Consider the following 144,179-nt stretch of genomic DNA (forward strand, 5'->3'; position numbering starts at 1 on the left):
ACGATCATCTTTTTGAGATGGTCGGATGAGATCATCGACAATATTATTCTAGAAATTTTTATATTGTGAAATATAATATCTCAAGTATAGATTACTTCTCTTGATAACATAAGGGTGAATAGATCATGTGTCACACTAACTATTATTGATGGGTCATGTGATACATAGTGACCAATGGGACACATGACATGTGATGATTCGCTCCATCTTGGAATTGGAAGGGGTATTAAAGGTAGATTTATAAATAATCATAGTGTCAAATTTCCTCATCATTTGACCCCTGCTCCTGAAGTTAAAGTTACTGGATATCAAATGATGAGTGCTATAAGTATGAGTTCTTTTGCCTTTTTCCCTTCCATCTCTTATTCCTCTTCTTTTAAATCATGCTCTCTTCCTAGGGGAGATGTCAAGATAAGCGCCTAGGATCATGCCACATCATCAACCTAGGAAAAGACAAGCGAGAAAGGATGTTACCTAGTGTTCCTCCTCAAACTATAAGTTATCATCCCTTCTTCCTTCCTTCACTTGTAGATCCATTGTTAGAAAAAGAGAGTTTTTGCTTGACCAAATGATGTTGTTGGGGAGAATCACTAAGTACACCAGGCATCAGACTCCTACAAGGACGAAACCTCTATCTTCCAGAATAACCTCTAATGAGTAAATTAGTATTCAGAGAAGAGTTAATATGAACATTAAAGTGTTTGAATAGATCAAAAATATAGAAAAGAGCTAAATGTTTAGAATTTACCCCTTATATAGTTCAAACTCCCTATAGTTGAGCAAGATTCTTGACAATATCGTCGAACAAGATCCTTAGCAACATTGTTCCTAAGATTCTTGAGTTATTATGTAGAATATTTTGGGTGTAATTGCTCCTCTAGGTAATAGAAAGGTAAATGGGTCATGTGTCATTATGTGACCGTAACACTAAATATTTTTAGAATAATTAGAGACTTGAAGAAATAAATCCTAATTTAATTGAATATAATTCCGGATTATTGATAAGATTTGGATGAGTGAATCTTAAAGTTGATTGTGTTAATGGTGAGAAAATAATTAATACTTACGGGTTTGGTTAACATCCAAAAATTTTATAAAATCTTGAGAATAAATCTTTAGGACAACTAATACACAATAATTAATTAAGTGAGAGTTCAAGTAAAAAAAATTAATTAAAAAATAATTTATTTAACCAAAGAAATGGGTCAAACTATATATATATATACATATATATATAATGCATAACGGAATATGGAGGATGCATTTGAGGTTACATTCCATTATTTGTGCGCTTGGATTTACTGAGTTTTCAAAGCTCATGATTGTATCTCCGTCATTTTCAAATACTTGTGGGGAGATTGCAAGCTCAAAGACTCGTTAGAAAATTTTCATTTATGTTTATGTAGAAGAGACCTCTTGCTTATGGTAGCTGCTATGTGACAACATTTTTCTATAATTAGTTATGATTTTTCTTGTAAATTCTGTCTAAATATTCAAATTGAAAAGCTCTTGTGCATCAAATATTTAAGTGAGTTGTTGGGAATTGTGGATAGCATGAAAAAATTTGATAAAAACTTCACATGATAAAAAATGAAGTCTAGTTTCTAATGAATCTAGTTTCATAATCTTTAGAATTTTATGAGCCGCGTAGTCACTCAATCAAACTAGCTGACTTTGAATCTGATTCGGGAAAGTCAAACATTTTTGTAATAAGATGAAATCTGGATATGTTGTAGCTTACTAAATAAGTTTTCCAATGGTGTATAAATCATCCCAAAAGACAAGCTTTGGTTGTTGAAATATTAAGAAAAATATGAAATATGTCACAACAACAACATAATAGTGAATAGTCAAGTTCATGAAATTTTTTGATGGGTTAAATGATACCCTTTGAGGTCTATACTTTTACATGAGATTGATCTATTGATTTTCTAGTCCTTGTGAAATTCTCAAGATGTTATATAAAGGCCAATTAAATTCATTTAATAATTAGAACCCAATATGGTGATGGGTTGCAATTGTCTTATGTCAATCACACAATTAGCAGGCCAAAATGGGAAATCACGGGATTTTCCATTAATGGATCTATTGTGTAACCCGATCTCATATTCAAATATTCAAATTAATATTAATTTGAAATAAGAAAATTTTTATATTATTTTTAAATTGGGGATAAAAAGGACAGATGTTATAGAGGCAACTTAGACATTAGCCATACAAAGGGATGTGGTCTATTACAACTATAATCAACCTAGGCACATTTCAAAGAATTTCCCAAAAAAGAGGGAGCAACTATTAAGGATGAACAACGGAAAGGGAGTCCGCTACAAATGAGACTACTACATAATGAAAAAGGATGTGGAGGCCAACTCGATGATCATTCAATGTACTCTTTTCATGTTGAATACTCATGTGCATACATTAATATATCTCGATTCTATACATTCTTTCAAGTTGCATGCTTTGGCTAAGAGTTTGGGGGTAGAAACTAAACTTTTAGGGTATGTAATGTTGATCTCGACCCTAATGGGGAAGACTATGGAGTCTTTGAAGTTGTGTAGAGATTCCCAAATCAATAGCAGTGATGTCAAGTTTCAAGCAGCTTCAACATCATCATATGATGGATTTCCTATACAAGTATGATGCCTACATGGATTGCCAAACAAAGACTATGACCATGGAAAGACTTGGTGGGATCGTGGTCAAGTTTCAAGGGAAAAATAGTCAAGGAAGTAAGATTATGATCTCGACCTTGAAAACAACAAGATTAATCGTAAAGGAAATGTATAGGTATATAGTCTACGCTCAAGTGCTAGAAAATAGAGCACCTAAGTCTAAAGAGGTGTGGGTGGTGCAAGAGTATGTGGACTTTTTTTGGAATATTTACCAAGATTATCTCCATTTAGAGGGATCAGAAGGATCGAGTTCTATATCGAGCTGACACAAGCATGTGCCCAAAATTGATATTTTCATATCAAATGGCATGGATGAAAATGGGGGAATTAAAGAGTTAGTTGCATGAGTTGACTAACAAGGGGCATGGGGCATGTCAATCTTATTCATGAAGAAGAAAAACGAGAGTCTATGTATGTGTATTGACTATTGTTGGTTGAATAAAGCTACAATTAAGAACAAGTACTTGTTCCCACACATCAATGAATTATTTGATCAGTTATAGGGAGCCAATGTGTTCTTGAAGATTGACTTGAGATTTGGATATTATTAATTAAGGATTATGCTCGACAATATGCCAAAAACTACATTCAAATTACAATATGGGCATTTCTATTATCTGGTAATGCCATTAAAACTTACGAATGTATCGATTACATTCATAGACCTCATGAATGGGTACAAGTTTGTGATTATTTTCTTTGACAATATTTTAGAATATTCCTCTAAAAAGAGGGAACACAAGGAATGTAATACCTTATGTTCGTATGAAGTTGCCACGTAATTTCGATGAGATTAGGATACTAAAAAATTGAATTAATAGTAGTTACAAGTACCGAATCAACTGCAGGGAGTGTCTCGGGGTAGAATTATCTAAGAAAAATAATATGGTTTCAATGAGCACTCCGAGATAGAATTTATGGTATCGAAAGAAATCTGATCGGGAACAGTTTTCGGTACAGCTAAAATGCAGCTGTCATTTAGGCTGCAAAATCGAATCGTTGCAGGAGGCTCCCGAAAAATTAGCGGAACCCTAGGGGGGCTCCGGTTTTTCGTAAAGATCAACCCTTCAGTGGTTTCGGGATGAAATGACAGCCCAATAAGGACACTGGGGCGAAATTATCATTTTTAACTAAGAATTGGATTATTAATTTTGTGTTTTCGGTATTTTAATGCCAAATAATTCAGTGTTTGAGGATATTATCGTAATTAGAGAATTATTTTAATAAATGTAAGGTTAAAATTAGGCATTTAAATATATATTCATTTTTATAATGTAATTTATATGCAATATATATATATATAATATATATATATGTGTATACGCATGGCAGCCTCTGTAAAATGCAACCCATGCCCTGTTGCAATCAGCCACACCCCCTGCAAGATTAAAATCACGTCTCTGCATGATTTGGAAGATTTTATACGCAAGGAAGATTTTGCACGCAATAGAGAATGGCCGAGGCAGGCGTGAAGGTTGTGGGGTGAGCCTATAAATAGACTAAGAATTGAGAGATTGAGGGAAGCAAATGAAGCAAGAAGTGGCAGTGAGCCATGAGAGATTCGGCCGAGAAAGAGAGAGAGAGTTCGAGCTTGGGTTAAGGGAAGAGAGAAGAAGATCGAGAGCAGGGAGAAATGGAGCAGTAAGGTGCGGCCATGGCAGCCACGAAGCTGCTGTTGCAGCAGCCAGGCGCGGCCATGGCCGCGGGCAACGGGAGCGGCGGAGGCGGCCACGATGGCAGGCGGCGCGGAGGCCATCGGAGGCAACAGGAGCGATCGAAGGTGGCCGGTATGGCTGGTTTCAGCCATAGCAGCGTGCAAGTGCTGGTTCGCGCACGCAGAAACAGGGGGAGGAAAGAAGAAGAAGAAGAAGGGGGAGGAAGGAAGGGGAAGAAGAAAAGAAGAAAAGGAAGAAGAAAAAAAAAAAGGAAAGAAAGAAGAAGAGGTTGCACGCAGAGGAGAAAGCAAGGAAGAAGAAGATGAATAGTAGAGGAAGAAAGAAAAAGAAAAAAAAAGAAAAAGAAAATTTAGAAAAAATAGAGAAAAATGTCAAAAAATTCTTAGAAAAATTTCTGAAAATAGGAAATTATGTTTCGGTGATATCCCGGAGATTTTTGGTGAGAAAACGGCCCGGGCATGCTTTTCGGGAATATGGCACGCATACCGAGGAAATCCGAGATGCTAAGTTAAGGTGAGTAAAATTTCTTAGAAAATTTTAGAAATTCAAGAATATTATTTTATGAATTTTCGTAGTGAAATATTTGAGAAAATATTTTAGAAATATTTAGTTTGGATTTATTGAGGAAAATTAGGAAGAAATAGAAAGAAAATTAAAGAAAAGGCTAGAAATTATGAAAAAAAAATAGATTTTAATGTTTATTTAAATAATTGTGATGATTAGGATGCTTTGAGGATTAAATTGAAGTGACTTGTGCAAATTTTGAGGTCGGCACGCAAATCGAGGCAATGCACGAGGCAAGGCACGGATATCGAGGTAACCCGATAAGCTCTAAAAGGTAAGTGGTACTTCCTCGAAATATTTTCATCATATTGACATGTCCTGATATGTAACCATCACGTAGACTGCATACATGACTATGAAATGCATAAGCACACGTTGATATTATTGATCACACGCATATGAGGCCGTAGGGAGTACGAACTGGCACCGCTGCCTTACCAAGGGTGCACCCATACACCCCGGCTTCGAAAGAGGTGGTCGCTAAAATGGTAGGTAGCATGAGGGGTGCAGTTGACACCTACGATGAAAGACATTGCATACACTCATGACATAGCATTATGTACCTTTACTTAGATGGTTCATCATCTAACATGAGTTTGCCCTTGGAATATTCAAACGTTTCAGGAGAAAATTGTAGCAGATGCAAGCATATATGAGGCATGAAATGGCACCTACGATGAAAGACATTGCATACACTCATGACATAGCATTATGTACCCTTACTTAGATGGTTCATCATCTAACATGAGTTTGCCCTTGGAATATTCAAACGTTTCAGGAGAAAATTGTAGCAGATGCAAGCATATATGAGGCATGAAATGGCACTTAGCAGAGTGCAGGAAGAATGAAATGTATGTTACGTAACCCCTATATTTGAATTCTGCTACTTTAGATTCTGAACGTTTTGAGGAATGTTGAATTTATTTATGATTAATGTTAAGATATCAGGTTTCGATCTTTGCTTCCGCATTTGATGTGTATAGTGATTCTCTTACTAGAAAAATGATTGGGAATTCTGGGACGAATTCAAGATATGATGTGGTTTAGCTTTAGCATTTGAAAAAAAAAAAAATTATTGTCCCGGAATTGTCCCAATTCATAACGCGCCCGAGAAAACGGGGCGTTACAAGGAACACTTGATGGTAGTGTTGCAAACACTGTAGGAAAACTAGTTATATGTCAATTTCTCAAAGTGTTGAGTTTTGACTATCTCAAGTAATGTTCTTAGGACATGTGATCGTATCTTAAGGGACTATAGTGAATTTAGTCAAGATTGAAGTTGTTAAAGGTTGGTGGTTGTCAACTAACATGACCAAGGTATGGAGTTTTTTAAAGTTGGTAAGATACTATGGGAGATTTGTGGAGGGATTCTTAAAAATAACTGCACCCTTGATGAGACTCATGCAAAAAGGAGTCAAGTACGAATGGTCCATCAAATATAAGGCGAGCTTTCAAGAGCTCAAGGGCAAGTTGACCTCAACACCTATTCTGACAATACTTAGTAGACCCAGAATGTATGTCATCTATACTAATGTCTCGAAGGTAGGGTTGGGAGTGATTGCATATGGATCATGTCAATTGAAGATACATGAGTTAAACTACCCGATGTATTGACTTGGAGTTGGCAACTATAGTATATATTCTGAAGCTATGGAGATACTACTTGTATAGTGAGTCATTTGATATGTTCATCGTTTATAAAAGCCTAAACTATGTGTTCTCGTAGAAAGAGTTAAACATGAGGCAATGGTGATGGATAGAGTTTTTTAAGGACTACAACTCCTCCATCTAGTATCACCTAGGGCATGCCTATATGGTGATAATGCTTTAAGTATAAAAGAGCCTACTATTATGGTTAGTGTTCTAAAACACGCTAGGTGGTAGTTGGGCACCAGACTAGGGCCTAGCGCCTAGGTGGGGCCTAGGAAAACTACAGTTTTTTTTTTTTTAACTTTTGATGTTATTTTATCACTAATCATGGATTTCAGAGGTATTCATCTCCCTTAATCTTTTGGTGTTCTATATAATATGCGAATTTCATATATTTTGTAAAAGAATTTCTCTGACATGTGGTATCAAACCAAACACATTCATATAGAACCTATTTTCATATACTATGAATTTTCCTATATATATATATATATATATAAAGAGAGAGAGTAGTTGATAGAGGCCGTTCACATCTGCAGTTACCAATGGGACGGATAGATCCGTTGTGGTTCTCCATGACCGCTATTGTTCGCATCTGCCATGGCTGATAGTTCCAGATCTGATCGGTGCTGCGGTTAGTGGGAGTCTGAATCGAACCATCAACGAAGTGTTCACATCTCGATATAGGTATCTATTATGACCGATCAATTCAAACCTTTTCTCGTCACTGGCGACCATGGTTGCGATCCTCTGCCTTATATTTATTGTGGTTGCTTTCTTCTCGTGCGTTTACCATGGTCGTGGGTTCGGTGTGGCCAACTGGTTAAGTTGCATCTTCTCAGCCATGTGGCCAATCGAATAGCACAAATCCAAACACGCAAGTTTAGGCGATAAAGGCAGCTAGGCGCTATCTAAGCTTTGATTAGGCTCGATTAATCGGACTCGGTGCCTAGGGGTGCCAATTTGCAAGCATTCGCAGCAACTACCCAGGCTACCTTTTTGAACACTAGTTGTGGTTGAGTTGATAGCTTATGAGTGATATTTTTTTGGAGGCTTTTAACTAGTTGGCAATGATTGTAATTCCTAAAAGACCATCTGTTTTTGTTGCTAACCTAACAATTCAACTAGATCTTATAACTAGACACGTGAGGCATTTGCAGAAGATAGATGTGTGAACTGTGGGTAAATGAACTTGGTAAACCCAAGAGTTCTGATTTTGAGATGCATAAGGGTATTCTCAAGTTTTAGGATAGAGTGAACATGCTTAACCAACTGGAATTAAGGCGATTAATTGTAGATGAATCCCACCAAACCTAGTTACACTATATAGCCTAGCATTGCAAAAATGTATTTAGATCTTCAAGAGATTTATTAGTGGTCAAGAATGAATATGAGTGTAGCAAGAAAAGGTGGCGCGCTATGACACGTGCCAACTAGTGAAAATCAAGCATTAGAAACCTATGAGTTGGATGTGATCAATAAAAATTCCAAAATGGACTTTGTGACAAGATTCCCTGAAAACCAGAAAGGGAATGTTGGTATATGGGTTATGGTGGATTAGCTCACAAAGTTCACAGAATTTGACAATAAGGATGGGCTAGCTTGTACAAAAGTTTGCAAAGCAATATATTGATGAAATGGTTAGATTTTATGGAACATCTGTGAGCATAATCTCATATTTAGACTCGAGATTTACTTTAAGGTTTTGGAAAAGATTGAAAGATTACTTGGGGACCAAGTTGAAGCTTAGCATTACTTATCACCTTCAAACTAATGGACAATTGAAAAGGACGATCCAAACACTTAAGGACATATTGAGGGTTTGCGTCTTAGACCTTATGGATGGTTAAGAGAAGCACCTACCATTAGTGAAGTTTGCATGTAGTAGTGGCTACCACAATAGCATTAAAATGGCTCTTTACAAGGTACTATGTAAGAGAAAGTGTCAATCACCCATTTGTTAGACCGACGTTGGAGAGAAGCATATTATGAGACCTTAGTTGATGCAAGAGACGACTTAAAAGATACAACAAATCTAAGAAAGGATCTGAACTACATAGAGTGAACATAAGTTGTACTGGATGTGACGTGACTTGAAATTAAAAGTAGTAGATGGAGGGTATCTTAAGTTGTCACTATGGCATTTGGTATCAAATGACTCTAGTTTTGTCTTGCTTTATCAACATAGGTGTATCTCAAGTTGTTAAACCACCTCAAGTGTCGTTTAGAAGAACTATCTCTAGTGAATTTAAGAAAAATAAATAATAGAAATGAAAGATCAAATGAATGAATGTTTTAAAAGTAAAATGAAATTCATAAGAGTTAACAAATGGCCCTTTATAAGAAGAATTTAAAAAATAATTCAAATTATGGTGTGGAAACACACTTTAAAAATTTGAGTGTTTTAATAACTAGTGTGACACATGACACAGTGATTGGTACGCCACGTGACATGTTGTGACTGATGAAACACATGGTATGCAATGATTTGTTTTTTCTTGAAAAGGGTATTAGAGGCAGATTTAGAAATAACTATAGTGTTAAGTCTTTTTTATGATAATTCAATTTCACTTAACATAGTTAATTGTTCTTTTTTTTGGAAGAATTATCTTGCGGCTCACATGATAATTAATGTATATATCTCAACAGATACTAGAGTATTTATCTGATGAGATAATTAAGTTCATTATCAGATATAATTGTATTAATCTGATAAGATAAATATAAAGATTTAATAAGATAATGGTTAATTTTATTTCTATTTGGTTTAGAAGATGATAATGATAACTCCTAAGAGTCTTGATTGAAGACTACTTCTACTATTATAAATAGGGGTTTGGTCATCTCCTTATCCAAAACAATCAAAAGTAATTACAATTATATTATTCCATTATTACAGTTGAGGTGAAGGGGGAGAAACTAAATTTCGGCATTTCGTCTTCAGCTGATATTTTTCATTACGGTATTATCTGTTATGGATTCAAGTACTCACTTAATTACATCATTATGTGATTTATATGAGTTTTACGATTATGGGCATAATGATTAATTATATATTATGTTTCTCATACAATATTATAATTTTAACTTACATTTTTAACCAATATACATAAAAGTATTTTAAGAAAAAACTTTATTGATAAACCTTCATAATACCAAAATATGATATTTCCTTATATAATTATATAGATATATATAAAATTGATTCCTTGTGTAAAATATTTTTAAATTATAACATTGATAGTATGAAAATTCTTGAGCTCTAAAGTACATCGACGATGAATCAATTAATGGCCAAGATCCATTACCTATATATAAAAAAAAAACATAAAAAAATACAAATAGAAGGGATGTTCGATAGCCTTCTTAAAAAGATTTTTTAATCCTTATGTTGCAAGAAAATATTTTAATTTCACTCCCACTTTTAAGTTTGTCCTTTTAGATGTCCTAATAAATATAAGAGTTAGATTAAGATATTCAAAATTTGAGGTAACGAGATAAAGATTGAGATATATGTTCTTTTCTACAGTTTAATTAAGATGTTATTTTATTTTTTATTTAATTTTATTTTATCTTATTGGCATCACTCATCTCTTATGGTGATTTATCATAATTTCAAAAGGTATAGAGGGGAAGTGTTATGTAGATTAATTTAAATTCTTTTTATTTAGAAGTATTAAAAGGGTTTCCCATAGATATGAACCTAATCCCTCACATTGTAAGCTTAATTTTCTTCTCTTTGCTAAATTTACAGGTATAATTTAAAGGTAAAAATTTTTTTTATTACACTCGTCAATATGTATTTGTTTTTTAAAAATAAAAAATTCAAATTATAAATCTAAGAATATTAATTTTCTTAAGCTCTTTTTGTCTCTAATTTTTTTTTAAATATGAATATACTAAAATAAAAATTACATTGATTTTAAAAATATACAAAGAAAGTAAAATTAACCATCAAAAACATACAAATATTAGTAATATTAGTTTTACATTTTCCTACAAAGCAAACACTTCGCCGCAATTTTTATCGCTTCCTGCGCGTCACGTTCCGAAGTTCAGGCGTCGGGTTTCCATTTTCCATTTCCCTCTTGATTACTCTCTATCGGCCGTCGCGATCGCTTTATTGGTAAGCCCTTTTCCATCTCAGCCAAGTAACAATCGGCGGTATCTAGGGTTTCTCTATCTATTCGTTCTTTCATATTCACTGTTTTTCCTCACCTTTTGAGTCTTGCATCATTTTGGTTTTACCAAATAACTGTGTATGAATTGCATCGTTGCTATCGATTCGTGTTTTGTGAGTTCAGGTTTCTAAATGGGATTGTTTCAAGTGTTCTGGTGTTTGATTGGTTGTTTCAAGGGTTTAGGGCTTTTGTTTCGTTAGCAGATTGAGGGGAGTTCCCACTCCAGCCGGGAATTAGTGTTTTCAATGGGAGTGTTGGAAGTTGGAACGCCATTTTTGTCTATCCATTAATATGATGAGTTTGGGACATTGAACCGGATTTTGATGCGGATATGATCAGGATACGTACGAAAGCACAGGGCACGTGCACATTGATAAAACAACTTAGTTGTGTATCTTTATGCATGTTATATAAGAAAGAATAAAACTAAATCTATTGCCTGGAGTTGTTGCTTGATATTATAAATTGGCAGGATAAACTCCGTAAGTATTTTACCTATAGAGAGGGAAACTATCCTCTATTTTTGAGGTAGTCAGAAGTCAGTATTTCTACATATTTCTGTAAGATACCCTTCACTAATATGATATAGTGTCCTTTTGGTTAAATTGCAATTCAATGGATGAAGAAACCCACGCTTTGTAGTTTTTTCCCACTTTCTACTGACTGTTGAAATTTTTGAATTATTCTTTTTCACTAATTCCCTGTTCATGTAGGAATTTGATTATCTGCATATATGTGTACCATCCCCAACGTGCACATGCACTAGTGGCTTAGGATGTCTGAACATTTCATTGTTGCAAATACTAGTGGTTTAGCATGTGTGGACATTTCATTATTGCAAATGCTAGTGGCTTAGCATATGTGAGCATTTCATTAAGAGTGTCAAGCGCATGTTTGGTGGCCAATGATGTGACTTTAAGAGTCCAAAGAGAAACAAGTAAACTCTTTCCTTTTAATGTATGCAGATACTCCTGTAGGATTACATAGACACGCATAATATGCCAGGCATCCCTTAAGGGCTCAAGTGCACAACACACGTCAGACAATGTCCAAATGTGCCTTGTTATTCTAAATGTACATTGAAGGATAATAATTATATATACTTTTACCCTTCTCAATCCACATGTTAGAACATCTCATTTACTCCCATCCTTGTTTTTGTTCCACATACCAGAATGATCCACGTCCCAGGTAATATAGGACCAAACTTAGATTCTTACATGATTTGATCTAAATGTGATAATGAGATACAGTATTTGGAATGGGAATATTATAATTTGAATACCTAACTTACCTGTATTTTTGTTGGGCAGAAGGTCATGAAAACTACAAGATTTTAAGTCTCTTTCAAACACCAAGTAAGCCTTTCTATGGATGAAAAAGGATTTTTGCAGGGTAATCGGATAGAAGATGTTCGCTGGCTTTGTTCCCTGTCTGAGTCAGAGCTTGTATGTAGAAAATGCTTTGGAATGCAAATTGTAATTCTTTTCTTTTGTTCTTTGAATACTTTTCATATATCCCTTTTGTTTTTCTTATATTGTCAGGATATGCTGATTAGCTTGAAAAAGATGGTTGTCCAACGGGCAAAGGTCATTGGTCATGAATCTCTAGCGAAGAAATTTGATTTGAAGATGTATAGAGCACTTGGTTCGTATATTTACCCATCCTAGTGCTCCATATCTTATTAACCTGTATACACATTTTTCTGCTCCTGAAGGATATACAAATTTTTATATACAGTCAAGTTTATTCTGGGACTCCTTTAAGATGATTTAACAAATTGCAGTTGCTTCAGTTATTTTTTGATGAGTATTTAAATAAATGCAAAACACAACCATTGCAATGGCACTGTTTGTAAATTTTACATAACTTCAGCCTGTTATGTAATTAGTTTGACAGAAGGTGAGACTATATGTAAGAGTCTACCTGATAACTCGAAGGAAAAAGTAGTTCAAATAATATGCTTCTTTCTTTTCGATTCTGCCATTGTGTTGCTCTTTGTTTTTTCTCTTCCCTTTTTTGCAGATACAGTTCCATACCACAATTTAGATGAATCAAAAGCATCTAGTGGATTTCCATGTGAACAGTACTTCACAATTAGACATGCCCCAGCAATTTATGTTCTCTATAACCTTGAGATAAAAAAAATATAATACCCTTAACTTAGATAATCTTTAATGTATGACAATAGACATGATTGGGATGCATCAATTGTGATATATTGGTATATGTAAAGGATAGTTACAGATGAGGTATGAAAGCTGATGTTGAAGTTCAAGGGCTCTGATAAGCAGGAGAAGAGTGCAATTCATTTGTTGAGCACTGAATATGAATAGCCTGACATGTTCTTGCAGAAAGATCAGGACTCTAATGATCTATAGCCTTTATGACCATTAATTTGCTGTTATTTTGTATATAGTATTATTTAAGTTTTGGTTGTAGTTCATGATTTATGTGGCTTGAAATGTTACCTCTGACAGGTTTCATTTTCTTGGAGCACCTTAAAGAACAACTAAAGGATGTGTCTGCCACTCCTGGCTTGAACAAATCATCCGGTTTCTTAGATAGATGCAATTTACTGAACAGCAACCTCAATGACAGTTTTGGCACTATGAGTCTTCAAGAGTTAAGGACATATGTTGGTGCTGATCAGAGAAAGAGAATAGCAGAAATGTAAGTCACAGCTGCAAGATTTATCAGATCATTACATTGTTACAGTGTTTGACTTGTGTTAGCTGTACCACTTGTTTGTTTTTAGTTTTCTTTTTTTCTTTCCCTTCTCTCTCAAAGCATTTGGGAAAGTGAGGTGAAAAAATGAGCATGTGCAGTAGTAATAAATGTGAGGATGCATTATCGTTTTAAATCTTCAAAAACTTTCTTTTTAGAATGGTTCGCCTGCATTCTTTTTGTGTAGCTCATTATGATAAAAAATCAGTAATACTACTCATCTACGTTCCATTTAATTTCCTTAGGCCCACTTTCACCTTTGGGTGAGTGAGAAAATTTCATGTTGTGTGTATTACGGGTGTATCAAGAGAGTAAGGTAGAATGGAAGAAGTTTTTAACAAGAGGTAGAGGAAGACTAAAGAAAAGTTTGGTGGGAAACCCTTAAAATATGATATGTGTTATAGTGGCCTTACAGAAAATATGACTGTAGATAGAGATAGTTGGTGAGATAGAATCCATGTACCTGACCTTGCCTGGTAGGATTAAGGCTTGATATGTTGTTGTATTGCTGGTGGTCTAGTATATCTTATACTATCAGTTAATCCTTCCATACAATGTTTTTTTGTCCAATTTTGTGTTGGGATTCATAAAATGATTGTCCCCATACTTATTTTTATGTATTTGTAAATTTTACACAAAAAGTTTATATTAAAAAAATACCGTTATATCCTTGGGTGCATCCAACCCATGGCCACATGTGCCTGGAGCATGTCCTAGGTGCGTTAAACAACAATTAGGGTATGGCTTTATGGTATTTATTGTGTTGGACACATATTCTGAACTCTCCAAAGAGTATCCAAGTCCAATACATGTTAGTCATGGGTATGACACTCTGAATGAAATCGTGTGCCTTATAAATTGTGAGCAAGTGATGCCAGATTTCATCAATCAAATCCTCAGAAGATGCTGATGGATTTAATCCTCATAAATTTCATATAGTCTAGAAGGTGGCAGCTAGCTATATTTGGTTCCTTATTTAGATTTTTCTTCATTGTGGTAAGCTTAAATCTTTATTTTTTAAATGTTAATTATTTATTTTATTTTGTACTTTTAGATTTGTTGATGATGAAGCTCCTGATCAGAAGAAGAAGGCTAAGTCTAAAAATTCCTTTTGAGTAAGTGATCTTGCATGGTAGTTTTATTGAGGTTGTCTTTATCCACTGGTTGAATGTGCAGGTAGGATACACTGCTTTCCCCTTCTGTTTCTCTTCTTGTTGTTTTACTTAACGTTTTCACAACAATGCATGAGGTGATTAATTTCATGTCACTCTTTATCTGTTTCTACAGTTTGTGCCATCTTTCTTTTTTCCATAGGATCCTCGTCACACTTGAATATTAGGAAAACCTGGATGGAATAAGTAAGAAGTGAGAGAAATAGTCACAGTGAACAATTCTATATTCTTGGCGTATATTGATATAAATCCTAGGTCCCCTTCTACAAAGTTCTTTGTATTGGTTACAAAATCATGTGGAACAATATCTTTTTTCAGAACTATTAATAGGGGTGACAACTTACCCTAACAGGAATCTAACAAATTCGGTCCATTTGGGGGGTGGGTATTGAATAAAATTTTGTCCAACAGGATGGGAATGGATCAAGGGAAGAAAAAAAATACTTGTGTGGGTACAAGGCCCCATACTTTACCCACATGTATTAATCAATATATATTAGGCATAATTACACAGCTGGTACGAGTAGGGGGATGGGTACAAGGCCCCTTGCTCCCTCTCTCCAACTCTCAAATATATGTTTCAATTTTTTTAGATTAGAAATTAATCTTATGTACTACTAACATTTGAACACATTTTTCAAATATTTTATGAAAAATTAAAACTAAAGGTTTTATTGAAAATTGGAGATACAAAACTAAAAAACATTTTTGACAACTAACAGTTGCTTGGAATGTTGGATTTTACACTTAGTACCCGACAAGAAGTGGGGACATTTTGGTTGAGAATTTTGATTCTTACATTTGCATAAAATGGATGAAATCTGATCTTTTGTTGCACTCAAGTGTGAAAGGAGTATCTGATACTGCTCCAACACCGACACGGATTATTCCAACCTCTGTTTCATTTTCCGCTGGCATACTTATAATTGGATCACCTTTCATCTTGAATGGCAGGATTTTCATCAAATAAGGGAAGGAAAAATGCTGAGAATGTTCAAATTGTGGGGAATACGGACTGCATGCAGGCATGAGAAAGACAGACTGGGTTGCAGGAGCACGACGAACACTGGCGATGACTGATGAGTGATGATCATAATGAAAGGCTCACTTTGTTGGCCTCTGTGGAACTGTTTTTTCATAATAAGTCCAAAACAAACTTCCTCATCAAATTTGTGAATGTCATTTTGAGTAGCATTGTGATTTGAGATCCACGATTCTTGTCTTTGCCATGCAATGGGGAGGCCCTTTAAGTGATATAATTCTCCAACATTTTCCTTCTTTTTTGTAATTTATAAATTTTCGTAGAGGCGCTGCAAGTAGAATTGATTTGGCTGGCTTTTATATAAAACTAGGGTAAACTTAATCAATAATTTTGAACCGATCCAATCACACTGAGGCAGGAACTGAAACCAACAGGGCGACCAATTAAATCAAATGTAGGGATAATTAGGTAGAGTTTTTTTTTTTTTTTTTAGATTATGCCCTATGACTGCCCCACTTTGAGGGGGAGGTAAATTAGGACCTGATAATCTTTTGGTTTCAATTTCGGGATCAATGCAAACTTGATGGCAACACTCTTGGGAAATATTATTTTTTTTTAATTGTTGAGGGATTGAATGTCATATTTATGTATTAAATTTAATTTGGCATCATCTTTTTTACGATTATATGACGTAAATAACAGTTCTGTTTATTCTCAATTACGATAAAAATTTAAAATAATAATTTTTAATAATTAAAATATTAAATTTTGATATTATATTTTTTGGGACCAAACGTTATATTTTTTAATTATTAAAGGATCATCGTATATATTAATCTAAAAATAATGTACACATAATTGGAAAAAAACTAAATTAATTTTTTTTGGATAAATAATATTATTGGTCATGCTTTGTAATAAATTAGTTCTTATATTTTGATTTATTAAATTTTTAATTTTATTATAATTAAGTCTATTTTTAAAAAAATTGTTGACTTTATCAAAAGATTATACGACGTTGTAGATATAATGGGTAGGATCTTTCCTTCTTCAGAAGTCATTTTTTGCAGCTTCTCACAAAATTCTAATCAAAATTGAAGAGGTCCTTCTCTCATTTATCATATTGGACTGCAAATTTGACATATGAGAATTTATTATTATGTATTTATATACACACGCAAAATCTTTAAAAAAACGATCAATCATTAATTGTCAATTGTTTCTTTTTTTATATATATAAATTTGTGTTGTAGCCTAAAATATGTCCAACCCCAAAATAAGAAGTCTAGAATCCACCAAGAGACTTCCCTAAGAAAGAAAGTCTCCCGGAGACTCTCAAAAGGGTCTCTTAATGACTAGGTCTTTGAGTGATTAGATTTCCTTTGATAAACTTTGGGTGATCTTTGAATACCCAATAAGTTGCTTAGGGTTAGTATAGAAGACTCATATAACATAAAGAAATCATATTAGAAGGATCGGCGCTCGAAAGCTTCTTTTGATGTCTATAGAAGACCTTTATGGGACCTCTCTTGGTGTCTACAAGAGACCATTTTAAGAGATTTTTATAAATTATTACTCAGCCCCAAAAGGTTCTCCCCCGATAGCAAAAGACCTCTTTGCAAGACCCTCAAACTTTTTAAATACAGTTTTCGAAAGAGTATTCGTGCTGATCAGTATATTTTGCACTCTTATTTAGTTATCCAAGCTTAACATTTAAGTATTTAATAAATATGATTGCTATTCATTTTGGGTTTAATATTGTCAATATAGGTACACATCACATGCAAAGCGGATATGGAACAAAAAAAAAATAATTTTGATGCATGATAGGAGTGGAAATAAAACTTGAAAGTATGGTTAGCTATCAACTTGAAATGAGGTGGAGAAAGTGAAAGTGGAACAAGAGCGAAAAATGGAAAGCGAAAAAGAAAAAGGCTGAGGAAGAAAGTTAGTGGCCTACAGCGGTATGCATTCTACTGTAGAACTACTATAAGAATTAGTTTCTAAAGCTCATGATCTTACAGCGGAATACATACCGCTGTAAGATCGCTTTAGAAATTGCTATCTGGAGCTCACGGGTCTGTAGCAACAAGCATACCGCAGTAGAACCGCGGTAGAGTTCTGAACTTCAATTCAAAGCCTGATTTCGGCTCGTCTCCGTCCAAATCAATGGGAAATGAGAGTTTTCACTGTGCACGACTTTAATAACCTAAAAAACATTATATAAAGACTTATTCTTGAAGGATTTGGGGAGTTTTCGATGAAGGAGAAGCGGACGGAATATTGAAGACTTTACTATTAGGTTGTATTTTTCTTTTCTTCCTCAATTCTTTGCTATGGATTCCAACTTTTTCTTTTTCTTTTGATTGCAAGAATGCATTACTAAGTGTTTATAGCTAGGGTGAATGATGAAACCTCGACTTCTAATGGTTTGATTTAAAGTTACTCGATTTGTTATTTCCTTATTTATTCGAGTTGATTGTTTGTTATGTTCATAATGTCGTTTTGATGTTTGATCACCGTTGAAACATATTTGTGATTTGTATTGCTTTCAAGAGATTCAGTGCGGATTAGACATGATAGCAAACAACATAGGGTCCTATAATAGGTAGAGATACTGTTATGCCATATAAAATCATTTTGTGATGATCATCGTGATTGAATGCATGTTTATATGTTTGAACATTGACTAGAGATAGTTAATCTCATATATATATACATAGAACCGAATGACTATCGAGAGAGACTTTTGGTTATAATTGGATCATCGATTTTCAACTTAAGATAAGGAATAACAAGACCCAGATAATGAATAATTGAATCATAGAAAATCGACCATGGATTCACAAACCCTAGTGTCTTATTCTTGTGATTTTTGAATCAAAGAAATTTTTTTAGTTGTATCTTTTATTAATAAATTAGTTTTCATTATAATTGAAATCATTGTTGATAGCTATATCAATGTGTGTGTTAGGTTAAGGTTAAATTAATTAGAGTAAATGCCAAAAATTAATTCTCGTGAGTACAACACTCTATTTATCACTATATTACTTGTCACGATCCGTTCATTTGCAAGATAAAATTAGGCGGACACGTGCCACGAAAAATGAGTCAAACTTATCTCTAATGTGCTCACCTGAAAATTCAGAAAGAATGATCTCAAAAGATGTGAATAAACTATGCTCAAAACTCTAATTCTAACTACACTTTTACTATTATTATAACTTCACTTAAACAAAAACTAACTTAAGTTTCGAAAGACTTGTGTGAGAAACACCCTTCGCCCCTAATCGCTTTTTTTTTTCGAAAATCTTTTAAAAACTCAAGACTCAGCATAGATATTCACCTGTAATTACAAATTTATTATTATATTTAGATAATAATAATTTATAACATCATAATTTTTTGAGAGTTAGTAAAATTTGTGAAGAAAGACTAAAATTTAACAAAATTAAAAATTTAATAATGATTGTATAAAAATTAAAATTAAAGTACTTATAATATTATTTATTAGAAAACTTTGTCTAGTCTGCGTCAGCATCTCTCATCAGTGGGCGACGATTTCTATCCTCTCTGCATCACAGTGGTCGCCCCCATTGAATCTGATTCCACGTTTTTGACTTCCATCTTGCGCTTGCGCGTGCCGTGACCCGTGAGGCTTCCACTTTCCTCTGCCACCTTATCTAAAGACTTGAAGCTCATCACTAACTCTAAATTAGTAAACTCCAGTCCACTCCTGAAATTTTTTAGGGCGAAGGAATGGCAATGTATGCGACGAGCCAGCTTGAGCCATGGAGCCACTTAGGGGACAAGGTTGTGATGGTCACCGGGGCCTCTTCCGGTATCGGCTGGGAGTTCTGTCTCGACCTCGCCAGAGCCGGCTGTCGGATCGTCGCCGCTGCTCGGCGAACCGATCGCCTTGAGAATCTCTGCTGCGAAATTAACCGAATTGGCGATTCAAGTCGGGGTGCGCAAGCTGTGGCGGTGGCGCTCGACGTCAGTGCCGACGGGAACACCATCGAGGTGGCCGTGCGGAGGGCTTGGGAAGCCTTTGGAACCATTGATGTTCTCATCAACAATGCTGGCATTAGAGGTAACGTTTATTATTGATTTTGGTTTTGCTTTTAGGTGTCTAGATTGCCTGCTGTTGTTGCTTCTCTGATGGAATGAAATGAAAAGAGTGGAATGGAAAAGATTTAAAGGAACGTAAAATATTTTCTTTATTGGAGACAGCTGGGATGAGAAGTCATCTACAACAATTTTATTTGTCTGGTAGAAAGTGGAAATATATAGAATAAAACAATAGTAAGCAAGAAATGACAATTAATACCTTCCCAATGAAATGATAAGTTTTGTTAAGTCAAGTTCAAGTTTGAAATAGTATAAAATTATTAAGGTTAACATTTTTTATATAGACAAATTCGGGCAGACAAAAAACAGAGTTTTGGAGAAGAATTGATAAGAATTAGCAAAAAAAACAAAAAACTGAAGAATAATTGATAAAAAGTGTTTTCATTTTATTCTATTATTATTATCTCTACTAAACAAGAAAAACCCGTTTCCACTGGTTTCCATTTAATTCCCTTTCCCCAAACCCACCGAGAGAATTGAGATAGAGAATGGAAAATGAGTTTTCAAATTACTTTTTGGTGTGTGTGCGTGTCTTGTGTGTGTGTGTGTGTATATATATGTATGTATGTTTACACTAGGGTGCCATCCTGATACTTCTCATGATTATTTTCTTGTGTATTATAAATTCATAATTGACCATGAAACTGTGTAGGTATGTATTGTTTGCCTGGGATGTCCCAGTACACAAGGCTCCCCACTTTTTTTATGCAAACTTACTTTTGCTTTGTGCAGAGGCTACTTTTGCACTCAAACCCATGGCATTCTAGAGTTATTGGTTAATATAAGCTTCAATTATTAAGACTGGCATTTGAAGATTCAAGAGCTGGATAGAATTTTACATACCCTATTGATATCCTGACTTGATATAAATGTATGCCATTTATATTACCGTACTCTATGTGTATCTTGGGATGATCGTTTTTGCACAGTCTCTGGTGTTCGTACCATTGATTATGTTAGGAGAGGTAAATCGCAAGTTGGGCCTTTGGCCCATAGGGTGATGATTGAACTCGTAACCCATCGGATTGACATCGACATATTACTCATCTAACCACTCGACGTATATCCTGGGACAAATCTATATCTTTGTGGATATTAAAATGAATCCTGTTAAAGTACATTTGTTCTAGATTAGGGCTTTTAATGTGAGGGAAATAATTCTGTTGTTATGTTTCTAGAATTTTTTTTATAGTTTTCTAGGGCTGACCGAGTTTGTTGTAACTGCCGGTTTGGGCAGTCGGTCAAGTAAGTCTCCCGCCTCCTATGGCTTATAAATAGGGGCCGAGAGATAGATTTTGGGTATGCTTTCTTTTGTGGGTTAGCAAGCTGTCTTTGGGTGAGATTGTGCAGTAAGGAAGAGTGAATATCTTTTTTGTAACAACTCTATATAGCTTTCAGGTTTGTGAGCTAGGTGGGAGTTGAGTTTGAGTGCACTTGTAATCTTGCATTGATATTCAAGATAATGAAGAAAGTAGGGGCGAAAGCCAAGCTAGATGTAGGTCTTTCATTGAGACCGAACCAGGGTAAATTCTTGTGTGTGTTGTGCAGTTCTTGATTGGTTTTTTGATTGTATTATGATTTCTATTCATTGCAAATTAGAGAGAGTTCGTTGGGTGAGTTTGAGTGATTGAGTGATCATATATAAGGGTGGGATCTAGGCTAACAACTTGGTATCAGAGCTGGTCACCTTTGGATTAGATCAACGCTTCAAGAAACTCAAGTCGAAGAAGGCGATCTCAGAAAAATCAAGAATGGCGTCGATTGCTTCGCGGTCAGATATCGACAAGTTCGATGGGAGCAATGATTTCGGCCTATGGAGGATCAAGATGGAGGCACTGCTTTGTAGTCTCGGTCTGGAAGAGGCGCTGGAACAGGAAGAAACAGAAAAGGGAGAATCAACCGGAAAAGAACTTCAAGTCCTAACCGCATAACAGAGTGAGGCGCGGGTGCAGATCAAGAAGAAGGCCTATAGCCTTCTTATTCTGAGTCTTGGAGACAAAGTGCTCAGGGAAGTATCTAGTATGAAGTCTGCGGCTGAAGTTTGGAAGAAATTGGAGGATCTATACCTCAAGAAGACCCTCTCCAGCCGGTTATTTCTCAAAGCCAGGTTTTTTAATTTTAAGATGCATGAAAACCAGAAACTTCAGGATCATTTAGATGATTTTAACAAACTATGTTTAGACCTAGAGAACATAGATGTTAAGTATGAAGAAGAAGACAAAGCCTTAGTTCTCCTATATTCTTTACCCAAGTCCTACGAGAATTTTGTAGATATTCTCCAGCATGGTAGGGATAAACTATCTTTAGAAGATGTTATAGGGGACTTAAAATTCTAAAGATTTGAGGATAAAAATGGATAGTAAATCATCTCCATGACAGATCTTAAGAGATCTGATTGATTTATCCCTAGAATTCTAGGTAGAATTCTATAGAATAAGAGAAACACCGAGAGGGAAAGAGAAGAATAGAGATGCGGAAGAGGTTCCGAGAGAGAGAGGGGTATAGAATTAAGAGGGAAATTGTAAGAATGAATTTCAATTCAATATTTTAGATGCATTCAAATGCGGGCGGGCGTAGATTTATACCCTCACTCCGCTTACAGCAATTCCCGCTCAACAGAGCACATGCCTAACTAATTTCTGTTTTATTCCCTCCACCACTTGCATTCTACATTTACGTAATCACCCTTCTAAGCAACTGTCGGAACATAACAATACCCTCCCCTTGAGATATTTCTTGTCCTTAAGAAATGGTTAAGAGGTTGACTGCTCGTGGAAACTGCGTTAGAAGGTCCGGAAGATACTCCCATGTGCTATCTTCTTTGTGTTTGTTGGCCCATTGCACCAGCACTTGTGGGATAGGTGCTCCCTGCCGATAAATCACCCGTTTTTCCAGAATGGCAGCTGGTTCAGGTGCTGCGTTGGGTTCACTTGCGTTCATAGGGAGTTGAGGGTCCATCGGCTGCCCCCTTATGGCTTTCTTCAAGAGTGACACATGGTAAAACCGGATGTATCAGTGTGCCCTCAGGTAGCTGGAGTTTGTAGGCCACACTGCCAATTTTGCTTAGAATAGGGAAAGGGCCAAAATACCTTGGACTCAGTTTGGAGATGGGTCCTTTAGCTAGGGATTTTAAATGAGGCCCTTTCAATTTCAAGTAGACTTCTTCTCCTACTTCAAATTCCCTGTCACTCCTTCCTTGGTCAGCCAGCTGCTTCATGTGGTTTCGGGCCATGGCTAGGTCCTTTCTTAGCTGTTGGAGAACCAGTTGTCTCTGTTGTAAATGTTCATCCACTGCTTCTATGCTGGTAGATTCTGATAATGCTGGTAATAGGGGTGGTCGATAGCCAAAAAGATCCTCAAAAGGGGACATTTTGATGGTGCTGTGGTGGCTAGAATTATACCACAATTGCGCCATCGATAGCCATTTGTGCCAGCTTTTTGGATTCACAAAGCACAAACATCGAAGATAGGTCTCCAAACATTGGTTGACCCTTTCCATTTGCCCATCTGTTTGAGGATGATAGGTAGTGGAGAGGTTCAACTTAGCTCCTAAGGATTTCCACAAGGTTTGCCAGAGAAGACTGGTAAATATCTTGTCCCGATCAGATATTATGGTCTTTGGGACACCATGCAACTTCACCACCTGGTCTAATAAGATACGGGCCACTTCTTGGGCAGTGTAGGGGTGAGTTAGGCTGAGGAAGTGGCCGAATTTTGTGAATCTGTCCACCACCACAAGGATGCAGTCTCTTCCTTCCGACTTAGGCAACCCCTCTATAAAATCCATCGATATACTCTCCCATGCTTGGTTGGGTATGGGAAGTGGTTGTAATAATCCTGGATAGGCTACTGTCTCATGTTTGCATTTCTTACATACATCACAAGCTAATACAAACTTCATGACTTCCTCTTTCAGTTTAGGCCAACAAAATAATTGTTTTACCTTGTGATAGGTATTCTGTACTCCCGAGTGTCCCCCCATGGGAGATTCATGCAAAGCCTGGAATATCCTCTTCTTCAACTCCTCACTGTCCCCTATTATGAGTCGACCTTTATACCTGATCAGCCCATTCTCGTAGATATATCCCGGTTTACTCCCTGGCGTCACAATCAGTTGCTCTATAACACTCTTGAGCCGATCATCCCCTTCATAACTCCTCGTGATCTCCTCACACCAAGTAGGTATTACCGCAGTAATAGCGGTTGTCAAACCCTCCTCCATGCATCGGGACAACGCATCTACTGCGATGTTTTCCTTGCCCTTCCGGTACTGAATGACATAGTCTAGCCCCATAAGCTTGGTCATCCCTTTCTTTTGTAAATGAGTGTGGAGTTTTTGCTGCAACAGAAATTTCAAGCTTTCGTGGTCTGTTTTAATGATGAAATGCTACCCTTCCAGGTAATGTCTCCACTTATCCACCGCAAATAATACTGCCAGCAACTCCTTTTCGTAAATGCTAAGGCCTGCATGCCTGGGGCCTAGGGACTGACTTATAAAAGCAATAGGTCGCCCTTCTTGCATAAGGACAACCCCGATCCCCACTCCACTTGCGTCAGTTTCCACCACGAATGTTTTGTCAAAATCAGGGAGACTTAGCACCGGTGCTTCACTCATCAACCTCTTAAGCAGCTCAAATGCCTCTTCAGCCTCTTGATTCCATACAAAACTGTCTTTCTTAAGTAAAGCCGTCAGGGGTTTGCTGATTCCTCCATACCCCTTTACAAATCTTCGGTAGTAGCCCGTTAGGCCTAGAAATCCCCTCAAGGCCTTAAGGGAAGTAGGCTTTGGCCAATTATTCATTGCTGCCACTTTGTTGGGGTCGGTGCTCACCCCCTGCCCCGATATGATATAACCCAAATACTCCACTTGATTCTGGGCGAAATCACACTTTGACCTCTTAATATACAACCCATTGAATTTGAGAATCTCAAGGGTAATCCTTAGGTGTTTTAGGTGAAGGTCAAAGGTGGGACTATACACCAAAATGTCATTAAAGAAAATGAGTATAAAATTCCGTAGGTGGGATTCAAAAATCTAGTTCATGAGTGATTGGAATGTGGCTAGGGCGTTTGTTAGGCCGAATGGCATTACAAGAAATTTGTAGTGGCCATGATGGGTTCGAAAGACGGTCTTATGTATATCAAGGGGGTTCATCCGGATTTGATGGTAGCCGGATCTTAGGTCAAGCTTAGTGAATATGGTGGCATGCTTCAATTCATCTAACAAGTCATTAATGAGGGGAATTGGAAATTTGTCTTTGATGGTAGCTTCATTTAATTGGCGGTAATCAATGCAAAACCGCCATGTACCATCCTTTTTTTTAACTAGTAATACAGGTGAAGCGAAGGGGCTATGGCTTGGTCTTATGAAGGATTTTTGAAGCATTTCCCTAACTAGATCTTCTATTACTGTTTTTTGGTTAGGGGGGTATCGGTAGGCACGCACATTACTTAGCTCGGTGTTGGGTTTTAGGTGGATGGTGTGGTTTACAGGTCGGGATGGAGGTAGGCAATTCGGTTCAGCAAATAGATTCTCAAACTCAGTAAGTAGTATATTAAGAAGGTCAGTTTGGTGTACCTCTAGCTTAGTTTGAGGAAGGGCACTAACCGCCAACATGATCTCTCCTTCTGCCTCAGGTTCCTCAGTCATTCTGTCAGTCACTTGGATTGAGAATAGCTGGACTACTTGATTCATCTTCTGTTTTAACAGCTTCTGTAATCTCCTTCCTGTTATCATTTTGCAAACTCCCCATTCCTTGCTGCCCGTGAGTGTCATCGGTTTCCCTCCCCTCTCAAACTTCACCTCCATCTTGTTGAAATCGAAGCAAATTGGGCTGACCTACTTCATCCAGTCCACCCCTAATACTGCATCACAACCTCCCAATTTAAGAAGCCTCAAATCAGCTTCAAACTCTTCTCCTTGCATCTCCCAACAGAATCCAGCGCATGCTGATTTGCTGATTACCTTACTGCCATTTGCTACCGTCACGGATAATGGCTGAGTCTGGATCAAGGGGCACTTCAGCTTTTTGGCTGTTACTTCATCTAAGAAACTGTGAGTGCTCCCACTATCGATGAGGATCATCAACCTACTATCTTCTACTCTTCCTTCCACCTTTATAGTTTTGCTATTTGTCAGCCCCTTCAGGGCATGCAGGGAAATCTCTCCGTTTCCCTCCTTCTCTTCTCCTTGCGGTTGAGGCTCTTCCTCCTCTGCTTCCGCCATTTCCTCTTCTTCCCCTTCCAGGAGCAGGAGTTGCTTTCTACATTGGTGGCCCGAGAAATACTTCTCTCCACACTTGAAACAGAGGTTGGCTTGTCTCCTCTACTCCATAGTCTTTTCATATTGGTTAGTAGCTTACCCCCCAACGTTCCTTTTCCAACCTCCCTGCCATAGTTCCTCTCGGGAGGTTGGCTTCCTTGCACCATTCCTCTCGCCACAATCCGTTGTTTCTTCATTAGCGCCTTTACCGTCTGCTCCTGTAGCCTAGCGCTATTAGTCGCATGTTTCAGGGTTCCTGGCCGTAGCACCTTCACCATTTGCCTTAGCTCCTCATTCAAGCCGCTTAAGAAGCTGGAAACGAAGTAAGCTTCCGTCAGGTAGGGGTTGTGATTGAGCATTAAGGCCTTGAGTTCCTCAAACTGCAATTGGTAGTCCAACACCGTTCCTACCTGTTTGAGTTTGTTAAACTCCTCTACCACATTGGATAGGCCTCGATCCCCAAACCTCTCGCGCAGCTCCTCCGCAAATTCCTCCCACCGGCACTCTTCTCTGATTTTAGACCATCCTTGGTACCATGCGTCTCCCGCATCATTAAGATACACTGCCGCCACCGTTACCTTCTGTCTCTTGGCTATCCCATACCACTCAAACGCTCGTTCACATCTTCTGATCCACCAGCGTGGGTTGAGCCCATCGAACAACGGAATTTCCAACCGAGGTAGGGGCATACCTGATTGGTTGTGGCCAGCCTGATTCTCAGGTCACCTTCTCCACCCCAATCCATCACTATCCTCGCCTCTTTCAGAGGTTCCTGGGGGCTTATGGTTTGCGCCCCAACCATGCACCATCGGCTCCACTTGCCCAGGCAATATGGGCTCCATTCTCTCTCTTGGAGGGAACTCAGGCGAGAGATTCATCTGGTTTTGCCTTGCGAACATCACCACGAATGTCTGCATTTGTTCCCTTAGCTGGACTCCCAAGTCATCACGGATCTGCGCGACCGCTGCCTCTAATTTTCGATCAACTGCTAGAATGGCCTCATGATTCCGGTTAGATCCCAATTCCAATTGATCCACTCGGCCTTGGAGATCATTCACCATGGATCCAAACTGTTGCACTTGCGTTTCCAAACTCTTCATTCTGGTACCGTCTGCCATCGTCACCACAGTCCAAGAGTTGCTCTGATACCAAATTGACAGATCTTAAGAGATCTGATTGATTTATCCCTAGAATTCTGGGTAGAATTCTATAGAATAAGAGAAACACCAAGAGGGAAAGAGAAGAATAGAGACGCGGAAGAGGTTCCGAGAGAGAGAGGGGTATAGAATTAAGAGGGAAATTGTAAGAATGAATTTCAATTCAATATTTCAGATGCATTCAAATGCGGGCGGGCGTAGATTTATACCCTCACTCCGCTTACAGCAATTCCCGCTCAACAGAACATATGCCTAACTAATTTTTGTTTTATTCCCTCCACCACTTGCATTCTACATTTACGTAATCACCCTTCTAAGCAACTGCCGGAACATAACACTCCAGTAGATGCATTAACTGCAAGGTCTAGAAATCCTAAGAAAGACTCTAAGAACAAGGGTAAATCAAGATCTAAATCTAAGAATGGAAAAGGGCCGATTAAGTGCTATTATTGTCAACAAGAGGGTCACATCAAGAGGCATTGTCCTAAAAGGAAGAAGGACTACGCCGAGAAGGAAAAATCTGATGGTGGGGTAAATGTATGTGATACCGGTTATGATAGTGCTGATGCACTAACTGTTAGTGACAATTATGATAGCCAAGATTGGGTCTTGGACTCAGGCTGCTCTTTTCACATGACTCCTAGAAAGCAATGGATCCAAAATTTCAAGGAAATTAATGGGGGAAAGGTTCTGTTAGGGAATGATTTTGAATCTAAGGTCCAAGGGGTAGGAGATGTGAAATTAAAGATGCATGATGGGACATTTAGGACCCTCACTGCAGTAAGGTATGTCCCAGAACTTAAGAGAAACTTGGTTTCTCTTGGGGAATTGGATAGATGCGGATATAAATATAAGGGTGAGGGTGGAGTAATTAAAATACATAAAGGCTCCCTAGTATGCACGAAGGTTGCTTTAAGAAATGGAATTTATTTCCTACAAGCAACCACTCTTAAGTGGTGAAGCTGCCAGTGTATGTTTTAATTCCCATGATAAAGCAAAGTTATGGCATCTAAGAATGTCACACATTAGTGAGCAAGGGCTCAAGGAACTTGCCAAACAAGGGATATTGGAGATAGGTCAGTCCCTAGACCTAGGCAAATGTGAATCCTGCATTTATGGGAAGGCAGCCAAGATTAAATTTAGCAAAGCAACCATCCACTCATCAAAAGCACCCCTAGATTACATTCATTCAGATCTATGGGGCCCAGCTCAAACCATGACTCATGGGGGCTCCCGATACTTCCTATCCATAATAGACGATTTCTCAAGAATGCTTTGGGTATATGTTCTAAAGTCTAAGGATAATACCTTTGAATCCTTTAAGACTTGGAGGAAAATGGTAGAAAATCAAGTTGGCAGAAAAGTAAAGGTTATCAGGCCAGATAATGGGCTAGAGTTTTGCAACAGGGATTTTGATCAAATGTGCAAGGAGGGAGGCATAGTTAGACATTTAACAGCCCCCGGAAACCCTAAGCAAAATGGGTTGGCTGAGAGAATGAACCGCACCTTGCTAGAGAGAGTAAGATGCATGCTCTTTCATGCAAATTTGCCAAAATCATTTTGGGGTGAGGCTGTGTCTACAGCAGCCCATATCATTAATAGATCACCCTTTGTAGCCATTAACTTCCAAACACCATATGAAAGGTGGAGAGGACACAAACCGAGCCTGTCACACCTTAAAATCTTTGGATGTTTAGCATACGCCCATGTGAAACAAGGGAAACTAGAGCCTAGAGCCAAGAAATGCCTATTTATAGGCTATCCCTCAGGAGTTAAGGGTTATAAGCTTTGGAATCTAGAATCAGATGGTCCTAGGACTATAGTCACAAGAGATGTGACATTTGATGAGTCATCTACCATTAAGGTTGGCAACCTTCAAACCCAACATAGTCTAGGAGAGGATAAAGAAGCTGTCCAAGTTGAAATCTCAGGATTTGATCCAGCAGATACCCCAGAACAATCTGAAACTGCATAGAGTTTCAGGAAAGTAACCTTGAAAATGATCAGGCTATTGATCAAGCCCAAGAACCTTCCCATCATGATGAAGGTGAGGAAGACAGTGATGCAGATTCCAGCTTAGGTGATAAACCTAATTCGGACAGATATAGTGTTGCTAGGGATAGGCAACCTAGGGTCCGAAAACCTTCTAAGAGATTCGGTTATTCTGATCTAGTAGCATATGCACTTACCAATGCAACCAAAATAGGAGGGGAAGAACCTCTTACTTATGAAGAGGCAATGTCTTCTAAGGATGCTGGAAAATGGCAAGAAGCTATGAAGTTGGAAATAGATTCTTTAAATAAGAATCAGACTTGGGAATTGGTTGAAAAACCAAAGGGGCAGCACATAATAGGCTGCAAGTGGCTGTTTAAAATCAAGGAAGGGGTAGGAATTAACCCTAAGCCTAGGTATAAGGCTAGGCTGGTTGCTAGGGGCTTTACCCAAGTTCAAGGCATTGATTTTAATGAGGTATTCTCCCCTATTGTAAGACATACATCTATAAGGGTTCTTTTAGCCATAACAGCCCAATTAATTCTAAAATTAGAGCAGATGGATGTTACCACTGCTTTCCTCCATCGGGACTTAGAAGAGAAGATTCTAATGGATCAACCTAAGGGTTTTGAAGCTAAAGGAGAGGTGGAGAAGGTATGTTTGCTTAAGAAGTCCTTATATGGACTTAAGCAGTCCCCAAGGCAATGGTACCGCAAATTTGACACGGTTATGATTAGCCAAGGGTATTTGAGAAGTTTCTATGATAGTTGTGTGTACTATAAGCATGTTACCCCTAACATTTCAGTGTATTTACTCCTATATGTGGAATAACATGCTCATTGCAAGTCAATCCCATCAAGAAATCCAGCTTCTAAAACAAAGGTTAAAAGCTGAATTTGAAATGAAAGAGTTAGGTGAAGCTAGGAAAATTCTAGGAATAGAAATTTCTAGAGACACTCAACATAGGAAGATATACCTATCCCAAAAGTCCTATTTAGCCAAGGTTTTATCCAAGTTTAAAATGTTAAATGCAAAGGCAGTTGGTGTGCCTTTTGCACCTCATTTTAAGTTGTCTGCTGATCAGTCCCCTAAAAGTGAGGAAGATAGAAAGGAAATGAGTCATATCCCATACTCAAGTGCGGTAGGAAGCTTAATGTATAGTATGGTATGCACTCGGCCCGATTTAGTTCATCCTATGAGTGTTGTGAGCCGTTTTATGGCCAATCCAGGGAAAGTTCACTGGAATGCAGTGAAATGGATGCTTAAATATCTAGCTGGAACCCTAAGTCATGTCCTAACATATGGTGGTGCTAAGATAGGAGTTCAACCTAGTATTCTAGGTTATTCGGATGCAGATTATGCTGCTGATATAGACAAGAAGAGGTCCACATCTGGTTGGGTATTTAGATTATGGAACTCTACAATTAGTTGAAAATCAAGTCTCCAACATGTAGTAGCATTGTCTACAACCGAGGCTGAATACATAGCTCTTTCGGAAGCTTTTAAAGAGGCTATATGGCTTAAGGGAATAGTTAGTGAACTCCTAGGTTTAGATATTAAGGCAACCTTGTTATGTGATAGTCAAAGTGCCATACATTTATCTAAAAATCAGGCACATCATGAAAGGACAAAACACATGGATGTAAGATTTCATTTTATAAAAGAAATGATTGAAAATAAATCTGTTTTCTTATCCAAAGTGGCAGGTGAAAATAATGCAGCAGATATGTTCACAAAATCAGTTCCAGCAGCCAAGCTTCATCATTGTTTGAAGATTCTTCAGCTGGGGCAAGCAGGAAACTGAAGAGTGCAGGAATTGGGAGAAGCCTAATCAAGTCAAATGGGTGGAGAATTTGTTAAAGTACATTTGTTCTAGATTAGGGCTTGTAATGTGAGGGAAATAATTCTGCTGTTATGTTTCTAGAAAGTTTTTTATAGTTTTCTAGGGCTGACTGAGTTTGTTGTAACTGCCGGTTTGGGCAGTAGGTCAAGTAAGTCTCCCGCCTCCTATGACTTATAAATAGGGGCCGAGAGATAGATTTTGGGTATGCTTTCTTTTGTGGGTTAGCAAGCTGTCTTGGGGTGAGATTGTGCAGTGAGGAAGAGTGAATATCTTTCTTGTAACAACTCTATATAGCTTTCAGGTTTATGGGCTAGGTGAGAGTTGAGTTTGAGTGCACTTGTAATCTTGCATTGATATTCAAGATAGTGAAGAAAGTAGGGGCGAAAGCCAAGCTAGATGTAGGTCTTTCATTGAGACCGAATCAGGGTAAATTCTTGTGTGTGTTGTGCAGTTCTTGATTGGTTTCTTGATTGTATTCTGATTTCTATTCATTGCTAATTAGAGAGAGTTCGTTGGGTGAGTTTGAGTGATCATATGTAAGGGTGGGATCTAGGCTAACAAATCCTTTATGAATTTCAGTTGACAAAATTGCAATTAGCTGAATGCTAGCGCTTTATTTCATTAGCGTGCTTTCCTGGGCTTAGATGCAAAATAATTGTGAAAGTCAAATAATTTTATTTCTTTGTTGCTTCTCTAAATTTGAGTAGAGAAGTTTATTCTTACTCTATTTTAAGCGCACATTTTATGATACTAGTATTGCTAACTTGCTGAAGCATTACTGTGTTTTTCTTTTTTGCTGGGTTATTGCCATGCTTTCCCATGAAGTGTGGAGTCTCTCCCTTAAAGTAAAAATGAAAAGGTAAATAAATTGGTATCACTGTAGTTCCAAATTTTTTATGGATGGAATTCAATAAATTGAAAATGGTAGAATGCACTTGTATTTCCATAAACAAGAGATCTGACCTCTCATAAACATTTTTTATTTTATCTATCTATCTATCTATTATTATTATTATTATTATTATTATTATTATTATTATTATTTGTTTTATTTATTTATTTTTTAGGGTGGAGGGGGCTTGGATGTTGGATTAAATGTGATGGAAGCAAAAAGAGAGAATGCTGATAGTTTAGAGATGTTTTCATTTGAGTGAGGGTGCATCAGCTATTAGAGGAGACACAACTACCATTTCTATGAGAGGTAGTTAACTGCTTTTATCTAGCTGATGGGATGAGGTTTCTCATGAGGCATTGGCTTGGATGAGAATATATTAGGGGGTGTTTAGTTGTGGAAAATGTTTTCCAGCTTTCTACATCCAATTTTCTATAGTCTAGTTTTCATTTTCCATAGAATTTTTTAAAAACATGTTCAAATGTTAAAAGTGTAGAGAACTAATATCTGATATAGAAAATTGGAACATATCTCAAAAAAGAGAGAGAAACGGAGATGTGTTATCTTTTGTGTAGTTGTAACTTGTGTTAGAGAAGGAGATGGAGATGCTTTGGGAAAATTTTTATCACAAACCGTGTTTTCCAAATCTCGAAATTGGTAAGAAAATTTTGGAACACTCATTTTAGAAGTTTTCCTAGTTCATTCAATTTTGGTGAATCACGTTTCCCAATTCTCCATTTTCTATTTAGAAAATTTTAGTATTTGAACAAGTTTTCTAATTTTTCATTTTCCGTGGAGTAATTTCCTGGAAAATTTGAGTTATTTTCCACAACTGCACAGCCCCTTAGTATTCTTAGGGTTTTTATCATGGGCTTTATTTAAGGATGAATTCTAAGGATCAGAGCAGGTGATATCAAAAGGAAAAAGGAGGTGGAGGTTGAGTTTCAAGCATAAGAGACAGAAAAAATACTTAGTGCTTGTTTGGTATTGCTATGAAATTTCTGCTGTCATGAGAATCGCTTCTATGAAAAATACTTTCGTAAAAATCACTTTCAAGAAAAAGCAATTTAGCATTTGGCCAGATTGTGGTGCAGACCCTGCCCTTCCTAAGGTCTGATCCTGCAACACTGCTGGGGGAAGTCATAAGGGAACTACTGTCTCTAGATCTATTTATTTTATCATTATATTTAGCATGCACTTAAACACCTTACAGGGTGAAAACTCCTTTAACTTCCTAAGGTCCAAATTTTTCCTTCCAAATTTCAAATATTGTTTTGTAGATGACTATTAGTTTCAAGGGACTACCGTTCAGCGGCTGACTTCGGGAAGTTCTAGGCTACCTGTTAAACAGCTTGCAGTAGGTTGTCGACACTGTCTGGCCCCTTTTCAATTTCTGTTGAAATTTTTTTATCTGTTGATTATTAGCAGCATCTTCGATAAATTTTACCAAATTGTCTCTGGATTTTCAACAGTTTGATATCACCTTCTCAGTTTCTCCTCTGATCTTGGGCTAACTGTCAGTTTCTGCTCAAGTCTGGTTCACTTGCTAAAGGCTAATCAATACACATCCCTTAGTAACATGATTTGCAAAACTAGCTGCTCACATACACCATTAACAAAATAATGAACAGACATACTAACTTCATATGACTGACCAGTGTGTTGTCATGCCCAAGATCAAATATCAAAATGTATAGGACATATCACAGTCCAACCACTCTCAGTATTTTTCACAGTGCTGGCATCCAAAAGGGTACACATTCTGTAGCTTTGAAAGACAATCTCAGGACTAGCTTAAGGATGATTTTATATTGAGTAGTCTGTGAAGATATGGATCTCGTGTTGACTGGTTTGTGCAGAGAAGGAACATGAATTAGATATGATTATTAGGTGGAATGCTTGTAATTTAACTGTTCATTAGGGGCAATTTTGACTAAAAATAATTTTATTTTTTGCCCCTCCTTTTTCTGCATAGTAGATCCTCCAAATTTCTGCTTCTGCTCCATAGCAGAAAAATAGCTTTTTGCTTCTATTAGAAGCACTTTTCAATTTTTGCCAATAGAAGCCCTTTTATTATTTAAAAAAAAAAAATAACTTTTCTTGATTCCCAGTACACAACCTACCAAAGGCTTAAGCCAGTTGGGATGATGTTATAGAATATGCTTGGGGTTTTTTATCATGAATTTTAAGGATGACTTCTGGGGATCTTTAAAGTTTTCGAAAGGAGGTGGGCTATGATGGAAAAGAGAGGAAGGGGATGAGATTGAATTGTGAGAAACATGAAAAATTATGTAACTTGGTCAAGATAATGTTATAGGAGAAAAGATAGTATAACACTTCTTGCTTGGTAGGTGTGAACAACTAAAAATTGTAGTTTTCATTGCCGCACGCTATAGTCATTGTTTTGGATTTCTAAAGGATCAATCTAGGTTTGCAAAAATGTGAAATGTTGATTATTATATGGAAAGGAAGAAAACCCTGGAATGTTAACCAGAACCCTTGATCTTTAATGTCTTAAAGTTTGGCCTCATCAAATGAAAACACAAACTAAGTTCACCAAACTCTGGTACGATCACGTTAAGTGATGCATGGATGTAAGTATGGAACAATTTGTTCCAATAATGAAATAGACATGTTCACCACTAAATATTTTGGGACCTAACAAAGACAACTATAACTATCAGTTATGACTATATTTGAAAAATAAATTAAAATAAAAATTATATGGATATGTATCTCTTAGTCCTTTCTTCTTTAACTAAATAATTTTAAGTAACTTGAAATTCTCAAATATTATTTTTGAATTAGATGTTCCATCTTTTTTGTTCACGCTTCTTTCCTAGCATACAGAATCTGAAATATATATATATTGACATAATAATTGAAGAAATAATTATTTCTTTTATGTATACAAAATATGTTTATTTAGAAACCTCTTCTTAGTATAGTATGCCCCATGTTCTTGTAAAAAATTATTTTGCATGCAATGTCACGTTGGGTCCATGTCACATTCTTAACTGTGCTTCTTCGGTTTTGTGGTCAACATTATTGTTAGACTTTGATTTGCTAGGTTCTTGTTTTAATTGTCTGGTGCTCATTAGTTTGCAGTCTTACTGAACTTCTTATCATCAGATGGTATCATTGGAAAAACCTTATATTTGAATCATGGAGGATGATAAAGTGAAATGGCTACTTGTATACATTCTATTATATTACCAAGATTTTATTTTTGTGTTCTGCCCATGTTTGTTGACCTAGTTTTCTTTTTTGTTCCAGCTGTTATATTTGATTGGAAAAATCACTCTCTATAAATGGTTAGAGAATAAGTGCACAGTGAGGAAGCATTTGTCAAAAGTAGCAGCTGTTTGCTTGTTAATGAGGCAAAATATAACTTGTACAAAAATAATAAAGGACAGTGAAATAGATATTAGCCTGGTATAACTAAAATGGTTTGCTTTCCTTTTTCTTTATGCCAATCTTGTGTAGGTCTATCTCAACCTCTTATGACTTCCATGAGAAATGTTGTTCATTGCAATATCAAGATGACCTCCTGTTTGGCAGTTTTGATATGCTGACTCCTCTTCTGTGTATCCCAGGTCCTGTCAAATCTTCATTGGATTTATCAGAGGAGGAATGGAATAATACTATTAAAACAAACTTAACAGGATCATGGTTGGTGTCAAAGTATGTTTGCTTGCTCATGCGTGCCACTAATAAGGGAGGGTCTGTTATCAATATTTCCTCTATTGCTGGTCTGAACCGTGGACTAACGCCTAGATGTGTTGCATATGCTGCTTCAAAGGTGGCCATAAACACAATGACAAAGGTAATGTGTCATAATCTCTAGGAATAAAGTAGATCAGCATTGTGTCTTTACCAATTAAATCCCTATTATCAAATGGAATTGTAACAAGTAGCACCAAGCCAAACAGGACATGAGAAGACATTGAGAGGACAATTTGCCAAAAGGAAAAGAAAAAGAGAAATAAAAAAAAAAAAAAGTAAGCCATGGATACAGGTTAGATGATAAAATTAATGAAAATAGTTGAGAAAATTATTATAGCTATTAGATTATGACCCATAGTTCAATAGCTATAGATGGATAAAGAATGATCTAAATAGAAACTCAAAGATAAAAAGGAATATGATGATAGAAAGAATTAATATTGCATCAACAACAAATTCTATCTATGCTCAGCAGATATATATATATATATATATATCAATGGCCTTAGGCTTAAAAATATCTGCAACTTCCTATTATCCCTGCTTTGGTTTGAGACCATAGGCTTAAATGCAACTCACACTTAAGAAGCATTAATAAGAATATTGGTACAGAAACAAAAACGGGCATTTAATATGATAATTTAGAAAAAAAATAAGGGTATGGACACAGCAGATATACTACAAGTAATAGCTTTTATTAGTAGTATTCATGAACATAATAGTCAACCCCACATACTGGTCTAAAGGGTTGATAAAAATTTGTTATGTGGGATAGAGGCTTGATATATTGTTATTCATGAATAATAACTAAAAAACAGAAGAATACTACTAATCTAGTATAAAGACACTATTCATTTAACATTAACAACAACAACAATTATATGCAATTGCAAACTATCAAAAATAGCACTACTCCCAACTTGAAGATATTATTATATCTATAATAATCATAATTATGAATAATTTTCAATGTACAAATATAGGAAAAAGTAGCTATATTTATCAAAATTATCATTAAATCTACTAGTGTCTTTGTGAGATTAAAAATTGTCATGACCCCAATGATAGATTAGTAAATATAATAGTAGGAGTTTACATGCATTATATAATAATTGTAATTTCGGTTGTTTGTTGTATTGCACATGGGGCATGTGGGAGGGTGTAAGCTATATATAAGCCACAGCTGAGAATTGGAGTATTATGTTTTGATTGATAAATGAAATTCTGATTCCCTTCATCCAAATTCTCTCAGTCTCTCTCGATCTTTCTCTCCCTCACTTTTTGTTCTTTTGATTCTCCCTATTCTTCTTCTAAATTTCCCCCTTCATTTTTCTAATTTCCAATCCAATCCTAGGTTAAACCCTAGGTACACGACATTAAGATGGCTTGGAGTTTGGACATTTGAGAAGAAGACCATAGACACACTTGTGAGTTGGGTGTTTGAATTGGAGTAAGTTTGTAGTAGAGGAGGGGGAGGAAGATTTAAAAAAAGGCGAGAAACCCTAAACATGACATTGGATATAATGGTTTTATAGATGATATGGCCATGAATAGAGATGAATGGAAGTCTAGAATTCATGTAACCAACCTCACTTAGTGGATTAAGGCATGTGATTGGTATTGTTGTTCCCATAATCCTTAGATAAAAACTTGTTTTATTTGTAGATTTTTTCTACAAATATCAACTATAAATTATCTTCATTTACCGTCATGTCATGAAACTTTTTCATATGAAGATGGTGTTGAAACTTTATCTTATCATTCCCTATGCTAGAGAGTTGCAAAAAGAAGGGCATCCGATGTAAAATTTTGCAAGTTAGAAATCAATTGACATTATGAATGTTGTGTCACCAACTCTAACTTGGTTAGGATATGGTATGAAGATTTTATCTCCAAAAAGTACAAAAAGCTCTTGTAGAAACATCATGTCCTCAGGATTTCTATTGTGTTAAAACTTATGGACATAAATGTCTTAATTGAAAATTAAAATAAAAAGGACATGTTTGGCATGTGCGACATGTATCTCAGATTGTTGGATACATATCAGTGTCTGATCACATGTTGGATAGGGGCACGGCACCCTGAATAAAGTGTCCTTATTGGCAAAATCTTGCAGATGATCTTAAGGTAGTTGCCAATGATATTGAAGGCAAACTTAGTAAAGACTGAGATAGACAAAAAAATTAATTTAAGGGTTGACAGCATAGTATGAAAATGTCAAAATGCTAATTCAATGTTATTGAGTAATGTGAAGTTCATATGTCGTTTGTGTTGGAATACATTATTATACTAAAAGAAGTTATCCATATAAAGGATACAAACTTTCTGTTTAATGTTAGATCTTCTATCAAGATGATTCTTGGATACGTTATTACCGTCTCATTAAATGTTTGGGTGCTGCATCTGATGTATTTTTGCTGGGTGTGCAACTGTCCAGTAACTGTGTAGACAGACAACTCTCTAGTTGTTTATGTAGCATGGAATCCTTGCAAAATTAGACTTCTTTTGTTTGCAGTAATCCCTACAAGTTCCTGCTTTACTTATCACATGCACCAAGTAAAAATTTTGATGCAAAGATAGGATCAGTATTCTTTCCATCTAATAGCATTCTTATTCTCTTATATTTACAGTTAATGGCCAATGATACGTGCAAAAAAATAAAATAAAAATAGTTAGTACAAGAAATGGAGATGGCAATATGGATATAGCTACGTGAGTCAAGACTTGGTCATTTTATTTGATTTACGTTTATTTATTTCTTTTAGATAATACTAGTGGGTTTGTTTGTTGTTAGTGTTTTCTTATTTTTTAGCTTAGTGAATTTGTTGAAGTCTATTTAATAGGCACTTGAATTATATTAGTTATTATGAAGAATAAAGAAAATTATCTCTCTCTCTCTCTTGAATCTTTCTCCTACGACTTCTCTGCTCTTTTGCTCTTCTTTTCACTACAATTTGCAGCAGGTTTCCCCCCCCCCCCCCCCCCCCCTAAATTCCATCCTTATCAGTGGTATCATAGCCGGTTCCGACCATGGATGTGGTCCTAACTCGAATTGAGTCTAGGTTATTCCAATTTCAGTCAACTCTCGAAAGGATGCGTACTGAACTTCAATCCATTCCCAAGCTCTTGAATCTATCGTCTTCCTCTACCAAGATCAACAACAGTAACGCAGTCAACGCTCGCTGCAAGATGGTAGCAGTTCCTGCGAAGGTGACCATGATAACGCCAGTCCTAGCGCTGGCAATCCAGCAAGGGCCTTTCTAACAGTCTAGCAGTGGCAACCACAGTAGCCTCTGCAGCAACAATGTCTACTGGTGTGCCTTCTTAGGTGCTTTCTTTCACTCTTTCATTGGAAAGAATAACTCACCGTATGATTCTGGTGTATGGACCAAAAAGGAAAGTATTTTCCGACCGAAAGATATCACCAGTAGTTTTCCTTTGTCCTTGAGGACAAGGACAATTTTTAAGAGAAGAGAAATGATACATGCAAAAAAATAAAATAAAAACAGTTAGTACAGAAAATGGAGATGGCAATATGGATATAGCTACGTGGGTCAAGACTTGGTCATTTTATTTGATTTACGTTTATTTATTTTGTTTAGATAATATTAGTGGGTTAGTTTGTTGTTAGTGTTTTCCTATTTTTTAACTTAGTGGATTTGTTAAAGTCTATTTAATAGGCACTTGAATTGTATTAGTTATTATGAGGAATGAAGAAAATTATATCTCTCTTGAATCTTTTTTCTATGACTTCTCTGCTCTTCTGCTCTTTTTTTCACTACAATTTGCAGCAGGTTTCCTTTCCCCTAAATTCTATCTTTATCAGCCATCTAACTGCATTCTTATTCTCCTCGTATATTTACAGTTAATGGCCGTAGAACTTGGGGCATACAACATCAAAGTCAACTCAATTTCGCCAGGGATCTTTAAATCTGAGATCACTGAGGGTCTCGTTCAACAAGATTGGTTTAATAATGTGGCTTTGAGAACTTACCCTCTCAGAGTGCATTGCACAATAGACCCTGCCTTGACGTCGTTGGTACGATACCTGATCCATGACTCTTCCAAGTATGTATCAGGCAACATTTTTATTGTTGATGCAGGTGCTACATTACCAGGTGTCCCAATTTTCTCTTCCCTCTGAAGGGGTCACTGGGGCTATTGGGTTCGGAATTGACTTGGGGATGTCTGGTAGTATGCATATGCATGGTTTTGTTATATAACCATATTGTATATATGAGGGAGAATGTTTAAGCAGTGTCGTGAAGGACATGTCTTCTCGTACTCTGGACATTGTTATTGTGAGGTCAAACCGCATATGTTTGGTTTTGTTATTATTACCATATTGTATATAAGGGAGTATGTACGAGGAAGGAGTAGGATTATGGTGATTATATGTATTTTGCAAGCCCATAAAAATGTGTGAGCTTGTTTTTAGGGAAGTTTAAGTTAGTGACTTGGAAAGTTAATACAGTTTGAACCCAAGTGGTCTGGTTGGTAAAAATTTCACTTTATTCTCTTACCAACAAAGAATCCTTGGGTGGCTATATTTAATATTTATTAGAATGTGTTATTCTATTACTTATCTTCATATAATATCAAAATTCTAATATGTTAGAGCAATATAAAACAAGGTAAAAAAAAGAAACATAAATTGATAGTATATTATCCATTGCAGTACTACCTTTCAAATTACAATACAGTATTTTTATGTTAAAATTAAGATTTGGGTTTTTTTTTGCAATATGACAGTAAATGTTATAATTTATAATTGATTATATGTTTATAGTAATATATCATAATTTAATCATGATAACATCTATATATCTATTATAGCAAAATAGCTGTCAAATTCTTTTCCGGCCCATTTCCAGTTTTTATTTTGATATTTTATTATGTTTTGTTCTGTTTTTTTTTTTTTTTTTGCTTACTCGAAATGGAATTAAATCTAGATTTATGGAAAACGTGTAGTTCTTGGAATCTGTAGATAATTTTTTTCTTGGCTAAATAGTGCTTGAAAAATATGTAAACATGCTAGTATATGAAGAGGCTTAATTAATGGATGGCAGACAGCTGCATTTTCAATTTCCATTGCACATTTGATTGTACAATGGGTTATCTCAGGTATCGCATTGATTAATAGTTGCCATAAACCAGAAACCATGTTTTGTCACCTTTAGAAAAATAAACAAAACACAACTGAACTTATATAACCTTGACGCTGTTACAAAATCATTTTCAGAACAAAAACAAACCTCCAAATATAGCTAGCAGGAAACAAAACACAACTGGACTCATACCATTGAGAATAGTCAAAATGTTGAGGTGTGACACCCAACAAGTCCAAGGCGATGATGTTTTGGTTGGGTAAGTTGTCTATCATAGGCTTCGGTCCAGGATTGATAGTTTTATTGAGAGGTCCAATCCCACAAATAGGTGGCACAACAAAAAGATGGCCCAAACACCTTTACTTTGGATTTTGAGATTTTGAGGAAAGCTGGACTTGGCCCAGCTGCTCAAACCCTAAGACCAAGCCCACTCCTTCACAGCCCACTGCCTTATCTAAAAGCCCACATATTTATTCTCTTATTTGACCTAGCTTCTTTAGTGTTATCCCTTGGCCGATTCCTACGCAGGTTGTTCTCCTGGCCGATTCCAACGAAGGTTTGTTTTTCCCTTCTCCCCTTATCTTATCTCAATCTATCGGATAACCCGATGGTTATCCTTATCCTTGGAGATCTTTATTTGGTTCTTGGGAGGTTATTGGTATCGATATATTGGGGGAAATAGGGGGCGCCGAACAGATATGAATGCGAGAGAAGAGAGAGAGAAAGTCGAGAGTGAGAAGAGGGTTTTCCTTGGTAGGGTTTCTTCATCCTTGTGTGGGTGTGCGATTCTCGATTGTGGGTTTTGTGTTTAAGGCCGTTTTGGGTGTTGATTGAATGCGGTTCTTGGGTGGTGCTTGGAACCGATTCTAGGGTACCATTTGTGGGTGTCGGACTGATCAACGCTGAGCCTTGAAAATCCACCTTCTTCTTCTCCATTGCCGAGCGTCTAAAGGGAGTTTGCTATTTGTATTTTCAGCTTGTTGTTTGTTTAAATTTTACATACTGTTTTTGCTACTTTCTTTGCCCTAACGATATGTTTTTTCTAGTTGTTTTGCGAGGCACAAACACAACACATAATAGAGACAAATCCAACTAAAAATAGTCAAAATGGAGACAACCCAATTTTTTTATTTTTTATTTTTGAGTAATAATAAGAACCCGCAATTATTACTTTTTATGTGTGCATTGGATACATTTAGTGTTACACCTAAAAACCAGTAATAATAATCCCAATATACACAATTAATCAATGGAGTTATAGCCTAAGGTATGTTGGTTAGTTCGAGATTGTGAGTTTGAGTTCGGTGAATATAAGGTGAGTTTCGGTTGTTCTTCCACTTAAATTAAGTGATATAATTTTATTTTAGAAAAATTAACACAATCCAAAATCAAAATAAACTCCAAAAAAGAAATGTGAAATTTTCAGCAAAGAAAAGAAATTAAACAAATGTACCTAAACACTGTCATAGCCAGCAAGGTGCAGAAGAACGTACTGCAACATACAATCGTGACTGACGGAAAGCACAAATTGTGTAAGCATGCTGGTATATGAAAAGGCTTAATTAATGGATGATGTGCAGCTACCTTTTCAATTTTCACTGCACATTTGGTTGTGTAGTGGATTGTCTCAGGTACCGCAGTGATTAATAGTTGCCATATCTTGAAAATTTATATATATACCAGAAACTATGTTTTCATTTCCTACCTACTTTTCATTTCTTTGTCATTTGGAATTGCATTACGGTGAGTCATGTTTTAATGACATTTCTTTTGTCTACCTAAAACATTTATGAAGATCATTGTATTTACATTGTACTTATATAAAAAAAAAATTCTTATCTACCTGTTCTCAAGTCCTAAATAACATAGTATGAGCATGACGCCGATATTAACTCAAATAAAACTCAATGGACAATGAAGTTGCAGATTGTGCAACATTATGAGAAGCCTTAGCTGTATGATAACGTCGACAAGGTGAACACGTTTGAGATTATTTTTCACGATAAGGAGGTACGTCTAAATCCTTCTTCTTTTTTTATTGTTTCATACCAAAAATGCATAATTTTATATTTTTTTATCATTTTTTTCTTTTTTTATTAATAATGGTTACATTTCTAAAAATGGTTACGTTTTTTCATTCCATAATTTTCACATTGGTTACATTTTTTATTCTAATTTATTTGTAATGTGCAACTTTGCATATTACAGATATTATAATCCTCTAATTAAGATTGGTTACATTGTCTAATTTTTTTTCTATTTTTATTTTAATATATGCAAATTTATTGATAGTATTTTTGATGTAATTTTTTTATGTTTGTTATAATTTAGTATTTTTGCATATTAAAATTTAGTATTTTTCATACTAATAATAATTCAATTCATGCCTAATCTTAACAATATTAAAAAAAATGATTTCTGTGCAAATATATCCAAATAAAAAATGCTAAAAATATTATTTAGAATATTCAATTATAACATACATATCAATGCATAATTTTATATATTTTTTTATCATTTTTTCTTTTTTTTATTAACAATGGCTACTTTTTTCATTCCATAATTTTTACATTGATTACATTTTTTTATTCTATTATTTGTAATGTGCAACTTTGCATATTACAGAGATTATAATCCTCTTATTAAAATTGGTTATATTGTTTGATTTTTTATTTTTATTTTAATATGCAGATTTACTGATAGTATTTTTACTGTAATTTTTTCATGTTTGCTGTAATTTAGTATTTTTGCATGTTGAAATTTAGTATTTTCCATCTTTGTTGTAATAATAATAATTCAATTTATGCCTAATCTTAACAATATTAAAAAAATGATTTTTGTGCAAATATATCCAAATAAAAAATGCTAAAAATATTATTTAGAATATTTAATTATAACATACATATTAATATATAATTTTATATTTTTTTATCATTTTTTATTTTTTATTAATAATGGTTACATTTCTAAGAATGATTGCGTTTTTTCATTCCATAATTTTCACATTAGTTACATTTTTTATTTTAATTTATTTGTAATATGTAGCTTTACATATCATAGAGGTTTTAATACTCTGATTAATATGGTTATATTGTCTAATTTTTTTTTCTATTTTTATTTTAATATGCAGATTTACTGATAGTATTTTTACTGTATTTTTTTCATATTTGCTGTAATTTAGTATTTTTGCATATTGAAATTTATATTTTCCATCTTTGTTGTAATAAGAATAATTCAATTCATGCCTAATCTTAACAACATTAAAAAAAAATAATTTCTATGCAAATATATCTAAATAAAAAATGCTAAAAATATTTTTAGAATATTTAATTATAACATATATATTAATGCATAATTTTATATTTTTTATCATTTTTTCTTTTTTTATTAATAATGATTACATTTCTAAGAATGATTACGTTTTTTTATTTCATAATTTTCACATTGATTACATTTTTTATTCTAATTTATTTGTAATGTGTTGCTTTGCATATTACAAAGATTGTAATCCTCTTATTAAGATTGATTACATTGTCTAATTTTTTTCATGTTTGTTGTAATTTAGTATTTTTGTAAATTGAAATTTAGTATTTTCCATCTTTGCTATAATAATAATAATTCCATTCATGCCTAATCTTAACAATATTAAAAAAAAAAAATTCTGTGCAAATATATCCAAATCAAAAATGCTAAAAATACTATTTAGAATATTTAATTATAACATACATATTAATGCATAAATATTACTAAAATTATTATAATCGTATCTATATATATATATATATTATAACAAAACAACCACCAAATCCTTTTTAACATATTGAATGTGGGGTTTGAGTTTTAGCAATATTTCAAGAGAAATCCCATTTGTTCGTCAGTCTAAATTACGTGGGTTGATTTCAAAATCTCGCCAAAAGCTCTATCATGGAGTTTTTTTTGGGCATCTTTGTAGAGTGATTTGAACTCTGCCTCAATCTGGTAAGGCTTCATAATATGACTACATACCAATTCTTATATGTAGTTTTACTAATATAGTCACATGCAAATTTACTGATAGTATTCTTATTATAATATGCAAATTTGTAGATTGTAATTTAGTATTTTTTATCTTTACTGTAATTTACCACTTTTAACTATTGTGTGAGCCTCTTCACTCCATCATCTTAAAATAGGTTACGATTTATTTCCCGCTATAGATTTTTTTGATAACTTAATTTTACTTCCTTAATTAGGGGGGGGGGGGGGGGAGAAATCATGGTGCTGTAAAGAAGGCTTTGATTCCAACTTTTCAGTCTATGTTCCGTGAAGGAAGTCCATATGTCATTCGCAATTTTCTGATTGTTTCGAATAACATAATGTTCAAAACATCGCCTCACAAGTACAAAATATATGTCTTAGCTAGAACTCAAGTAATTGAGGTGTTCGATGAGAGTTTTCCAAATTATATATACCGTTTCAAATCTTTTCATGACATTTTGGCTTGCCTAAAACCTAATGACACTGAACTATTTGGTATGGACTGCCTATCTTGATTGTTTCATTATATGATTAATTTTAATTGATTGATTAATTGTTTGGACTAATTTTTATCGATTACATTCTTTATTAGATGCAATCGGTGAAGTTGTTGCAAAGTACGAACCGAAGACTAAACAGGTTAAAGACAAGCCTACTACCTTATTCGACGTCGTATTGGAAGACAAAGAGTATGATTGTGCTTTGAGCTTGATCTATCATAGTTTCTCAACAAATTCATTTAATATACTTATTTACTTTTTAAAATATTTTGTCGGTCTCAAGTAAAATTCGTATGCCGATCACTCTATGGGGGGATTGCGCAGATTAGCTTAACAGCTTCTTGAATCCTAATAATTCAGAACCGTTTGTATTTCTCGTTTGACAAGCTAAATACCTTACGGGTTAAAGTTTACAACCTATACATCCCTATATTCACCTATGACTGATATACTAATTATTGTTATTATTTTTTTTAGGTGAGATAAGAGTGTTAAACACTTTTTATGTGACAAAGCTGCTAATCAACGCAGATATTGACGAGATCTATGAATTTCAGAAAAAGTATTTCATCTATAATTTTGCAATTATTTAATCTTATAAGGATATCTCCTATACTCAATCAATTTATTACTTTTTTTTTTGTGAAGTTTGTTATTTGGGTCGGATCCTACCACTAATAGAATTAGTCAATTGTCATCAGCATCTGTTTTCACTATTGATGATAACCTTGCCAGTGGGCCAGTCGAATATTAACTATGGATCAATTGCGTGAGGCCAGTAAGTTAGGACACAGATTATCATTTTTTATGAAAAAATTCTTGAGAGTCAGACAGGTTGACAGACAAGCTTACAGAATGGGAGTTAAGACTAAAATGTCATCTCGAACATTGTATTGCACTTTTTTCAATGCAATGTGGGTGAGAGTATTTTAGTCCTTTAGCCCCCATTCTGTAAACTTGTCTGTCAACCTGTCTAGCCCTATAAAAGAACTCTTTTTTATGTGTTTTCTAAGTTTAATTCAATTAAACACAACTATGAGAGGTGCGACCGTTTTGACACGTTTGCAAATCAAAGGTTGATTTTTAAACGCGTTCATCCTAACTCGTAATTTTATTATACATGTTGTTGTCAAAATACAACAATTAAATTTTATGATGTGGAACCTACAGGAGCTTGATGTCTCGTAGAATGGGGTAGTCGTGAGAAAAGCCGCCATGAGAGTTTGCCGCATGGGTTTTTTCCACAAGGATTTTTTCCACAAGGATCCGCCACAAGCTTCTTTGCCACTAGGTTCCGCCATAAGCCTTTTCGCCACTAGGTTCCGCCACAACGATTTCTTCTAAATCATTTGAAAATCGTATTTTCCAACAGGTTCAAGATACATGTGAGGGTTATTAACGATATAGGTAACGTGTGCCTTTTACTTTGGGATTGTGAGTGTACTCAATTGGTAGGGAAGACTGCTGTAGAATTGAAGGATGTTGTTGTGAAGGTATATTCAAAGTAGTCCTACTAATTTTTGTTATCATGGAATATAAAACCAAACATTATCCGTCTACTTTATGTTTCTAAAGGAGTCTACCAAGGAGATGCTCCCTATTGAGTTGAGTCCTTGATTGGGAATAAAAAAAAATTCAAGGTGCAAGTGAAGTCCGAAAACATACGTAGACATCGTGATGTGTTTACCGTTACACAGTTGACTGACGATCCAAATGTGATTTCAGACATGTTGGTTCGCATGATCATGACCAGGTGGGTTATACCCTTAACCTTTGAATTGGAATTGACTAGAGAAGAAATAAAGGGTTATACACTTGTGGAGATAGAAAAAATATTGAGAAGTAATGGAAAGAGTCTATGAGATTTTCAATCAATGTCGTTCCCAAATGCAAAATATTTTTCCTGCTATCAAAATAGACTTATACAAGATGAATTACGATACAGCAAAAATGCTCTGTCCCAAGAGCACATTAAATTGGTGTCTAATTTGAATGATGAACAATGACATGTCTATGAAATTGTAATGGATACAGTGAGGTTGAATAGAGGTGGTATGTTTTTTGTATATGGATATGGAGGAACTAGCAAGACCTTTGTGTGGAAAACTCTATCTGCAGCTCTGAGATCGAAGGGAGAAATCATGTTGAATGTAGCATCGAGTGGAATAGCATCTCTCCTTCTACCCGGTGGTAGGACTGCTCACTCCAGATTTGCAATTCTACTAAATTTGAAAGAAGATTCAACCTGCAACATTAAACAGGGAAGTCCTCTTGCAGACTTAATAATCAGAAATAGTCTTATCATTTGGGACGAGCCTCCAATAATGAATAAATATTGTTTTGAGGCTTTGGATAGGAGCATGCGAGATATTCTAAGATTTAGTAACCTAATGAGTTCAGAATTACCATTTGGAGGGAAGGTAGTAGTCCTAGAAGGGGACTTTCGAAAAATATTACTTGTGATTCCAAAAGGTACTAGATAAAATATTGTGCTTGCAACCATCAATTCATCGTACCTATGGAAAAATTGTAAGGTATTGAGATTGACAAAGAACATGAGGCTCCAACATGTTGAATTTGATGAAGACTTAATCAACTTAAAGTTTTTTTTCTGAATGGATAACAAGCATAGGGGATGAAACAATTGGCAGTTCGAACGACGATAATGCGGTTATTGATATACCGGACGACCTGTTGTTGAATGCATCAGATGATCTTGTTGCGTTAATCATGAATAGCACGTTTCCGAACTTTACTTCTAATGTCAATGAAACTGAATATCTTCAAGGTAGAGCTATACTAGCACCGACTCTTAATGTTGTGGAAACTGTTAATGAGTACATGATTTCACTTAATGTAGCTAAGGCAAATACATACTTAAGTTCAGACACAACTTGCAAATCATATTACAATGTTGATCTTTTACAAGAACTTCACACGCCTGAATTTTTAAATGCAATTAGGTGCTCTGTGGTGCCAAACCATGAATTGAAGCTAAAAGTTGGCACTCCAGTTATGTTGTTGAGAAACATAGATCATTTCGTGGGGTTATACAACGCACTAAGTTGGTTATCACAATAACTGGAAACCACGTTCTTGAGGCAAAAATAATGACAGGCAGCAATGATGGACATAAGGTTCTTATTCCAAAAATGACATTGATCCCATCTAACCCTAGGCTACATTTTAGACTACGAATTGGGCAATTCCCTCTTATTGTATCGTATGCAATGACAATCAACAAAAGTCAAGGTCAATCACTATCTCATATTGGATTGTACTTGCAGAAACTAGTTTTCAGTCATGGACAATTATACGTAGTTGTTTCTAGAGTTACAAATCGCAAATGATTAAAAATTTTGATTTGTGACAAAGATGAGGGCCAAACAAATTTAATGACAAATGTAGTTTTTAAAGAGGTTTTCCAAAATTTATAGTAGTTTTCTCAAGATGCATTAAATTTTTAAACAAATGTATCACATTACTCTATTCACTTCTTAAGCTTACATTATTGTCGCGTTTATTTACACATACAAAAATTATGGTTATCAATTTTAAATAAATTCAGTGCATATAAACTTTCGTACCTCGCACAGGTGATGAACTAGTATAAATATCACAATTGCACTCTGATGATAACCATGTGCTTCATAATTGTTGTCAAACATAATTATGAGATTATTATAATTAAATATTTAAAATGGTCATTAACACAATATTTTACAATAATTTTAAATTTAGCATCAAAGTATTACCAAACTAAACAATAATATGAAAACTGAATTGAATAGGACTCATTAGTCCAACTAGCAAATAAGATTGGTTAGCCAATTAGTAAGCCTTTGTTGGATAGCATCCGGAATTAATTTTATAAAAAGTTATATTTGGATGTTTTGCTTCTCCATCTATGAGATGGGGAGTCTAATATATATATAAGGGTCCACTGGCCTGATTGTGAGCCACACTTTGAATATACAAGCTTTTGATAAAGATAATTTTTGTTATCCCTTAATTGTGAAAAATTTTATTCTGAAAATCAATTCGATTAAGCTTATATGCACACAATCAAATTCAGTATCTTTACTTTATCACATGAGACCATGACAAGTGAACTCAACTAATCGATCCGATCATATAAAATAAAAATTAGATATCTTCTCATTGCAAAATAAAAATCAACAAGATATGAACATGAATGATGTACTTGATCAAAACCTTATACTTTCCCTCAAATTGATTTTTTTCCTTTTTTTTGTTTTTTCTAAAACAAACAGCCAGCATTTTTTTTTTTTAACCTAACAGATGAAAAAAATCTAAGAAACCCTTGTGGATCTCTTACTCATTTGAGAGAGACTTTAATTTTTTTTTTTCACATAAGAGACGAAAAAAAAATAAAAATCCAACAGTAAAGTAGAACCCTAGTTCCTTATCTCTCTGCAATGTATTTATTTGTTTACTTTTTATTGATTAACAACTAGAATATTGTGATGTATTTGGGCTCAAAGTGCATCGCTTTTAGTTTTAGCAGTGGAAATATACATAAATGTTTTCTCTGTATGTCAGATTGTGGATTGGTTGAATTTTTTATATTCTGGTGGCTTTATTCTAATTTTTTTTTTTAAATTTAATAAGCAAATATCAAGATTAAAAAAAAATAAGCCCATTCTTAGCCCATTGCTGCGAGATGAAAATTAGCCCATTTGAAAGTAGGGTTTCCTTATAGAAGGGCTCCCTCATCCCAAGAAGCCGCCCCTTTTCTGCTCGAGTCTGACCGGTCACTGAATTTCGACCCTCTAAGGTAGGATTTCTGGTGATTTCCGTTTCTGATATATGCATATATGTATATGTAATATACACACGTTTGGGGTAGGGATTTTCAAAAAATAAAACTAGATCACGAAGATTCGATCTTGGAACTTTTTGATTTTCGGATATGTTGATCACTGGCATGAGGGAAGCCCGATGGTCGGTTCTAGTCGTCGGAATCCGCCGTGGACAGTTGCTGGGGATCGGGCCGCCGACAGTGACTGCCGTCATAAATTTGTTTTTTTCAGTTTCCAGAAAGGGCCTGCCTGTTTGGATATGCTAATCAAGTTTTGGGTTTTAGGACATTTTAGAAAACAATGTGGGCCTTAAAAGTTTTTGAGATTGTAAATTGGGCTCATAAGTTTATAATAATTATGAATTTTCCCATAAGTTTAGAAAATCTTGAAATGTCCCTTAAGTTTCTGGAATTATGAATTGGACCTTAAACTTTTAAAAATATTAAAATTATCCCTTAACCTGTCACTTGAACTTAATGATTATATGAACAAATTTTCCAAGCAATCCGAATGTAATATGTTACAAGTATTTAATAGATATATTTTAAATGGTAATTTTAATTTTTGAGTTACAAACTTACGTTATAGAGGAGTTTACAATGTTTTAGACCCAACTATCATAGGCTTGTCAACCTAACCAATGTTACCAATTCAACTGCACACTAGTTCCTTGGTTTTTGTGACTTTTGATTAATTGAGGATAAACCAATATTTTTTTTTATTCTGACTTAGTGTCATCTTGATGATCCCGAAAGTTTTTGAACTATATGTGTAAGGAGTTAGCCTGAAAAAGGATTTAGCTAGGCAAATTGTTTCACCTATTAGGCAATGTCAGGACCCTGGCCCTAAATTGTGATTTTCTTGAATATAAATTGAAAGAGTAGGAGGAATAGAAATTAAGAAATGAGGGAAAGTCAAACAGAACAAAAGGAAAAACTGAGATGAATGAAGGAAAAGTAGGCAGAAAGTAGGGAGAAATAGAGAGAAAGGGAGAATTGCGGAGGAAAAGAGAAATATTTAATTATCTTCATCAATAATCTTTGCCAAGAGGTGTATGGGTTTATATATTAGCTATCCACAATCTTTACAAAGCAGTTACCACTTTTACACTATAGGTAACTGCTCTTAATTACTCCATAACTAACACTAATTTGAAAATAAAAGCAATAACTAACTCTTTTGCAAATTAATACAATCTACAAAAAATAAAAACAAATAGAAAATAACTAGCCAAATCGTGACATTCCCCCTCTCCCCTCCTTAAAAGATTTCTTATCCCCAAGGAATCTCAACAATGGGGCCATTGTTCTTCATCCAATCCCAGCTTTCAGTATCTTATTCAACCATTTCTTTTTCCTTCCTCTTTTTTTTTTTTTTTCCCCTTACTTCTCCTTCTTGACCTTTTCCTCTTCTCTCTAGCTCTATCAAGTATAACCTGAAATAAATCTTCTGGTGTAAGACCTGATGTATTCAGTGCTACAACCTGATAAGGTGCAAAATCCTTGACTTTCATGCAATAACCACACCAATGAGTTTTAGTAATACATTTTCCGGCAGCAACCAGCTCTTCCACCATCTTCTGTTCATCAACATTTTTGGACTCCAACAGTGCTTTAAAAACATCTGTTGCATATTGTTTGCTAACATACACCAAAGGTACTTCTTCAACAAATTTCTCCTCCAATAGTGTCGTAGTTACTTTTCCCTAAAAAAGGACTCCCGCATCAATTTCCTTACAGATGAATGATTTTTCAGTCAGAATTACCTAATCCAATGTAGGTTCTTCATCAACTATTTGCAGATCGGAGGGCTTAGGTAGGATTCCAACTCTTGCTTGAACTGGTTCTGTAGTAGATCTTGAATAAAGCTCTACTAGTATACTGACCTGAAACTTCTTTAAAATCAAATCCAATAAGTCATCTAGCTTTTGGTTGAGGTTAGTGAATTCCTTCTTGAATCTGTTCTCCATTTCCACAGTTCAAATTCGTCGAATAGTAGTATGAACAGCGTGTAACTGCTTCCCATAATCGATAACTGCTTCTGAAACTACTTCCAGAAACCACCTTGTTCTGCTCGTTTTCAAAATCTGATTGGAAATGCCTAGATCAAGAATCGGACTATTTTGATACCAATTTGTCAGGACTCCCCTAGCCCTGACCTGTGATTTTCTTGAATATAGAATTGAAAGAGTATGAGGAATAGAAAGAAATGAGAGAAAATCAGACAGAATAAGAGGGAAAACTGAGAGAGATGAAGGAGAAGTAGGCAGAAAATAAGGAGAAATAGAGAGAAACCCAGAGAGAGTAAGGGAGAATTGTATAGGAAAAGAGAAATATTTAATTATCATCATCCATAATCTCAACCAAGAGGCATATAGCTTTATATATCAGCTATCCACAATCTTTATAGAGCAGTTACCACTTCTCCACTATGGGTAACTGCTCCTTAATTACCCCATGACCGACACTAATTTGAAAATAAAGGCAATGACTAACCCTTTTGCAAATTAATACAATCTACGGAAAATAAAAAAATAAAAAATAACTGGTTAAGTCGTGACATGCAAGTATTTCTGCCATGCTATGTAAAACAATATTTTTGGCCATATATAAAAGGATATGTACTATCGTCAATATTTAGCCGGATAATTGTTCTCCAATGACCAAAACAAAGATTCTTGTTCATGAAAATATTTTAAGTCCACTGGGAAAAAGAAAGGAAAATTTTGTTACCAAGGATGAGTCAAATATGCATGATGTCCAAATTGTGTTTGAAGTACTGGTAAAAGGGTTTTGGTAAAAACGTATATTATTTGTGAGAAGTTGTCATGTTGTCTTAACTCCCTGTTTACTTGTTTAACACGTGTTCTCCAGTAAGGACCCTGGATGCTTGTAGTAGGGATTAGTGGGCCATGGTACCATGTATATGTTATCTATGAGAGGTCGCAATATCGTCTCAACTTCTGATTATCTATTTAAGACATTCTCCTAATTAGGGCATAGTCTGAAAAAGGGTGGCATGTTCATCTGTTGCATGAACTATCAGTTTTCTTAATTGACTGTTAAAAGAAAATCCTTTTACATGTTTACATGAATGTGTGACCGTTCACATGCTAATATGATTTTTGAAATTTGAATAACTGATATATTGAGCTATATCTAGATTGCTATTATCTTTCACGTTGCCTTTGACATATTGGATTTTTATGTCTTTTTCTAGTGGTCATGACATGCTTTTTTTTGTTCTGGTTAAGTTGTCCAGCATCATCAGTTTTGGGTATATCCTATCCCTATACATGCTCCATGTGGATACACTGATACATAGAATCAAATCTCAAATTTTGTATTTCATTGCCTTATTGTTAAAATGAATTTTTTATCCAATTAAAAGAATTGGATTTAAATGCAATTCTGTTATTAGATATTGGTTATATGTGATACCAATTGCATTTGGTAATGTGATGAGTAATTTAGTATAAGCGGTTTGTTGATCTTAAGGGTTACAGTGACCCTAGCATTGGGATCAACTTCGGTCATGGATCCCCTTTTTCTTGGCTGTGACACCGCTCCTGCTTTCTTGTGTGTGATGAACAATATCGATTTACAAGCAATGTGTCTTGATTTGGAGTACCGGCTAAGTGGGGCTCCAATTGCCTCTTCTAATTGAAACCAGCTATGCATCCATGCTCTGGCAATTGAAAGTGTCAAATTGCTTGATCTTACAGTTTAGCAAAATTCCATTTTGAAAACTCAAGTTACTTGATCTTTTGATTTAGCAAATTAGCAAATTGTCCTTTTCAGTTAACTGAAGCATACAACAATAAGGAATAGAAGACAGTTTCATAACTGAATGCTCTGACAATTGAATGACAACATACTGGATAGCTTACTCCTTGAGAATGTGGGTTTGTGGACAAATATATGAGGAAAGGAAGTGTTAAGTTTCTAAATTTCACTTCTTGCAGTGCTTATTTAGCTGCTGTACTGGAATGTTGAAAATTTTTTATTGCTTATGGACTGTAACATGCATTGTTTTAGCTAGAGTGCACTGCAATCTATATTTATAATTGGCTTTTGATTGCACTAAATGAATTTGCGCTCCTTTTTCAGTTTTAAAATACTTCTAAAAATGCAAATTCTATAACTAAATTTTGAAAGTTAATCTTATTAGCTAACCTTTATTTTCTTTTTGAATTCAGCTCTTTTATGATAATAAAAAAAAAGAGTAGAATGGCCTATTCCAGACAGATGTGAGCAGCTCATTCTAGCACAGTTGAGCAATGCTGGCAACTAAAACATTATATAAGAAAGCATCAAGTTTGGAGGCCCTTGTTTCTTCTACATTGTTGAGCAATGGCGTTGATATACTTCAGAAGCCCATCTTTGATGCTTTTATGAGCAGAGGAAATGAAATGGAAGCTGAAAATGTCATGCCTGAGCGTGGGAGCCACTGCCCGTTCAGAAATAGGGGGTATGTAATGAATTTGGAACTGTTTTGAGTAAACTTTTGGAAATGCTTCTTGGAACTTCTTCAAAAAATTCAAATTTGTATTTTGATTTTTTCCTTGTTCTTGCATAGTATCATTGGCATGCATCTATCAGATAATCGTGAATTGGTCAAGCTCAATAGGAACTATTTCAAACACTCCTGCCTAGTATCAACTCTTGTAACCAAGTGTTTGCAGGGAGCCCCAACCCGTCAACCCTTAAGCTAAGGAAGTCAAGGTGGAGTTCCTAGGGAAGAGACAAAAACATACAGAAATACAACGAAAGCATAAAATACATAGATATACTGTCAAGTACAGAGGAGACTACACACAATAAGAACCACTAGCCAGACACTAGGGTGCTACCACACACAACTACAAAAAGAACAAAACGACATCATCCCACTCTCCCAAGGGTTTTCGACTGGGATTGCCTTATACACACTCTATACTGTCAAATCAGACACTGCCATTGACTTTCGCTTTTTCCCTACCTGAAATGATGGAGAACAAAAGTGAGTCACAAGACTTAGTAAGCATAAAGAAGCAAAAAGGCTACAAGATTAGAGACTACATTGCTTGTATTTCGCACACAAACTATACCATAAACCACAACTCGGCCTACGCAATAACACATGAAACCATGCACAAATAATGAACTAAGGGCCCACACAAAAGATAGATCGGCACCCTAAGTTCCATACCAACTTGCATGCAGCCATGAATTGGCTAGCATATTCCGAGTCAAATGCTTTCGAGCCCAAAGCTCCTTCAACAACTTAACCGAAACTTCCTTGGGACAGTTCTCCCGTCACCTGAGCCTGTGGATGTACATCCCGCGAATAAATTCGTCACTCGCAATAATAACCATGCAATGCAACATATAAGGATGCAAGGCTATTGCAACATTGACGATGATGCATAACTCTCATAAGCCACACATCAGACCATGCTACGCCCACATAGGAACACGGATGCCATGTAAATGCTTTATAAACTCACACCCACAACACACTAGCATGCTTATACCCTTGCATATTCAACACATAAACTCCCAAATACCAACTCCCCATAACTATGCAACAATAAAATAAAGCTATAAGCATACAAACACCACCCCCAAAAGAATTATAGGGTGATCCAAACCTTATAAAATTAAGATAGTGTCCAAAGATAAGGATTTTTAAGCGTAAATCACAGACCAACTGGGAACCAATTTACCGAACAATCAGAGAGTATAAAAAAATTGCATGGAAAGGATATGAACTTGCATAAAAGGATAGAGAGTTGGCCAAATGGGAAAAGGGTGATAGGAACTTGCATTAGATTTTCGCTTTTAAACCTCTAATAGTACAAGGCTATCGCTGACTCAGCTCAAACATTTTCTTAATAAAATTAAGTTTCGAAGGGCAAAATAAATACTTAAATTAAATATTATCAAGACTACGTTCTATTTAATTCTAATTAATTTTGCACTTACCTTAACTAGATGTGTCAAAAAATATTTAAAAATCGGGGAACCGGACCAAACCGTGCCTTTTGGATTGGTTCTATGGTTTAACGGTTAGGTGATGGTTCTAAAAAATTAAGAACCGATATATTTAGTTTGGTTACTGGTTTTTCTTTTCAAACGTGATTCGAACCGAACCGGAACCGATATTATACTTGTATATATATTATAATTTTTTGGGTATATATATATACATATGCATAAATGTATTATTACTTGTAATTTTAATCTACTAGTTTTTGTTTATTTCTTTTTTGTTGTTGGTTATTGTTATTCATGAACTCTTTTATTTTTAGATTTTTATGCGCTATTGCTATACTAAATGGTTAATGTAATGAATTATTTTGTTCTATTTTTACTTCAAAATTTGAAGCATTAATGAAGTTATGGATTTATTTTAATTAACAAATTTGTTTGTAATTTCATATTTTGCGAAAATGTTTAGAAGCTAAATGTTAATTGGATAGAATCGAAATCAAATCGAAATCGGTCCGATGCAACGAATTGATCATGGTTTGGTTTTATATATGTAATGGTTCGGTTACGGTTCTTATTTTTTCGGAACCGTTAAAAATTGGTCGGTTACTAGATTCTTATAAAACTGGACCAATCTGAACCGTTGACACTCCTAACCTTAACTGCGTTGTTCAGATTTCCCACTTAAGCTTGTTGCCATCCCGTTCTTGCTCTCCAATCCCTCATGTCATTCCATAGTCCATTTAAAGCCTCGAGGGGTTTATATAGGGGAGAAAGTGCAAGGAAGGTGAAAAAATGGCTAGGTGGTAGCTAGGACACATGGCAACAGCTAGCAACAACAAGTGACAGTAGGTGGCAACTGCAAGTAGCTGTGTGGTGCATTAAGGCCGCGCAGACCGCCTGCATGGCACACACCTATTGCTCATCCGAAACAACACTATTTTGGTGTTTTCTTGCTGGAAATAATTCCAGCAAAAATTCCCCCCAAGCTCAAACCTGGGACCATCGCCACACCCTCGCATGCGTGTGCCACCTACTCTACCAACTCCCTCACTTAATAATATTCATATTTTATTTTTAAAGGAATCCTACTCTTAGTTTTTAAAATTACACTTTATTTCAAAATTTTCAGATATTTGCTATTACTCCCTTAATAAAAATTACATTAAATTTAATATGTTTACCTAATACCTCAAAACCACAAATTAACATTAAATCTTGGATAAACGGGTCATTACAATGTTTCTCCATTTAAATTGATTCATGAGAATTTTTAGCTTGCATACTTCATCTATTAAGATATTATACATTTTGATAGAGTTCAGATGCTATGACTTGTCCAAGTAATGAAAACATGGCAATATAATATAAGAAACTATGATTTTTCTAGTTGCAGATTATCACGATAAGAGTATATTTGCAATGTGTTTGTCTTTAATATATTTACATTAATGATTTTTCAAAAATGTCTTTTGAATCTTTATTTTATGAAAAACTTAATGAAAGTACACAACTAGTATGGAATGATGAGTTTAAAGGGTAGACCACCCTTATTTATGATTTGTACCTATTATATGTAGGGGTTGTTTGTTATCCCGAGATTGTTTTAAAATTATCTCTAACAATTCTCTCTCTCTCTCAATTCTTATTATATTATATATAATTCGCTCTCTATTCTAATTTTATCTCAAAAATCGTATATGTTCTAACAACACTCTCTATTATCTTCTCTATCTCACTCCTTATTTTATTTATTTATTAATAAATTTTTATTCTATTTATTTTAGCATTCACATAATTAATAATTAAATACACACATACAAAATTAATAATTAAATACACAAATTAATAATAAAATATATAAAATAATCAGATATTCACATACACAAAATCAATAATTAAATATACAAAATAATCAAATATACACAATATCACTCATTCAATATAAAAATGAATATAAAAAAATTACAAAATCACAAATTGCTGATCTATTGCCAAAATAAAAAAAAATCCCAAAATCACTCATCCAACGGCAAATCTACTCCTCCTCATCGTCGTCGCTTGATCTGGAGCTGTCGTTGTCGCCTGGAGTCGGGTTCGGTCAATTTCGTCCTCTTCTCTTGCCGATCATTCTCTTCTCTTCTCCGTTGATGGACATTGAGGGTGCCTTGATAGCAGTTGGGGGGTGGGGGAGAAATAGCGAGAAGAATCTAATCGCTAATAGTGGCAAGGCATTTCAAGGTTGTCAAAAATTTAACGAGGCAAACTGGCAATAGTAAGCATTGTCGGAGCAAGATTTCTAGAGAAATCTAGCCAAAGATAGCTTTGGCGAGTTGGAGAAGAAGCTGCTGGAGATAGCCTAATAATTCTTGGATCTGAGTATGTTTTAAAATGGTTATTCTTATAAAAAACAAAAAAAAAAGAGTAGGTCTAGTTTTTCAATAACACTTAAATCAATTATTATATTCCAGAATGAGATAGTAATACAATAAATTTGGTTAGATGTGATTCTTAGAATGGTGCTGGTGAACCCATTAAGTTGGGCTTTTGCCTGTCTTAATGCACATTTGGGCTTTTTGTTGCAACCATTTTGGATTTTATCTATCTTGCGGGCCCAATTCTTGAAGTTTAGTTATCTTGGACTTTTCAATAGTGTTCGTTATCATGTAATATTTAACTAAGCAATGCGTTAAGATATAAGTATGTAAAAGTAACATCGCCAATTGTTTTGTTGCAAGAATGAGGTTGCCAATTGTTTTGTTGTCACAAGTTGTTTTTAGCTCATGGATTATATTGGGAGAGACAAATATTTGTCAATAAACTCTCTGAATTTGAAGTAGCTTGTTAAAGTTATTATTAGATGATTTTAAAATTTAAGTTAAAGAACTCAAAAAATAATTTATGAAAAAAAAAACTAAATTTAGTCCTTTTTTTTTCTTATCAGGGACCAAATATCAGATTTTTTTTAATTGTTGAGAGATTAAATATCATATTTATGTATTAAGTCTAATCTAACATGATTTTTTTATGTGACGTGACATCTTATGTGGCGTAAATAATAGTTTCGTTTATTCTCAATTATGATAAAGATTTAAAATAATAATTTTTAATATTTAAAATACCAAATTTGGATATTATGCTTTCAATGACCAAATGTTATATTTTTATATTTTTAAATTCTTGAGAGATCACCATATGTATTAAACCAAAAATAATTTACACATAACAGAAAAAAAATTAAATTAAAATTTTTTTGGATAAATAATATTATTGGTCATGCTTTGTAATAAATTAGTTCTTATATTTTGATTTATTAAAATTTTAATTTTATTATAATTAAGTCTATTTTTTTAAAAAAATTATTGACTTTGTCAAAAGATTATACGACGCTGTAGATATAATGGGTAGGATCTTTCCTTCTTCAAAAGTCATTTTTTGCAACTTCTCATAGAATTCTAATCAAAATTGAAGAGGTCCTTATCTCGTTTATCAAATTGGACTGTAAATTTGATATATATGAGAATTTATTATTATGTATTTATACACACACACAAAATCTTTAAAAAAATAATCATTAATTGCCAATCGTTGTTTTCTTTTTCTTTTTTTTAATAAATTTGTGTTGTAGCCTAAAATGAGTCCAAACCCAAGATAAGAAGCCTAGAATCCATAAGGAAGTCTTTGGAAACTCTCAAGGGTCTCTTAATGATTAGGTCTCCTGAATAAAGATAAATTTTGGATGACTTTTGAATGCTGACAAGTTGTTTAGAGTTAGAATAGAAGACTCATATGCCAGGAAGAAATCCTATTAGAAGGATTGAGTGGTTAAGTAACCTCTCCTCGAAAGTTTCTCCTAATGTCTATAGAGTTCTTTATAGAACCTCTCTTTTCAGTGTCTATAAAAGATCATTTTAAAAATTTTTATCGATTACTCAGACTCAAAAGATTACAACAAAATACTTTTTTGCGAGACTCTCAAACTTCCTAGATATGATTTTCGAAAGATTATTCGTGTCACGAAAAACGAGTCAAACTTACTTTTGATATGTTTGCCTAAAAATTTAAAAGAGTGATTCCAAAAGATGTGAATAAACTTTCATTTATCGAATTCACCTTTTAAGAAATATGCTCAAAACTCTAATTCTAACTACATTTTTACTATTATTGCAACTTCACTTAAACATGAACTAAATTAAGTATCGAAAGGTTTGCGTGAGAGATACCGTTGCACTCCTAATTATTTTTATTTTCGAAAATCTTTTAGAAACTCAAGACTGATAATAAACATTCACTAACAACTACAAATTTATTGTTATATTTAAATAATAATAATTTACAACATCATAGTTTTTTTTTGAGAGAGTAAATATTTTTGAAAAAAAGACTAAAATTTAACAAAAATAAAAATTTAATAATGATTGTATAAAATATTTAAAATTAAAGTAATTATTTATTAGAAAACTTTGTTTGGTCAGCATCAGCAGCGGCAGCTCTCATCTGTGGGCGACGATGTCTATCCTCTGATTTCGACTGCATCACAGTGGTCGCACCCATTGAATCTGATTCCACGTTTTTGACTCCCATGTTGAGATTGCGCGTACTGTGCGGCTTCCACTTTCCTCTACCACCTTGTCTAAAGACTTAAAGCTCATCACTAACTCTAAATTAGTAAACTCCAGTCCACTACTGAAATTTTTGAGGGCGAAAGAATGGCAATGCATGCGACGAGCCAGCTTGAGCCATGGAGCCACTTAGGGGACAAGGTTGTGATGGTCACCGGCGCCTCTTCCGGTATCGGCTGGGAGTTCTGTCTCGACCTCGCCAGAGCCGGCTGTCGGATCGTCGCCGCTGCTCGGCGAACCGATCGCCTTGAGAATCTCTGCTGCGAAATTAACCGAATTGGCGATTCAAGTCAGGGTGCGCGAGCTGTGGCGGTGGCGCTTGACGTCAGTGCCGACGGGAACACCATCGAGGTGGCCGTGCAGAGGGCTTGGGAAGCCTTTGGAACCATTGATGCTCTCATCAACAATGCTGGCGTTAGAGGTAACTTTTATTATTGATTTTGGTTTTGCTTTAAGGTGTCTAGATTGCCTGCTGTTGTTGCTTCTCTGATGGAATGAAATGAAAAGAGTAGAATGGAAAAGATTTAAAGGAACGTAAAATATTTTCTTTATTGGAGACAGCTGGGATGAAAAGTCATCTACAACAATTTTCTTTATCTGGTAGAAAGTGGAAATATATAGAATAAAACAATAGTAAGTAAGAAATGACAATTAATACCTTCCCAATGAAATGATAGAGTTTTGTTAAGTCAAGTTTAGTTTGAAATAGTATAAAATTATTAAGATTAACATTTTTTATATAGACAAATAAATTTTTTTGTATGCTTCCTTTCAATCTACCTTTTCCAAATTCGGGCAGACAAAAACAGAGTTTTGAAGAAGAATTGATAAGAATTAGCCACAAAAAAACAAAAAACTGAAGAATAATTGGTAAAAAGTGTTTTCATTTTATTCTATTATTGGGATGGCCGCCCTTGCACGGCTCCCGTGCTTGTATCCTTAATTATGTCAGGAGAGGTAAATCGTTATTCTATTATTATTATTATTATTATCTCTACCAAACAAGAAAAACCCGTTTCCACTGATTTCCATTTTATTCCCTTTCCCCAAACACACACAGAGAATTGAGATAGAGAATGGAAAATCAGTTTTCAAATTACTTTTTGGTGTGCGCGCGCGCGCGTCTGTATGTTAACACTAGGGTGCCATCCTGATACTTCTCAATTCTTATGATTATTTTCTTGTGTACTGTAAATTCATAATTGACTATGAAACTGTGTAGATATGTATTGTTTGCCTGGGATGTCCACAAGGCTCCCCACTTTTTATATGCAAACTAAGTTTTGCTTTGTGCAGAGGCTACTTTTGCACTCAAACCCATGGCATTCTGGAGTTATTAGTTAATATAAGCTTCAATTATTAAGACTGGCATTTGAAGATTCAAGAGCTGGATAGAATTTTACATACCCTGTTGATATCCTGACTTAATATAAATGTATGCCATTTATATTACTGTACTCTATGTGTATCTTTGTGGAATTTCAGTTGACAAAATTGCAATTAGCTGAATGCTGGCGCTTTATTTCATTAGTGTGCTTTCCTGGGCTTCGATGCAAAATAATTGTGAAAGTCAAATAATTTTATTTCTTTGTTGCTTTTCTGAATTTGAGTAGTGAAGTTTATTCTTACTTTATTTTAGGCACACACTTGATGATACTAGTACTGCTAACTTGCTGAAGCATTACCGTGTTTTTCTTTTTTGCTGGGTTATTGCCATGCTTTCCTATGAAGTGTGGAGTCTCTCCCTTAAAAAGAAAAGGTAATAAATTGGTATCACTGTAGTTCCAAATTTTTTATGGATGGAATTCAATAAATTGAAAATGGTAGAATGCACTTGTATTTCGATAAACAAGAGATCTGACCTCTCATAAACATTTTTTATTTTATCAATTTATTATTATTATTTTTATTATTTTATCTATTTATTTTCGAGGGTGGAGGGGGCTTGGATGTTGGATTAAATGTGATGGAAGCAAAAAGAGAGAATGCTGGTAGTTTAGAGATGTTTTCATTTGATTGAGGCTGCATCGGCTATTAGAGGAGACACAACTGCCATTCCTATGAGTGATAGTTAACTGCTCTTATCTAGCTGATGGGATGAGGTTTCTCATGAGGCATTGGCTTGGATGAGAATATATTAGGGGCTGTTTAGTTGTAGAAAATGTTTTCCATCTTTCTACGCAAAATTTTCTAGTCTTTTTTTCATTTTAAAAACATGTTCAAATGTTAAAGGTGTAGAAAACTAATATCTGATATAGAAAATTGGAACATATGTCAAAAAAGAGAAAAACGGAGATGTGTTATCTTTTGTGTAGTTGTAACTTGTGCTAGAAAAAGGGATGGAGATGCTTTGGGAATTTTTTTTGTCCAAACCGTGTTTTCCAAATCTCCAAATTGATAAGAAAATTTTGGAACACTCATTTTAGAAGTTTTCCAAGTTCATTCAATTTTGGTGAATCACGTTTTCCAATTCTCCATTTTCTATTTAGAAAATTTTTGTATTTGAACAAGTTTTCTAATTTTTCATTTTTCGTGGAGTAATGTCCTGGAAATTTTGGGTTATTTTCCACAACTGAACAGCCCCTTAGTATTCTTAGGGTTTTTTATCATGGGCTTTAAGGATGAATTCTAAGGATCAGAGCAGGTGATATCAAAAGGAAAAAGGAGGTGGAGGTTGAGTTTCAAGCATAAGAGACAGAAAAATTACTTGGTGCTTGTTTGGTATTGCTATGAAATTTCTACTGCCGTGAGAATTGCTTCTATGAAAAATACTTTTGTAAAAATCACTTTCAAGAAAAAGCAATTTAGCATTTGGCCAGATTGTGGTGCAGACCCTGCCCTTCCAGAGGTCTGATCCTGCAACCCTGCTGGGGGAAGTCACAAGGGAACTACAGTCTATAGATCTATTTATTTTATCATTATATTTAGCATGCACTTAAACACCTTACAGGGTGAAAACTCCTTTAACTTCCTAACAACAACAACAACATATCCAGCCTTTATCCCACTATGTGAGGTCAGCTACATGAATTCTAGACTTGCATGTATTTCTGTCTTTTGTCATATCTTCATTTAAATCCATACACTTCATATCAAACTTTAATGTCTCTCCCAAAATCTTCTTGGGTCTGCCTCTATCTCTTTTTTTGACTAATTGTTCCATTTCATCAACTCTCCTCACGGGAGCGTCTCTTGGTCTCTTCTCCATACCTCTTTTTTTAACTTCCTAAGCTCCAAATTTTTCCTTCCAAATTTCAAATATTGTTTTGTACATGACTATTAGTTTCAAGGGACTACTTAAGTTCAGCGGCCAACTTGGGGAAGTTCTAGGCTACCTGCTAAACAGCTTGCAGTAGGTTGTTGACACTGTGTGGCCCCTTTTCAATTTCTGTTGAAAATTTGTTATATCTGTTGATTATTAGCAGCATCTTCGATAAATTTTACCAAATTGTCTCAGGATTTTCAACAGTGTGATATCATCTTCTCAGTTTCTCCTCTTATCTTGGGCTAACTGTCAACTGTATGCAGGAGCCTGTTGACAGGTGGCTCCCAGTTCTGGGTTCTTCTTAAATACACCATGGTGATACCTATTGACAGTTTATTATCTTACTCTCAGTTTCTGCTCACGTCTGGCTCACTTGCTAAAGGCTAATCAATACACATCCCTTAGTAACATGATTAGCAAAACTAGCTGCTCACATACACCATTAACAAAATAATGAACAGACATACTAACTTCATATGACCGACCAGTGTGTTGTCATGCCCAAGGTCAAATATCAAAATGTATAGGACATATCACAGTCCAACCACTCTCAGTATTTTTCACAGTGCTGGCATCCAAAAAAGTACACATTCAGTAGCTTTGAAAGACAATCTCAGGACTAGCCTAATGATGATTTTATATTGAGTGATCTGTGAAGACATGGATCTTGTGTTGACTGGTTTGTGAAGAGAAGGAACAAGAATTAGATATGATTATTAGGTGTAATGTTTGTAATTTAACTGTTCATATTAGGAGCAATTTTGACTAAAAATAATTTTATTTTTTGCCCCTGCTTTTGCTGCATAGCAGATGCTCCAAATTTCTGGTTCTTGCTTTAACTGTCTGGTGCTCATTAGTTTGCAGTCTTACTGAAATTCTTATCATCAGATGGTATCATTGGAAAAACCTTATATTTGAATCATGGAGGATGATAAAGTGAAATGGCTACTTGTATACATTCTATTATATTACTAAGATTTTATTTTTGTGTTCTGCCCATGTTTGTTGACCTAGTTTTCTTTTTTGTTCCAGGCTGTTATAATTGATGGGAAAAATTACTCTCTATAAATGGTTAGAGAATAAGTGCACAGTGAGGAAGCATTTGTCAAAAGTGGCATCTGTTTGCTTGTTAATGAGGCAAAATATAACTTGTACAAAAACAATGGACAGGGAAATAGATATAAGCCTCGTATAACTAAAATGGTTTGTTTTCCTTTTTATTTATGCCAATCTTGTGTAGGTCTATCTCAACCTCTTATGACTACCATGGGAAATGTTGTTCATTGCAATATCAAGATGAGCTCCTGTTTGGCAGTTTTGATATGCTGACTCCTCTTCTGTGTATCGCAGGTACTATCAAATCTTCATTGGATTTGTCAGAGGAGGAATGGAATAATACTATTAAAACAAACTTAACAGGATCATGGTTGGTGTCAAAGCATGCTTGCTTGCTCATGCGTGCCGCTAATAAGGGAGGGTCTGTTATCAATATTTCCTCTATTGCTGGTCTGAACCGTGGACTAACATCTAGATGTGTTGCATATGCTGCTTCAAAGGTGGCCATAAACACAATGACAAAGGTAATGTGTCATAATCTCTAGGTCCTATAAAGTAGATCAGCATTGTGTCTTTACCAATTAAATCTCTATTGTCAAATGGAATTGTAACAAGTAGCGCCAAGCCAAACAGGACATGAGAAGACATTGAGAGGACAATTTTCCGAAAGGAAATGAAAAAGAGAAAGCAGAATAAAAAAAAGTAAGCCATGGATACAGGTTAGATGATAAAATTAATGAAAATAGTTGAGAAAATGATTATAGCTATTAGATTATGACCAATAGTTCAATAGCTATAGATGGATAAAGAATGATCTAAGTAGAAACTCAAAGATAAAAAGGAATATGATGATAGAAAGAATTAATATTACATCAACAACAAATTCTATCTATGCTCAGCAGATATATATATATATATATATATCAATGGCCTTAGGCTTAAAAATATCTGCAACTTCCTATTATCCCAGCTTTGGTTTGAGTCCATAGGCTTAAATGCAACTCACACTTAAGAAGCATTAATAGGAATATTGGTGCAAAAACAAATACGGGCATTTAATATGATAATTTAGAAAAAAAATAAGGGTATGGACACAGCAGAGATACTGCAAGTAATAGCTTTTATTAGTAGTCAACCCCACATACTAGGCTAAGGGTTGATAAGATTTTGTTATGTGGGATAAAGGCTTGATATGTTGTTATTCATGAACAATAACTAAAAAATAGAAGAATACTGCTAATCTAGTATAAAGACACTATTCATTTAACATTAACAACAACAATAATATGCAATTGCAAACTATCAAAAATAGCACTACTCCCAACATGAAGATATTATTATATCTATAATAATCATAATTATGAATAATTTTCAATGAACAAATATAGGAAAAAGTAGCTATATTTATCAAAATTATCATTAAATCTACTAGTGTCTTTGTGCCATTAAAAATTGTCATGACCCCAAGGATCCTAAGGATAGATTAGTAAATATAATAGTAGGAGTTTACATGTATTATACAATAATTGTAATTTCTTTGTCTTTAGCTAATAGGCAGTTGAGCTATTTGTTGTATTGCACATGGGGCATGTGGGAGGCTATTCCCCCTTCATTTTTCCAATTTCCAATCCAATCCTAGGTTAAACCCTAGGTACACGACATTAAGATGGCTTGGAGTTTGGACATTTGAGAAGAAGACCATGCACACACATTGGAGTAAGTTTGTAGTAGAGGAGGGAGAGGAAGATTTGAAAAAAAAGGCGAGAAACCCTAAACATGATATTGGATATAATGGTTTTATAGATGATATGGCCATGAATAGAGATGAATGGAAGTCTAGAATTGATGTAACCAACCTCACTTAGTGGATTAAGGTATGTGATTGTTATTGTGGTTCCCATAATCCTTAGATAAAAACTTGTGTTATTTGTAAATTTTATCTACAAATATCAATTATAAATTATCTTCATTTACCATCATGTCATGAAACTTTTCCATATGAAGATGGTGTTGAAACTTTATCTTATCATTCCCTATGCTAGAGGGTTGCAAAAAGAAGGGCATCCGATGTAAAATTTTGCAAGTTAGAAATCAATTGATATTATGAATGTTGTGCCACCAACTCTAATTTGGTTAGGATATGGTATGAAGATTTTATCTCCAAAAAGTACAAAAAGCTCTTCTAGAAACATCATGTCCTCAGCATTTCTGTTGTGTTAAAACTTATGGACATAAATGTCTTGATTGAAAATTAAAATAAAAAGGACATGTTTGGTATGCGCGACGTGTATCTCAGATTGTTGGATACATATCCGTGTCTGATCACATGTTGGATAGGGGCACAACACCCTGAATCAAGTGTCCTTATTGGAAAAATCTTGCAGATGATCTTAAGGTAGTTGCCAATGATATTGAAGGCAAACTTAGTAGAGACTGAGATAGACAAAAAAAAAAATTAATATAAGGGTTGACGGCATAGTATGAAAATGCCAAAATGCTAATTCAATGTTATTGAGTAATGTGAAGTTCATATGTCGTTTGTGTTGGAATACATTATTATACTAAAAGAAGTTATCCATATAAAGGATGCATACTTTCTGTTTTATGTTAGATCTTCTATAAAGATGATTCTTGGATACGTTATTACCGTCTCATTAAATGTCTGGGTGCTGCATCTAATGTATTTTTGCTGGGTGTGCAACTGTCCAGTAACTGTGTAGACAGACAACTCTCTAGTTGTTTATGTAGCATGGAATCCTTGCAAAATTAGACGTCTTTTGTTTGCAGTAATCCCTACAAGTGCCTGCTTTACTTATCACATGCACCAAGCACAAATTTTGATGCAAAGATAGGATCAATATTCTTTCCATCTAATAGCATTCTTATTCTCTTATATTTACAGTTAATGGCCATCTAACTGCATTCTTATTCTCCTCTTATATTTACAGTTAATGGCCGTAGAAGTTGGGGCATACAACATCAGAGTCAACTCAATTTCGCCAGGGATCTTTAAATCTGAGATCACTGAGGGTCTCGTTCAAAAAGATTGGTTTAACAATGTGGCTTTGAGAACTCACCCTCTCAGAGCGCATTGCACGATAGACCCTGCCTTGACGTCGCTGGTACGATACCTGATCCATGACTCTTCCAAGTATGTATCAGGCAACATTTTTATTGTTGATGCAGGTGCTACATTACCTGGTGTCCCAATTTTCTCTTCCCTCTGAACAGGTCACTGGGGCTATTGGGTTCGGTATTGACTTGGGGATGTTTGTTAGTATGCATATGCATGGTCTTGGTATATGACCATATTGTATATATGAGGGAGAATGTTTAAGCAGTGTCGTGAAGGACATGTCTCCTCCTACTCTGACATTGTTATTGTTGGGTCAAACAGCATATGTTTGGTTTTGTTATTACTACCATATTGTATATAAGGGAGTATGTACGAGGAAGGGGTAGGACACGTTTCATCCTACCCGACCCGTTGTTATTATGGTGATTATATATATTTTGCAAGCCCATAAAAATGTGTGGGCTCGTTTTTGGGGAAGTTTAATTCAGTGACCTGGAAAGTTATATAGTTTGAACCCAAGTGGCCTGGTTGGTAAAAATTTCACTCTATCCTCTTATATTACTTACAAAGACTCCTTGTGTCGCTATATTTAATATTTATTAGAATGTGTTATTCCATTACTTATCTTCATATAATATCAAAATTCTAATATATTATAGCAATGTGAAACAAGGTAAAATAAAGGAACATAAATTGATAGTATATTATCCATTGCAGTACTACCATTCCAATTACAATACAGTATTTTTATGTTAAAATTAAGATTTGGGGTTTTTTTGGCAATATGACAGTAAATGTTATAATTTATAATTGATTATATGTTTATAGTAATATACCAGAATTTAACCATGACAACATATGATTAATATCACAATTGCAGTTTGAGATTAATCAATTAATTGTTGTCAAACATAATTATGAGATTATTATAATTAAATATTTAAAATGGTCATTAACATAATATTTTACAATAATTTTAAATTTAGCATCAAAGTATTACCAAACTAAACAATAAAATGAAAATTGAATTGAATAGGATTCATTAGTCCAATTAGTAAATAAGAGTGGTTAGTCAATTAGTAAGCATTTGTTAGATAACATCCAGAATTAATTTTATAAAAAGTTATATTTGAATGTTTTGCTTCTTCCATCTATGAGTTGGGGAGTTCGATATATATAAGAATCCATCCACTTGAGTGTAAGTCATACTTTGAATATATAAGTTTTTATTTTTATTCTATCCGTCAAAAATAATTTTTGTTATCTCTTAAAAATCTTTGTGATCATGACAAGTAAACTCAATTCATCAATCTATTGTATAGAACAAAAAATTATATATTTTCTCATTGCATAACAAAAATCAATAAGATGAGAACATGAATATGCTTTCATCTTACCTTGATCTCAAAATCTTACACTCCCCTCAAATTATTTTTTTCATTTTTTTTTGTTTTTTTAACCCAACTGATGAAAAAAAAAACCCCTAAGAAACCCTTGTGGATCTCTTACTCATTAGACAAAGACTTTAAATTTTTGTTCACATAGAAAGGGACCCCCCCAAAAAAAAAAAACCAACAATAAAATAAAACCCTAGTTCCTCATGGTATTTACAATATCCTTATTTGTTTACCTTTTATTGACTAACAACTAGAATTTTGTGATGTATTTGCGCTCAATTTTGTAATGTTTTAGCAATGGAAATATACATAAATGTTTTGTCTGTATGTCAGATTGGCGATTAGTTGAATTTTTTATATTCTGGTGGCTTTATTCTAAATTTTTTAAAGTTTAATTAGTAAATATCAAGATTACAAAAAATAAGCGAATAAAAGAAAATAAGCCCATTCTTAGCCCATTGCTTTGAGATGAAAATTAGCCCATTTGAAAGTAGGGTTTCCTTATAGAAGGGCTCCTTCACCCCAAGAAGCCGCCCCTTTTCTGCTCGAGTCTGACCGGCCACTGAGTTTCAACCCTTTTAAGGTAGGATTTCTGGTGATTTCCGTTTCTGATATATGCATATATGTATATGTATATACACACGTTTGGGATAGGGATTTTCAAAAAATAAAACTAGATCACGAAGATTCGATCTTCGATCTTTTTGATTTTCGGATATGTTGATCACTAGCATGAGGGAAGTCCGATGGTCGGTTCTAGTCGTCGGAATCCGCCGTGGACAGTTGCTGGCGATCGGGTCGCCGACAGAGACTGCCATCATGAATTTGTTTTTTTTTTTTTTTTTTTTCAGTTTTCCAGACAAGGGCCTGTCTGTTTGGATATGCTAATTAAGTTTTGGGGTTTTAAGACATTTAGAAAACAATGTGGGCCTTAAAGTTGTTGAGATTCTAAATTGGGCCCATAAGTTTATAATAATTATGAATTTTCCCATAAGTTTAGAAAATCTTGAAATGTCCTTTTAAGTTTCTGGAATTATGAATTGGACCTTAAACTTTTAAAAATATTAAAATTAACCCTTAACCCGTCACTTGAACTCAATGATTATATGAACAAATTTTTCAAGCAATCTGAATGTAATAAGTTACAAGTATATAATAGATATATTTTAAATGGTAATTTTAATTTGAGAGTTAAAAACCTATGTTATAGAGGGTGAGTTTATAATGTTTTAGACCCAACTATCATAGGCTTGTCAACCTAACTAGTGTTATCAGTTCAACTGCACATGTGATCCTTGGTTTTCGTGACTTCTGATTAATTGAGGATAAACCAATATGTTTTTTGATTATGACCTAGTGTCATCTTGATGATCCCGAAAGTTTTTGAACTATATGTTAAGGAGCTAGCCTGAAAAAGGGTTTAGCTAGGCAAATTGTTTCACCTATTAGGCAATGTCAGGACCCTAGCCCTAAATTGTGATTTTCTTGAATATAGAATTGAAAGAGTAGGAGGAATAGAAAGAAATGAGGGAAAATCAGACAAAACAAGAGGGAAAACTGAGAGGGATGAAGGAGAAGTAGGCAGAAAGTAGGGAAAAATAGAGAGAGAGGGAGAATTGCAGAGGAAAAGAGAAATATTTAATTATCTTCATCCATAATCTCAGCCAAGAGGTGTATAGCTTTATGTATCAGCTATCCACAATCTTTACAAAGCAGTTACCACTTCTACACTATAGGTAACTACTACTTAATTACTCCATAACTAACACTAGTCTGAAAATAAAAGCAATAACTAACTCTTCTGCAAATTAATACAATCTACAGAAAATAAAAAAATAGAAAATAACTAGCTAAGTCATGACATTCCCCTTCTCACCCCCTTAAAAGATTTCTTATCCCCAAGGAATCTCAGCAATGGGGCCGCTGTTCTTCATTCAATCCCAGCTTTCACTATCTTATTCAACCATTCCTTTGCCTTTTCTTTCTCCTTCCTCTTTTTTTTTTTCCTTACTTCTCCTTCTCGACCTTTTCCTCTTCTCTCTAGCTCTATCAAGTTTAATCTCAAATAAATCTTCTGGTGTAGAACCTGATGTATTCAATGCTACAACTTGATAAGGTGCAGAATCCTTGACCTTCATGCAATAACCACACCAATGAGTTTTAGTAGTACATATTCCGGCAGCAACCAGCTCTTCCACCATCTTCTGTTCATAAACTTTTTTGGACTCCAACAGTGGTTTAAAAAATCTGTTGCATCCTGTTTGCTAACGCACACCAAAGGTATTTCTTCAACAAATTTCTCCTCCAATAGTGTCGTAGTTACTTTTCCTAATGAATCAATATTATTTTCCAATTCAGATTGTTCCTTAGTTTCTTGTAAGTTAGAAATCTGAAAAAGGACTCCCGCATCAGTTTCCTCACAGATGAATGATTTTTCAGTCGGAATTACCTAATCCAGTGTAGGTTCTTCATCAACTGCTTGCAGATCGGAGGACTTAGGTAGGATTCCAGCTCTTGCTTGAACCGGTTCTATATTAGATCTTGAATAAAGTTCTACTAGTATACTGACTTGAAACTTCTTTGAAATCAAATTCAGTAAGTCCAGTAAGTCATCCAGCTTTTGGTTGAGGTTAGCGAATTCTTTCTTGAATCTGTTCTCCATCTCCACAGTTCAAATTCATCGAATTGTAGTCTGAACAACGATTGTAACTGCTTCCCATAATCGGTAACTGCCTCTGAAACTGCTTCCAGAAACCACCTTGTCCTGCTCGCTTTCAAAATCTGATTGGAAATGCCTAGATCCAGCCAAGAATCGGACTATTCTGATACCAATTTGTCAGAACCCCCCTGGCCCTAACTTGTGATTTTCTTAACTATAGAATTGAAAGAGTATGAGGAATAGAAAGAAATGAGAGAAAATCAGACAGAATAAGAGGGAAAACTGAGAGAGATGAAGGAGAAGTAGGGAGAAATAGAGAGAAACCAAGAGAGAGTAAGGGAGAATTGTAGAGGAAAAGAGAAATCTTTAATTATTATCATCCATAATCTCAGCCAAGAGGCGTATAGCTTTATATATCAGCTATCCACAATTTTTACAGAGTAGTTACCCCTTCTCCACTGTAGGTAACTGTTCCTTAATTACCCCATAATTGACACTAATTTGAAAATAAAGGCAATGACTAACCCTTCTACAAATTAATACAATCTACAGAAAATAAAAAAATAAAAAATAACTGGTTAAGTCTTGACAGGCAAGTATTTGTGTCATGCTATGTAAAACAATATTTCTGGTCATATATAAAAGTATATGTACTATCGTGAATATTTAGCTGGATAATTGTTCTCCAATGACCAAAACAAAAATTTTTGTTCATGAAACTATTTTAAGTCCACTGAGAAAAAGAAAGGAAAATTTTGTTACCAAGGATGAGTCTAATATGCATGATGTCCAAATTGTGTTTCAAGTACCCGGTAAAAGGGTTTTGGTAAAAACCTAGTCTAAAGGGCATCATGTTCCTGTTTGCATATGAAACTAGTTTGTGAGAATCTTGGATACCTAGAGCAGGGATTTGTGGATCATGGTACTACGTATATATTATCTGTGAGAAGTTGCCGTGTCGTCTCAACTCCCTGTTTACCTGTTTAACACGTTCTCCAGTGAGGACCCTGGATGCTTATATTAGGGATCAGTGAGCCATGGTACCATGTATCTGTTATCTATGAGAGGTCACAATATCATCTCAACTTCTGATTATCTATTTAAGACGTTCTCCTAATTAGGGCATAGTCTGAAAAAGGGTGACATGTTCATCTGTTGCATGAACTATCAGTTTTCTTAATTGACCGTTAAAAGAAAATCCTTTTACGTGTTTACATGAATGTGTGACTGTTCACATGCTAATATGATTTTTGAAATTTGAATAACTGATATATTGAGTTATATCTAGATTGCTATTATCTTTCCGTTGCCTTTGACATAATGGATTTTTATGTCTTTTTCTAGTGGTCATGGCATGCTTTTTTGTGTTCTGGTTAAGTTGTCCAGCATCATCAGTTTTGGGTATATCCTATCCCTATACATGCTCCATGTGGATACACTGACACATAGAATCAAATCTCAAATTTTGTATTTCATTGCCTTATTGTTAAAATGAATTTTTGATCCAAATAAAAGAATTGGATTTAAATGCAATTCTGTTATTAGATATTGGTTATATGTGATACCAATTGTATTTGGTAATGTGATGAGTAATTTAGTATAAGCGGTTTGTTGATCTTAAGGGTTACAGTCACCCTAGCATTGGGATCAACTTCAGTCATGGATCCCCTTTTTCTTGGCTGTGACACCGCTCCTGCTTTCTTGTGTGTGATGAACAATATCGATTTACAAGCAATGTGTTCTGATTTGGAGTACTGGCTAAGTGGGGCTCCAATTGCCTCTTCTAATTGAAACCAGCTATGCAACCATGCTCTGGCAATTGAAAGTGTCAAATTGCTTGATCTTACAGTTTAGCAAAATTCCATTTTGAAAACTCAAGTTACTTGATCTTTTGATTTAGCAAATTATCCTTTTCAGTTGACTGAAGCATACAACAACAAGGAATAGAAGACAATTTCATAACTGAATGCTCTGACAATTGAATGACAACATACTGGCTAGCTTACTCCTTGAGAATGTGGGTTTGTGGACAAATATATGTGGAAAGGAAGTGTTAAGTTTCTAAATTTCACTTCTTGCAGTGCTTATTTAGCTGCTGTACTGGAATGTTGAAAATTTTGTATTGCTTATGGACTGTAACATGCATTGTTTTAGCTAGAGTGCACTGCAGTCTATATTTATAATTTGCTCTTGATTGCACTAAATGAATTTGCACTCGTTTTTCAGTTTTAAAATACTTCTAGAAATACAAATTCTATAACAAAATTTTGAAAGTTAATCTTATTAGCTAACCTTTATTTTCTTTTTGAATTCAGCTCTTTTATGATAATAAAAAAAAGTAGAATGGCCTATTCAAGACAGATGTGAGCAGCTCATTCTAGCACAGTTGAGCAATGCTGGCAACTAAAACATTATATAAGAGAGCATCAAGTTTGGAGGCCCTTGTTTCTACTACATTGTTGAGCAATGGTGTTGATATACTTCAGAAGCCCATCTTTGATGCTTTTATGAGCAGAGTAAATGAAATGGAAGCTGAAAATGTCATGCCTGAACGTGGGAGCCACTGCCCGTTCAGAAATAGGGGGTATGTAATGAATTTGGAACTGTTTGAGTGAACTTTTGGAAATGCTGCTTGGAACTTCTTCAAAAAATTTAAATTTTTATTTTGATTTTTTCCTTGTTCTTGTATGGTATCATTGGCATGCATCTATCAGAAAATTGTGAATTGGTCAAGCTCAATAGGAACTATTTCAAACACTCCTACCTACTATCAACTCTTGTAACCAAGTGTTTGTAGGGAGCCCCAACCCGGCGACCCTTAAGCCGGGGAAGTCGAGTTAGAGTCCCTAGGGAAGAGATAAAGACATACAAAAACACAACGAAAGCATAAAATACATAGATAAGCTGTCAAGTACAAAGGAGATTATATACAGCAAGAACCACTAGCCAGACGCTAGGGTGCTACCACACACAACGACAAAAAGAACAAAACGACATTCTCCCGCACCCAAGAATAGCAACCACTTTCCCAAGGGTCTTTGGCTGGGATTGCCCTACTCTACCCTGTCGGATCAAACACTGCCCTCGACTTTCGCTTTTCCCCTACCTGGAATGATGGAGAGCAAGAGTGAGTCACAAGACTTAGTAAGCATAAAGAAACAAAAATGCTACAAGGTTAGAGACTACCTTGCCCGTATTCCGCACACAAACCATGCCATAAACCACAACTCAGGCTACGCATTAACACATGAAACCATGCACAAATAATGAACCGAGGGCCCACACATAAGACACAGACCGGCACCCAAGGTTCGATACCAACCTACATACAACCATGAACTGGCTAGCATATCCCGAGCCAAATGCTCTCGAGCCCAAAGCTCTTTTAACAATCGAGCTGAAGCTCCTTCAGGATGGTCCTCCCGTCACCTAAGCCTGTGGATGTACATCCCGTGGATAAATTCGTCGCCCACAATAATAACCATGCAATGCAATATATAAGGATGCAAGACTATTGCAACATTGACGATGATGCATAACACTCATAAGCCACGCATCAAGCCATGCTACGCCCACATAGGAACACGGATGCCATGCAAATGCTCTCTAAACGCACACCCGCTACACACTAGCATGCTCATGCCCTTGCATATTCAACACATGAACTCTCAAATGCCAACTCCCCATAACTATGCAATAATAAAATAAAGCTGTAAGCATACAAACACCACCCACAATACCATTTAGGAACCTATCCCCGATGGTTAGGCATCATTCCACAAAAGAATTATAGGGTGATCCAAACCCTAGAAAATTAAGCTAGTGTCCAAGGATGAGGATTTTTAAGCGTAAATCACAGACCGACTAGGAACCAATTGACTGAACAATCAGAGAGTGTAAAAAACTCGCATGGAAAGGAGGTGAAATTGCATAAAAGGATAGAGAGCTGGTCAAATGGAAAAACAGTGATAGGAACTTGTTTTACATTTTCGCTTTTAAACCTCTCACAGTACCAGGGCTGTCGCTGGCTCAGTTCAAGCCTTTTCTTAATAAAATTAAGCTTCGAAAGGTAAAATAAATATTTAAATTAAATATTACCAAGACTACCTTCTATTTAATTCTAATTAATTTTGCACTTACCTTAACTGCGCTGTTCAGATTTCCCACTTAAGCTTGTTGCCTTCCCTTCCTGCCCCCTAATTCCTCAAGTCATTCCATAGCCCATTGTCATGAACCTAGGGTTTAGCCTAGGATTGGAATGACAATCGGAAGGAGCTGATGGAATAGAATAAAAAACAGAACATTGGAGAGGAAGAAATGGGGGAAAGAATGTAAAGAGAAATGAGGGAGAGAAGTAGAGAGAAACAAGAAGGAGAATGGAGAGAATTGTAGAGAGGAAATCAGATTTGCATTTCATCAATTCAAGCATGAAAATCACATTCGTTTACATAGCCTTATATAGGCATATTTGCTCCTAGCTAACTGCATAACAACACCCATGTGCTTCTAACCAAATGCTAAAATATCTAAAATATAAAATGTCTTCTAACAACTATTATCAACCTATTACTATATTGTCCTTCTATGGATTCTTGGGTCATGACACCCATTTGAAGCCTCGGGGGGTTTATATAAGGGAGAAAGTGCAGGAAAGGTGAAAAAATGGTAAGGTGGCAGCTAGGACACATGGCAATAGTTGGCAATGACAAGTGGCATCAGGTGGCGGCCGCGGCAAGGCCACTCAGACCGCGTGCATGGCACGCACCTGGCGCTCCTCCAAAATGACATCGTTTTGGCGTCTGTTGGCTGGAAATAATTCTAGCAAAAATTCCCCCACATGCCCCTAGGCTCGAACCCACGACCACCGCCACACCCTCACTTGCTCGTGCCACCTGCTCTACCAACTCCCTCACTTAATAATATGCATATTTTATTTTTAAGGAAATACTACTCCCAGTTTCCGAAATTACACTTAAAACTCCAAATTTTTTGGATATTTGCTATTACTCCCTTAATAAAAAATACATTAAATTTAACATCTTTACCTAATACCTCAAACCCACAAATTGACATTAAATCTTGGATAAACGGGCCATTACAGTGTTTCTCCGTTTAAATTGATTCATGAGAATTTCTAGCCTGCATACCTCATCTGTCAAGTTTTTATACATTTTGATAGAGTTCGAGATCCTATGACTTTTCCAAATAATGTTATTCTAGTGCTGCCTTTTTCATTCTCAATATCTTTTATTGGATTTCTTTATCAGAGAGCTTTGAAAAATTTATGGAGTAACGTTATGGCGGGAGGAAATAAGATTTTGTTGCAATACTCTATAGGTTGATTTAGAAATATTTGATCCCGTTGGGGAAGTGATGGTGTAAAAACCGAGACTATAATCACTCAAGAATCACTCAAGAAACTCACCGATTCAATAACAACAATGAATATTGAAAGTAGAACATAAAAACAGAATGTAAAAAGGAGAAATCAAACCAGATTGCAGCACACACAATTTACCCTGGTTCATGCCATTTACATGGCACTACATCCAACAATCCAAGAAGCAAACAATCCACTAGAAACAAGTCTGAAACCAGTACAAGAATTCCCCTCTTCCCTCTTCCTTTACTCTCAGATACAATACTCAACCGAAGCTAACAAGAACTTGAAACAACCAGCTCTCTCTCACGCCTCTCACTGTACCCGAACCCAAGGAATAAAGAATATGACTGACTGATGGTGAAAATCGGCCTCCACACCCTTCTATATATAGACTAAGGGAGGCGGAAATATCTAAGGGAGATAACTAACTTTACATAAAGTCTAAACTACCCTTACTAAAGCAATTAGATACACTTAAGTCCTATTAACTAACTGCTGCCACATCATCTTCAATTCTTTCTGGTTTCTTCAATAAATCCAGCTTTACTTTAGGCAAAACAGTAACAATTCTCCACCATTTTGCTTTAAGTAATCCTGGAATTTCAGCCCTAGCCTTGTATACTTCTTGGATATCCTGAAAACACATCAATCAAAACACATCAAACTGTAACAACATTAAGCAATGAAGTAATTTGGATAATGGGACTGCCTTAGTGAAAATATCTGCAGCATTTTCACTTCCAGCAACTTTTATAAGCTCTACCTCCTTCTTCTCAAGGACTTCTCTTATAAAATGATATCTAATATCAATATGTTTTGTTCTTTCATGATGACTCTGATTTTTGGCCAAATGTATGGCACTTTGACTATCACACTTTAAAATAATCCTCACATTATATCCTAGGAGTTCACTAATCAAGCCTTTCAGCCACAAAGACTCCTTAACAACCTCTGTTACAGCTATATATTCTGATTCGGTTGTTGATAGAGCTACAACTGATTGAAGGTTAGATTTCCAACTAATTGTAGACTTCCACAATTTAAATACATAGCCGGTTGTAGATCTTCTCCTATCTAAGTCTGAAGCATAATCAGCATCAGAGTATCCTATAATGTCTGGAATTTTAAAATCACCAGCTCCACCATAAATCAGAACTTTATCTATTGATCCTTTTAGATATCTAAATACCCATTTCACTGCTGTCCAGTGTTCTTTTCCTGGGTTGGCCATAAATCTACTTATTACACTCATGGCATGGGCTAAATCTGGCCTAGAACACACCATTGCATACATAATGCTGCCAACAGCATTAGAGTAGGGAATTCTCTTCATTTCTGATAAATCCTTTTCATTGGTTGGGGACTGATCATGAGAAAGTTTAAAATGTTGAGCAAATGGTATATTTACTACCTTTGCATCTAACATATGAAATTTTCTCATAATTTTCTGTATGTAGTTTTTCTGGGATAGCTGAAGAGTTTTGTTCTTCCTATCTCTACATATTTCCATTCCTAAAATCCTCTTAGCTTCACCAAGTTCTTTCATCTCAAAAACAGATTTGAGTTTAAGTTTTAAACTTTGGATTTCAGCTGTTGATTGGCTTGCTATGAGCATGTCATCAACATAAAGCAAGAGATAAATAGCTATTTTAGTGGAAATATGTTTAAGGTAGACACAGCAATCAAAAGAACTTCTTGTAAACCCTTGGCTTATCATAAAAGAATCGAATTTCTTGTACCACTGCCTAGGGGACTGCTTTAGTCCATATAAGGACTTCTTCAACAAGCAGACCTTGTCTTCGTTTCCCATAACTTTAAACCCTCTAGGCTGATCCATTAGAATTTCTTCCTCTAATTCACCATGAAGGAATGCTGTGGTGACATCCAACTGCTCTAGATATAGGTCAAGATGGGCTGTTATTGCAAGCAGTATTCTTATGGAAGTGTGTCTAACAACTGGTGAGAACACTTCATTAAAGTCAATTCCTGCTACTTGAGTAAAGCCTCTAGCTACTAACCTAGCTTTATACCTAGGTTTAAGACTATTTTCAGCTCCTTCTTTTACCTTAAACAGCCACCTGCAGCCTACAATTCTTTTTCCCAAAGGTCTATCCACTAACACCCATGTTTGATTCTTTCTTAAGGATTCCATCTCGGCTTCCATGGCTTCCTGCCATTTCTGAGCTTCCTTAGAACTTACAGCTTCTTCATAGGTTTGTGGTTCTTCTCCAGCAATCTCTTCTGCACTTAGAAGTGCATATGCTACCAGATCTGAGTATCCATATCTCACTGGTGGCCTACTTATTCTCCTCTGTCTATCCCTGCCTACATTGTATCTATCTCCAATAGGCTCTCCTATTGTACTAGAGGAACCAGCACTGTCCATGTGCTGTTCTTCATCATAGCTTGATGAATCCCTAACTTCTATAGATCTATCAAGACTGTTTTGGCTTGAGGATTCTTCACCAGCACTTTGCTGATCCTGGAAGGGTTCTAGGGAGGCATTTTGAGTAGCAATATCATTTTGTTGTTGCTGTTCAAAATTTACAGCTTTATCTTTTCCTTCCCTATCCTCATTTTCACTTCTTAGATCAATAAATGAATTTTCTTTAAAGGTTACATCTCTACTTATCATGGTTCTAGGCATATCTTTTTCTAAATTCCACAACTTATACCCCTTAACTCCTGAAGGATAACCAATAAACACACACTTCTTTGCCCTAGGTTCTAATTTTCCTTGTTTTAAATGTGCATAAGCTATACACCCAAAAACCCTAAGGTGATCTAGGTTTGGCTTATGATTATACCACATTTCATAAGGAGTTTTAAAATCTAAAGCTGAAGAAGGTGATCTGTTTATTAAATAGGCTGCTGAAACAACAGCCTCTCCCCAAAATGCTTTTGAAAGCCTATCATGAAATAGCATACATCTTACCCTCTCAAGGAGGGTCCTATTCGTGTGCTCGGCCAGGCCATTTTGCTTAGGATTTCCAGGGGCAGTGAGATGTCTTAAAATGCCATTTTCATTACACAATTGGGTGAAGTCCTTATTACAAAATTCTAAGCCATTATCAGTTCTAATGACTTTTAATTTCCCATCCTTTTGATTTTCAATCATGATTTTCCAAGTTTTAAAAGCATCAAAAGTGTTATCTTTTGTTTTTAAAACAGAAACCCAAACCATTCTTGAAAAATCATCTATAATTGAAAGAAAATACCTAGCTCCACCATGAGTTGGAGTTTGACTAGGGCCCCATAAATCCGAATGGACATATTCTAAAGGACCTTTAGTGATATGCAATGCTTTCTTAGGGGATTTAGTTTTCACAGATTTTCCATAGATGCAAGTTTCACAAGTATCTAAATCTGTCAGTTTTTCAGAACCTAAGATCCCTTGATTAGCTAATTCCTTAAGCCCTTGGAAACTTATATGAGCCATCCTAAAATGCCACAGTTTTGATAGTTCATAGGTCTTTTCTTCCCCTATGGCTGCATCTCCACATACTATGGAGGCTATCATAACAAATATCCCATTTTTAAGGACTGCCTTCATACATATAAGAGATCCTTTGGCTACTTTAAGAATATCCCCACAACCACTATAACTGTAGCCATTCTTAGCTAATTCTCCTAAGGAAATCAGATTTCTTTTAAGTTCTGGGACATACCTAACAGCTTCCAAAATTCTGATAGATCCATCAAACATTTTTAGCTTAATATCCCCAATCCCCTTTATTCCACATTCTTGATCATTACCAAGAAGAACCTTCCCTCCACTCATGTCTCTATAATTCAGAAACCATTCTATGTGAGGTGACATATGGAAGGAGCATCCGGAATCTAAAACCCATACCACTTCATCTGAATGTTTTGAAACTACAAGGACATCCGAACTATCATAGCCTAATTCACAAGTTGAGTTAGAAAACTCAGATTTACCTTTATCAGAAAATTCTTGCTTCCTTTTAGGACAATTTTTTTTTATGTCCTTCCTCATGACAATGAAAACATTTAAATGTTTTCTTGCCATTTCTGGATTTTGATCTTGATTTTCCTTTAGCCTTAGAGTCTTTCTTTTCAGATCTATACCTAGATGACAGGGCATCAGCAACTATTTTCTTGGATTCTACTTTCTGTTGTAAATCTTTAGAGTGTAGGGCACCTATAACATCTTCTAAAGATATGGTATCTCTTCCATGTTTTAGAATGTCTACAAAATGCTCATATGACTTAGGCAATGAATGCAACAGAATTAGGGCTTTATCTTCTTCTTCATATGATATACTTAAGTTTTCCAAATCAAGACACAATTTGTTAAATTCATCAATATGATTTTGAAGTTTCTGCCCTTCTTGCATTTTGAAAGTAAAAAAATTTGCTTTCAGATACAGCCTACTTGAAAGGGATTTAGTCATATATAGACTTTCTAACTTGGCCCACAAATCCTCGGCAGTTTCCATTTTAGACACTTCTCTTAGGACTTTATCTCCTAAACTCAAGATTAGGGTGTTGAAAGCTCTTTCACTGATTTCTTGCCTACGATTATTAGCTTCTAATCTTTGTTCGGCAGTAGCAGTTTCTGGAAAAGGCTTTTGGGGTACTAAAGCTTCCTTTAACCCTAAGTTTCCCATCAAAGCTTTCATCTTAATCCTCCAAAGTCCAAAATCATTTGTGCCATCAAATTTTTCAATATCATACCGAGCGGCTAGGGTTGCGGAAGCCATGGAAGACAACTCTTCTATAGGTTTCTAAGGATTTTAAAGGTTTCTTGATGTTTCTTGATTTAAAAGACCTAAAGCTCTGATACCAAATTGTAAAAACCGAGACTATAATCACTCAAGAATCACTCAAGAAACTCACCGATTCAATAACAACAATGAATATTGAAAGTAGAACATAAAAACAGAATGTAAAAAGGAGAAATCAAACCAGATTGCAGCACACACAATTTACCCTGGTTCATGCCATTTACATGGCACTACATCCAGCAATCCAAGAAGCAAACAATCCACTAGAAACAAGTCTGAAACCAGTACAAGAATTCCCCTCTTCCCTCTTCCTTTACTCTCGGATACAATACTCAACCGAAGCTAACAAGAACTTGAAACAACCAGCTCTCTCTCACGCCTCTCACTGTACCCGAACCCAAGGAATAAAGAATATGACTGACTGATGATGAAAACCGGCCTCCACACCCTTCTATATATAGACTAAGGGAGGCGGAAATATCTAAGGGAGATAACTAACTTTACATAAAGTCTAAACTACCCTTACTAAAGCAATTAGATACACTTAAGTCCTATTAACTAACTGCTGCCACATCATCTTCAATTCTTTCTGGTTTCTTCAATAAATCCAGCTTTACTTTAGGCAAAACAGTAACAGATGGAGTTGACAATGTGAAAGTGGTAAATGGGGTTAGCTTGTTAGAGCTTTGTAAACCTCCTTAGAGTTTGAGGGATGGTGGATGACTTAGAAATTTAAGAAACCAGGGAGTGGAGAGAAAGTTGTCTATGCTTGCGGAGACTTAATGATGGTGAAAAAGAGCAGGATTGTCCATATCAGATGAATAGAGAAGGGCCTAACATTCATGAAGCTAGTTGTATGGAAGGTAATGAGTTCAAGTAAATAAAGCAACATCTTTATGACCCTTGCACAGTGAGAAGCCTCATCCACCAGGGGCTCCCTTTTATGTGAGGGTCAATGTCATTGTAATAATATGTCAGTTATTTATTGAAAAGTCAAGTTTTGGACCCATTATGATAATCCATGCTGTTTGGGTGATTGAGATTCTGTTCATTGGGATAGAGCAGGATGGTAAAATTCACTAATTTAATTAAATCTATGTAGCAATTATTTTGGTTGCGAAGAGTGGAACTCATCTTATATCAACATAATGATATCATGTAAAGCTGTGATTGAGGTTAACTATTTTGTTGCTTGAATGCAAGAACTTTAGTTTTTCATCCAGTTAATAAGATAAAGAGGGTAGGTGGTCATTCTGCCTTTTTGTTGCCTTATTCTTCATAGTTCTTCCACTATTAATTATTATTGTTCTTCCTTTTCATGTGCCTTATTCTTCATTGTTCTTCCATTATTATTACTATTTATCCTTTTATGCTCTATTCTGTCCCAGACGCTGATGTAAATCTGAAAATTAGATAGTTATGATGGCAATTCAATTCTTTTTGCATTTAGTTCATGGTGCCCACTTATTACAAGTCCTATTTCTTTTCTTAATTGGAGTACAAAATGTGGCTTCTTTTGCAGTGGTAGGACTTTAAGAGAGGCATTTGCATTGGGAAGACAAATAAAGAGTCTGCCTCAGAGACATTTCACAGATCAAGGACTTGCAGTGGTCGCAACTCTCCCTAATGCTTTATATATGCAAAATCATCAATATAGCACTCAATGCAATGATAGCCGCACAAGCGGGCAAACAAATCAGGTTCATCTTCATGCAACCTAATCTATTCGTGACTTTTCTTCAAGTATACTGTCTGTTTCTGGAAGCCTCGCACTGACAAGTTAACTTGGAATGGATGCAGCTTTAACTTGAGTTCGAAAGTCTTGGGTTTAAACCTCATTGTTCATACTCCTAGGTTCTTGTCCAAAATTCAAATGTATGTGATGTAGGTGAAACTAGAAATAAGCACACTGGCCACATGTTGTTACTAGTATGAAAGATATTCAAATAATTTTGTATGAAAGTTTATGTTACTTTGGATACACCTTGTTCTAGAATGTACAAAGGGAATGGAACATGGTGGGTAGACTGTCACGTTAGCAGGTTGTTGTTATGCTTGTTGTGCCTTAGGCTTGTTGTTATGCACATGGGTGCATGTGGGAGGTTGCTAGCTGGAGGAATGTTCCAGCACACCTTAGTTAGGCTGCTTGTTATGCACATGGGTGCATGTGGGAGGCTGCTAGCTGGAGGAATGTTCCAGCACACCTTAGTTAAGCTTGTTGTTATGTACATGGGTGCATGTGGGAGGCTGTTAGGCTACATAAACCACAGCTGGGGTTGATAAGGATATGTTTTTGAATTGTTGAATGAATTCTCTCATTTCTCTCTTGCTCCCTATGTTTTCGGAAATGCAGAATAGGGTGGAATCAATAGAAGGAAGGTTGGAATCGATGGTAGATCGGAAGTTGGAGACAATGACAGAGATGTTGCGCACGGATTTACGCATGGACATGCGTGAACAAATCAGAGAAGAGATGCAGGGGCAAGGGAATTTGCTGCGGGACCAATTGTAGCAATTCATGCTCCTATTCTCTAGCCAAAATCAGGTAAGAATTTTTCCTGATTTTCCCTCGAGAGATAGGGTGGAGCTGATCTTACCAGGTCATGGAAATAGTCACCATGCTGTTGAATCATCAGAATTGGAGGGAGATCTAGCGGTGGTTGAAGAGAATCCGATTGATAGGAGGTTGGAAATTCAAATTCCTCCACAACAAGCTGGTTTTCCAGTACCAAAGCTGGAATTACTGATGTTTGAGGGACAAAAGCCTCGTTGGTTGATACGGAGATGTGAGAAGCTATTTAGTATCCACCAGATCCCGAAAGATCAGAAGGTGATCCTAGCCTCCGCTTACCTCAATGACACGGGGAATGTGTGGTTCCAGGGATGGTCCAAGGTAAGGGAGAATTATATGTGGGATGACTTCACTAAGGGATTGTGTGGAAGGTTTGGTGAAAGGGGAATGATGGATGTTGTGGAGGCGTTCAATAGACTGAAGCGGGATGGTACCGTGCAAGAGTACTAGCTGCGATTTGAAGAATTGAAATCCCTCATGTTGAGTAGGAACCCCTTTATGACATGAGAATATTTTGTATCTAGCTTTGTGGGAGGGTTGAATGATGAGATCAGATTAGCGGTTAAGATGTTCAAATTGCAGAATGTACAAGAAGTAGCTAAGGGAGCCTCTTTACAAGAATTGACTATGGAGGCCTTAATGAAGAAGCAGAGGAGTGAGAACAAGGGAAGTAATCTAGGATTAGTATTTTCCGGAGGAAGAATGTAGAGTAAGGAGAATTTTAAGGGAGGAACAAAGGTGAGATATTTGACAACTGCACCTCCTAACCCAACTTTACAGCAGAAGGATAAGCTCATTGAGTAGAAGAGAGCTGTTGGGCTATGTTTTAGGTGTGGAGATATATATTTCCTCGAGCATTAGTGCAAGAAACAATTACTTCTACTAGAAGGGGAGGAAGAGGAAGAAATGATTGTGATTGAAGATGAGGAGGATGAAGGCAATGGAGTTATTTCCTTGCATGCAATCAAGGGAATGGCTTGAAGTAAGATTATTAAAATGGAGGGAAAGGTACAAGACAGTGCCCTCATGGTCCTAATAGATAGTGAGAGTACCCACAATTTTATTGATAAGGGAACAACCAAAAGGATGAAGCGGCCACTAGCTTGCACACAACCCCTGTCGGTAATGGTAGCAAATGGGAGTAAGGTCATCAACAAATCCACTTGTTTGGGATTCTGCTGGGAAATGCAAGGAGAAGATCACCAGATTGATTTAAGATTATTTAAGCTGGGGGATGCCATATTGTTCTCGGGGTTGATTAGATGAGGGGAGTGAGTCCAATCAGTTTTGACTTCAACAAAATGGAGGTGACCCTAGAGAAAGATGGAAAGAGGGTGGTGTTGTAAGGAAATATGGGAGTGGGAATGTGCAAATTGATCAGGGAGAAGAAATTGCAACAACTGTTCAAGAGGAAGATGTCCCAAGTAGCACAATTGTTCTCAATTGAGGCCACTAAGCAATTGGAGATTGGAAATGAAGGAGAACCTAAATCCGAGAGTCAATCGTGTACAACCACTTGGTAGGTACACGAATTGGCCCTATTTGATGTACTTGGCAGGTACACGAATTGGCCCTACTTGATGTACTTTTAGTTGAATACCAAGATCTTTTTGTAGAACCTATGTTACTGCCCCCCAAAAGATCCTTGGACCACACAATACCCCTTCAACTTGTCATGACCTAAGGAATAATAGAAGGGCATCATTGTAATAGGGTTGCAATGGGTTGTTAGGATATTTTTACAAGTTGTTAGAAGCACATGGGTGCTGTTAGGATGTTGTTAGAAATTAGTTAACTAGCTACTATGCCTGTATAGAGGCCAATTATAAGTGGAGAGGATATGCTTGAAGTGATTAAATGAATTTCTAATTCTCTCTCTACAATTCTCTACAATCTCCCTCTCATTTTCTCTCTACTTCTCTCCCTCATTTCTCTCTACATTCTCTCCCCATTTCTGTCCATTTCTTCCTCTCAAATGTTCTGTTCTTGATTCTATTCATTAGCTCATTCCGATTGTCATTCCAATCCTAGGCTAAACCCTAGGTTCATGACACAACTTAATGCTGAACTAGTGAACATTAGGTCTTATAGATACCCCCCTAAACTCAAATCTGAGATTGAAAAACTTGTCAAGGAGATGTTGAACCAATTTATAATCCAACCCAGCCACAACCCATTTGCCTCACCCGTCCTATTGGTCAAGAAAAAAGATGGGACATGACGTTTCTGTATTGACTATAGACAACTCAATGCCATTACCATTAGAGACAAATTCTCTATTCCAATCATTGAAGACCTATTGAATGAACTCAAAATTGGACCTAAGATCAGGATATCATCAAATTAGGATGGACCCAAATGACATACCCAAAACAGAATTCAAGTCACACCACAGCCATTTTGAATTTACTGTCATGCCTTTCTGTCTAACCAACGCACCAGCCACATTCCAAGCCCTCATGAGCCAAATTTTTGAACCATGCCTCAGAAATTTTGTGTTGGTTTTCTTTAATGACATCCTAGTTTATAGCCCCTCATTTGATCAACACCTAGACTATCTTAGGGCTACATTTGAGATCTTGAGATTCAACCAATTGAATATCAAGTGGTCAAAGTGTGCTTTTGCACCAAAAAAGGGTGGAATATCTGGGGCATATAATTTCAGGGGCTGGAGTGGGCACAAATCCCAATAAAATTAAGGTTGTTGTGGCATGGCCTAGACCTACCAGTATCAGGGCATTGAGAGGGTTCCTGGGGCTCACTGAGTATTACAAAAGATTTGCAATAAATTATGGGATGATCAGCAAACCATGAACTGAATTGTTGAAGAAAGACGGCTTTAAGTGGAACCCTAGGGCTGAGGAGGCCTTTGAGCAATTGAAGAAAGTACTAAGTGAAGTACTAGTGCTCGGATTGTCAGATTTCAACAAGCCATTTGTACTGGAAACCAATGCTAGCAACCATGGCATAGGGATAGTCCTTTCACAGGATGGAAGGCCCTTAGCCTTGCTCAACCAACCTTTAGCCCCCAGATACCAAGGACTCAATATTTATGTGGCAGTCCTTATGACCATAGAGAATCCTTATGACCATAGAGAAATGGCGACACCATCTAGAAAGAGGAAGATTCATTATTAAAACGGATCATGAAAGCTTAAAGTTCCTATTACAGTAGAGACTGCATACTCAGTTGCAGAAAAAAGGCATGGAAAAACTCATGGGATTGGATTATATGATCCAATTCAGGAAGGGGAGGGAGAATATGGTAGCAGACGCTTTGTCTCACTGCCAAGAGGAAGGAATGAATGCTGCCATTTCAACAGTAGTCCCAGATTAGCTCAAGAAGTTACAAACAACTATCAACAAGGAGAATGGACCAAGGGATTGTTGGAACAGTTGAGCTTGGATGCCAATAGTAGGCCAGATTACTCATTTAACAATGGAGTGATAAGGTATAAGGGCAGGCTGGTGATAGGAGAAAGTGAGGCGTTGAAAAATAGGATACTACAAACATTACATGAGTCTCCTATAGGAGGTCATTCGGGCTTTCAAAACACTTACCATAAGGTGCAACAAGTATTCTTTTAGCCTCAGCTTCAAAAATGTGTGGGACTATGTGTTGAGGTGTGGTGTGTAGAAGATGCAAACATGAAACAGTGGCTCATCCGGGTCTTCTACAACCATTAGCCATTCCAGACTAGGCATGGACAAACATAACTATGGATTTTATAGAAGGACTTCTAAGGTCAGAAGGGAAGGATTGCATAATGGTGGTGGTTGACCGTTTCTCAAAGTTCAGTCATTTCATAGGCCTATCCCACCCATTCACAACACGAGAAGTGGCGAGAATATTCATGGATAATGTGGTGAAGATGCATGGGATTCCTCGGTCTATAGTTTCAGATAGAGACAAGATATTTACCAGTTTGTTCTGGAAGGAATTGATGAAATTTCTAGGCACCAAGCTACTAATGTCTACTGCATACCACCCAGAGATAGATGGCTAATCAGAAAGGGTGAGCCAGTATTTGGAATCCTACTTAAGGTGCTTTAGTTTTTTACAGCCAAGAGGGTGGCATAAGTGGCTGGTCGTTGCTTAGTGGTGGTACAATTTGAGCTTCTAGAGCTCGATCAAAATGACTCTTTTTGAGGCTCTCTATGGCTATAAGCCAAGATTGTTACCGGCCATTGGGGGACATTCTATAGTGGGGGTAGTTGAAGCATATTTGCAACAAAGACAAGATACAATCAGGGTGGTTAAGTCGGAATTGGCTAGAGCACAAAATAGGATGAAACAATTGTTTGACAAGAAGAGAAGTGAAAGAATATTTTCAGTAGGGGAGGATGTCTATTTGAAGCTTAGCCAACAACACTTCAAGCCGCTGAGCCACTAGCCCATATCCAAATTGAGTCCCAAATGCTATGGGCCATTCACTATGTTGGAGAAGATAGGTGCAATAGCCTACAGGTTGCAATTGCCCGAAAGAACACATATTCATCTTGTGTTCCACGTTTCCCTCCTCAAAAAGGCCATCGGAGTGCAGAGATCATCCCGTACACTACCACCTAGGGAGAAAGCAGAAGCAGTCCCTACTGCTATCTTGGACAAGAGGGTGATCCATAGACATGGAGTTCCTCTCACTCAGGTCTTAGTCAAGTGGTCCACACTACACAAAGATAATAATACATGAGAGTACTTGCCAAATTTTCTCCAGCAATTTCCCAACTCAGCCAGCTTGCTACACATTTCTTGAGGACAAAAAATGCCTTGAGGGGAGGGGATTGTCACGTTAGCAGGCTGTTGTTATGCTTGTTGTGCCTTAGTTAGGCTTGTTGTTATGCACATGGGTGCATGTGGGAGGTTGCTAGCTGGAGGAATGTTCCAGCACACCTTAGTTAGGCTTGTTGTTATGCAAATGGGTGCATGTGGGAGGGCTGCTAGCTGAAGGAATGTTCCAGCACACCTTAGTTAAGCTTGTTGTTATGCACATGGGTGCATGTGGGAGGCTGTTAGGCTATGTAAGCCACAGCTGGGGTTGATAAGGATATGTTTTTGAATTGTTGAATGAATTCTCTCATTTCTCTCTTTCTCCCTATGTTTTCCCTCTCCTTGCTGTTCTGTCTATAATTCTTCCCCCCATTTCTTGCTGCAATACTCTTCCCCTCAGTCTGATTCCTCCTCTGATTTCCCTCAATTTCCTATCTTAAACCTAGGTAAAGCCTAGGTACACAACATAGACTAGTATTAGTTAAGAGTTACTAGTATTAGACTATCAGGTACTTCTGGAATATTCTTTTAACAATAAGTTAGCCTAATAGTTTTTTGTTGTTTTTCCCCCTAAAAACTAAAGTGTAACAGCACAATTCTAAGAGTATTAGACTCCCTCCTTTTCTCACATTTTATCCTGCTAGAACTCTGTTCTCCCTTACCTATCACAAAAAAAAAAAAAAAGAGAGAGAAAAAAAAACTCTGCTCTCAGTAGATTTCAGTCCATTAATTTGATTGTATCTTCTCTCCCTAGTAAACCCTATTCAAGAGTAAGCAGATTGCATTGGATTCCTAAATTGATAATTTTGGAACAGAGCTTGGAATGTGCATTCCAAGACATAATTGTTGGGCTACTAGTGTTTTCTGGTAATGCGAATCCAGTTTAGCATCTCATTCATCATGGTGAGCGCTGATTTCTATTCTTGGTTACTTTTAGTTTGGTCATTATAGGATTTTTAAAAGTTCCTGGTGAAGATTGTTCACTTGTAATATTTATATATTATGCCTGTTCTGTTAAGTTGTTTGTTATCCCATTTTCTGAATCTACACTGATCATATAGATGCATAACATTGGTATTCTGTCTTGATTCAACACCTTGCAGTTTGATATTTAGAGTTTCCATTAGAACTTCTAATTCTTTAAGTCTCAAACTTAGTTGGATGTTGAGTAGTTCCATGGGTTGCTATCGTTATAGATTAACATGCTAACAAGAAAGGAGTCATGTTTGAAATTTCATTTGGGAAACTTTCTGAACAGTATCCAATTCAATAAGATCGTTTTATTCTGTGTCCTCTTTTTTTTTTTTTTTTTGGTCATTTTGCTTTTAGATTGGTGTTCTATTGGGGTGGCATCCTATATGCTTTATGGTTCAGAGTCTAACAGTATTTTGGTGGCATAAATGATGCAGGGGCTTCTATTTTCAGAACCAAATAATCAGAATTGGGATTTTACTAGGAAAAGTTGGTGAGAATGATAAGGATGTGTCATTCAATAGATTTGGGTTTTTTTTTTTTTTTTATGGTTTATGAGGCTAAGCATGAGATTCTTATGTAAACATAAATTTAGCAAGCAGGATTCTGGTTGCAAAGAAGAGGGAAAATTTAGCAAGAGAGGCAAGGATGAGAACAAAAGATGGAAAATTTTTGGTGCATGCCTATGTGCTTAGGCTATCGAACTCTTGAAAAATCCACCATATTCACAAATAACAACCGGAAACAGTGTTTTTGCTTATCATCGCTCACAAGCTGTTCATCACATTCACATGCACAAAATATATGCTTGTATATGATGTACATACCTATAGGGACCAATCTGTAGGCAGAAAGCAACAAGTAAAGCTTGTACCCAGGTAAATCTTGAGCTACAAGTGAAAGCCTATGATGTGGACTGCAGCTGGGTGTTTCAAACCATTGAACTTGCACCAAAACCAAGTAAATTAAGCATTCAAACAGCTGACTTTAGCTGCTAACCTAGGGGACTTCTGGGGGACAAGCTCGTTTGGCATCATTTTGATTGAATCAAGTAAATAGTCTGCACCCCACTTTAGGCTACAAAATGTAATGTTACAAAATGACTCCTGTACTTAAAAATGTAAAACAGTCAAATTTTGCATTTTTTAATTCTTTTTTAAAACTCTTTAAATCTAAAAAGAAAGTAGATTCAAGTGTTCTTGCCAAAATATTTTGTAATAACCATTTTCAAAAAATTCCTGAAATTATTCTGCAAAATAGTGTGCTTAATTCCCAATGTCATTTTTCAAGAGCATAAAGTTTGAAGTTAAAAACAAAAGTAAAACACTGCTAACGAGGGCAATGTTCAATGATATACCTGAAGATTCCACAAAACAGTTTATGAAGTACAGAAGCCAATCTGAGACAAAGCCAGAAATCATTTACTTTCATTTCCAAGCTACCTTTTTTCATGCTTTCAGGCTGCAACTTGTAAGGTTGGCATGCAGTAAACCTGTCACAAAAAGTGACTTTTGGCAGCATTGTTCACCTTGTCAGTACTTTTGTATGTTGCTCAGGAACTTCCTATTTGATCTAATGAATCTTTATGTTTCCAAGGTTGACGAGGTAACTTTTAGAAGGCTTGTCTGCCTTAAAGGTTTTCTAGCATTTATAAGTAATGTCCTAGATGTAAATCAAAATTTAAAGTGAGTTTATTGGTTTCCTTGTTCATGGAACTCCTTTTAGTTTCTTGGTCATGGAACTCCTATTAGACAAGTCTTTATATGGAACTTTTTACTAATTTATTAAATATCATTACAAAACATGCTCATTTTCATTTCTCTCTTTTCTTTGTCAATTTTGTTTCTAGTTTCTTGGATGCTTCAGTATGAAGCATCAGGAACCAAAACATAGACCCAAGAACTGAAAGTTATTGTTTAGCTAATTTTGAAGCCTCTTCCTCTGTTTTGGGAATGTAACTAAACACTTCTCCATGTCAGAACTTGACAACGTAAACATGTTCATTTTTTTCCTTGTTTAGTTATTTATTTATTTCAGTACAGAGGGCCATATGATATAGTTTTGAATATTTTGTGCAGTTTCTGGGAACCATACCAAGATATGTGAAGGTAGTGGAAGTTGGTCCAAGGGATGGATTGCAAAATGAGAAGGAAATTGTTCCGACTGCTGTAAAGATTGAGTTGATAAAGATGCTAGTTTCTTCTGGGTTGCCTGTTGTTGAGGCTACTAGTTTTGTCTCACCAAAATGGGTACCACAGGTAAATTTTGCCTAGTTCCTTTTATCAGATGACTACTATATGTGTGGCTAGTATTTTTGTATTGTATTTGTGGTGAAAGAATATCCTACTATGACTACACATTTTCACCCTATTTAGTTTCTTTTCTCTTGGCATTCATATTTGCTTGGTTATCCTTAAGTTCTCCCTTTCTTTTGCTTCTGTTTTCAAAAGACTAGACAAACATTCTTCTTTTAGCCACATAAAACAGGAACCAAGGATAGTTCCCTTTAGCTAATGATGAGAATGCCAAGCATTTTCTGAAAGCTCTAAAATATCCCATCTTGCCTCAGGCTCCACATCACGCAAAAAGGAACACTCTTTAACCATTCACCAAACTAGTGCAAGCCCATATAAGAATGGAATGGTGAGGTGGTTGAGACAAAGATGCCAATCCTGGATTTGACCCTCAATTCCCAAATCACCCTCCAAATGAAACAAATACTCTGGGGACAGTGGACAAATAGAGAATGTTCCAATGCCAGATGGGTGTTAAACCTAGTTATCCTTCCTGTCCTAACACCTAGTGATCATGGAGTAGGTCAAATAAAAGTAGCCATTGAGTGCTCTTTTCCCTGAACAAAAGGGATTGAGTTATAGGGAATTCTTAGAGTAATAGACTCTTAGCTGTGCTTGTGGGAGGAGGATAAAAGGTTGTCATGAGATGCAATAAGTAGAATGAAGAATATATTTTCTTTATTGAATTATGAAAACTGGTACTGATTTTATTTTAAATGAGTATGAAAACAGGATTATTTGGGGAAAAGAAAACTGATAATGTTCTTATTCTAAATGGTTATACAAATTACATTACATGTGAAAATCATGTTAAAAAAAAAATCTTGCACTTCATGTTTGGTTGATTTGTTACCCAAAAGAGAAGTACTTCTTTTCAAGCTTCATATTCTTAGTTTTGTGTATGTTTTGTTTAATTTATCAGGGAAAAAAACAAAAAACAAAAAAAGGTATATGCTTTTTTTGAAAAAAAATTATCAGCATAAGCTGATATTTTATTAGAGGGATTCATTTTAAATCTTAACCACACTTATTTCAGCTATTTGATTTTCTTCTGTAACCCACAACCAATTTTTAGTAATTAAATGAATACAAACAATCCCCCCCTTCCCTCTCTCTCTCTCTCTCTCTCTCACTCACACACACACACACGTTGTTCTTGTGGTTGGAAGATCATGTTGTTGCCCCTCCCATGAACTGTCTCTCTCCTTGCAGCAAGGAATCTACTCCCTGACTTGCATCAAAAGTTGCCCAGATTAGGTATTTTATTGTTGGGAAGAAAGGCAAGTATGGAGGGGGGCAGAGAATATGAAAATGTTCTGGACTATGCTCCAGTAATGTGAAAAAATGGTAATGAGAAAATAGGTTTTCCATGCCACCTTTTATAGCAAATGCACTTCTTAAATGGTTTACCTCTCTTTGTGTCATCTTAAATTACCTGGGATTATGAATAACTGAGTTGATTCCAGGATCTTTTCATCTTTCTTATACGATGGTGTTTGTGTTCATTGAGTGTTAGTTGTTTAGAGCCAAGATTACAATGTGATACTTACTGTAAATGTTGGCAGTATGCGCCTTTAGTGACTAGTTTATTTGAGCTGGATCCTCCAATCTTTTTATTAATTAGTAAAATGGGTGGATTAAATAAAATGTACCTTCCTGTAATTTTTGTTAAACTCTCTACAGAAGCTCCTACTTGTTTCAATTCTTCTTGTCACCCATTGGAAATCTTGTACTTGCTTGCTAGGTAGTATGGATGTGGCACCATGAAAATCCCAACATGCCAATAATTCTGAAAGATTAGATTCATTTCTGAAGGGAAAAGAAAAGGGAAAAAATTCACTGTATGAAAATAGGACTGATATTAACTTTTATGGAGTTGAAATATTTTATATGTTAAAAAAGTATTATGAATAGTGAATCCAGTATAGATTTAATAGTTGCAATGGCTTGAAGTAAAATATTTAAAAGACCTGATGGAGATATTTATCTTTATTCATTCTGTAGTCTCCATTTTATTTTCTTCAAAATTGTGCCAAGGCCTATACATACATGTATAACTGTGTCTGGGCAATAAACATGTTTTTTTTCTTCCCTGCAACATTTCCATTAAAGGTGAAAGAGTAATAGGGTAACTTGACCAATGTCCTACATTTGGCAGTGTGTGTGCAAGAGAGTTTCTATGCTCCTGAGCAGCTAGGGTGTTTCTCCATCAGCATGGGTGAAATCTCTCCATCTGCATCAAGGAGAAACAGTCTCATGCAACATAATTAATTGAATTTTCTGTTATTTCTTAGGGTTTTTTTTTTTTCAACCCGTGCTTTGTCTTATCATGCTCCTATTAGTTAGGTTAAATCCTTTTTTAATACTTGGCTTTATTTGACTTTATTGCCCTGTGAATTCTTGGCATCTTTTGCATATAATAGCTCTAGGTTAATGTAATCTGTGGGTTAATCCCCTCTATCGCAGTGGCTCTTTATCTGACTGATAGATAATGCAGTTTGTAATAATTGAAGTAGAACTCAGCACAATTCAAAATTGCAGCTAGCAGATGCAAAGGATGTCATTGAGGCAATTCAGAGTGTTGAAGGAGCTAGGTTTCCTGTTTTAACCCCTAACCTTAAGTTGAGTTGCCTGTTCTGGGATGAATATTGTGTTGAAATGCATTCCTAAGTATTTCTGATGGCATACAGTGTGTTTTGTCTCCCTCTGTTCAGGGTTTTGAGGCAGCTCTTGCAGCTGGAGCTAAAGAAGTGGCCATCTTTGCTGCAGCTTCTGAGTCTTTTTCAAAGTCAAACATAAACTGTAGCATTGAGGATAGCCTTGCTCGATATCGTGGTGTTGCTAGTGCTGCTAGAAAGTTCTCCATTCCTGTTCGTGGGTGTGTCTTGTGACTTATTAGCTTCTCACCTTTTCATGGAAGTATGTGACATGTTAATGTAGCAATACCTATATTTTCATTTACTATGAACGCAAGAAAGGTCTTATACATGGCTCATTATTCATTCATGGTTTATAAGTGAGAACTTAGGGAAGTGAAGAAAATTGATGATAAAGATACAATATATTGGACATGTGGTGGGTAGAGGCAAGAGAAGATCTAAAGGTTAGGTTTTAAGGTGGTAGTATGTGAAATTTGATTGGTTTTGTGAAGGCTTTGGTGCTAGGCTATAAATACTAGCCATTAGCACTCAAGTGGTTGGCCAATTGGTCTAAAGTCTTAATCCCATAGGGTTCCTGATCACATATGGTCATGGGTTTATTTCTTGTTCATGAACAAGTGCTTTGAGGATTTTGGACTCTCACCTTGATGAGCTGGGGTTGGACTTTGGAAATCTCTATCATCCTTTCAGTTCCCCATTGGATAGAAGCTGCTATTGGAACCATCCTGGCTGGGTAGCAATCATTGGTGCCCCCTACTACCTTTTTAAGTCAGAGAAAGAAAAAAGACAAATGCTAGCCGTTAAGAGTCCCCATGCGGGCAATCCTTACATGAAATTTGTTGTATAATTGAAGGCTGATGGTAGAGAAAATGTTCATGTTTAACTTGATTGAGTGGGCTGAAGTAAAGCTAATTTTTTATGAACAAGGAGGAGGAGAAAGGCTCAACCTCAAAACATCAACTCAAAATCAAAATTTTTGAGTCAGCTCTGTATTGAATGGACATTTTTTGTGTAGATTATTCATTGTTTGTTAAAATACCTATGACACCAAATCATGAGAGACAACTATATTTTTCTGGTAAGTAACAGTGTGCCAACTTAAGATAAGCATTAAATTGAATCTATTGGTCATCTCATTTCATTCAAGAAGCACTATTACAGTCCTTTCAAATTTTATTTTTCAATAATTGATAACACCTTGAAGTCTAATGAAGTCTAGATTCATTTTAAGTTCAGATTCTTCTGACTATATTCATGTAAATAAGTAGAAAAGCATTAGAAACTAGAATAAACAGCGTACCATTGATTAATGCCACAACACCTTTGGATTCAATCCCGTTGAGAAAATAAATATTTCCCTGTAAATCAATGGATGAGTTGTCTCATGATGATATGGAATAGGATCAATATCATCATCAACAATAAGAGGTACCGAAGCAATTCATATTGAGATTTGAATAGTAGTATAGGATAGTGGGATCCTTTATTGATACTGAATTCTAGATTGAATTCCTGATCCATTCACCGATTGTTTGGTTTTAGTTTATTTCATTAGTTATCCGTACATTGATCTTTTATCCATATTGATACCTCCATCACTGCTCATTATCTAGTCTTTATATTTCGTTTATGGGGAGTGGATAATGTGCCTCCATTTACTACCCCATAATTTTACTGTCTACTTAACAGTTCGTAGCCTAGTGCTGTTTCTCAACTTACTTTATGATCATGTGCTAATTTTTACGCAATCTTTTCGAACAATCTTTAAATTCTGGTCTAATTTTGGAATTCTAAATGGCATCTCAAATCAGTACTCAAACTACACCTCAATTTCATTGCTTATTCAATAAATGCACAAATTTTCTTTCTGCACTCATCTTTTCGTAGGACTTTTGCCAATTTATATTTCTAATACTATGTGGTTATGGCTACATACGATTTGATTCCAAACACTTCTCTGAAACTTCTAGGTATATATCATGTGTTGTTGGATGTCCAATTGAAGGAGCAGTGCCTCCATCAAAAGTAGCATATGTAGCTAGAGAGCTTTTCAACATGGGATGCTTTGAAATTTCCCTTGGTGATACGATTGGTGTTGGTACTCCAGGTAATGCTAAAATGGCTTTTACTTTTTGTTTCTTTCTCTGAATTTCTAGAATATAAGAAATCAGTAGCTAGGTGTGAGAACTTTTGTGAAATTAGCTGTACAACCAGACACCAATTTAGCAACCTTAGCCCATTTTTCGCTGCACTTGGGCAAGGCACTGCACTGCTAGAAAGGTATTCCAAAGAAATTATATTTTATCTTGAATTTATGTTAAAAAAATCCTTGAGTTTTAGGCTAGATATCAGCTTTTACCTACCTAAGTATTCCTCTTCCTTCATCCGGGCTTGGAATTGGCTATGATAAAAGTATAATATTTTCAACACTAAAAAATAAGTATTTAGAGGTGTTGAGAATAAAATAATAATATAAAAGATAAAATTACCCTCTATCTAATAATTTAAGCTTTTTAAACAAATAGTGGTAAATAATTCAATAGAGCAAACAAAGGTCTCGAGTTCAAACCTCACCACCAACACAAAATTTAAATTATTGCAGGTGATTGGACCTGGTACCAGTGAAGCTTGTAAATGATAAGCTAGGGCACAAACAAAGAGGAAGAAAAGCTCTAAATATTACTCAAATGTAAGAATGATTCAAAGACAACATAAAATAAGACTCTGCGCGCTAATCATAAGCGCAAGTCTAAGTCTGTCTACTACACCATACAACAACAAATATAACATAATTAAAGAATAACACATCAAATACAATATTAAACAACTAGAAACAACAGCTTCATGTAATATTTTCTTTCACATCCCCCCTCAATTGAGACTCCCTTGTGACCAACTGCTTTTCTGTAAACGCTTGAGAAGCTGAGGTTGCTTGAATAGGTGATTCCTTTAGATTAACTCTGTCACACGAATACCAAAACCTGCTCCTTGGCAATCCCTTAGTGAAGATGTCAGCTAACTAATGTAAAGTAGGCACATACCGAATTTCAACCTCACCATTTTCAACTTTTTCTCGCACAAAGTGTACATCAATCTCAATATGTTTAGTGTGAGAATGAAACACCGGATTTTCAGCAATACTTTTAGCAGCCATATTATCACTCCACACTATTGGTGTTTGACCACACTAATACCCTAGCTCTGAAAACAGAGACTTCAGCCATAATATTTCAGTCACCCCTTGAGCAATAGCTCTATATTCAGTCTCTCCAACTGACTGGACAACCACTGCTTGTTTCCTTGAACTCCAAACTATCAAATTGTGCCCAAGAAACACGCAAACACCACTAGTAAACTGCTTACTAACCTTACAACCAGCATAATCCGTATCAATATATACAATCAATGGTATATTAGTAGGTGCTGGTGGGAAAAATAGGCCCAAACCAAGGGTACCCTCTAGATACCTAAGCAGCCTCTTACAAACTATCCAATGCTGCTATTTAGGAGAGGATAAAAATTGACTGAGCTTATTGACTGCAAAAGATATATCCGGCCTAGTGTCGGTCAAATATTGTAAGGAGCCAATAATGGTACGGTATAGAGATGGATTGTCAAAGGAATCACCCTCATTAGTTAAGGATACAACAAAATTCATTGGGGTATCACATGATTTACAGTCTTTCATACCTGCCTTTTTTAACAAATCCAAAACATATTTAGACTGTGTAAGATAAATCCCACTGTGATTTTTGTAAGCTTCAAATCCTAGGAAGCAATGAACAGATTCTAGAGTTTTTAGAGAAAAATTTGTGTTCAACTCATGAATAAAAGCTCCAAGAGCTGTAGAATTAGAACCGGTGACCCATATATCATTAACATACGCTAATACAAATAGCATAAACTGAGAAGTGCGTTTAATGAACAGTGAGGCCTCGAACACAGCCCTTACAAATCCCCATGATAGCAAAGCAACTCTCAACTTAGTGTACCAAGCTCGAGGCGCCTGTTTAAGGCCATAGAGTGATTTCCTTAGTTTACACAATTGTGAGGGATACCGACCATCGATAAACCCCTCGGACTGAGACATATAAACTTCCTCAGTCAAATCTCCATTTAAAAAGGCATTATTAACATCTACTTATTGTATGTCCCAACCAAAAAGTAACAGCTAAGGTGAATAAAACTCGAATAGTTGGAGCCTTAACAACCGGACTGAAAGTCTCAGCATAATCAACCCCTGGTGTTTGAAGAAAACCCTTGGCTACCAACCTAGCCTTGTACTTAAGCATTGTTTCATCAAGATTATACTTAATCCTATACACCTACTTGCAGCTAATGAGGTTCATATCCTCAGAAAATGGAACTAAATCCCAAGTGTGATTATGCTGCAAGGTTGTGAACTCTTCCTCCATAGTCTAAACCCATCGTGAGTCTAAAAAGGCCTCATGAACAGAACTAGGCACTAGGGAAATCGTTAGGGCATGAGGAGAGGTAAACTGAAGCTGCTTAGCCTTGGACCTAATAAGCAAAGGATGAACAAAAGGAAGAGGTGCAGCTGTATGTTTAGTGATACGAGCTGCAGATCTAGAACAAGGTGTCACGACCCTAGGGGAGGAATAGGTAATATTGTAAAAGGTAGGGTTAATGGGGAATTAAAAGAACTACTAGCAAGCTGTAAATGGGTAATCCATTGGGTAGTTGGAGTGGTTGAGCTAGCTAGAAGCCTTATAAAGTGAGGACCTATGGCATTAGAGGGTATCTTGGAAGTTAATAACAAATTCCCTCTCTTTCTTGATTCTATCTTCTCTCTCCTATCTGTTATTCTCTTCTTTCTATCATTCTTACGTTTGAATTCTATCGATTTTGCAAGCCCTATTCCCAAGGCTTGACACAAGGCTGAGGAAAGGCAGTAGTAGTAGGAGAATTAATAGAGGAAGAATTTGTGGATTGTGAGGAAGCAGTGTTTGGTAAGGAAGAAGACACGGGTTGTGCTACTATAGAGAAAGCAGGAGCAGAAAGAGACTCGAAAAAGAGAGTTGAAAATCTATTTGTACGAGGCTGAGAAGTAGTAGGAGAAGTGAATAAGCGATCGAATGGAAACTTTTCTGGATTAAATTGCACATGTCGAGAGATATAAATTCGACCAGAAGGATGCAAACATTTATAATCTGCTTGTACATGACTATTCCCAATGAAAATGCACTTAGTTGAATGAAAGGCAAACTTGTGCTTATTATAAGGGCGTAGGTAAGGAAAGCAAGCACAACCAAAAGGTTACAACACTAGATAATTAGGCTGCTTGTGATAGAGAAGTTCAAAAGGTATTTTAAATTTGAGAGAAGAGGAGGGAAGCAAATTGATAATATGGACAGTTGTTTGGAAAGGTTCAACCCAAAATTTTAATGGCATGTTAGCATGAGATAACAAAGTAAGCCCCATTTCTGCTATGTGCCTATGTTTCCTCTCGACAACTCTATTTTGCTGGTGGGTATAAAGACAGGTAAAACGTGGTTGTATTCCACAGCTATGAAGATAGGGTAAAAACACCTTAAACTCTCCCTCATTGTCTGTTTGTAAGGCCTTTAGTTTGGTTTGGAACTAAACTTTAGTAAGTTTATGAAAGGTTATAAATGTGGACAGGGCATCTGATTTAAATTTCAAGGGGTATAGTCATGTATATCTTGTATAGGCATCCACAAAAATGATATAATACCGATGTCCTTCAATAGACAAAGTAGGAGAAGGATCCCGCAAATCTGAGTAAATCAATTCAAGAGGTTTCTTTGTTGTAATTAGACAATCAACAAAAGGAAGTTGACTAAGTTTTCCAATCTTACATGAATCGTAAAAAGAAATACTTGAATGAGAACAAGGAAGATGAATTTTATTAAGAATCAAATGCAGTACATTAGATGACGGATACCCTAGCTTGGCATGCCATTGACAATACATGATTTCATTTTGTGCTACATGAACACTAGGTGACAGTCCATGACAAAATGGAAGCTGTCCCTTACATTTATTTGTAGGAAAAACATTACATTCTAATAAAGATGTACTGCTAGCAATAGAATTAGACTCAATAGGCTGGGTTGGAGCACTAGAATTAAGCAAGATCAAGTGCTAAACTCAGTTGATAAAGCCCATCCTTAAGACATCCTTTGAGTAGCACTTCCCCGATACTCTTGTCCTTAATCAAACAAGAGTTAGAGTCAAATTCAGCAACAAGGTTATGGTCTCTTGTAAGTTGTGAGACACTAATTAGATTCTTTTTCATGGTAGGAACATGCATAACATTTGGCAAAGAAATAGTGGAAATAGATTTGGTTTGAGTACACAAATGTCCAAGGCCAACATTAGAAATAGTGAGTTGCTTAACATTACCAATGGACACTTTATCACTACCGTTGTAAGGAACATGAAGAGAGAGATTGCTAAGGTTTGAGGTTATGTGATTTGTAGCTCTAGACTCAACAAACCAAGCCGAATCTGTTAAAGAAAGCTGTGACAAAGATGTATTATCAATAGGCCAAGAAAAATTATTATAATGAGTTCCTTGGACAGAACTTAAATCACTCATATAGGCCTCGCTAAAATCACTAAGGGAGGCTAGAAACACTCGTGAATCTGATTGGGAAACCATTGGAGGCCTTCCAAAATTGGGACTAGACATAGGAGCAGAATTTCACTGAAAGTTTCTATCAAACCGATGAAAACACCTATCAACAAAGTGCCCTGACTTGCCACAAAGCTAACAATAAATCCTCTTTACCGATTGTCTGCCTTTACCTCTTCCCCCTCGATTTATAAAACCACCTCTATTTGGAGCAAAATCTTCTCTATCATGCACCAAATTTCCAGAACTCCTTGGTGTATATGCAGTCATATTTACATGCATAGAAGATGGCATAATTGACTCAACATTGACAAATGACATATGTGCCAAACATTGACATATTTGCTCATGCATCAGTAATAAGTATTGGATCTTTTCAAGATCTATATCATCCATTTGGTAGATGATAAGACTGACTATTGTCTCTTATTCATAATCCAATCCATTGAGGATTGCAAGAAGCAAATCTTTATCACTTAGAGGCTCTCTTATGACAGCAAGTGAGTGGCCTATAGTCTTGATCTTGAGTATGTAGTCATTTATAGACAAGGAATCTTTCTTAACTGACCTAAGTTGCTGCTTCAATTGAAAAGACTTGGCAATTGTTTGATGAGAGTATAAGTTTTCAAGTGACGACCATACCTCGGCAGATGATTCGCAATGAATCACCTGTGCCAAGACTTGTCAATTGTCAAGAAAAGCCACCCAAGCAGCAGCTGATCCGATCACATCCAACTCAAAAATTCTGGATTCATCGTAGGTGCTCCATCTTCACCAGTGGTAGGATCTGTTACATACTTAGCTAGAGGCAGTGCTTTATTGAGGAAGGACTGAAGGTCAAATGCTCGGATTGTTGTTGAAATCTGTGCCTTCCAGAAAATGTAGTTGTTCGGATCAAGCCTAATAGGTATGTAGCTGAAAGCTTTCGCCATCGCAGCAAAATCTGACTGCGAGGCAGAGGACAAAGACGAACATGAATGAGGTGTAAGGAAAGAGGGAGGCACCATGATCTGTATTGGATGCCATTGACCTTGGTTGAAGCTCTGATACCATGTAAATGATAAGCTAGGGCAGAGGCTAGGGCACAAACGAAGAGGAAGAAAAGCTTTGAATATTACTCATATGTAAGAATGACTCAAAGACAACATAAAATAAGGCTATGCTGATTATTTATACTCAGCAAGAGCCTAAACCACTGACATAACAGAGGCGCTAATTATACAGCAACAAATATAACATAATTAAAGAACAACACATGGCATATATTTATTATGATTATATTATCTATTTATTTCAGTTGAGGTGTGATAATATTGGACAAGATCACACGGGCACAATCTAAAGAGAGATCTTTGTGTTGAGCTTCCATTCTTCTTGAGCATTATGGGACTTCTTTCTGAAGCCTAAACCATTTGAGATTTTTAGGTTATACAGGTTGTCAGAAGTTTCATGTTTGGATGTCTAGTGCTAAAGTGATCCTATTGCAAGAATAGCTTGAGATACGCTTGTTAAGAGTTTTACTGCCAAATAACCAATTTTGGTACGGGTATTAGCCATCTGAAGCTGCTACCGGTATGTGAATTATGCATACAAGTACCATTTGTACAAAGCTAAGAATCTCTGCTGCTAGTTTTCATGAGAAACTAACGTACCAGAACTGAAAAGTTGATTTGGATGTAAATGATACCATACCTGTTTAAAATTAGTATTATACCTACGAGCACTTCCTCCCCAAGGGCAGTAAAACGCATTTTCAGTTTGATGAATTCAGTTGATGTCATTTTCTTAGTTGTAAATATCATTTTCCCCTATTTTACTTATTTCCAGTGCCCACCCTGCCAACCACCAACTTTTTCTTTCCGCAGGTACAGTCATTCCAATGCTTGAAGCTGTTATTGCTGATGTCCCTGTAGGGAATCTCGCTGTTCATTTCCACGACACTTACGGGCAAGCTCTTTCAAATATTCTTATATCCCTCCAGGTATGCTATCTTTTCATGTCAATTATTGCATAGAAACCAAAGCTAATGCATGCATATACAAGGGTTTTAAAAGCAATTCGGACCCAGTTGTTGACAAGTTAGCTATGGATCTCTCTGGTCAAACCATCAATTTGGTTTATGGTTTGCATATCATTGCTTCTGCTAAAACGTTCAATCGTGTTTCTTATCTCTATATTTTACACTCATCTCTAGCTATTATGAGAAAATAATTGGGAAACTGAAATTCACATAGCGGGCAGAAATCCATTTGAAGTTTTGTAGCCGAAATGTTCTTTGCTAATTATGTAACGTGTTCTCTTAGATGGGGATCAGCACTGTGGACTCATCGGTATCAGGGCTTGGAGGTTGCCCATATGCTAAAGGCGCTTCAGGGAATGTTGCGACCGAAGATGTTATCTACATGCTAAACGGACTCGGAGTTCGGACCAACGTCGACCTCCGGAAGGTCATGTTGGCCGGCGATTTCATCAGCAAACACTTAGGGAGACCCTCTGCTTCAAAGACAGTAATTGCCTTGAGCAGAACCATAACTCATGCCTCCTCCAAGTTATGAACTCTAGTCCAGAGCAGGTTATCATTCTGTCACTTCTGCAATTGCTCCCTCAGTTCAACATCTTGTTTGATTGCCATTGTTGCATTACAGGGAGCTTTATTGAATAATAACAATATTGTTAATGCGTGTATAAATGTAACTCAAACTTTAGACGCCATCTGTGGCTTTTTTCTTGCTTTTAAAAGAAAGGTAACGTACAAGAACTTTAAAAATGTTAAAAGTAAATCGTAGGAAATTTTGTTAAAAATGACAAATGAGAAGAGTCGGGTGGAATTTACCTTTTATCAATATCCTCTACACAGATGAAATTTATGGGCTGGTGGGAAATAAGACGTATGTGAATGAAAGGCCGCCCGGATAGAATGCAAATGGGTAATTAGGTATGTCAAAATGGGTCACATCGGGCTAACTTGTTTCTGAAATGGGTTGGCTTAGCATGGCCCATTGGGGAGGCCACGGGAGGCTAACTATTATTTTTTAATTATTTTTGCACATATTATATTATTTTTATTACACTAAACTTAAAATATCGCAATTAATCATTTTAAATGCACAAGCAAAATATGAAATAATGGTTGACATGACGTTTAGGTACAAGTATTACTTCAAATTATGTTTACTATATTATTTTAGGTGTGTTTGATTATATTACCTAGAATTTAATTTTAGATAATGATTGTCTAGAAAATAAAAATCACCCTACCCGAAAATGAATTTCATGAAAAGAAACTTTAAATGTTTGTGTCATATACATATTTTTTATAGAAAAGTTAAGAGTATTTGATTGTTTTCATAGAAAATATGTGTAATAATTATATATTTTCTATGGTAAATGTGTGTAATCAAACATACTCTTAGTGAAAATTATTGAGTGTATGCAAAGTTTTGATTTATAAATTATAGTATAAGAAATTGTAAATAATAATATATTTAAGGCAATGTACATACTTGTATTCCTCAATGTTTTCATTACTGTTTCATTTTCTTTTTATAACGATTTCAAATTTTTGATAAATGAAGAAAGATGGTTTACCATTATATATATATATATATATTGGGAAAAAAATGAGATTGTTGCTGTGAGGTTTAAGATAACTGCAAGTAATATCTTCGTATTTTTAATATCGTGTATCATTAATTAATTTGTAATGAAATATTTAAAAATAATTAAAATATCCTTAAAATTTAAGACCCTTTATTTCTCTCTGGTCTCTGTTCTCTGGTCTCAAGGTCTTTAATTTTTTTTCTCTCTTTGATTTGTTGGTCACTTGATGATCACCATAGTTTTTCATGATAATAGCAGTGCATTGACTATGGCAAACCCCAATTGGATTTAGGGTTCATATGAAACCTAGACTAACATCTCTTTTTTTAACACCTTCCTCCTAAAATCAGAGAAGGAGAAAGACTAAAGAATGTTTCATTATCAGACCATGGTGATGGTGATGGTGATGGTGATGGTGATAGTGGTGCCAGCCAGCCAGGCTGTAAGCCTTGGGAGCTAAGACAAGAGGAGCTGAAACTATTTGTGCTGGGGCACGTGTTGTGAGCGGCCCCACGCTGTTTGAGATGTCTTCTAATTGTCTATTGAGTAATTGGTTTTAATGTGTAGGCAAGGTAGCGATAGGATCTGCAATGCAATGCAATGTCAAATGGTCGTGTAAACAATGATTCTGACGCATTATTGCCAGACAGACAGAGGAGCTTTACTTTATCGGGTTCTTTCCAAGCTTTAGGTTTGCATTTTCGAGCAGTGTCGCAATGAAATTCAGCAACCGCTATCATTGCCATTGTGGTGGGGGGTGGGGGCAGACTACTATGTCAACACCACCACCACCACCACGCCACGCCCATTTTTATCACCAATGTCGTCGTAAGTTCAACGATATGATATTATATAGAGCATCGGTTAATTAGGAGTCTTCTAGTTAAAATCTCTTTAATTTGATATTTTTATTAATATTTTATATTATTATTATGCATTATTATATCAATATAAATATATACAGAGCATCCAGTTATATAATGATTTTATTTGGCTTTTGTTTGTTTTAAAAAATAGATTTGCTCTCAGAATTGGGGTTATCTCGTGTTCAACAACAAGGCAAGATGATGAACAGAATCATAAAACTCAATTAGTTTTTATTAAACAAGGAAGATTCAAACAAACCATAAATAATATATATAATTATAAAAGAGACGGAAACTAATTGTGTTTTACAGGCATTTTATAATAAATTAAATACTGCAATCAATATATAACTCCAATGCAGGAGGTTCTTTCTTAATTGTTTCAAACTCAAAATTAAGTGGTGATCAGAAATTAATAATAATACTCCTGATATATATATATATATATATATCAATAAGAAGTGCAGAAATTAATATGCACTGGCTGGCTGGCAGACTAACCAACAAATAGAAAAAGAAAGATTTTCATTATTCTAACAAGTAACGACCCATTAATAATGCCAGCTAGCTATAATTTCATCATTAACTTAACCAAAAACTGTTGCTATTCTCAATGAACAAATGAACATTGTTAATTCCATCTACAAATTAATTAGGTATAATAATATAATTTCAAAGTCACTTGAAATTAGGCTACATGAAATGAAATGAAATGTAGAGGGGAAAAGTAATAAATAATAATTATGAAAGAAAAGATGACAAGGAAAGGTTGCTCCAGTAGTACTAACTAGCTAGTAGTTATCTGTTATGCAGAGGATTTGAACCTGCGTAGACTCTCCTTTTCTCAGCATCGAAGGCAACTCGGCCATCGCCATCGCCATCCTTCTTGTCTGCATTTCCCTTGAAGCCATCATTGTTGGGTTTCAGAGAACCCATCTCAGAGATTTTGAGGAATCTGCTGAATTTGCCATACCCGTCTGCAAAAAATGGGGTCGACGAGTCCATCACCATCACCAGAAGAAGAGACAAGCAAGCCAGCTCCTTTAGCAACATATCTATGGACGGGGGCTTCAACTATATAGAAACAAGAGCCACCTCTCTCTCTCTCTCTCTCTTTCTCTCTCTCTCAAATGTTTCAGAAGGCTGGCTTTTGAGAGATGAGCGAAGAAGACTGTATTATTAAGAAGCTTTTCGGTGTAGGTAGTTTGTATTGTGTGGAGGGGCCAAGGAGTTTGAGAAGAGTTCCAAAAAGTCTATTTGTTTGGACTTTGCTTTTGTGCCGTGGAAGTTGCCCCTCCCCTCATTCCTAGCTATTTACTATTTCATATATAGCTGCTAAAAGTAAAAAATTGTGCTGGCAGTAGGGGGTTTTAAATATTTAAAAAATAATATTTTTTTAAAATTACTATTTTTTATGAACAATTTTTGAAATAATTATGTGCCGAACTAAAATATTAATTCTTTTACCTATTATATATTAATATTAATATAGACAAGAATTGTATATCAATAATAAACTGTTATGTGCACAGTTTAACATATTAAGCAAGTTCTTTTAAAATGTTCTAGGTGGATATATAAAGTGCCTAATTATATTCATATTAATGGTGATAGGCATCTGTGTCACAACTCGCAAGCATATATAGTCTATTCCTCCAAGTAACACCCTAATTAATGGTGATAGTAATTATATTCATTGATAATGTTGGTATTGCTATATTATTATTATTATATAATATTACGCCTATATATATATATATATGGACTTGGTAGCTAGCTATGGTTTCGTTTCTTTTCTTCTCCATGCATGCCCTGTCATCATTTGGTCAAAGGGAAGGGATATATGGTGGTTGGTGCATCATTGGGACATTAACGTAGAAATTTTCCTGGATGGATCAAACAATGACACCACCACCCCCCCAACACACACACACACACACTTTACTTTTGGCACTATTTATCTGTGACATATATATATGCACTACTACTTTGTTAAACTTTCTTCACATTCAATATAATTATAATAATATATTATCAATCACAACTACCATTACCAACAATCAAATTGTTCCAAGATCATGAGTCAATTTCAGTGATACAATGGATAATCGACCCTATATATATATATATATGAATGCGTGTGTGTGTGGTGCCTGTTTTCATTTACTATATTCTTTTCTTTTATCATGACTATATATAATGTACCTATCAAATAGTGTAAAGAAATTCAATAATAAAACATTAAAATATAATTCCTATAATATAAAACAATATAAATCAACTACCAACAACAAAGTAGAGAAAAAAAAAAAAAAAACAAAGAAATGTACTAAACCCTTCACACAGCAGAACTCAAACATGACATGAGTTCAATTTAAAACATCTCATCAGTCATTACCTCTATTTTGTCACTTGAAATTATATCTCAAGATAATTTTACCCTTTTTGTCAAGTGGAACGGCAGCAGGCCGTGTTGACTAAAGGCATTTTACGATAATAATAATAATAATAATGAATATATCTTTTGCTAAACTGAAAAAGACTCAAAACTTTAATACAACAACAAATGGGTATTTTTAACCCTAAACCACCCCTCACATTTTCTCTACTCCTTATGAAAAACATTTCTAAATAATATAATTTCGTTGCATTTTTACTTTTTAAATTGCATATTTCAATAATCATACCTTCTTATGCTTGTGCTCCAGTTATTCAAAAATTATGAAAGCAATTGATATTTTCAAGGCATCACATCAAAAAGAAAAATATGAAATTCATCCACTATTGTTTTTGAATTAGTATATTATCAAATTCTCTTAGATTAACATTTTATGCACCTGTTTTACATCACCGTGCTAATATAGCATACGTTGTTATTACATGTTAGCATGTATATAAATCTAAACTCGAGACTCTGGGTATTTCTTAATTAGTTTTAAAATAAAAAAGATGAATTGTCAAGTTAGCCCACCTACTGTACTTTAGAGCCAAATTGGCCCTCCTATTTTTGAAATTACCAAATAAGCTTCAATCCTCTTGGATTCATAACAAAATTGACTCTGAAAGCGTCGAATAATAAATTCAAATATCTTCAAATTTGGGGCCTAAGCCAATTTAAGTATAAAAATAATGACCCTAACAGCTCCAATTAAACCCCAAATCAAATCCTCAATAGCAATAACACATCACAATCGTATTTATAAAATCATTCAGAATCAACGAACCTTAAACAATGTACACATCATTAATGACGTTAAAACAGCGTCCATTCTAAGAGCTACCGTAGCCCAGTGAAAGAGGGACATATTGACCCTAAGTAATAGGGCCAATTTGGCCCTCAAAATAAAAAATAAAGTTGGTACCATCCACTGCCATGTATAAACAATCTGTATAAATACCATCTTTGGGAACCACTGCCAACTGAAATAGCCATACACCCACCCTATTTCTCCATGCATATCCACATACGTGCATGTATGCATACAAGAAACGAACATAAAAATCATAAAGAAAATAGAGGGGGCTCGTGGTAGGGGAAGCTCCGGCGGGTGGGGCTTGGGCTGAATGCTGAGGAAGTGAGCCTAGTAGTAGTAGTAATTGCCTCATTCCCACCACAATCTCCCCCGCAACCCCCCCAACCTACTGTTCTTGAAACTAAAGGAAACCATGGAACCAGTAAAGGTGATTATACCAGCAAAACGAATCCCATAGATTGAGATCATCAGGAAAAAAAAAAAAAGTCAGCTGGTGGAGATGATAAGTCTGGTTTGTATTCAAACAAATATGACTTGCGCGGTCAATCTTGTCAATAAACAAGCAAATCTATCATGGGGCTGCCTTTGATGCAACACAATCAGAGGAGGGGAGGTATTCAAACCTCTGTAAACAGGCAGTGTAATCAAAACTCATAAAGCATAAATAACGAGTTTTTGGCTTCAATTCTTGGAATTTTTTATCCAACAGTAGAAAACCACATCTTTCCATAGAATTCAGAGCATGGTTCTCTAAGTCGTCTAAGGATGGGAAATTATCACTAGGAGTAACTATAATATATCTTAGACAAGATACGTGACAAAGTACTCCATTTGATGGCAAATTCAAATTTGATCAGTCATGTAGAGTCCCCAATATGTCGTCGTCTCGATAGAGATGGTACCTGAAACAAAGTTAAGAGGGTGATTTAGTATAATAAAGGCATGTTTCACTGAAAACAACCAACACTTTCATTGAATCAATTAATGGAGGAAGTAAAAAGTTTTGCAATGTGCTTGAGATTTTCCAGACACGGTGTGTAGGTTGAAACAAAAAAATGGAAACAAGGAAAAAGAGGAGAATAAGCATCCTCTTTTACTTTTATCATAACAATATCTCCAATCAGCATTCAACAAGAACTCCTTAATGAGGCAAGTCCCAAGAAGCTTGCGCCAAGATAACAGGGGTGGCGAAGATTTCCTCATGAATTCACATTTTTCCTCTTCACGGTAGTTCATACATTTATTGATCTTGTATTGGATGACATTTTTCTCTCATTTAGATATGACCCATTGTTGGGTGTTGCTCCTAAAAGTTCTTATCGCATTTACTGTATGCTATATAGTTTCTTCAAATTTCCCCCCTCCCCCCCCCCCCCCAAAAAAAAAAAAAAAGATTGAACATGCCCAAGTATCTAATCTAATAATTCATTCAAAAAATTTCTCCATTATTTTTACATGTATTCCATCAGCCAATGTTACTCTACTACGTTTTTCTTTTCTGCTCTTTTCTTTTGTTGTTAATGTAGCATGTTTTTCAGACCTTATTCTCAAACTTATTCATGCTTAAAATGGCATCAGAAATCACTAAATATCCGCCTTGGGCCTTGGAGTGCCAAATTTTTTAAGGAACAGTACAATCTAAAGAATAATTTCATAACATGTGGGTTGTATTTACTGTGTTTACAAATCTTAAAACACCTCAAGTTCAACCATATTCCATAGTTCTACATCAACCACTGGTTAAACCTGCAACTCCATGAATTGTTATACAACCATAGATCAAAGGAATAGGATATGGAGAATTCTAAAGCATTAAAGTACATTATTATCATTTGCCTATAGAAAGCCACAGATTAACAGAGAGATAGTTGAGCCCTCCTACTCGTGCTTCTATAACTTAAATTCAGATACAATCAGAGGCATTAAAGATCACACTCATAGATGAGTATCAGAAATGGGTAGAAAACACACTTGAACACCAGTTTTAATTTTGCCACCAATTGTATGCCAAGTGGGGATTAAGACTAGTGATCCTTCTACTTCCATAGAAGCACAAACATATCAAGACTTAATCCGACAAGGTGCAGTTGGCTTTTGCTTCGGTAGGTACCTTATATGACTCCAAGCTCTCCTAGTTACTTTTACGGAATAATCTAGAAAAAATATTTTCAAAAGAACCTAGCAAGAGGTTGATACCCTAAACATTATTTAAGATTTTAATGCTTTGATGTGGTTAAAGTATTCTACTACTTTTCTTATTACTTTTAAGATACCCAAAATTTTCTATTATATACTCATTTATGTATCACCTATCATTTCCCAATGCCCATAATGTTTATTAACCATGTTTAGCATTTTCCATACTGGTAATATAGTTAAAGGAAGCATTGATACAACTCTTAAGTTGCAGACATATGGATGAGTGAACACGTAAAGTCTACTGAAGTGGAAACACCTCCCTTAACATACAACCCAACTGCCACATAGGCCAGCTAGTGGAACAAAGTATGAAATGAGTCTAAGGATAAACACCATGGGGCATGGAGGATATTGATAACAAAATCCAGGAACGATCACCTTGTAGATAAAAGGCCCAACTAATTCGGGTTTATGATAATGAATCCAAGGTACTATCACAACCCTAAATATGAGAGCTCTGACTATCTTGACCCCATAATCCTACAATAATCAAGGCATAGCAAACCAACAAATACAATAACTTGAGGCATATGGAAACAAGCTTCCCATACTTTGCATGCTTGATTCCTACACCTATCTATCCTCCTCTCTGATTTAGACACCATAGACCATTTTCAGGGCATACCCCCAAGCAACCTTTCTTATGGTCGCAAGTCATTAACAGTCCATAACAGTTGATAAAAAGAAGTCTAAATGCCAACAATCGTTAATTCAACAAATATTTTTGGTTATTTCTTGCATCATCAAGTACAGAACGTGAACGTGAACCTTTTTACCTGTTTCTTTCTACATTTAAGAGTTCGTAAGAATGGCTTCCTGGGTTTGTAATCATGAAATATTAGCATTTAAATGCATTGGTGAAGAAAGTTGAGGATTTTTTAAAGCTGCAAAGAGAGTCCTAGAATTGGTCTTGATGAAATTGGAAAGATACCAAAAGGAAAAGAGAAGATATTAGAATTGATACCAAAAGGAAAAGAGAAGATATTAGAATTAATACTAGAATCGCTTGGGCATCAAAGTAGATTAGGATCACAAATTTTAATCTCAGAAGAGCTACAAGCGCTTTTGAAATTGTTTAAACAAATATTTACAACAACCACCACCACAAACCTTAATCCTACTAGGTGAGGTTTCCTACATATATTCTGAACCCCGAGTCATCTCTATCCATAGTCATATCCTCTGTTTAAAAAAATCTAAATAGGATTAAACTTTTTGTATTTGACATAATGCTTGACGTGTGACATGTCCAGGTCCAGTTAGAAATGATACTCAGAATGTTGAAAACTCGTATCAATGTTCATGAAAAAGTAAGACGTAACTTTGAAGATTATCAATACTCTAAGACATGCAGAAAACTTAAAAAGAGATCAGTTTTTATTCTGAGCAGGTCTCACAAAGCGTGATAATAATAGGCTTAGAAAGACCAGCATTAGTAATACAAGAACTAAAAGCGAGAGGGAGCCCAGTTAACAGAAATATACTCACTCTTTATCACCAAGCTTCACTGCAGTTCCACCATACTCAGGTAACAGAACTGTATCTCCTTCCTTCACACTAACAGGAATCAGCTTTCCATCTCTATCATGAATGCCGCGACCAACAGAAACAACTTTACCAGTGTTCAACTGAATCATCAAGGACAGAAACGCAACGAAACTTCAAAAGCTAGATTCAGTTTCTTCCTCTTTATTCCAGACCTCATTTATTTATATTTTGCTTTCAGGCAACTCAAACAGAGGTCATAAGTGTGAACAAAATACTATCGCTAGAGCTACGTCGGTTTCCCCCTTCTAGATTGAAATTAGACAGATTCATACAATATTCAGACACGCAAACCCTAAATTTCGAACAGAAACAGCAAGAAAGGGGAGGTGGAAAGCCAATCACCTTGGAGGTCTTCTCCGGGAGTAAGATTCCGGCATTGGTCTTGGACGGAGGGACGATTTTCTCCACCAAAACGCGGTTCAGAGAAGGGATCAAACGCTTCGCCATTTGATTACTCGAAAACGGAGAAGACGGAAGAAACCGAAACAGAAGGCAGAAGAGAACTCACAGATGAGATGGCCGCAGTAGGGTTTTAGAGGGCTTTATGCTAAAATTACATTCCAGACCTCGCCAATATCCGGGTCGGGTCCTGTTACGGTTCGGCTTGCCAATTCCGATGATTGAAAACTTAGCTGGAGGCTGAGACCTACCCAGCCCAGTTAGAGATGGCCCAACAACAGCAAACATGATATTAAAAAAAAAAACTGCTTTTATGAATTTCCACTATACAACCAAACATGATATTATTGGATAAAAAAAAAAAAAAAGAATAATTATCGGTATCTAATTATGATGATAGCTCAATTTAGGGATAAGCATAATTAAAGTTAATTTGATTGAATTAATGGTTATGATATGTCACCCATCACCCATCATGTTATTGTTATGTATGTACCAATCCCCTCCTTCCTTCCTTCCTTCCTTTCACTTGCGCCAATTTCTAATCTTTTTGATACTTCTAATTGGAAAAAAGGCACCCTTAAAAAATTATGACAAACCATACAAATCAGTGTGATAAAAGTATTTCTTTTTGTGATTTCAAGTAATTTTCATAATTCTTTTATTTTTTATTTAATCTTGTTAAATAATAGACGACAAAGTGAGGGTGAATTAAGTGTTTTAAATTTTTTATTTTGACAAATATTTAATCACTATTTTAAAAATTTTAAGAGTTTGAAAAATAGTGATATGAATGTAAATGGAATGGTTAAACTTTTAGACTGCATTCTCTTTACTGTTTTCAAGTCATTTTTAGTTTTTAATTTTTTAGAATAATGAAAACACATTCTCTTTGCTGTTTTTAAAAATGTATTTTTAAAAACAAAAAAAAAATTATAAAGAAAACTTAAAACAACAAAAAATTGTTTTGAGTGTTTTCATTCAAAACAAATTCTAAACTCAAAATACATTTATTTATTTATTTATTTATTCATATTTTATTATTATAATAGAAAAAAATATTACAAAATTCATTAACTTTAAAATGTACATATTTTTTTAATAATATATTAACATTAAATATTTCTAATTTACTGAATAATCAAATTTATTGAATAAAATATTATTAAAAAATTATTTTCAAAATTTCAAAGAGAACGCGTTTTTTAATTTTCTGTTTTAAGAAATAATTTTTTTAAATGACAAAGAGAACGTGTTTTTAATTTTCTAAAAATAAATTACCAAAATAAAAAACTGAAAATGAATTCAAAATTCAAAACTAAAAATTGAAAAGTAAAGAGAATATAAGAATTCAAGTAATCTTGCTTTAAGAACAAATTGAACAAATCCAAAACTTTATGAATTTCAAAATCAATTCTAAAACTACAAGCTGTCAATGCTGAAAGTAAACCTTGAATTTACTTTTGAATGAATGCAGCTAGATATGTATTTTGAGAGATTGTATACTTTAATATTTACAAAAATAGAAATAAGGCTATAGGATGAAAAGAGTAAGTGCTTAAATAAAAAACGGAATAAATAGTATAACACACACAAAATTTTATAGTGGTTTGGCTCAAATAACTTACTCCATTTCCTTAACTCCTTAATAAAGAATTAAACAAACCCACTAACTAGCTTTTAAATGGAATCAACTATAAGCACGCTACAACAGTAGTTTTTTAAGGTTCCATCGCAACCATTGCCTTTTTCAAGATGAGATGTAACCACATTACAATAGCTTTTCAAAATCACTACCTTTTCAAGTATCAAACGTAACCTCTAAAACTTACAAGACAACAAATTTGAAAGAATTCAAGATAAGCATATAGTATAGGCTCACAACAGAAATAATGTTTCTTTCAATTACACAGTGACTAAAGGATGGAAAGCTGAAGATCTCACTTTCTGTTTTTATAGTCACTTTAAAATGAATGTTTGAAGAACTTCTTTTGACTCAAGATAGGAGTTGGAAATATTTAAGAATACTAACAACAACCTTTTCTTTAGCATCTTCTCCTTTTTATGCTTTTTCTCTTCTTTATAGCCATTGGACATCTAAAGAAACAGCTTTCTTTCTCTCTAAAATAATGGTTATAATATATAAATATCATGATAAAATGTGTAAGAGAAAGTTCAAAGAAATAAAATTGTCTTAAAAGTCAAAATTGTATATTAAATAAGCTTGCAACGGCCAATTAATGACTAAATGTTTTATTTTAAAAATTTTCTACTCAAGTGGGGAAGAGATGATAATCAAGTGGCTATTGTTCAATACCGTGAAGAATAGATAATACTCGAGTGAAGAATAGATGATAGTCGACTAGATTTTTATCAGCATAACTATTATTCAATTCGAAACTTAATCCACTCGAATACTTTTATGGAAACAAATAGTAGTTTTTGCTAGTTTGGAATCCACTTGAGTGGGCCTTTCTTCCACTCGATTGGCAAAGCATTTCTACTATAATAGACATGCATTTTTAACTCAATTTAAACATAACATCAATCAGTGTAAACTAGTGATATGCGATTGACAATAATTCCATGCTTCACTACTCGATTGGCACATCCCTCCACTCAATCACTTCATCGAGTACAGATATCAACATACTTTTTACTCGAATGAGACATGCCTAACACTCAATTACCTTTCTAATAGGGAGAATATTACTCTGTGTAATTCTTTTTCACTCGAGTAGGTCATTTTGATTATTCAAATATAAAACTATTATTACTCCAACACTTCAACCTACTTAGACATTTGATCCAAACACATGATGCTTGATCTAAGTCATATTCTAATTTAGATAAAAGCATAACATTGATAACTAACTCATTTGACTTTAGATCAAATGATCAATCAATATATTTTAGGAAAATAAATAAATCATGCTAATACTTGATTGAAGATATAATTATCATTCGATTGCATAGTCCATTTGACTTAAACATAAAATCCAAAAAGTTGATTCTTTTCAACCACCCTAAAACTCAATTGGAAGACTATTATACTTGATTTTCAAGCACAAAAGGCTTGACATTGAAGCTCGATTTTCTTACTCAAATAAAGTGATAATTACTAGATTTGAGATATTACAAAGAAGAAGATGAGATTAGCAAGCAAATACTCTATTGAGTCTTTTAATGCTTATTAGTAAGCCCAAATATGAACACACAAGTACTATTTGTGAAAATTTGTTTAAGACTAACTTGGCAATCACCTGTTTACTTGTACAGCTTTACTTCAAATGGGATACTTGAACAAATGAGATACTTGAACACTATAAACTCAAACATTTGAATACTCGATCACTAGTATAAGAGCACTAAGTTGGTTAAAATTAACTTCCGCATATCAGTCACTCAATTGCTAGAAAGCATTAATAGAGCAGAACAATGATATTCATTACTCAACTAAGAGTTCTTCTTTTTAGATTAAAGAATGATCATTCAATCAAAGCACAACAAGAATGCAACTATATAAGTAAAATGACTTTTCATTTATATTTACTCAATCACATATAAGTCAAATAAACATATAAATAGCAAATAAGCAATTTAAAACTCTATAAATCAAGAACTAAGGATCACTGTCTAAGAATAAAATTAATTACTCAAGAACTTTGATATTTTGACACATAAACATCAAATATAAATATGAAATACATTACTCTTAGACTTAAATAATGCTTCTATATAATTTGAGCACTTGAGATATTATCCAACCTTAAGCTTCCTCTAAGTATTATAAAGTCCACATAATACTCATACATTTTAAATATTAAATTATCCCTTGAAAACATATCAAAAGATAAGCTTACTAAGGTTCTTTGAGCTTCTCATTATCAAGGCAAAATTATCTCAACACCACATTAAAGCTCAATGCATCAAGAAGACACAAGAGCAACAAATAATCACAACACATAAAAGTCTCAACAAATAAGATAACATTAAAATTTAGCATAAAACTCTCATTATCAAAACATTCTTAACAGCAAACTCAACAATATAAATATCCAGTCTAGTGTAGTTTCTCAATAGATAATTACATCTCATTCCTAACATGTTAGTACCATAGTTGTAAATACCATTCAAGGTACTAAATTTGTCATTAATTGGTGCAATACAGAACTAGTTTTGGATAATACTGAGTATCATTTTAGATTTAAAATAAATTAATAATATAAATTATAAATATATAAACATAATAAAAAATTCAATAAAAATATCATAATTTAGCTTAAAATTTAGAAAATCTAAACAATATATATATAACGTCTTAAAAATATATATATATAACAAATAAATTAATATGCCTAAATAACCAATTTAACTAAATTGACAATAATTCAAATCCATATAATCAACATAAAAAAGTAAACAACATTCTAATTTTTTATTATAAAAAAATGCATAAATATAAGCATAAAATTAAGTCCTCCTATATATTTGAGAAAACACATACTTTTTAAACAATATTTAAAATTTTATTATTAATTTTAAAAATGACTTTCAAAAGCGACACCGTCTAATACAATACCTCATCAATAGTAACTGATACAATCAATACCAAGCAATACTAAGACCGGAACAATGCCAACTTATTTTATTTTTTCACCAAATTAAGCAGGATGGACCGGCGGATATAATACTAATTTGACTTGAGGACGCATAGAGATCCTAACCTAAAGAAAACCTAACACACAATCAATGTCCAAATGAATAATCTATATATATATATGGTATTGATGCTAGCTAGCTTTGTGGGTTGTGGTGGCCCAATTGCCATATTATTTGCTCAAATTGCTTGCTTGGCTCCCATTCCTGCCCATGTATTTCAGGATCGCTGTCCACTGCTTCGATGCAACGCTTCTGTCCACTTGACTTGCAGGGAGAAAAGAGTATTTTAAGAATACAGCTAATTGAATTATTACTAAGTTTAAATTATTAAAATACAATCAATCAAATCTTACACATATGCAAGTTCATCTGAATATTAATAATGTTGATTGTAAGTCATAATTCAAACTGTGACTTTAAATTCACAAAATAATATATATATATATATATCATTGTTTACTTTTTACTTATATTTCCTCTTTAACTAGCTCCAAATCAAACCTACCATAATTTTTTTTTGTTTTTGTTTTATAGTGCAAGTGTGAACATGGTCAAACCATTCCATTCCGCTTTTCTCTTGCAGTAGCGTAATATTTGTTCTTCTTTAACTGTATGTATGTATATACGTCATGTCTTATAATGGTTAATTTATTAGAAATAATAATGTGCTTCTAAGTGTCACCCTAACGCCATCATAGTTTGAAGAGGGATACAAAATTTAGATCAACTCTAAGGTAATTAAAGGGATAAAAAAAAAAGGAAAAAGATGAGGGGGGAGGGAAAGTTATTCTACCCTGATTTGGAAGTTAAAACAAAAAATAAAATAAAAGAATGAATACAATTCATATATTATTTTATATTCCTATAGATGACATTTTCAAGAATTAAAGTGAAGTTTAATGGCAATTTATTTAAGTGTGCGGCTATGAATGAAATGAAATGAAGGTGGGGAACAGTTTGGAGTTGGTACGTACGTCTTTGACGCTTGGGTTGGGAACACATTATGTTATAGAATGCATTCCTTCGATTAATAAATTACACTAGCGTGTCTGTCTGTGTCAAAGGGTTGGGGGGGGGGGGGGGGGGGGGGAAACGTGGAGTTGGAAGAACATATTAACTTGCGTTCGGGGTGCCACGTGTATATACATAAATGCAAAAACACATATGTGGCTATCCGCTATATATCCCATCTGCGAAGTGGCAAAAGGTGCCGCCATTCGGGTGCGTTTTGAGATGATGGTATGCTGCCTGCCTGCATGTTGTCCAGTTGGCGGCATTCGTGACTTTGAATCTAACACGCAAGGGAGGGAGCTATATAACTCCACACCTGTCTGTGCACCACCCAAATCCAATGAAAATACACATCCATAAATATATTAATGGGTTAATTATTAAAACAAATATCAAATTTGTTAACTTTTATCGACCACAAACTCATTCAAGACATGCTTGACCTACAAAGGTAGAGCTAGAGAGTTCGATCGGTTCCAATATAACCTTTAACAATAAAAGGTTAATTTTGATACCAATGCTGAATTGGAGTAACAGTAATTATAATAATAAATGACATACCCACCTCTTGAAATTTATGTCTTTATATAAATATATTATAGAGTCTGTACAAACAAATGATTATATTGTATGAACAATCAAATCTTGACCCATAAGCCAACCTTCATAAGAGATGGTGGAGATTTGGGTTTAGATCAACATGGATCTAATCATTTAGATGGGGTCTTTTACTTACATTTTTAAGTTAGATTTGAACATAGATCAAAGTTCAAGATATCCATTTGTCTTGGCCCCTATTTGAGTGTTTTGGGACACGTGTCGCTTTCATCTCTCAAGGGCTCTACTAAGAAAGGGTATTTATATATATAATTTTACTCAAAGTTGGGATATTTTCCATGGTATCAATTCTATATCAAAGTTTATCAATTTTAATTATATTTCAATTTTTAGTTTTATAGTAATTCTACAACATTATTAGAACTTACATAATTAATATTCAATTGATGTATTAATTATTGATTTGTTTGTTTTTATATTAATAGAAGAGCAAAAAATACAAAAATTATGCTAAGACATATCCCGAGTAAAGCAATATACTAGCCATGACAAGCAAAGAAACAAAGAAAGGGAAAAAGAAACGTAAACCACTTAGCTAGCTTTTGTTAAAATGATTAAAATAAATTTGTATTAAGATAATGTTGTAATATTTTTTAAATTAAAATATAAAGTGATAAGGATATAAGTTTGGAAAATATTTTAAAATTTTTATTAAATTATTTGTTAAATTTTTTAAAATGCGTTGGATGACATATACGTCATTTTTTTTTATCTATAAGTTTCAATATATGTTTATCTGGAGGAAGGAAAGATAAGTATATTTGAAAAATATCAAATTAAAAGTCACGTGACTTCTTTTTTAAGAGTCATCAAATAAATTTAACAAATATATTAAAAAAAATAAAAATTTAAAATATTTTTTATATCTTATCTTTTTAAATTTATATTTTAATTAATAAATACTACCTTATTAAAAAGAAATATACATGGGAACAACGAGAATCACATCAAACAACAAGCCAAAAGCCCTTAAAGAGAATAGGTGTAAAAAAAAAAAAAAAAAAAAGGGGAACAAGGCTTCCCCCGTACTACTTAATGAACTTGACTTACAAGACCAAACAATAAGATATCTACCAAGGCCTTTTTCGACTCCACCCGATCATTATCCATAAGACACCTTTTCTCCAACTATTCCAAGGCTATGAGAAATGATAGCACCTTTGAAAAATTACCCACCACCCCACTAGAGAAAAGGCACTCAAAGAAAGGATGGTTGTGTGGTGCTCTACTAGCCTATGACACAAGAAATATCTATTTAAGAGGGAAACATACATATTTATCTACTCTAAAATAGAGTCGTTTCCTAATAGCCAACCATAAAAAGAACATGCGGATCGAAATCCCCATGGAACAACAAACCAATTTTTCCCACGACATGTCAAGACCCGAGACAAAGAAAGAAGTAAAGCCAGACTAGACTAAGAATTCACAACTCACAAAGGAGAGACGTTGCAACACACCCTGACCTCCAATCAACATTAATGAAGAAGGAAGAAAGCTCTGAATCTCTATCAATGCATGGGAATAAACCTCTAGCCATGACCATAACTCCTTACAAATAACAGCTGACACGCAAGCCTCTATCCCATTGTGTAACTTTCGAGCAAGCAAGCGAGAGAACAAATCCATTAAAATGTCACAAGGATGCCAAGGATTCAACCATATATAGAAACACCAATGAGCCATTTCCAAACCACCAGTACTAAACATGGGGTTTAACAAGCTCACGTAGCTGCATAAGTTTCATCTAATACCATGGCAACCAAAGGGGAGGTGGAGGATCCAGAAACGTCAACCCTAAAAATAGTATAAGTATATGGAGATAGTAAAGCCAAATAGACTCTCTATCATCTTAAGAAATCCTCTAAACCAATTTAACCACCAAAGCCAAATTCCAAATATGAAAAGGACAGATACCCAGACCACCTTGTTCCTTAGGCCTACACACCTCTTACCGAGAAACCTTTACCTTGCAAGAGTAAGGTTTCACACTACTCCACAAAAAATGCATGGAGGACCTTATCAATCTCCCCAAGGACATTTTTGGGTAAAATAAAAAGGGAAACCCAATACATATGAATGGTGGCAAGCACTAAATAAACAAGCTGAAGGCAATCCCCAAAAGATAATAACGTATTCTACCATCCGTGATAAATACGGTCCATGATGGGTTTACCATTCGTAGGAGTAGTAATCAGCGAAATTCCCAAGTGCCAAATCGACAACTGGCCCCTCCAAAACCTTGAGATCTTAATCATCTTCTCTTTAAGGGCCTTATCCCAGCAACACACAAAATAGTCACTCTTATGTGGATTAGCAACAAGGCTTGACATATCCGCAAATTGAGCTAGACAAGATACAAGACATCATACTAACGCCCCATCCCCATGGGAAAAAAATAGGAGAACATTAGCAGACAATAATATAACTATACGTGTCCTCTCACACTATCAATGATAATGAAAAGGCTCCTTATACATATGATAGGCCATAATCCTCACCGAAACCTCCATAGCTATAAGACAAACAAATAAGAAAATAATGGATCCCCCTAATGCAAACCTCTTGCTCCTTGGAAATAGCCATGGGTCTCCCCATTAATTTTGATCAAGTAGCGAGGTGTAGTAATACATGATTGCACCCATAGACAAAACTAAGCTAAAAAACCCATAGCCTTTAAAACGCCAACATGAAGTCCCAATTGATTAACTCATGGGCTTTTGTTAGGTCAACTTTCATATCAAATCGAGGTCACCTCTCATACGAGTGATTTTGGTGAAAGAGATCCTAAGCTAGCAACACATTGTCTCCAATCAAGTGCCAAGAATAAATGCAGTCTAAACTAGATCAACCAAAGTAGAAAGCATACTCTTTAAATGATTAGCCACATCACTTTCATAATAACTTTATATAGAACATTACAACAAGAAATAAGCATAAACTAGGACATCATTTCAAGATGAGTAAACTTGGGGACAATGTCGATAACAATTGCATTAACCGCCTTAAGCAATTGGTAAGTAGCAGCCATAAAATCAAGCTCCACCACATCCCAAGTTGGTCTAAAGAATTTTACCATAAAACCATACGACTCTAGGGCATTCTCATGATCCATACCTAATAAAGCATGGTGAATCTCTTCAGTAGACACCTCTTCCACCAATTGCATCCCTTGCTCCTTCGAGAAGTAACGTTCCACACAAGGGCGGAGCCAAGTGAGGCCAGTGGGGGCAGTTGCCCTCACAAATTGCCCCCATTGGGTCAGATAAAAAAAATTTATTGTATTGTAGAATATAGACCATATTTAATCTTGGTATTTTTTATATTGGTAAGTAAATTTTGTGAGATTTAAATACAAAATTTTGAAAATCAATAGGTAAAAAACAAGACTTCAGCCATTGCCCATTGGAATCACAGAAGATCACCATTGATACTATTGATTTTCATAAATCTGGATGAGTCAACTGATTTGTTATGGTATTTTCTGTATTCTTGCACAATTTTCTATATTGTTAAGTCAAGAATTTATGGTATTTTTTTTCTGTGTTCTTGCACAAGTTTCCCTTGATTCCTGTATTTTTAGATTTTTAATCTTCATCCCCACTAAATTAAAATCCTAACTCTGTCCCTCCCTGGCTCCACGTACTTAGCAAGCTCAATTACTTAGGCATATATAGAGGGGTGAGTAAAATTTTAAAATAGTAAAAATTACTTGACTTAAACTTAATAGTCTCCAAATCACATTAAACTTAAAATCAATTTTGCAGATTTATTTTAATTAAAATTTATTTAAAAATATAAAAATTAAATTATAACTACCTAACCTCATTGACTTACATCCACCCTCTAATCATAGTATATGCAAGTAAATTTGGATGTAAATTATTAGTGATGAAAGCAAAACCATGGTTGATAGAGATCATAGGCCTTATTAGAAAATAAACTGTGGATTTAAAACAAAGTGCTTGGATTGTGATTTTAAGAAAATGAAGTCAAAAAGTATTTGAATTTTTATTTTATTTATTTATTTTTTACAAAAACTAATTTAGATATTCAGTATTTCAAATAAAAATTAATTATATAAGTCATTTTTATGAATTGATAAAGCCAAATAAAATGGTAAAGTAAGTGCAAACTTGAAGATTAATGACTGTCAGCTTCCATCTCATTAGCATAAAAAATGAAAAATATCAAATAAAATTGGCAAAACATTAATGCAATTTGGGTAGTAAGTACATATAGACATTTTTTTTTTCTTTTTCAACTAAATTGATTTAGCGACTGATTTAGACTCCAACTAATCTCACAGTCTGAACTGATTCAATATTAATTAATAATAATAATACTATAAAATGAACGTATATATTTGGTCAAAATTGGAAGTCAAAACCATTTTATTAAGATTCCCGTCAAATGTGACCAATTAATATTCATAATTGGGGGCGGTGCGGATGGAACCGCGTCAACTAACAATCAGCGGGCAATCGGCAGGAATAACGAAAAAATGGGCCCAACTAAACTTACGTGTTAAGGGGAGATTGTAACAGCAACAATCACTCTTTTTGCAAGAATATCTTTTATATTTTAAAAATAATAATAACCTTTTTTTTGTTATTAAATGAAGAAATAAAATAGCTAATTTATCTTTTCTTTTCTTTTTATTTCTTCTCTGATTTTTGAAAAAAACAAAAAGAACAATGTACCCATTTGATTCATTGGTATTCATTATCAACAATAACATTAAACTCGACCCTAAATGAGTTGATCGCATGACACTAGTGATCAACATAGATGGGTTCAACATTAGTGTGATGTGGATTCGATCATATGGTTGATGATAAATCTCTATTTTTGGATTCAATCAATTTTTTTGTGTTTGAATCGAAATGAGTTCTCTATCTCTAATAGGGCTTGTTTAGATTTTATTTGAACCTAGATGTAAAGATTTTTGAAACTTTCTAAATGAAATAAATAGATAAATCAAAGAAAGAGAGAAATGAGGGAGGGTTCGAATTAAACCATATCTTTAGAGTTGGGTTCAATTCAAATCTAAATAGAGAAAAATCTTAAACCCTTTGAAATAAAGAGAGAAAAGAAGAAGAAGAAATAGAAAAGTTATCTCATATCGAACAAAATTAGAGATGGTCAATGACGACGGGCATAATTGGGGTTATTACAAAGGTAATGGCGAGAATAAAGGTGATTGAGTCGAAATAGGAAAAAAATAGAAAAAGAAGAAGAAATATATACAAGAAGAGAGCATGTGTGCTAACAACGATGGCAAGTGGCAACGATGACAATTCAATTGCAGAAAGGGGGGGGAAGATAAGTTTTTTAAATATAAGAGTATTTTGACCATTCATGATATTTAATTGATCTTAATTCATGACATAAAGGAAATTGTAATATAACTTTAAACTATAGAAGTACTATCCATATTTTCTCAAATATCAACGATAATATTTGTAATTATTTTAAATTTTAGAGATACAACATGTAATTTACTCTATATGTTTTTGTTTTATTGGTATTTTTTGTTTTGCAAATCATTTATTTTTAATTAGAGTATACATATTTAGGGGCATTGCAAACTATTGTGCGATAATAGTGTACATTATTTTTCAAATATCATATGTATATATTTTATTTTGTTTTTAATCTTCAAATAATTTATTTATTTAAAAACTAAATTATCTAAACATAAAATAAAATATAACTATAACTCTAAAGGATATTTATTTACGGTTTTTTGTTCTGTTGTGTTGGGTAACTCTTGCAACCGTTGATACTATGGTTGGCTAGTTTGACGTCCTGGTGTAGTAGTAGTGGTTATAGGAGGAGGAGGTTGGGTGGCACAAGAACAAGTTGACCGCCTTAAAAGAGTATCAGCGCATATTTTATTAATAATAAAGAGGCGATCCCACTCAGCAACCAAAGTGGCACTTGCACGCGTTGCGAATATGGAAAAGAAAAGTATGGCTGGCTGGCTGGCATCTGATTTATCCACAAGCAATTGGGCCCCACCCCTCCTCAACTCAACTCCACTCGACGCGACAATCGGGAATGCCAATTTGTCCACACATACATACCACCAGCTACAGCCTCCAGCTGGTTTGCATCCTACGACGAACCCCCGCTACTATGCGGAGACCTCCACGCCACTTCACCTGAGCCGCATCCCAATGGCCATCCGATTCACAATAATATGCTCCTTCCCCCACCCAAAAATCAATTTCAACTACCGCGGCGTCGCTCTGCAACTGTGGAGCACAACACATGCGTGGGCCATCGGCAGACCAAACGAATCTCCGCTTGGTCCTGATTAAATGAAATTTAAGGGAGTACCGGAGAAATGGCCTGGCTGTTAGGTTAAGAATCTATATTATTATATTCTGTATAATTTTTTTAAAAAAGAATCCTAAGAAATATGATTTTTAAGAATGATTTATAAATAACTTTTCCAAAAAAGATTTTTATATGAGGACTGAAAATTCAAATTTTTCATAGACTTGAGAATGTTTTTTAAAAAAAAGACTAAAATATCCCTTACTCTTTTATAACCTCATACAAATATATTATATATATTATAAATATAATATATTTATATTATTTATTATAAAATATTATATTATATATATATTAAAGTAGATATTCATAAAAATATATATATTATGTATATATATGATATATATATACATGCATATATAAACATAATGTGTAAAAAAAAAATATTTTTTTGACTTCTTAAAGATGTTGTGGGTCCTAATATTTTATATAGTAGAAGAAATTTATTATTTTTAAATAAAAAAATAAATAAGGGTAATTTAAAAAAAAAACATAAATTCTCAAAAATGTTGTATTTAAACCACACATAGGAAGGTAAAATTCTCATAAAAGAATACTCATCATTTTTGAAATGTTTAAATCTAACTAAATATAGAATTGTATAAATCCTGAGAATCAAATATTTCTAAGAGCATTCCCAAAAATCATGAATCCCAGAAATTTAAAAACTCATCCCGTACCAAACGCCCCCTAAAGGCGAACTATTCCAAATGGGCCTGCTCACCAACGCTTGAGCAACACCTCTATTATTATGGCTTAGTTTGGCTATGTTTTTTTTTAAAGAGCTGAAAAGTTGAGTAGTGTTTAAGTTGTGTAATAGCGTTTAAGTTGGTTAGCATTTAAGTTGATAAAGTATTTGAATAATATATTTTTAAGCTATTAGTGTAAAATTATGTGTTTAGTTTGTAAAAACTTATAAACTGTTAAAATTTGGCAAAAAGACTAAAATGGACATGACACTGAATAATACAAATAAAATTCAAAAATATAATTTTTTTAAAAAAAATTAAATTGATGTCCAATTGCTAAAATACTTATAATTATATGTTAATAAATTATAAAAAATAAAAATATATAATTTTTATACTTTATGTATTAATTTAGATTTACATCACAAAAATCTTCAATATATATGTTGAGATATTATATAAAATTATTTATTTTTAAATTTTATCAATACATATCAAGTATTTACCATTTAAATAAATATTAATACTTAAATTTATATTTGTTTCAAACAGCTAGAAATTTGATATATATTATAAAATTACAAGATTATAGATGACACAATAATTGATGATTAAATAAATTTAATAATTATAAAATTCAAAATCAGATAAGAGACACGACAAGATTATACATAATAATTTTATCAATACTTAAATTTATTTTTGGGCGGCGATGGAGGCTTGGGGCGCTGGGCAAAGCTCGCAGTTGGACAGTGATGGGCGCTAGAGATGACGACGATCTACTAGTAGGGCGGCGATAGAGACTTGCGCGATGGCGGTGCTGGGCAGAGATGGCAGCTTGGGCGATAGGGATGGTGGCGATCTACTAGGGAAGATGACCGTAGTGAAGTGAAGGAGAAGGTGACAGTAATGAGGCTGGGAAAGGTAAGTGATAGGGGTTGTAAATTTTGATATTATTGGAGGGTGAAATGGTCATTGATCTGGTTAACTCAAGAAGCTCCAAACAATTTTTTTGCAAAAGCGGGTGGGTGATTGCTTTCCGAAAACGCTGTTAGTTAGCGTTTCAGCTCTATAGCGTTTAAGCTGTTAATAATATCCAAACATTTAAGAAAATAAGCCTCACAACTTATACGCTAAATGAATGTCTTATAAGCGATCAAACTGCATTGCCAAATTAGCACTATGTAAACTTGCCTCTCTAAATCAAATATTTGATTTTAATATTATAAAATAGTCACATAAATTTTTTAAAATTACCAAAAATAGTCCAACGTGGAAATGACACTTTCAAAAATATTTGGTGCATCATAGCTTAAGATCAAGATGTGTCATTTATCGCTCTCAGGGCGCAAGTTAAGTGATTGGACTACGATAAGTTGCACATCAGTAAGTCGTGGGTTCGATTCATTACCGTAAGACAAATTCTCCACCTGTGATTTATCTCTTCTGTTGAAATCGAGAACACGAACGACAGGAGATCGCATAAGGGCAATAATTCCAAAATGTGTCCTTCATAATTTTTTTTTGAATATTTATTAGTTATTTGTTAGATATTATAAAAAAAAATAATATTTAAACAAAATAATAACACTTACGTTTTAAAATTTAAACAATTATTAGGTTGTAGTTGTAGAGCTATTAATTAAGATGAATTTGATGATCTTCCTTATTTAGTATTGATTTTTAGTGCATTAAAGAATAATTCACACAATCTCAATTTGTGATAAGAGTATTAAATTTGTAGATGGTATTGGTAGGAGGTGAAGCGTCAATGATTTGTCAAAAGATTAATTGAGGTGAAATTAGAAATTCACTAATAAGATGTGGTTGGATGTATGTTTGAGGTGGGTGGATAAAATATAAAAAATTGTTTATTAGATTTACTACGTTGAAGTTTGTTTATTGAGTTAGGTGGGTTCATGTGGGTGCAGGGAAAGGGGATGAATCACTAGTTTGAATGGTGACGTTGCAAAGGAGTTAGGATGTAATGTATTATTTATCGATTTCTTTTCAATATGGGGCTTTGTTTTATAGGGTGAATCTCAACAATTAAATTAATGTTTGATATTAAAAAAATGAGTAAATTGACAAGAGTAATAAGTAAGGTGTTAGAACTTATATAATTTAATTTATGATAGTTAAGTATAATTTCTATTCAGTTTTGTATTTGAGATGTGATCCTTAGAATATGGTCTGAGGATTGTACTATATTGTTGAGTCATCTCGATCATGAGCGGTCTAAGAAATGTATAGTGATCTAGTAGCCCTCTAAATATTATTTATATACGACTCTTATGATTAATTCAAGTGCCATATTAGGATAATTTATATGTCTGCTTTAAAATTAGTTGGTGATTGATTTAATAATCTCAATAATAAGTTTTCCTAGAGGTCTTTCTATACCAATGTAAAAAGACCAATTTGAAATAGGAAAATTCTACTCGTAGTCAATTTTTTGCTCTTCACAATAAGTAGAAACTCACTTTCCCTCTTTTACTCTTTGTAGTCACGTTAATAACTCTTTGAAACCAATATTTTTTAAAAATACCCTCTTCTATTACCATCACACAAAGCCACAACCATCCCGGCATAATTATCCTTGAAACGCATCCTCAAACCCTAACAACTCGAATCATCAACCGGTGTTTGCGATGAAGACGAGTTTCATAAGAGATAGAAGACTATAAAATTAGATGTAGGCTGTGTGGGTGTAAGTGTGGGTCGCCTCTACAAAATCAGAGGCGGCATCGCAACTGCCACCATAATAGCCGTAACCTCGGGTTTTTGGCCCGATGGGGGCGACTATACTGGTCGATGGCGACTGCCTTTCATGGCCCTCTGAACCTCTGGGTTCGGGGGCCTTCAAAGGCAGTTGCCACCTGTGGGTACGACCGTCACCATTTCCCCAACAATCTCTGACCGCTTCCTTGGCCATTTTTTATTCTCCAATTGTGTCTTGTTTGTGTGTGTATTATATGTGTGCACGCACGCATGCGCTTTCGGTGTATGTTTTCGGATGTATGTATATGTGTATATATGTGTGTCTGTGTATGCGTTTGGATGCATCGTCATTGTTTTTCATTTCATGGCTGTATTTCCATCAATTTTTTGTCTTTGCCACATCATATCTGGCGTTCTTGGCCACATCGTCTCCAGCATGAATGGGGGGTTACGTATGGCCGCTGGGGGGACAGTTCATTGAGGGAGAAAGTGGCTACAATAGTAAAAATAAAAATGAGTTTTCAAATGAAGGTATTTCAGGTATATTGAAATATGACTGTGGAGAACAAAATGAGTGATTGTAAATAGAATTTCCCTTCAAAATAAAGCAATGCGGCCTGAAATAGCCTTTCTCGCATAAAAGAGCTATATAACCCAATACCATCTAACCACTCGACTTGGAGAGCATATACTAATATTTCAATTTGATGTATTTCAATTAAAAGACTCTAAGTAATAAAGCCTGGCGTAAAAATAGCACTTTGACGTCGTTATTGCACTTAAATAATTTTTATTATTTTTGAAATACAGAATGTTATGAATAATGGAAAAACTCCATAAAAGAAAATTAATGATTCATAAAAATTACTTAATGGGAAATGGCCTCGATAAATCTAATGAGTAACTAATAATCCTGTTATATAGAAAAAAAATATTTATTATGTCCTTTCTTTAACGAGTCGTATAATTTTATTAATAAAATTATTAAATAAATCATAATTACAATTGAAACAGTAGTAAGACAAAGGGGGGGGAAAAAAATGATGAGTAGCGGCTTACACTTCTAAACCTTGGGTGGGAGTTGGGTAAAACACTTGTGCTTGGGAATCAAATCTCACTTTCTTATGGTAAGGAGACATGATGATTTATCAAGGATAGAGGAGAAAGCAAGGAGTGAGTAAAGTACCAGCCCAAGCCTAAGGCCCTTCAAACATAGTTTAGGATTTAATAAGGGGGGTTGATACTCTATGCTTTGTCTTGCTTTTATCATGCTTTTTTTTTTTTTTTTCTTAACAGAGAATAAATGCCCCATTAAGCATCATTTTGGGAAAAGAGTGATAAAAATAAATAAAAATAAAAAGAAACTTATTTTCAAAAATTAAAAAAAAAAATTGATTAAGAGTTATCCAAATTAATCATGCATCAAGAGTATCCAAAATACATATAATTATTATTATAAATATTTTCATTAATTATTTTTATAAATTTTAAAATTATTTTGTGCTTATAACATTTAAAAATAAAAATAAAAAACCTGATAGTGAAACTAATTCACTTCTTGATTCAGGGTTTAATTGACTGACTGATTTTTGTTTCCAACTAGAGAATTGATTACAAATGTTGCAAAAAGAATTTAACATGGTTTATTATTATTAATTACCCAATAAAAACAAAATATGCTAATTACCATCGTCATCAACCACTGGCCGGTGGCCACTGCCATCTGTCAGGCCTAAATTGTTTAAAAGAGTTTGTGGGGGGTTAAAGTGGGAATTTCAAACAAGTGCATGTGAATCGCGCGCCGTCTGGGTCTCTTCTCCAATTCATATTCATATACTCCACGCGCGCGCTTCAATTAATTTCATTCACCCCGCGACGCCGTCAGCTGGGGCCCACGCGAGAGCCACATCTTCCAATGTAGCCGGCCGTTCCTCTACTCCGTCACCGCCTCGTCGAGTTACTGCACACGGCGTTGTCTTGTCCCGCCGCATGAAAAACGAGTACGATTAGGCAGGCTTATGTTCGCTTTTTCTATTCCTAGCCGATGACAGTTCCCTTTTCAACGCGAAACTATAGGGCGTGTTTGGAGCCCGCTCAAATAAATGAAAGCAATGGAAGGTCAAAGTTAAAAAATTGAAACTATTATTTTTTAAGTGATGTTATTCATTTATATTAAAATTAATATTTTTTTATTAAAAAATAAAGAGGTGCATATATAAATATTGATATCTACACCTCTTTAATTTTTAATAAAAAAATGTAGAGATTTATCTCGACAGTCTAGATAAATAAAATTATTTTTATTTTAGAATAATAATAATACTTATTACTTATCTACTTTGAAACCAGAGAAAAAATATCCTCAATTTTTTTTCTGTTTTACTTAAACAAACAATGCTTCTTTCATATTTATTTCATGTTCTTTTACAATGCAATCAAATCAAAAAATATTCAAATACGATAGCAATAGGTCAAATACACCATTGTCTCACTTGGGCTATGTTTGGGAGACGAAATTTTAGAAGAAGTAAGAAAGAGATCTCTCCAAAACCCTTTCTCCTTTTTCATTTTAAATGTATTTCAAACAAGGAAGTATGTATTTCTCCTTGACTACTCTTTAAATCCTTTGTTGCCCTTTCCTCTCCATCGTTCAATCCATATCCAAACATGACCTTAAGATAAAATTACTATTTTTTACGAGATTTATTTGTTTCCTTTTCCTTCCCTTCATTTTCAACAAAGACCCGCCCCAACAACCATACTCACGCGCTGATAAAAGAGTCCAAGCACTGCGCAAGACCCTCTCTCTTTCTCTCTCTCTCTTTCCACCAAAATTCAGTCAAAAATCAATCTGATTACTATTTCATCTACAATTCTATTTCTTTGTTTATCTGATATTTGCATCTTTTCTTTTCTTTTGTTTTCTTTACTAATCAACAACCCGGGAAGAGTCAAGACGGAAAATTTCTTGAGTAAAAGATCGAAACTGGAAAAAGAGAGAGAAATCGCGATTTATTATTCAATTCTTTAAAAAGAAAATGTCTTTCTTTCACCTCTGTCAGTGCAATTCAAACCCGGGTAATTGTAAGACAAACCGCGTTGGAGCATGAAGTTTCTTTGAACCCTTTGCTTGTGCACGTCTGATCACCTGCCCCGTCTTCTGTATCTATCTATCTCTCTATCTATCTAATCTGATCAATCCAACCCCCCAAACCAGAATACCAATTTTCTAGAGAGACAAACAGGGTAGAGAGAGAGAGAGACTCCTCGCAACTACTGTTATTATTATTTTTATTATTATTATTTTCTTGCCATAATTAGCATCTTTCTGTGCATTCTTCGAATTGGGTTCTGTTGGATTTTGGATAGACGTGAGGAAAATCACAGCCTATTCCGTCAGATTGTGGTTCTGGATTTCCTAGTATTCCCGGAAATAGCACATAGTTTTCCCAAGAAAATTTATTCCGATTTCCGGGAAAACTTTTGGGGTTTCATCCAAGTCCAAGATAGAACCACTTTCAGACTGATATTGGTTTATCCGATCATTTGTTAACAAGTCTTGTCCTTGACGTAATCGATTTGATCATCCAAATATCAATCTTTAGAGTCAATCAAACTGATAGGGAACCAAAATAGTCAAAATCTGTGTCGAAATCGAGTTCTTGGCTTCTGGGTATTCTCAAAATCGGATGAGAATCGAATTCTGATTTCTGGGTATTGACTGAAACTCGATTTCCGATCTGGGTTTTCCCTAAATCCCAGCCATGGCCATGAAATCTAGAACCCTGGATAACTGGCGGAATTACTTTCGGACATCGAATTCGGACATATTCGATATAATCGAGCACGCGATTATGGTTGCGGCGTCAGATTGTCCCCAGGAGTTCAGGTTGAGGAGAGATCGAATCGGAGAGATTTTGTTTTCGTCTAGGTTGGTCCGATGTATCGGCTGCGACAGCATCGAGTTGTCGGTGCCCGGTGCTGGAGACGACGAGTCCGAAGCTTGCAAGGGCGGCTTTGACAGAGACGGCTGTGAATTTGAGGCCGGCGGCAGTAAAGAGAGCAAAGTGAATAGTGATCAGGTAGAGACGAATATGAAACAAGTGAGTAATTACAGCTATGGCGAAGCTGAGGCATTGACCGATGAGATTGAAGAAGAGAGTCAGATTGTTGGGGAAGTCTTGAGGATCAAAGAGATTCTTCGAAATCGCCAAGATGAGGTTTCTCTCCTTAACTTTCTATCCAATATCCTTTTTTTCATCTGAACTGATCAGGCATTAGTCCAATTTCTGCGTTAATAGATCTCATACCTTTTAGAATTTTCTTGTTTATCAAAACATTGAATTTTATGCTTCTGTTTGGGTGTTTTTAGATGTTTTCTTTTGAAGAATGTTTTTGCCTGGTTAGAATAGTGCTCGTCAGGTTTTCTGCATATTTGCTTGTTGATAATTGGTGCTTTATGTGACAGTCTGATTCGGTGTTACTTGATTCGCTGAGGAGGCTTCAGTTAATGGCTTTGTCTGTGGATACACTGAAGGTTTGAACAGTCTTTTTGTCGATCAATTTCTTCACTTTGGTAGCTTCTTTGGAGCTCAAAGTTTCTGATTTTGCTCTGGTGGCTTAAAGCCTTAAATAACTCTTTGCACCACAGGCCACAGAAATTGGCAAGTCTGTCAATTCTCTTAGGAAGCATGGATCGAAGCAGATTCGATATCTTGCTCGGACACTCATTGAGTACGTAATTCTTGCCTCTGGCTGGGCTGTTTTTTAAGTTTGGTTCAGTTGGATGACTTAGGTGAAACTATTATTGTTTCGTCAATCTCTTCCATGCATACTTGTCGTGTTTATGGACAAAGAATTTGCAATTGGCATGGTACTACTAAAATGTTTCTCTTCCAAAACTGAATATTGTTGCTGGCAATTCCATGTGCTTCATGAACACGGTCAGCAGCTTCATGGTTTGGCTAGAGCTTGGTTTTTAACATCTTATCGTGATTCTTGTAGATAGTATTGCTACATCTGAAATTAGGCCTACTTCTCCATCTCTATATGTCTGATTTCTATAGCTTTGATGGTGATGATTGCTTTATTCAGCTCATACTTTGCTGAAAATAAAGATCACGCAATTTATTAACTTCTTTCCATTCTTATCTTTGATGGCATGTAAAATAACCCAAACTCATCCTTTTTTTTCTAAATTACATGAATTATAAAAGTTTGGTTTGGCATTTTCTTTTTATTGACAAGCGAGTTATGCAGCATCTTGCTGCTGGATTTTTTTGTTAGTGCAATCTTCCTAATGCAAAATACAGTTGACTTCTTTCTTTCGCTGTTAATGTTGAATGTACCTTAAATTTGTCTTTTTCCTGTATTTTATCAGGTAAACATTTAAGTTCTACTTCTAATTCCGTTATTGTTAATTGCAGACTGTGGAAAGATATGGTAGATGCGTGGGTCAATGCTACGGCAGCTATTGCAGGTACTGATTTGTTTGTAAAAGATTAGTTGATATTAAATTCCTCTTATGTCGTTCTTGATGGAAACTAAGTTCTAATCCTTCCACGCACAGGTGCAGAAGTTACCCCACAATCTGTAAACCCATCTGCTGATTATGAAGAAGAAGGGCTCCCTTCTCCTCCATTGGACGAAGGAGCTTTCTTTGCTACTCAGACTTCAATGGAGCTGTCTCAGGTGTGTTCTCTTTTACTTGCTAATTTGCGAAGTTAGAAAAGTTATTTCTTTATGGTTAGTGGCTGACAGAATTTTTTTTCTTTTGTTTCTCAACTTCTGCTTACCAAAGTTCTTTGATGGCATGGATGATGATGGAAGTGAGTTGAATTCGCAATCCTTTGTGCTTTTTATTGTAAAGCTTTTCCTATCGTTCTATATTTGAATTCCCCACTTCTTAGAGATTCATGATTTTGAGTGGGGATGTTGTTTCAGATCCTCGAAACAGTGGGGAATTCAACAAGAACCACGGGAATAGCACAAAAGCATCAATGGAGAAGCAGAGTGTTCCCAAGCAGAAGCAACAGATTCCCCAGGGATTGTATCCTCCTGGCAGGGACAAAAGGGATGAAGAATTGAAGAAACAAGAACTCGTGATGAAGAAACAAGCAGCTGTTGTGAAACCAAATACGCCCTCAAACCCTGAATCCTGGCCTGGCAGACCAACGAAAGTAACTGCCGGGCAAAAGGTCGGCAATGACATGAAATTCCTTCCAAGATCAGATAAGGCTACAATTCAGAAGAAGCCGGTGGCTGCTCAACAAGATGTGAGTATCGTCTATACACATTTCTCGTAGAAAAACTACTTGGATTATTATTAACTTCATCTTACTGTTTGCTTTTGTTTTGATTAGAAACTCAAATGTTTGGATGATGCTGCAAGACTTGAAGCCGCAAAGAGGAAACTCCATGAGCGCTACCAACAAGCTGAGAATGGTTCGTCTCTCCTCCTTAGAACTTCCACAGTTTCCATACTACTTCAATAGGTTCTAGTGGAGCAGAAACAAATTTGAGTGATCTCACTTTCATGTTCTATTTATGGTTCACCATAATCTTAATTTTAGTTGAAGCACTTGGCAGAACTAGTAGTCGTTTAGGGGAGAAGTAATGTCTAGTGAGTCGCTAGTTTACTTTTTATCTGATCGTGGTAGTTATTTTTACTCAACAGCCAAGAGGCAACGAACGATCCAGGTTATGGAATTGCACGATCTTCCCAAGCAGGGGCTTGCCCACAGAAACCCAAACACGAGACCTGGTAATCACAACAGGCACTGGGCAAATGGGCGTCGCTAGATCACGTATTTTTGCCAAGGTATCCCGAATAACAGTTCTTCCATTTGGAAAACCAACAAAGCGAAGGAACACAAGTAGTTACTCTCTGGATCACTTCGGTTCCTCCCCATGCTCGCTCACGCATCGTCCACCAAGCGAAGAACTTATACTGCTGAGCCTGCCTTGCCAGAAATGGCAAAGCTGGTAGCGGCAAGCCTTGTTACTTTTTGAACTGAATTTAGAATTATTGGAGGTATATAGACGTTTTGGTGTTGGAGTGGGGGGAGCCTGATACATAGATTGTGGTCTTGACCCATGATTTGTTGTAGAGAGCACTGATTTGCCCCCTTCCCTATGGTGACTCCCTCTCAAAAATCTCTCTGATTTCCTCCTCCTCTGTTTTGATTCCACACTATCATCAGGCTGGAACGACATACATAAATCTGCACAGAATGAGTGGATTTTCACTGGTATAAACCCGTGTAAGTTTGGTTGGACGTTCATGTTTAGTGGGAATACCAAGTTTAAGCTGAGATGTGATGTATAGTTACGCTAGCTACTAATTTTATCCCATGTTGCTTGGATTTCTCTTTTCCTTCGCAATTTAGCAATTGGTGGCAGTTGCTTGACTTGACTAGTAAATCTATAATCATACGTGGTTCACAATTCATGCTTTTCTGTTTCTCAAGGATCATGGAAGAGTCCATTTTTTACACATACACCAAGAGATTGTTTTCATAACTTGTAGCTTGTTATGTTTTAATTACAAAGAATCAAACTTTACTGTTGCTGTCAAGCTCGCCTTTCTAGATATGGTAAGACATAGATGGTCAACTAACAATTCAATTAGAAAATGAAGACAATGAATCGTGTTATGATGGTAGAAATGCATGAATGAGTTTTCTATTGATCAATATTGACTTATGATATTTATTTTTCACATGTTTACAACTTTAATACCTAAATATAAATGATTCTTATGGTTAAAGATAATATATAAAGATCACATCATTTGTATCATTAGCGATGCTCAAATATTGTTCAATCTCAGTCCTATGACTTGAATGAAATGGGCATATAATTTAAAAGATGTTTTGACAAAAGAATGTGGAAAACATTTTTAAGAGCAAAGAAAACAAAAACAAGAGAGACAGGGAAGGATAAAGTCGATTTCCTTTAAAGGGCTAAGAGAAAGGAGGAGACCATAGAATCCAGACAAGAAGAGGATTGGTCATAGCCATAGGCCATAGGCAGAAGCCGATATGCAACGCACATGCTGCTCCATCCATCGCTTTTGACCACCCTTCACTGGGGTCCACGCGTTTCCTTCGAGCCACCAATTTTACCAACTTTATTGGGTAATTCCACCGGACCAGGGGATGAACTGTGTTCGTGTTGATCTTAAATTTTACAAATCCAAGATCAACCTCCAGGGAGGGTGAATTGTACGGCTGCCTGTGACTCTTCATTATTATTATTATTCTTTTATTTATTTTGTTTATGTTTCTTTCTCTTTGCTCTGATCACACATACCAACCCTCACCAGTTAGCAATTTTTCTTTTCTTATGAAACAGAAATTCTCATATCTTAATTTGATTTAAATTAATCTAAAAAACCCTCTCCACCTAAACTCATTTGGTCTCTCATATTATGAATTTTTTACTTTAAAGTATTAGTTAAATTAGACTTTGAATTCATATAAATAATCAAGTAATGACTCAAAAAGCATATATATTAGGGATATATAGAATGGAGTCATGACGACGTGATTACTTTTCTTTATATTAATTTGTCTGCATATAATATTTATATTTGCCACATTTATATTTTTGGATAGAATTGAGGAGACGTTAACAAGATGATAGAAACGTGACTTAATTGATGAAAGGAAGTCTGTAAGAAGAGGTGATGTTCATGTAAATGTGTTGGTTGGTTGTTTGTCTTTTGGTAAAGTCAGTTTGGATGTAAGACTTGGAAGAGACTAGCCATGATGTATTATCATTATCCTTAGTAACTTATACTATTTAAGTATTTCAATTGGAAGAAGCAATTTCTTTATAGATTGCCGTTTGCTGGTGCTGTTCTGGGAGGCCCTCCTCTCTCTGATTGAAAAGTTAGGTAGCAGTCTTAACGGCCTGCAGGCCATATATATACCTACATATATACATATACATATATATATAAGATCATAAAAATGTTTTAACAGATTATTTCTCAATACGTACGATTCACTTTAGCAGCAAGTTTTTCTTTCGTAACGTATAAACATAAATAATAATAATAATAATAATAATTCCATTTGTACAGAGTTACTCATATATATATATATATATATATACATATAAAGGGTACAAAAATATGTATAAACTTCTTGATTAATTCAAAGCCACCAGAAGACGACCTAAATGGTTCTAAGTGGCAAACCCTCTGGATGGCACTTGCGTTCAAATTACGGCTTGACAAAAACACACAATGAAATAAATAAAAGACTATTCTTAATAATAATAATAATAATAATAATAATATTACATGGCAGGATGATCTCCGGGTACACAACAATAGAGTAAGGAAGGAAACCTCTCATATATATTATCCATAACCATAAGTAGGATGGGCTTCCTCTTCTTCTTATTATTATTATTATTATTATGATTTGGGTCCTATCTTTATATCCCCCACCACAAGGGTGTAAAAGACAGCAATACTGTTGGGAAAGCAATTCCTTATGAGAAGGCGGCATTGGGAAAGTCCCTTTCCATGGTATATTATGGTGGTGGGTGTGGCTAAAGCCTAAAGATTGTTTGACTTGCCTTTATTGCATTGATTTTTGGACTGGTGGTGGGTCAGTAGGATAAGATTTTTCATGTTCTTATCCCCTTTCCCAACAAACATATGCTGTGCCTGTGCCTTTATAAAAATGCATGTACTTACCTTATCAACTCAAATACCCATATTATAATTTTAAATACTACTGTAAATATTTAGATATGTTAGATGGTTTCATATTATATATATATATATGATGAATAAATTTAAATAAAAGACTAATGATGATGAACAAAATCTTAATTACATAGAGAAAGGCTAGTTAAGTTTAAATATTTTTGGAGTTAAAAAACTCATCACCTTATGAATCAGTTGTAAAAAAAAAAAAAAAAGTCAATTTCATATCCACCATTTGACTAATGGCGGCTAATGGTGACTAAGAGTTAATTGGCAATTGGAATTATTTTGAAAATTTAAGTATTAGATTGATATAAAAAGAGAATGGAAAATTGACTTATAATACAAGGATGAAATTGACTTTTCCACATGAATTTTAATTTTTTTTATTCATTTAAGTTGCAATGATTTAGAAGTCAAGGACATTTTAGAACCGTGTCCGTGAAACATGATGAGAATCCACAAGCAAGCAAAGTTGGGAGGTGCATTATATGCATATGCTAGGCGGGCATTAACTCACTCCAGTCTTGACCTCTAAAAATATATATTTGATCATCAAATCACACATAAAACAATCCTCCTTCAAATTCAATTGTCATTAAGCTCATAATAATTTGATCAAGCTACGTATATATATATATATAATATATATAGTCTATTTTAAAAAGGAAAGGGAGGGCATTTGATGAAGAAACAAAAGTATGGAGTAAATTAAGTTTATCTTACCTAATTTTAATTCCTTGTTTTTGCTTAAATTGCTTTCCATAATTAGATTAGTTAGATAATCAGCAGCTCTACCTTAGTTGGCTTGCTCAATGTGCAAAAAGCAACAAAAATAGAATATGATCCATCCGAACCAAATATATACTTACATACATGGACCACAACATGAATGAAAGAAAGGTAACAAATAATATACGCTTTTTATTTTTATTTTTTAAAAAAAATGGAACAAGGACAGCATCATTCCTTGCCAACCTCATGTTTGGAACTTGATTGGGCCATAAAAACCATCTCTCTTAATTTGTTATTCAGAGAACAAAATTCTCTGTATCTTAAGCCTGGATGGGGATGGACCACAGTTACAAGATTTGATCGAAATCAGAATCAAATCTAAGATATTGGTTTTTTTTTTTGTTTTTTGTTTTTTTTGGGGGGGGGGGTGGGCAGAGGTTGGGCTTAGCCCATGTAGAAAAAGTAACTTGGGCTTATGGCCTATTTCTTATCTGGATTGGGTGTTGGTGGTGGAGGCATCACAATGGGCTGGACTAATGTTAGTGCTGCTACTAGTCCTTCTTCGTAGGAAAGCCATCATCAAATAACTCCGCATGCATATGCACGCATCATATTTATTTCCTAACAAACAATGCGTGTGTTATCGCACTCGTGATTTTGAAATATCAATTCGAGGAACCGATAGATAATGTTATTAAGAATAATTTTAAAAAAAAGTTATATATTGTTTTTAATAAAGTAATAATTTTGTATAGTATAAAAGAAAAGAATGTTGAGAGTAAGGTAAAGAAAACTACTAATCTAAACTAAACAAAAAATAAAAATAAAAAATAGAATCAAATAACAAGTAACCTATAATTAAGAATATTGTGATTGTAACAACCAACCGAGACAAGATGAAGATTGGGATTGGATTTGTCAAGTTGGTCAAATGTCCCATCAATGGAGTTCCCATGTGTAGCCGCCATTTATTTATGAATCGCATTGGAGAAAATGACCCATTGCCAAAAAAATCATTTATTTAATTATAAATATAAATAAATGATTGGATCTGTACCTAACAAACATTGGGAGGTAGAACTGTAATGAGAGATATACTACCACTATTATTATTATTTACAATTGGTTTGAGTTACCCGTAAAAATAATCAAGTACCCCGCCGCACCATTCCCCACCACTAGCACTAGGCCAGCATCCATTCTGTGGAGTTTCAATTGATTTACTCGAAACAATGATGCAAACAGGTTCTATGCTCCAAAGCTGACCAGTGGGATAAAGGTAGGTTGGGGGAATTCAAGCATACTTTGGAGTAGAATTCAAGAAATTATTGATTGGATCTGAAACTTGAATGTAGTTTGGTAAAGGCGTCGTCAGAATAACCCATTCCACACAAGTGTTGAGAAGCCAGCAAATTCAAAGATACTAAAAACACTTCTTATGACTCGGTCACCATACAGCCAAACATGAAAAATGCTATTATATGCCCATTTGGCCGTCTTCGCTACTTTTTGAAGATATATAATCAACCTGCCAACCATCTATGAGCTTATCTGTCATATTCTTCTCTGATTGCATCTTCCAAAAAAATCAATAAGCTACCAAATAACTAGTTACCAGATATTGTATCACAACTTTGCCTTCCTGCGTGCCAACTATTCAACCACAATTCAATTTGTCTTTTCCATTATGCCATCACCAACTTTCCAACTCAGATTAATGGCTAGTTGATTCTAGGCATTCTGAATCAAACCTTTGTCAAAACAGATTTAAAACGTATACCTACCTAATTTGTGTTTCTAAATATTCGGGTCTAATATGTGTATTATATATACAAGACAACCGGATTCTCCAAGTGCAATGGTCCGAGCATGGGGTAGAGGCACAACAGTAACAACACCCATCTGAGTAGGACTAAATCTAAAATGGACTCAAAACAGTCATCATCCATGAAAGATCCGATCCATAGAGCAAAATGATTCACTACAATACAAAGAAGCAACCGAAACATGAGCAAGTCTGGAATACAAACAGATACAAGTAACATAGAAGAAATATAACACGCAATCTATCTTACCCAACCATAATAGGCAAGTATAACCAACCAATGCGGGTCGCAGGATATACTAGCAACTAGGAGAGAGAAAACTAGATAGTTTTCAGGCTCTCCCGGTAAAAAGACCACTGCTAAAGAAGCTTTCCCAACCAGATAATGGAGTAAACATATTATGCATGCATCAATATAAGACAACGGCAGCAGCAGCAGACATTCTTCTCTTTACATCAAAAGTCCATCTCCACTTGTTTTCACATAGGCTCAATGGCTTCTTCCTCCTCATCTTCATACTCACCCTCCTCATCAGCAGTAGCATCCTGGTACTGCTGGTACTCGGAAACAAGATCATTCATGTTGCTTTCGGCTTCTGTGAACTCCATTTCATCCATTCCTTCCCCAGTGTACCAGTGCAAGAAAGCTTTTCTCCTGAACATAGCAGTGAACTGCTCGCTCACTCTCCTGAACATTTCCTGGATGGAAGTCGAGTTCCCAACAAAGGTGGATGCTATGGAAAGCCCCCTTGGCGGAATGTCACAAACACTTGATTTCACATTGTTAGGGATCCACTCCACAAAGTAAGACGAGTTCTTGTTCTGGACATTGATCATTTGTTCGTCCACCTCTTTGGTGCTCATTTTGCCCCTGAACATGGCTGAGGCAGTGAGATAGCGTCCATGTCGCGGGTCAGCGGCACACATCATGTTCTTTGCATCCCACATTTGTTGGGTCAGTTCAGGGACTGTAAGGGCACGGTATTGCTGGGACCCACGAGAGGTCAGAGGTGCAAATCCAACCATGAAGAAATGCAGACGGGGGAAGGGAATTAAGTTTACAGCAAGCTTTCGGAGATCAGAGTTGAGTTGACCAGGGAACCGAAGGCAGCAAGTCACCCCACTCATGGTTGCAGAGATCAGGTGGTTCAGATCACCAACTACAAGATTTACAAAAGAGAGTTATCAGTGAACTTTAAGAAACAAGCAAATGACAGTATATGAAAATGAAAGGAGAGGACAATCCAAAAATGTACATATAAACATTTATTCCTTGCTTGAAAAATTACCCTTCTCTATATACCAAACAAGTTTAGACTAATTATTATTTTATTTCGCTAGAAGAGTACACTGGTCAATTCTTAGTAATAACAAAGAGACAAGAATCAACATTTAAGATCTCCCGGTGAATATATTTCTTCAAACAGCAGATAGTCATTGGATTTCACACACCAAAGTTACATAGAGATGATTATTTTTGTACATTTGACAAACATCCATTGCTGTCCAAAATCTTGTGTAAACTGTCTCATAAATATCATATAACGCATAAAGAAAATAAATAGGAACCAAAAATATATCTAACTGTACACAAGCATAGAACTATATATATTAAAACTCAAAATTTCCAATCAAGATTATAATTGAAAGGATGACAAACTATATATCAGGCAGTGCAGCATTGGCTAGTTAGAACATAGCATTCACAACCAAAAACGTGGATCCCACATCCAATTAAGGCTTATGCATGACAGCTCATAAGTCTCAGGATGAAAATAGCATCAGCCCTTGGAATTAAATAATTTAGTTAGGTCATACATTTGATATTAAAAATAGGCCCCC

The 144,179-nt window shown here is 35.3% G+C and overlaps 8 protein-coding genes across 13 annotated transcripts in view; 6 read left to right on the forward strand and 2 right to left on the reverse strand.

Moving 5' to 3' along the window:
* Positions 1-10,549: 10,549 nt before the first annotated feature.
* On the forward strand, positions 10,550-15,924 carry LOC127791238 (uncharacterized). 3 transcript variants are annotated; one of them, XR_008020889.1, is made up of 6 exons: positions 10,550-10,691; positions 12,060-12,194; positions 12,291-12,393; positions 13,227-13,419; positions 14,528-14,649; positions 15,600-15,924. XR_008020889.1 is itself a non-coding variant. In XM_052321095.1 (6 exons), the coding sequence occupies exons 2-5, from the start codon at positions 12,117-12,119 to the stop codon at positions 14,586-14,588; spliced, it is 435 nt and encodes a 144-aa protein (XP_052177055.1). In that variant the 5' UTR covers positions 10,550-10,691; positions 12,060-12,116; the 3' UTR covers positions 15,600-15,924. The 3 variants fall into 3 exon arrangements, 2 of the variants coding, with proteins under 2 accessions (XP_052177055.1, XP_052177056.1); XM_052321095.1 differs by having other exon boundaries at positions 14,528-14,588; XM_052321096.1 differs by having other exon boundaries at positions 10,557-10,691; positions 12,063-12,194; positions 14,528-14,588.
* Positions 15,925-19,210: 3,286 nt separating this feature from the next.
* On the forward strand, positions 19,211-40,150 carry LOC127789681 (uncharacterized). The gene is made up of 3 exons (XM_052318631.1): positions 19,211-19,720; positions 35,501-35,730; positions 39,496-40,150. Exons 1-3 carry the CDS (start codon positions 19,387-19,389, stop codon positions 39,772-39,774), a joined length of 843 nt encoding a protein of 280 aa, XP_052174591.1. The 5' UTR covers positions 19,211-19,386; the 3' UTR covers positions 39,775-40,150.
* Positions 40,151-47,279: 7,129 nt separating this feature from the next.
* Positions 47,280-48,336, forward strand: LOC127790890 (uncharacterized). Its single transcript, XM_052320619.1, has 2 exons — positions 47,280-47,727; positions 47,888-48,336. Exons 1-2 carry the CDS (start codon positions 47,280-47,282, stop codon positions 48,334-48,336), a joined length of 897 nt encoding a protein of 298 aa, XP_052176579.1.
* Positions 48,337-49,924: 1,588 nt separating this feature from the next.
* On the forward strand, positions 49,925-104,853 carry LOC127789679 (uncharacterized). Of its 4 annotated transcripts, none has more exons than XM_052318629.1 (9): positions 49,925-50,053; positions 54,277-54,548; positions 83,779-83,956; positions 92,647-92,826; positions 95,404-95,482; positions 95,575-95,740; positions 97,493-97,629; positions 104,007-104,122; positions 104,445-104,853. In XM_052318629.1, the coding sequence occupies exons 2-9, from the start codon at positions 54,358-54,360 to the stop codon at positions 104,694-104,696; spliced, it is 1,299 nt and encodes a 432-aa protein (XP_052174589.1). In that variant the 5' UTR covers positions 49,925-50,053; positions 54,277-54,357; the 3' UTR covers positions 104,697-104,853. The 4 variants fall into 4 exon arrangements, with proteins under 4 accessions (XP_052174589.1, XP_052174588.1, XP_052174590.1 ...); XM_052318628.1 differs by lacking the exons at positions 49,925-50,053; positions 54,277-54,548 and adding exons at positions 69,903-70,049; positions 74,441-74,709; XM_052318627.1 differs by lacking the exons at positions 49,925-50,053; positions 54,277-54,548 and adding exons at positions 74,049-74,177; positions 74,441-74,709.
* Positions 54,421-68,588, forward strand: LOC127789682 (uncharacterized). The gene is made up of 4 exons (XM_052318633.1): positions 54,421-54,548; positions 60,526-61,093; positions 65,288-65,517; positions 67,942-68,588. The coding sequence occupies exons 2-4, from the start codon at positions 60,760-60,762 to the stop codon at positions 68,218-68,220; spliced, it is 843 nt and encodes a 280-aa protein (XP_052174593.1). The 5' UTR covers positions 54,421-54,548; positions 60,526-60,759; the 3' UTR covers positions 68,221-68,588.
* Positions 104,854-110,502: 5,649 nt separating the features above from the next.
* On the reverse strand, positions 110,503-114,119 carry LOC127789643 (10 kDa chaperonin, mitochondrial-like). Its single transcript, XM_052318582.1, has 3 exons — positions 113,951-114,119; positions 113,549-113,688; positions 110,503-110,763 (listed from the first exon to the last, which is right to left on the reverse strand). Exons 1-3 carry the CDS (start codon positions 114,053-114,055, stop codon positions 110,715-110,717), a joined length of 294 nt encoding a protein of 97 aa, XP_052174542.1. The 5' UTR covers positions 114,056-114,119; the 3' UTR covers positions 110,503-110,714.
* An 18,756-nt stretch (positions 114,120-132,875) lies between these two features.
* LOC127789884 (probable mediator of RNA polymerase II transcription subunit 26b) lies at positions 132,876-137,429 on the forward strand. The gene is made up of 9 exons (XM_052318949.1): positions 132,876-134,273; positions 134,522-134,590; positions 134,705-134,787; positions 135,480-135,532; positions 135,623-135,744; positions 135,854-135,881; positions 135,997-136,328; positions 136,416-136,497; positions 136,730-137,429. The coding sequence occupies exons 1-9, from the start codon at positions 133,818-133,820 to the stop codon at positions 136,852-136,854; spliced, it is 1,350 nt and encodes a 449-aa protein (XP_052174909.1). The 5' UTR covers positions 132,876-133,817; the 3' UTR covers positions 136,855-137,429.
* A 5,047-nt stretch (positions 137,430-142,476) lies between these two features.
* Positions 142,477-144,179, reverse strand: part of LOC127789886 (tubulin beta-1 chain) — a 4,711-nt gene continuing 3,008 nt past the window's right edge. Inside the window, exon 4 of the mRNA XM_052318950.1 lies at positions 142,477-143,497. Within this exon, the coding sequence (XP_052174910.1) occupies positions 142,818-143,497 (680 nt within the window). The 3' untranslated portion in view covers positions 142,477-142,817. The remainder of the gene's footprint in view (positions 143,498-144,179) is intronic.

The sequence above is a fragment of the Diospyros lotus genome, chromosome 14 (genome assembly GCF_014633365.1).
Source record: "Diospyros lotus cultivar Yz01 chromosome 14, ASM1463336v1, whole genome shotgun sequence".
In the NCBI taxonomy this organism is placed as follows: domain Eukaryota; kingdom Viridiplantae; phylum Streptophyta; class Magnoliopsida; order Ericales; family Ebenaceae; genus Diospyros; species Diospyros lotus.

Coding starts and splice junctions, on each gene's coding strand:
- LOC127791238 (XM_052321095.1), top strand. CDS start 12,117: ATGGATGAAAAAGGATTTTTGCAGGGTAATCGGATAGAAGATGTTCGC. Junction 12,195..12,290: donor CCCTGTCTGAGTCAGAGCTT/GTATGTAGAAAA, acceptor TTATATTGTCAG/GATATGCTGATTAGCTTGAA. Junction 12,394..13,226: donor GAAGATGTATAGAGCACTTG/GTTCGTATATTT, acceptor TACCTCTGACAG/GTTTCATTTTCTTGGAGCAC.
- LOC127789681 (XM_052318631.1), top strand. CDS start 19,387: ATGGCAATGTATGCGACGAGCCAGCTTGAGCCATGGAGCCACTTAGGG. Junction 19,721..35,500: donor CAACAATGCTGGCATTAGAG/GTAACGTTTATT, acceptor TGTGTATCCCAG/GTCCTGTCAAATCTTCATTG. Junction 35,731..39,495: donor CCATAAACACAATGACAAAG/GTAATGTGTCAT, acceptor GTATATTTACAG/TTAATGGCCGTAGAACTTGG.
- LOC127790890 (XM_052320619.1), top strand. CDS start 47,280: ATGGATACAGTGAGGTTGAATAGAGGTGGTATGTTTTTTGTATATGGA. Junction 47,728..47,887: donor ATTACTTGTGATTCCAAAAG/GTACTAGATAAA, acceptor TAACAAGCATAG/GGGATGAAACAATTGGCAGT.
- LOC127789679 (XM_052318629.1), top strand. CDS start 54,358: ATGCTGGCAACTAAAACATTATATAAGAAAGCATCAAGTTTGGAGGCC. Junction 83,957..92,646: donor CAAGCGGGCAAACAAATCAG/GTTCATCTTCAT, acceptor TATTTTGTGCAG/TTTCTGGGAACCATACCAAG. Junction 95,741..97,492: donor TTCTCCATTCCTGTTCGTGG/GTGTGTCTTGTG, acceptor TGAAACTTCTAG/GTATATATCATGTGTTGTTG.
- LOC127789682 (XM_052318633.1), top strand. CDS start 60,760: ATGGCAATGCATGCGACGAGCCAGCTTGAGCCATGGAGCCACTTAGGG. Junction 61,094..65,287: donor CAACAATGCTGGCGTTAGAG/GTAACTTTTATT, acceptor TGTGTATCGCAG/GTACTATCAAATCTTCATTG. Junction 65,518..67,941: donor CCATAAACACAATGACAAAG/GTAATGTGTCAT, acceptor TTATATTTACAG/TTAATGGCCGTAGAAGTTGG.
- LOC127789643 (XM_052318582.1), bottom strand. CDS start 114,055: ATGGCGAAGCGTTTGATCCCTTCTCTGAACCGCGTTTTGGTGGAGAAA. Junction 113,689..113,950: donor TCCCGGAGAAGACCTCCAAG/GTGATTGGCTTT, acceptor TTGATGATTCAG/TTGAACACTGGTAAAGTTGT. Junction 110,764..113,548: donor GTGAAGCTTGGTGATAAAGA/GTGAGTATATTT, acceptor ACTTTGTTTCAG/GTACCATCTCTATCGAGACG.
- LOC127789884 (XM_052318949.1), top strand. CDS start 133,818: ATGGCCATGAAATCTAGAACCCTGGATAACTGGCGGAATTACTTTCGG. Junction 134,788..135,479: donor CTTGCTCGGACACTCATTGA/GTACGTAATTCT, acceptor TGTTAATTGCAG/ACTGTGGAAAGATATGGTAG. Junction 135,745..135,853: donor CTTCAATGGAGCTGTCTCAG/GTGTGTTCTCTT, acceptor TGCTTACCAAAG/TTCTTTGATGGCATGGATGA.